The sequence below is a fragment of the Somniosus microcephalus genome, chromosome 1, assembly GCF_052327205.1.
Source record: "Somniosus microcephalus isolate GS21.2 chromosome 1, FLI_Smic_1.0, whole genome shotgun sequence".
Lineage (NCBI taxonomy): Eukaryota > Metazoa > Chordata > Chondrichthyes > Squaliformes > Somniosidae > Somniosus > Somniosus microcephalus.
In genome coordinates this window covers 399,644,313-399,763,503 of record NC_140987.1, presented here as the reverse complement: position 1 = coordinate 399,763,503, position 119,191 = coordinate 399,644,313, and the positions used below count along the sequence as shown (strand labels likewise).

At 46.0% G+C, this 119,191-nt stretch overlaps 1 protein-coding gene across 3 annotated transcripts; it reads left to right on the top strand.

The window, feature by feature from the left end:
* Positions 1–40,179: 40,179 nt before the first annotated feature.
* On the top strand, positions 40,180–92,561 carry LOC147125139 (ADP-ribosylation factor-like protein 6). 3 transcript variants are annotated; one of them, XM_085997942.1, is made up of 8 exons: positions 40,180–40,315; positions 61,653–61,714; positions 62,146–62,214; positions 65,725–65,819; positions 66,526–66,655; positions 78,977–79,032; positions 85,611–85,698; positions 92,128–92,561. In XM_085997942.1, the coding sequence occupies exons 1-7, from the start codon at positions 40,193–40,195 to the stop codon at positions 85,631–85,633; spliced, it is 558 nt and encodes a 185-aa protein (XP_085854068.1). In that variant the 5' UTR covers positions 40,180–40,192; the 3' UTR covers positions 85,634–85,698; positions 92,128–92,561. The 3 variants fall into 3 exon arrangements, with proteins under 3 accessions (XP_085854068.1, XP_085854059.1, XP_085854076.1); XM_085997933.1 differs by having other exon boundaries at positions 88,444–92,561; XM_085997950.1 differs by lacking the exon at positions 92,128–92,561 and adding an exon at positions 76,528–76,637 and having other exon boundaries at positions 85,611–85,641.
* The last annotated feature ends 26,630 nt before the right edge of the window (positions 92,562–119,191 follow it).

Sequence of the window (119,191 nt, the reverse complement as noted above, 5' to 3'; positions counted from 1 at the left end):
CCCACAAGGATTGTTCCCCGAGGCCGTGCTCGCCTCGCTGCAGCTACTGGGAATCCCGAGGCCCGGGATCCCCAGCCGATAGCAAGTTAAAGCAGAGGCTTCAGGGCCTCATTTATCATATTTAAAGTGCCAACCCACCTCCTGGCAGCGGGTTGGCTGCCCGCTCCCCGTCCCCCCTGAGTAAAAGCCAAATGTGGGCGGGTTGGGGTCGGGATTTAGATTGTTAATACTTTAACTTCCCCCCTCCACCCCCAACCCACTTGTTTTTTCAGGCTAAAATTCTCCCCTTTGGCTCTCAAGCTTCACTTTCCAACATATGTCACTTTTATATTTACTTACAGGAGAAATCTGCAGATAACATGGCCAGCACATATAGATGGCAGGAAAGATCATCAATGCCACAGGCAGACATTTCAATAATTTACTCAAATGTTTTAAGGAGTGTTTTAGTGTAAGCATTGTAAAGTATGTCCTTCCTCTACTCCGTCAAATGGTCAGGAGAGGAGATGGTGGAGCCCAGCAAACAACTAAGCACCTCACAGCATCCTGCATCACCCATTCATACATTGGCAAGATATAAACATTGCAGGGAGTAAGTTCAAGAGTTGCAGGAGGGAACAACTGGTGAAATAAAAACACAAGTGAGGAGGAGGAAGTGCAGCTGAAATTCCAGGAGGCCACTCTGCAGTGGAGCCCCCATTGCCCGAGATCATAAGCTACCGTTATAACTTGGGCTCTACAGATGTTAGACCCATAGCCTTAGCCATGTTGGGGAATCAGCTTGAAACAGCCATCACACAGGACTTCATTGCTGTGCAGCAGTCTGTTCTCGCACAGATTTGTAGCTATGCTGAGGGAGTGCCCAGCAGCGATTCACATCGCTTCCTCCTCCCAGTGGGAGAACACTCAGAAAAGAAGTGGAAGACACACAACATACACTTTCAAGAAGGGGAAACATCAGGTTAAAGTGCACCTGCACCATATGCTCTATGGTTTGAGAAAAGTTGGATTGACTGAAACTGTAATGAATCCTACAATTCTTTTGGCATGGGAAACATGAAGGTTGTTATGGAGAAATGATGGAGCATTCAGGGATCTAGATACAGGGCTGAGTCCAGTGGAAGGAAGGTTTCATTAAGTCAGGGTACTGGGCACATGTGGAGATGACTGTTCTGTTTTGGAAGTATAAAGCATTTAAGTTTCACTGTTAGACCCTGTCTGATGACTCTTGCTGAATGAGCTCATTATTGCACAACCAATTCCTCGAACTTGTAGCTGATCTTATCTTTCTCCTCTCTTGTCGCTGCCTTTCTCCTCTCTTGTTGCTGTCTTTCTCCTCTCTTGTCGCTGCCTTTCTCCCCTCTTGTTGCTGTCTTTCTCCTCTCTTGTCGCTGCCTTTCTCCTCTCTTGTCGCTGTCTTTCTCCTCTCTTGTCGCTGTCTTTCTCCTCTCTTGTCGCTGTCTTTCTCCTCTCTTGTCGCTGTCTTTCTCCTCTCTTGTCGCTGTCTTTCTCCTCTCTTGTTGCTGTCTTTCTCCTCTCTTGTCGCTGTCTTTCTCCTCTCTTGTCGCTGCCTTTCTCCTCTCTTGTCGCTGTCTTTCTCCTCTCTTGTCGCTGTCTTTCTCCTCTCTTGTCGCTGTCTTTCTCCTCTCTTGTTGCTGTCTTTCTCCTCTCTTGTCGCTGTCTTTCTCCTCTCTTGTCGCTGTCTTTCTCCTCTCTTGTTGCTGTCTTTCTCCTCTCTTGTCGCTGCCTTTCTCCTCTCTTGTCGCTGCCTTTCTCCTCTCTTGTCGCTGTCTTTCTCCTCTCTTGTCGCTGTCTTTCTCCTCTCTTGTTGCTGTCTTTCTCCTCTCTTGTCGCTGTCTTTCTCCTCTCTTGTTGATGCCTTCCTCCTCTCTTGTTGCTGCCTTTCTCCTCTCTTGTTGCTGCCTTCCTCCTCTCTTGTTGCTGTCTTTCTCCTCTCTTGTTGCTGCCTTTCTCCTCTCTTGTTGCTGTCTTCCTCCTCTCTTGTTGCTGCCTTCCTCCTCTCTTGTTGCTGCCTTCCTCCTCTCTTGTTGCTGTCTTTCTCCTCTCTTGTTGCTGTCTTTCTCCTCTCTTGTTGCTGTCTTTCTCCTCTCTTGTTGCTGCCTTCCTCCTCTCTTGTTGCTGTCTTCCTCCTCTCTTGTTGCTGCCTTTCTCCTCTCTTGTTGCTGCCTTTCTCCTCTCTTGTTGCTGTCTTTCTCCTCTCTTGTTGCTGTCTTTCTCCTCTCTTGTTGCTGCCTTTCTCCTCTCTTGTTGATGCCTTCCTCCTCTCTTGTTGCTGCCTTTCTCCTCTCTTGTTGCTGCCTTCCTCCTCTCTTGTTGCTGTCTTCCTCCTCTCTTGTTGCTGTCTTCCTCCTCTCTTGTTGCTGCCTTTCTCCTCTCTTGTTGATGCCTTCCTCCTCTCTTGTTGCTGCCTTTCTCCTCTCTTGTTGCTGCCTTTCTCCTCTCTTGTTGCTGCCTTTCTCCTCTCTTGTTGCTGTCTTTCTCCTCTCTTGTTGCTGTCTTTCTCCTCTCTTGTTGCTGCCTTTCTCCTCTCTTGTTGCTGTCTTTCTCCTCTCTTGTTGCTGTCTTTCTCCTCTCTTGTTGCTGTCTTTCTCCTCTCTTGTTGATGCCTTCCTCCTCTCTTGTTGATGCCTTCCTCCTCTCTTGTTGCTGTCTTTCTCCTCTCTTGTTGCTGTCTTTCTCCTCTCTTGTTGCTACCTTTCTCCTCTCTTGTTGCTGTCTTTCTCCTCTCTTGTTGCTGTCTTTCTCCTCTCTTGTTGCTGTCTTCCTCCTCTCTTGTTGCTGCCTTCCTCCTCTCTTGTTGCTGCCTTCCTCCTCTCTTGTTGCTGTCTTTCTCCTCTCTTGTTGCTGCCTTTCTTCTCCTGTCTGAATCATGGTTAGGCTCCTTTGTAGAGTAAATAATGAACACAGCAGGCTACAATTATCTTGGAACCTTAGCTTGCTTGTACTGTAGCACTCCTCTTGATTTGTCAAAGCATCAGAAACATTGTTTAAGGCTGCCAAAAGCATGCTTTACTAAGATCCTGTTGGAAGTATGTACCAAAAGGTAGTTAGGCACTAGTCGGTCATTCTGTACCCTCTCCAAAACTAAGATGTTCCTACTGTAGTGACTAGAACTGTATTCAATACAGCTGGGACTGAATCAGTGCTCTTTATATTCTCTGCACCCTCTCGAGTGCCTCTATATCTTTTTTATAATATGGTGACCAGAACTGCATGCAGTACTCTAAGTGTGGTCTAACCAAGGTTCAATACAGGTTTAGCATATCTTCCCTATTTTTCAATTCTATCCCTCTAGAAATAAACCCTAGTGCTTGGTTTGCTTTTTTTTATGGCCTTGCAAACCTGTGGTGCCACTTTTAGTGATTTGTGTATTTGTACTCCGAGATCCCTTTGTTCCTCTACCCCACCTAGACTCACACCCTCCAAGTGATAAGTGACCTCCCTATTCTTCCTACCAAAATGTAATACCTCACATTTATCTGTGTTGAACTTCATTTGCCAATTATTTGCCCATTCTGCAAGTTTATTAATGTCTTCCTGTAATTTGTTGCAGTCCTCCTCAGTATTGACTACCCACCCCCCCCCCCCCCCCAATTTGGTATCATCCACAAATTTAGAAGTTGTGTTTTTGATTCTAAAGTCTAAATAGTTAATGTAAATTGTGAACAGCAGTGGTCCCAGCACTGATCCTTGTGGACCACCACTACCCACCTTCTGCCACTGTGAATAGTTACCTTTTACTCCCACTCTCTGTTTTCTGTCTTGAAGCCAGCTAGCAATGCATTTTGCTACCTGTCCCCTGACTCCGCATTCTCTGACCTTATTCATCAGTCTATTATGGGGTACCTTATCGAAGGCCTTTTGAAAATCTAGATAAATTACATCTACTGTATTACCCTTGTCTACTCTCTCTGTCACCTCTTCAAAAAATTCAATAAAGTTGGTCAAGCAAGATTTTCCCTTTTGAAATCCATGCTGACTATTCATTATTATACTTTTTGTTTCTAGATGTTCTTCTATTCTCGCCTTTAGTAGGGATTCCATTATATTTCCTACCACCGATGTTAAGCTGACTGGTCTATAATTCCCTGGACATGTTCTATCCCCCTTCTTAAATATAGGTATTACGTTAGCTATCCACCAGTCCTCTGGCACTACACCTTTTTCTAACAAATTATTAAATATTGTAGTAATGCCTCTGCTATCTCTTCCCTTGATTCTTTTAAAATGCATGGATGCAATCCAGGGGTTTTATCCTCTTTGAGTTTGATAAGTTTATTTTATACATCCCCTTTTAATATTAAATGCACTTATCCATTACTCATCTCATCATCCAACGTCATGTCCACCTGTTCTATCTTCCTGGTAAATAACAAAACAAAATAATGATTTAATACTTCTGCCATCTCCCTATCGTTACCTGTGGTATTGTCCTGTCTGTCCCTTAATGGCCCTATTCCCATCCCAACCTTCCTTTTTTTATTGATGTACCTGTAAAATGTTTTACTATTTTGTTTTATATTCCTTGATAATTTAATTTCATAGTTCCTCTTTGCCTTCCTAATTGTTTTTTTGACTTCTCTCCTAATCCCATCGTATTCTCTCTTCTCATGCACTCCTCTGCTGTCTATGTACTTAATGTATGCCTCTTTGCTTATCCTCAATTGTTCCCTTACGTCTTGATTCATCCATGGAGTCTCATTAGTGTTTAGTTTGTTCTTTCCTTTTAGCAGAATATATTTTCCCTGCACTTTGTTGAACACCGTTTTAAATGTTTTCCATTGTCGTTATACATCATTGTTTGCCAATATTGTTGCCCATTTTATCTTCCCAAGTTCTATTCTCAGCCCCTCAAAATCAGCTTTTCTCCAATCTATTAACCTGGCTTTTGTCATACTTATGTCCTTCTCTATTATCATCTTAAATGTATTATATTATGGTCACTATTGCCTATATGTTCATCTATTTTACTTCTCTTATCTGCTCTGGCTCATTCCCCATAACTAGATCCAATAGTAAATCCTCCATTGTTGGGCTTTTTACATATTGGGTTAGAAAGGAGTCCTGTACACATTGTAGGAACTCTTATTCCCTTTACCTACCCTTCTGTCCAATTAATATCGGGGTAGTTGAAATCCCCCATGATTATTATTCTATGTTTTTTACTCATTTCTCTAATTTGTCTGCATATTTCTTCCTCCACCTCCCTTCCACCATTAGGTGGTCAAAAGACTATGCCTATTAGTGTGTTTGATCCTTTATTATATTTTATCTTTATCCATATAGATTCTACTTTTGTCTTGCTGATATCTATGTCCCTTTTTTCTACTGCCATTATGTTATCCCTAATAAATACAGTTACGCCACCTCCCCTTTTTCCCTCTCTATCTTTTCTAAATATGTTATATCCTGCAATGTTTAATTCCCAGTCCTGATTTTTCTGCAGCCATGTCTCAGTAATCCCTACTATGTCTGGTTCCTCCCAACACAGGATTGCCTCCAGCTCCCCTGTTTTATTACAGACACTGTGTGCATTGCTGTACAGACAGTTTAACTCATTTTAATAGGATTTCCTCTCACTTTATGTTTAACCATCTTTTTAGACTCCTGTTCTATAACTCTATTTGCTCCCTTGCCGTCAATGTCCTCCCTTACTTTATTCTTTCCTATGCTCACTTTTCCTGTTTTGTTTATATTTAGGCTGCCTCCCCCCTTCTTACTAGTTTAAAGCCTTTGCCACCTCCCTATTTACCCTTTCCGCTAGGACACGGGTCCCATCCCGGTTCAGGTGGAGCCCGTCCCATCGGTACAGCTCCTTCCTGTCCCAGAACTGGTGCCAGTGTCCCATGAAAAGGAACCCCTCTTTCCCACACCAGCCCTTTAGCCACATGTTAATTCTCCTGATCTGTCTGCTTCTATGCCAATTTGCACATGGCTTGTGCAAATGCAAACTATTAACAATTGGAACTGATATTTAATAGTAATTTTTAATATAGTGAAAATTATTTTCAGATTCTGATTAGGTTGCTATGGCAACAATTCTTCCCAGAGGAAGAGGAGAGACGGTGTCAGGAAATAAAACACTATGTCAATATAATGCATAGTCACTTCAAAATGACCGTCTGCTTTAATACACAATAGAGTTGAAATCATCTAAAGAATATAAAAATTAGCCTAATTGATTTGTAGATTAAAAATTAAATGCTATTAAATGTTGGAACGCTGGGAATCAGAAGTAGGTTCAATGGAATTATTCCAGCTATGGTTGTGGGATTGGGGATGGGAAGAGAAATATGACTCTGGGGAGGGAGGCTGTAAATGTATCTGGATGGAACTGGGAGGGGCATGGATCCTGTAGTGTGTCAGGGGATACTGACGCTGCACTGTCTTGGGGTGGGAGGTGTGACTAATGCTGTTTTATCCCTAGGAAGGACAAATCGTGTGGTGGTCCCAGCGTAAGGGGAACATGGACCATGGAATGCCCTTTGGGGCAGGGTGGGGGGTGGCGTGGTGGGGAGAAGGTTTGATCCTGTGGTGTTTATGGCCTTGGAGGAAAATCTGTCGTCATTTGTTTTAATTTTACTTTTCATGAATTAAAATATACTGGTTGATCTCACATGGCATTTCACACAGTGGGGTCAATTTTAACTGCCTGCAATGGGCAGGAACGAAAATTGCGATGCTGTACTCACCGCCTCATTTCCACTCCTGATCCGCCCACTGCCATTTTGTTCAGAAGGGTGACCCAGGTACCCGCCTGATGCTCGTGGGAGCTTCATTACCCGTGGCAGTGAAAGTAACTACGGCTCTCAAAAGTCAGCATATCTGTCTTCTCCAGCAGAGCAAGGACCCGGGCCTGCCCCTCCGACAAGCTGTTTCCAGAACTGCCATTTTCACTAGCCCCTGCTCCTGCTCACTTGTAGTCTGTGAATTACCATGTGCCGATCTCTCTAAGTTACTATCTATCCCACCCAGGGTCTCTGATTTCTGCTTCGAAGAGATGGTAGGAGTGCTGGTGCTTCTTTGGAAGGGTTGTCCCCCTCCGAGATGAGTTCATCATGGTCTGAGTCATGGAACAGACTTAGAAATAGGGGAGAGGAACAAGGGTCAGCATGGCATGGAGAGGTTAGGCAGTAGTAGATGAATGGCAGTGCTACTACCATGGTCCATGTGTTCACATTGTCAGCCATCTCTCTACAGGTCTGCTGGAAAGTCTGTCCGCCCTTCCTTCCGAGTGGAAGAAAATCAGCCTATTTCATAAGAATCTCCACCACTGTGTCACTGAATCTAACAGCCTGTGACTGTAACATCGTGGAGTTTAAATTTCAGCAAAATTTCAGGAGACTAAAAGGTCACCTCAATTTAAGGATACTGGAAAACCTGTCCTCAAATTGGGCGGACTGCCTGGCACCACTCGAAATACGTAGGCAGCCAGCCAATTAAATTTAAATAAGGCCCAATCATTAAATGGCCAGGCCTCAGACTGATGACATCGAGCAGGCGGCCTGAACACTTTGTCCACCACCCGCCTGAAAACCGTCTGAAATCAAAATCCACCCAGTAAGTCAGAGAATGTCATCTCTCTCATACCTGTGTCTGTTGTCTTTGTGTTGCCGTTTCCCTTTCTAGTTTCAGAATAAGCACTAGCTACATAAGGTGGAAATAAGAAAGAACTTTTTCACTTAGACTCATCAGACTATGGAATGTTTATGCACAAGTGGTGATCAATGCTAAATCAATTACAGCTTTCAATTATAAAGAAAAATGTGAGATACTACTTTAAAAGAATGAAAAGATACTTTAAATGGTAATTTTTACAATGGAAGAGCAAGATACATAAATCAATGTAAGGTATGTGGACAGGTTTTAAAAAGTCATTAAGGAGGCAAATGGGATTTTCAATTATAAAAGGGTATGGGGAAAAAGCAGGAAAATTGGATCGCCGAGAGACAAGCAAGACAGCCAAATAGTCTCGTCCTGCGCTAAAATTTCTATTTTTTATGATTTAAAGGCACAAACACTGCATCAGTCAATTGATAATGTCACATACACAATGTAAGAGCCATGAAAGCTTAAGAAAATACTTTAAAATAGTGGTTAAATGGCATAATAGTTAATTTACCTGACCGACTTAGTGTACTAAGAAACCCCCTATTTTCTTGCTCCAGTAGTATAGTCCGAGACACCCCCTTCATTCTTGCCACAATGGTACAGTCCCTAAGCCACACATGGTGTGCAGCCATTTTACAGTTTAAACTGCACGTGGCTGAAGGAGGCAGAAGTTGTGAGGTTTGGAGCAATACAGTTTTTGACCGTGTTCGTTTATACGTGTTTGCTTTGTAATTCCGTTTGTTAAGTGTTATAGTAAACAGTTTAAAAGACAAAGCTACGTTTGGGAATGTTTTATTTCGACACGCGTCTACTCGTTGTTAAAAGCCCCACAGCTCAGTGGCTGCCTGTTTGGAAACTAAGAAGCGCCACTACATTAGTCAAAAACTTGCTCCCTAAGAAGGAAAGGACGGAATCGTCGGCGAACGTATACATGAATGGTCACGGAGCCAGACGACAATATAAGAAAGCGAAGGTACAGTGACTGTTACTTGCTTTGTTCATTCTATTGAGAAGCTAAATAAGAGCTGCGGGTAAAATGGCCGAGGCCTTACGGAGCCAGGAGCTTCCATCAGCCAGAAGGATTGCTGGCCAAAAGAGGGAAATAAAGCTCACCCCAAAGGCAATGGAAGAGAAGTTACATAGAAGCATAGGTGCAAGGAAGGCTAAATTAGCTCAGATAACTGGAAAAATGAAGATAATTGATCGTCTCATGGAAGATAATGCTAATATTAAGAAAGCTGAAGAAATAATGTATTACGATTTCTCCAAGCTGCATGAAGAATTTAATGTACTCAATGAAGATGTATTAGCACTTCTGTCTGAAGAAGAGGGAAACGCTGATCAGCACAACTGGTTTGATCTTAAATCAACCAGCATTAAGGACTATATCAAGGTCACAGAACAGTGGATGTTAAAGATTCGTCAAGATGCTGATACAGCAGAGAAAGATAAAGTTGACGATGAAGTCGGACCAGACGATAGCATTTCAGAGACTTCCGCCAGACCGAGCAAAAATCGAAAAGAAGGTAGCTCTGTTTCTGGACGCAGGTCAGTCGCTTCTACCACAAGCTCGTCGCGACGCATGAGAGCGGAGGTTGAACGGGCGGCGTTGATGGCGCGCGCAGCATCTTTAGCGGAGAAGCAAGCTCTTGAACGGGAAGAGGCCCAATTGCAGGTCCAAGAGGCCCAACTGCAGGCCCAACAGGCCCAACAGGCCCAGGTGCAGGCAAAGAAAGAACAGCTGGAGATAAAAACAGCAATAGCGGTCTCAGACGCCAGGTTGAGTGCGTACAAAGATTATGAAGGCTCACGGGACGGCGGGAGCGAATACTGCCAGTCAATGTTGTCACATAGAGTTGGATCCAGGGCACCTTCAAGAGTTACAAGAGAGCCCGAAGGCAATCCCCTGGCATTACAGCGTGGAAAAATGGCCTCTCCACTAACAGGAGCACGTGATGCTACCCCAGACGTCAGACGGTCTAGACTAGACCCTGCTGATGACCACCAGAGGCCTGAAGACACAGGGAGAAGCCTATACTGAGTGATGCAACGTCAGAATGAAATTACAGAGATGCTTGAAAAACAACAGAATCTGTTTCGACTCCCTCAAAGAGACATACCAGTGTTCCAAGGCGACCCACTCAAGTATAAGCCCTTCATCAGATCCTTTGAACAAGCCATTGACTCCAAAACAGAGAGCAGCAGTGATAAGTTGTACTACCTGGGACAGTACACCAGTGGTAAACCACAAGACCTGGTCAGAAGCTGTGAACACATGAGACCGGACCGGGGATACATAGAAGCCAGGAAGTTGCTGCAGGAGCACTATGGTAACGAGCTGAAGATAGCCACTGCATATATTGAAAAGGCTACCAAGTGGCCACAGATCAGATCGGAGGACGGAGAGGCATTGAACGCATATGTTCTTTTCCTCATAGGATGTCGCAACACCATGGAGGATGTTGAATTCATGGAAGAGATGGACAATCCTACGACTATGAGAATCATCATCTCTAAGCTTCCTTACAGGATGAGAGAACAATGGAGGAGAACAGCCTTTGAGATAATGGAGAGACGGAAAAGTAGAGCCAGGTTTGCAGACTTAGTGAATTTCATAGACAAACAGGCTAAAATTGCTAGGGACCCACTGTTTGGAAACATCCAGGATGTCAGCCCGACCACCGATGGAAGAGTGAAAGCCAAGCCTGTTGAATCAAAGACTCTCAGGAAAGGTGGTTCCAGGGGAAGCAGCTTTGCAACTATCGTCACCCAGGCCGAGGAAGAAAGGCCCCAGAACTCATCTCCCAAAAAGAGCAGCACAGTGACGTCTGCTAATGCCTTTCAGAAGCCATGCTTATTCTGCCAGAAGAATCATACATTGGATTTCTGCAGCGACATCAAAGCACAGCCACATAAGGACAGAATCGAATTCCTGAAGTACAACGGCCTATGTTTTGGATGTCTTTCTCAGGGGCACCTGAGTAGAAACTCTAAGCAAAGAACAACATGCAGAGAGTGCACTCGGAAACATCCCAGTCTGCTGCATATCCATAAAGAAGAACAAGTCTCTAAGAAGAATGAAGAAAACAATACCGACGAGAAGGTTGTTTCAAGTGCTCTGGTGTCGCTAGAACCAGAGACTTGTGGACTCACTGGGGCCGGTGACAGTGACTGTATTCTTGCCATCGTACCAGTAAAGATCAAGTCTAAGAGGAGCGAGAAGCTTGTGGAGACTTACGCCTTCATGGATCCAGGTAGCTCAGCAACGTTCTGCACAGAATCACTCATGCGACAGCTGAACGTTAGAGGCAGAAGAACAGAAATCCTATTACGCACCATGGGTCATGAGAAGTCAATGCAAAGTTATATCCTGTCAGACTTAGAAGTGTGTGGACTTGACGAGAAGGACTTCATAGACCTGCCTAATGTTTTCACACAGAGGGAGATTCCTGTTAGAACAGGGAACTTAGCCCTGCAGAAGGATGTGGATAGATGGCCTTACCTAGAAAAGGTGCGTCTCTCATATATTGAAGCAGAAATTGGCCTATTAATTGGAACCAATGCCTACAAAACTATGGAGCCATGGCAGGTGATAAACAGCAAGGATGACGGACCCTACGCCGTCAGGACAGCCCTTGGATGGGTAGTCAATGGACCGGTAAGGAGAGATGATGGCAACAAGTCGAACAAGGAGGAACGACAAAACGTCACAGTTAATCGCATCTCTATCGCAAGCATTGAAGAGCTGTTGATACAGCAGTTCAACGCAGACTTCTCAGAACGCAGCTGTGAGGAAAGGACAGAGATGTCACAAGAAGACCATCAGCTCATGGATTTGATGACAAGGTCTACACAGTTCATTGATGGCCACTATCACATTGGTTTGCCACTGAGAAGACAGACCGCGAAGATGCCGAACAATCGCTGCATAGCAGAACAACGCGCCATCAGTCTAAAGAGAAAGCTGAACAAGAACCCCGACTTTCACGAAGACTACAAAGGCTTCATGAGAAACATCATAGCGAAAGGCTATGCTGTAAAAGTGCCCGAGGAACAGTTGAACAGAGACGATGGAAGGGTCTGGTACATTCCTCATCACGGTGTGTATCACCCAAAGAAGAAAAAGATCCGGGTAGTGTTTGACTGCGCCGCCTCATTCAGAGGAACTTCACTGAATGACCAGCTGCTTCAAGGTCCTGATCTTACGAATACCCTCATTGGCGTCTTGACTAGGTTTAGACAAGAGCTCGTTGCCATGATGGCAGACATAGAATCAATGTTCTACCAAGTCAGAATCCCTGATGAAGATGCTGATCTTCTGCGTTTCCTTTGGTGGCCAGATGGCGACGTTAGTCAAGCGATGGTGGAATGTAGAATGGCCGTACACTTGTTCGGAGCCACATCATCTTCCAGCTGTGCAAGCTACGCTCTCAGAAAAACTGCAGAAGATGGCAAAGGCAAAGCACCATCAGAGGCTGTGGAGACAATCTTCAGAAACTTTTATGTCGATGACTGTCTGAAGTCCGTGTCAACAGAAGACGATGCCATCGCACTGTCAAGAGACCTTAGAACTCTGTGTTCGAATGGAGGATTCCATCTGACTAAGTGGATAAGCAACAGCAGAGCAGTTCTAGCTTCTATCCCAGAAAAGGAAAGAGCCACCGAAGTCAAAGATCTGGACCTGAGCCACGATGTCCTTCCTATCGAGAGAGCTCTTGGTGTACAATGGTGCATTGAGTCAGACACGTTCAACTTCAGGATAATGGTGAACGAAAGACCATCCACAAGATGAGGGATTCTCTCCGTGGTCAGTTCCATCTACGACCCTCTCGGATTCCTGGCACCACTCATTCTGCCGGTGAAGCTGATGCTACGAGAGCTGTGTAGAGACAAGAGAGGATGGGATGAAGATATCCCAGAAGGTCAAGCTCAGAGATGGCACAGATGGTTGACAGATTTGCAACAACTTTCTAGCTTCAACGTCAGTAGATGCATCAAGCCCGCGAGTTTTGGAGTTACAAAGACGGCTCAGCTACATCATTTCTCGGACGCCAGTGAGGACGGCTATGGCACGGCTACTTACCTCTTGCTGACAAATCAACAGGGCCAGAAACATTGTGCCTTCCTCATGGGGAAATCCAGGGTGGCTCCGCTGAAGCAGGTCACCATCCCGAGACTGGAATTGACGGCAGCGGTTGTTGCAGTTAAAGTTGACCAGGTGATGCGGAAAGAGTTACAGCTCCCATTAGAAGAATCTGTCTTCTGGACGGATAGCACGACGGTGCTGAAGTATATAGAGAATGAGAAGATACGCTTTAAGACCTTCGTAGCAAACAGAATCTCATCCATTAGAGAAGCTACACAACCATCTCAATGGAGGTATGTAAACACCTCATTAAACCCAGCAGATCAAGCCTCACGGGGATTGAAGGCTGAAAACTTCATGAGGAGTGAAACTTGGATACAAGGCCCAAGTTATCTGCTGGAAACAGAGAGATCATGGCCAGAAAGACCAGATATGCCAAGTCAGATTGCTGAAGACGACGTCGAAGTCAAGAGATCAGTCACAGTAAATCTCATAAATACGAAAGAGAACTTTGACACAGTGAACAAGCTTGTTAACCATTTCTCAGGATGGCACCAGTTGAGGAAAGCAGTTGCATGGTTTCTAAGGTTGAAAGAGTTGCTGCTACACCTGAGCGGTAAGAGAAAAGAGTACCGAGCCACTATCAGTCAGTCTGAAAGTAACCCTGATAAGCAGAGAATGCTTCTACAGCAGTATACGCATCAGCACAAGACCACATTGGGCAAGAATTCATTGACCGTGGAGGATTTGGCCAAGGCTGAGAAGGAGATAGTTTGCTTCAGTCAAAGACAAAGATACCCAGAAGAAATCGAAGCTCTACAGTGAAATACTCCAATCAATAAAGGTAGTCATATCTACAAGCTGGACCCTACACTGCAAGATGGAGTACTGAGGGTGGGAGGGAGACTAAACAAATCTGCTATGCCAGAGGAGGCCAAGCATCCTGCTATCCTTTCTAAGGACCTCCGGGTTGCTACTCTCATTCTTCAGCATATACACCAGAGTATTGGACACAGTGGGAGGAATCACGTGCTTGCGAAGCTAAGACAAAGATACTGGATTCCAGGAGCTAACTCCGTAATAAGAAAAATACTCTCTGAATGCATTGTTTGCCGACGGTTACACGATAGAGCTGGGGAGCAGAAAATGGCAGACCATGCCAGACTCCAGAGGCGACGTTCGTCGCGTTTGTTTGCAAACCAAGACCAGTACCCTGGAAAGACCGATCACAAAGCTCTGCCTGCTACAAGAAGCAGCGTGAAAGGTTCCTGAACGAAAAAAGTGGACACTTATATTGTAAATATGTTGAATTCATTAGTTTATGACTCTTAATGTTTGAGTAATTGATATGCTTCATGTGCCTAGTCAATTAGGGGCCGGAATGTAAGAGCCATGAAAGCTTAAGAAAATACTTTAAAATAGTGGTTAAATGGCATAATACAGTTAATTTACCTGACCGACTTATTGTACTAAGAAACCCCCTATTTTCTTGCTCCAGTAGTATAGTCCGAGACACCCCCTTCATTCTTGCCACAATGGTACAGTCCCTAAGCCACACATGGTGTGCAGCCATTTTACAGTTTAAACTGCACGTGGCTGAAGGAGACAGAAGTTGTGAGGTTTGGAGCAATACAGTTTTTGACCGTGTTCGTTTATACGTGTTTGCTTTGTAATTCCGTTTGTTAAGTGTTATAGTAAACAGTTTAAAAGACAAAGCTACGTTTGGGAACGTTTTATTTCGACACGCGTCTACTCGTTGTTAAAAGCCCCACAGCTCAGTGGCTGCCTGTTTGGAAACTAAGAAGCGCCACTACACTACTTTAAAAGAATGAAAAGATACTTTAAATGGTAATTTTTACAATGGAAGAGCAAGATACATAAATCAATGTAAGGTATGTGGACAGGTTTTAAAAAGTCATTAAGGAGGCAAATGGGATTTTCAATTATAAAAGGGTATGGGGAAAAAGCAGGAAAATTGGATCCCCGAGAGACAAGCAAGACAGCCAAATAGTCTCGTCCTGTGCTAAAATTTCTATTTTTTATGATTTAAAGGCACAAACACTGCATCAGTCAATTGATAATGTCACATACACCTAATCTGAGGCACTACTGGTGACTTGGAGATGTTCCCTGCAATTTTTCCTGTACAGAGTTCACTGTTTGACCTTTTCTGCCTATAGTCTCATGATATCATCAGAGCTGCTGGATTGGGATCAGTGGCTGGCAACTGTGTCTTGATTTCTGATTGGTTTATAAATGGATAAGTTCAGTGTGTTCCAAACTCCAGTTGGTGAGGGTGAATCAATATCCTGTCCACGTGAGGCTGTGTAAATAGCCCTGATCCTTGTGAATTCTCAAGAAAAAACTATCTCTTTCAGCTTTGTTTGACTGTCTGCCAGTGTCATGACACACATCTTACTCATCTCAGCCTTTGCTTCACAGCGAAACAGAAACTTCTTTATTTTCACTTATTGCATCTTATTCCTTTCAAAAGTAGACTCAGGATACCCTACAAAAAACTATTCTGATATATTGTGCTGCTACTTTATCTCCTGTTAATTAGAAACTGATATTGTAAATAGTTTCAATAATCTACATGTAACATGTCTGTCTTTTTGTTTTTTCTCCGTCTCTCCTCTGTCTCTTTTTCTTTTTTTTCGGTCTTTATCTCTGCTTGTTTGTCTTTGTCGCTTTGTTTCTCTCTCCATCTCTGCCAGTGTCTGGCTGTTTTTTTCTCTCTTTTGTCTCAGTCTCTGGGGGTGGAAATTCCTCTGTGTATTCGAGCTAAATCACATGAAAAGTGTGCATTAATATGTAGCAATTTGATATGTTAGCCTTAACAGAGCCATATCACATTTGACCATGCTCCCAATATTACTCCCAATTACTTTGTAACAGTTAACTTCTGTGGCAGTGTCCATGTCCATCTTAGTTTCCTGCCAATCGTTCAGTGTGAGATACTTGCCTTCCCTGTGCTTGTGAGCATAAAATGATCGGCTTGCTGTGCCAGCTGACTAAAGGTTGTATACTCTTGGTCAATCAAGTATATGCTTAAACTGCTTCCAAAAATGATCTCTTAACATCAATTGTCTTAATCCCTTATAACCTGGTACATTCTCCTCTCTAATGACAATTTCTAAATATTATCCATTTTTATTGCTAGTTCTGAGCACAATCCTCAACTTTCCATTTTCTGCTTGTATACTTCTAGCATCAACTGATAAGTAGTGATAACCAAAAATTTTACAATAATATAATCTACTCAGTCCATTGATTCATATGGAAAGTGCTTTACCACTAAGCGACGGTACTATCCTCTCTGCAAAAATCTCTTTATCCCACCTTAAAAATCCATCAATGCTTCTTTAAACTTAGTGTAAGATTAGATTTATTAGAAGAGTTACGGGCTACCCTATTTACCCATCAACTAATCAATAAGCCTCTCTCAGTTTTCTTTTTCCTGCACTTTGTATTTTCCTTTTCTTTCTCGTCATTTTGTTATTAAGCTTCCTTGTGCTTGCAATAAGCCTCCTTGTGATGGAACTGCACTTTTACAACCTCTAGTTTAAGTATATCTAACTGGTCAGATCTTATTTGCCATTTTCTTCTGCTGCCACAAAGGTGAATTGTAGTTCCCAAAATGTTGTTTTTCTGAGTCCTGGTACTCATTCTCGTTTACTTTCAGTAATTTAATTTAATTTTAAAATTTGCTCGCAGCTCATGGCGCCATTCAAATGTGGCCCAGACTTGAAAATGATTGAAGCAGGTGGTGCAGCCATTCTGCAAACTTTGTGCCCATTTTGGGCAGAAGTTGAAAATCCCCTCCATAGTGTGTTCGGTACTTATACAGAAATGGCTATCCAGCTGAAAGATAGATGTGGCTGGAAAGCAAAGGCATAACAGACTATGGGACAGATTTCTGGAAACAGTTCCATCAATCTGGTTACCTGATTAGGAATGTAAAACTCTCAAGCAGGTAGGTACATGTGCTGACCATTTTATGGGTGTGCAAGTGCAGGTGAGTCATTGTACGCCTCTCCACCGTCATCCAGCTGGGTGGGACTACACTCATCTGATTCCATTCTTATCTATCTAATCGTAGCTAGAGAATCACCTGCAACGGCTTCTCTTCCCACTCCCGCATCGTTAACTCTGGTGTCCCCCAAGGAGCTATCCTTGGCCCCCTCCTATTGCTCATCTACATGTTACCCCTTGGCGACATCATCCTAAAAACCCCATCAGTTTCCACATGTATGCTGATGACACCCAGCTCTACCTCACTACCACCTCTCTCAACCCTTCCATCGTCTCTAAATTGCCAGACTGCTTGTCCGAGATCCAGTATTGGATGAGCAGAAATTTTCTCCAATTAAATATTGGGAAGACCGAAGTCAATGGGGTTGATTTTCATTAAGCTGTCGGGAAGGAGGCGGGACTACAACTTTCAGGTTTTAGTCCCGCCTACATCGACATCTGGCCAATCCACGCGATTTTCCCTTGATTGACCTTGTTGAGCCCGCCCAGCGGGCTCAGCAGGCCAATTAAGGGCCACCCGGCAACAGGTGATGTCACAGACTGAAATTTCATCTGTCAAGACGTGTTAACAGATGAAATATCAGTGTTTCACAGCTGTTTGAAGCTGTCAAACACTGACAGTCTGACTTCTAACCTGAGTCCTTCTACACAGACTCAGTTAGAACTCACACCGGCAATGAAAGCTGAAGGCTGTCACTTTTGACAGCTCGCAACCATTTTGCTTTCAGTGCCGGCTGAGTGATGGACTCCCGAAACCTAGAGGAAGGAAGGCTGTTAAGGTAAGTACAGGTAATTTAAACTTCTTTACACACTTTAGACACACCAAACACACTTACCTTTGCACTCATGCACCCATCACTCACCTGAACACCGACATCGCGACCCCTCCAAATCCTTCAACCCGACGGCCCGCCTGCTCTAACCTGGCGTGGTTTGAAGCCGTCGGGAATCCCACACGACACCCCTCAAAATAGGGATTAGGCTAAAAACTGCCTGTTAACAGGCAGTTAATTGGCACTAATCCCTTCCCGCCTCGGGTCGGCAGGTCCCAGTGTGGGTCAGGTACCCGCCTCCTCTGAAACTTACGTGGAGGCGGGTTTTGGGCGGGATGGTGTCAGGACCCCCGAATTCGGGATTTTTGCCCCCCGCCCGCCTAAAAGCCCGCCTCACGGCTCACTGAAAATGTAGGCCAATGTTTTCGGTCCCCACCACAAACTCCGTTCCCTGGCCACTGACTCCATCCCTCTCCCTAACATCTGTCTGAGGCTGAACCACTCTGTTCACAACCTTGGTGTTATATTTGACCCTGAAATGAGCTTCCGACCACATATTCACAACATAACTAAAAACGCCTATTTCCACCTCTGTAACATCGCCCGTCTCCGCCCTTGCTTCTGCTCAACTGCTGCTGAAACAATCATCCATGCCTTTGTTACCTCTAGACTTGACTATTCCAACACACTCCTAGCTGGCCTCTCACATTCTACCCTACGTAAACTTGAGGTGATCCAAAATTCGGTTGCCTGTGTCCTAACTCGCACCAAGTCCCGTTCAACCATCACCCCTGTGCTCGCTGACCTACATTGGCTCCCGGTTAAGCAATGCCTCGATTTCAAAATTGTCATCCTTGTTTTCAAATCCCTCCATGGCCTCGCCCCTCCCTATCTCTGTAATCTCCTTCAGCCCCACAACCCCCCGAGATATCTGCGCTCCTCTAATTCTGCCCTCTTGAGTATCCCTGATTATAATCGTTCAACCATTGGTGGCTGTGCCTTCTGTTGCCTCGGTCATAAGCTCTCGAATTCCCTGCCTAAACCTCTCCGCCTCGCTACCTCTCTTTAAGACACTCCTTAAAACCTACCTCTTTGACCAAGCTTTTGGTCACCTGCCCTAATTTCTCCTTATGTGGCTCGGTGTCAATTTTTTTTTTGTCTTTTAATACTCCTGTGAAGCGCCTTGGGATGTTTTACTATGTTAAAGGCGCTATATAAATACAAGCTGTTCTTGTTGTTGTTATACACATGGGAGACAGATGCCTTACACCATGGACAAACTGTTCAGCAATCCAGAGGCTTGGCCTGCCCCAGGTGACAAAGCAGTCAGAGATCTGAAGACAGTGAGGTCAGGTATTTTAAATGTGGCAAGGCAGGTCGCAAAGTGAACCATTGCTGATCTCTTAGAAATCATATGATGCAAAATAGGAGGTCACTTGAGTTTGTAAGATAAGATGATCACTGATATAGATAGGTTGACCCCTTACATTTCTTGTAGATCCCTCCCCCCTTCTTACTCCCATCCCAGTGGGATGGACATAAAGGGTCTGCAAGACACTGGCTGCTATTTCATGATGGTACACGGTGGCCTGGTAAAGGACTACCATTATGTAAAGGACAAAATGTCCACAGTCAAGGGACGTGGACAACCACAAAAATACCTGTGGCCAGAATTTGGTTGAAATATTTTGAACATGCTGGGATCATGGAAGTGAGAGTTTATTCGTCCATACTATTTGATGTTTTAACAGGTAATGACAGAGATACCTAGAGGATTATAGAAAAGAAGCTCAGGGAAGAGGTGATCGGGATGGCAGAGTGCATGTTGATTCGACACAGGCAGCTGACTAAGTTGCATGAGATCCAGGGTTCCCCCGACCTGAGCTTGCTTGGTCGTCTCTGAGCACTTCAGATGTGGGTGAGGTGGCAGCAAGTGGTGTGCCAAATGATATTACAGGTTTCACAATTCAGGTAGGTCTGGATAGTACAAACTGAGGCGACTTGGGGGAGATCCAGCTGGCCAACCACACCTGATGGCTCAGGAAAAGGCAGACAGAAAGCTCACCCCACACCTCACAAGCTAAATTTAAAAGGGCACCATATTCTTGGAGAGTGTGTTCAGTCACACAGAGAAAATGGGGTGTTTGGGAAGCAGGTCTGCACCACACCTCATGCAGGGTGAAATAGCCTTGTGTGTCTTGCCTGCTCATGGGGGCGGAGGGGGGGTGGGGGGGCACATGGGAGGCTACATGCACCATCCGACAGACCAGCGTGCACCCCGAGCTTTGTTTCGGACATTAGCTGGGTGTTGCTCCTGGATTCTACCATGGGCTGACTCTGCCTACCAATCTGCCGCCTGAATGACAATCATGTCCAATGAGCAGCTCACCCTGTCCCCAGCAGGGAGATAGAATGAAAGGCATAAATGCTGACAGTCAGGTTTTTAAACAGAAAGCTGCAAGGGCAAGCTTTTTGTCAGACTCAGAAAGTTGGAATGTCGGAAGGCAGTTAGAAGTTATTTTATTTAAGTCAAGCAAATTGACTCACTGATGTGGGGAAGTATTGCAAGTTCACTATTTTTGTATTATTACACGAAGATAAGTTGAACTGATTGAACTAAGTGAGTCTGATCATAACTTTTGCTTTGTATGTTCACTTTCTGTGAATTAAAGCAGCTTAACGATTCATATCTGGCCTTGTCTGACTAAGTATTTTCTCAATCTGATTTTGAATAGATTGGAGAGGCCCGTGTGGTGGAATGTGCTAAAGACACAAATATCCAGTTCAGATCACAAGGGTTGTACCCTTGGGTTACAGCATTGTATAGTTAGATATTGGGCAGCACAGGCATACCCCGTAAGTGTAAAATATTCAGACCACTTGGAGGGGCTACTGGCTTTGAGAGAAAGTCTAAGGCAAGACCCAAATTTGTAACACACTATATTACCACTTTCCTTTAATTAGCCACCTCTTTATTTGCATAGTCCACCCTTTCTATCAGCATGCTCCCGGCGCCTGGGCCAGTGTACGCAGGGAATGCATTCTAATCATTGAAATGGCCTAACCTAGCGAACTGGGGCAGGGGCAGATCATTGCTCTGATGGCAGTCCTTCCACACTGTGACTCCAGAATTGCCCTCTATATTTATTGGCTCTTCAAACACAAGAGCAAAATTGTAGGAATAAGAAAAGACCAGGCAGGCCATCCAACTTAAGGAGCCAATTGTACCATATTTTCTTTTCTTATTACCTTAAATCCATTTTCCTCTACTCCATGCTGAATCAGTAATTGGGATCTAATTCCTTTTTGAATGCTTAAACTAAGACAACACTCACTGTATTCAAGTGAGAGGTTGATTCTCTAAGTCAATGATCCTAAGCATGAAGAAGTTATTTTTTAAGTTATGCTATCATTCAGCTTCCTTTGCTTATAAGCATCCCATCTAATTCTTTTTTTTCCTAATTCAGCACGTGAAGATCACCCTCTATGTTGTTTTAACATACCCAATATGGATGTCTCTCCTCACTAGTTTTTAACATAATAATCAGCATTCTAATTTTTCGAGAAAATCTTGTTTGCAGCTCTGATGTACTGAATTTTTGTTAATAAATAATATTTTATGATTTCTCTGCTTGAAAGCATCTTCCAACATCCCCAGATTTGAGATGGTCAATGAATGGTGTTTGAATCAAAGATGAGTGAACAGCTGAGCTGCACATGCACATGACACTGGACACTGCCCCTGTGTCTGTCCACACAACTTGTTCTTTCCTTACAGAATGAGGAAGCTGATTGTGTTCAGATTAAGTGGCAATTTTGCTCAACTATGACCCCATGTTTCAGCTCATTAGGAGCAATGTTAAAGCTTGTAGTTTTGTAGTGCAGGGTGACGTGCAAGACGTGGTTTTCTCAAATGGTTTTACATTGTGTCACAGCCAGAAACACAAGTGAAAAGAGAAAGAGAATGGGTCCCTTGGAGGTTGGCTGAGTATGAATGCTTTTTTGCAAGCAAGCTTGGTTTCCTGCTGGGTTTTATTCATGGCCTGTGGCCTTTCAGAAAGACAAGTATCATTAACATAATCCTTCCTAAACTGCCTTGCAAGTAGCAGTGAGTGCCTGTGCTTAGGTGGAAGATAGCAGAAAGTCTAGCAATCAATATGTAAAATAAGACAAATTTTTCACCTTTAACAGTGAGGAGTACAGCCACAATTTATATATGTTTTGAGTAATTGTAACATATTTAGCATGTATTTCAAATATCTATCATGTAGAGGCTGATAAGTGGTACCCCATATTATGGGGTGCTGAGGCCTGAGACCTACAACACAAAACAATGCAGGCCGCAAGTACTTTGAGTGCAAATAGTCTGCACACTGACTATGCATGAGACTTATTAAGGCCCCGGAATTTAATCAAATTAGGATAATCTGGCTGGATTGTCTGGAAATCTTTCTAGTTGCTCAATAACCTCAAGGAAGGCCTATAATTATACCTTTTCCCATGAGTGTCCATCTTCACCAAGTAAAACCAGCCTTTGTTCCTGGCCCTCCGACTGCATGGCCTCCAGAGGCCGATTCTTCAAGGAGAATGTTATGCTGCAACCCTATTTATGTCCCCCGCCCGCCCCCCACACTCCCAAAACTTACCATAGTTTTAAGGGTAGTCGGTAGCTCTTTAATAACTGCTGGTCCCTGATAATCCAGTCCTTGACTCATGTGGTGCTTCCAGCACATGATACACTAAGGGCGTCACAAAAAATATTTAAATCAGCTGATCTTGCATTGTGGTGTGAGGTTAACTGTGCAGGGCACAGGTGCACGCAATGCCTGAGAAACTGCAGTCTTGGCAAGGCTGCATCAGGACCTTAAGTATCAGCCCCATAATGTACATTTACTCATTTGATTATCTTACCACGTAATTCACAACCACACACCATTTAAATGGAAAAGAGATCTAGCTACAGGCTGTAATACAGATTCACTTTAGATGTAACAGGACTATGATAATGGGGGACTGTAAGGGCCTGATTTTCTTCCCCCTTCACCCAAGTGCAATTCAAATGCCGGAGTTCCTCAGGGCAGTGTCCTAGGCCCATCCATCTTCAGCTGCTTCATCAATGATCTTCCCTCCATCATAAGGTCAGAAGTGGGGATGTTCGCTGATGATTGGACAGTGTTCAGTTCCATTTGCAACTCCTCAGATAATGAAGCAGTCCATGCCCGCATGCAGCAAGACCTGGATGATATTCAGGTTTCGGCTGATAAAGTGGCAAGTAACAGTCGTGCCACACAAGTGCCAGGCAATGACTATCTCCAACAAGCGAGAATCTAACCACCGCCCCTTGACATTCAATGGCATTACCATCGCCGAATTCCCCACCATCAACACCTTGGGGGGGTCACCATTGACCAGAAACTTAACTGGACCAGCCACATAAATACTGTGGCAACAAGAACAGGTCAGAGACTGGGTATTCTGTGGTGAGTGTTTCACCTCCTGACTCCCCAAAGTCTTTCCACCATCTACAAGACACAAGTCAGGAGTATGATGGAATACTCTCCACTTGCCTGGATGAGTGCCGCTCCAACAACACTCAAGAAGCTCGACACCATCCAGGACAAACATGTACCATCTACAAGATGCACTGCAGCAACTCACCAAGGCTTCTTCGACAGCACCTCCCAAACCCACAATCTCTACCACCTAGAAGGACAAGGGCAACAGGTGCATGGGAACACTATCACTCCAAGTTTCCCTCCAAGTCACACACCATCCTGACTTGGAAATATATCATTGCTCCTTCATCGTCGCTAGGTCAAAATCCTGGAACTCCCTCCCTAACAGCACTGTGGGAGTACCTTCACCACACGGACTGCAGCGGTTTAAGGCGGCGGCTCACCACCACCTTCTCAAGGGCAATTAGGGATGGGCAATAAATGCTGGCCTTGCCAGCGATGCCCATAGCCCAGGAACAAATAAAAAACATTTTTTTTTAATTTTGCACTGACCAAATGTGTCCGACTCCAAGAGTCCTCAACCTGCCCATATTTCTGGATTCAGGCTATTAACAAACAATGCACATGCACTGGGTGTGAGTAGTACCTGAGATTGGGCATATGACCAATAGGGAGAGGACATTTATGTGCTGTTTGCAGCAAATAAAAGATGCATTGTTGTTTGGATGTTGGCTGAGACATCTGGCAGCATTGTAGGAAGAAGCAGGGCTCCATGTTTTACGGATGACAGCATAGAGATTTTGCTGCAGAAAGTGTATTTAATAAAATATTGTGTATTTCCCCAAGATGGCTATAGGGTTTCTAAGTAGTGGGGTGAAGAGCATAGCAGGAGGTGGCAAACAGCATTAATGACCAGCACAGTCCAGAAGAGGTGGCTGCAGTGCCAGAAAAAATTCAGTGGCCTTACCAGGAGAAGCAAGATGGGATCCTGCAATGTCAACTATATTTGTACACTATAATCAACTATTAATAGCATGATCTCTTCCTTCTTACCATGCATTCCTTCACTTTCTCTCCATATTCCCAATCAGTGCTCATAACATAACACTTTTCACTTTGCCCAGCTCCATTTCCTTTAGCAAAAGGCCGCACAAAACAATCCACTGGCATCTCTGTCCACGATCAGTGCCCCCAAGCTATAGCTTTCTTTCTTCACAACCTATGGAGAGCACATGGGGGTAGGAAGATTCCATGCCATCAATGTCACAACCAATGTGTGCTTCTGTTAAGAGAAAGAAGATCATTGTAGGAGGTTCAGATCTGCAACTGGAAGGGGAACAGCAACTTTGTATCCTCTGGCTCCATTTGAGGAGTAGGCCATCCAAGTTCAGAAATACGATTTGGAGGAGGAGGTAAGAAATGGAGAAGCAGAAGGCATGGCCCCAGATCAGGGATTGTATAACACTTTACACGCCATCCTATTCAGTCATAGAATCACTGATATACAAGCTTGAATACCCAAGTGTACATAAGCAGCTCCATGCCCGCTGTTAGGAAAAGACTGCTAGTCAGTAAACTGCTACCAGGACATGTTCCTAACATTAATACAAAAGCAAAATACTGCAGATGCTGGACATTTGAAGTAAAAACAGAAAATGCTGGAAATACTCAGCAGGTCAGTCAGCATCTGAGGAGAGAGAAACAGAGTTAACATTTCAGGTTGATGACCTTTGGTCAGAACTGTAAAAGGTTAGAGATGTAACAGGTTTTAAGCAAATACAGAGGCAGGGAAAGGGGGGACGGGAGGAAAGAACAAAAGGGAAGGTCTGTGATAGGATGGAAGGCAGGAGAGATTAAATGACAAAAGGTATGATAGTACAGGAAACTCTTTTTTTATCCGGCACTGACGGGACCGGCGTGGTGCCGTTTTATCAAAAAGTCCGGATTACAGAGAGGTATAGTAAAAGGTATGAGAGCCCCATACACAGCAACAGATCCAGGCTTCCCTGTTACTTAGCAACAGGTGCAGGAGCCCTGGCCACAAGATCCAGGCGTCCCTGTTGCTTAGCAACAGGTGCAGGCACCCCAGCCACAAGATCCAGGCGTCCCTGTTGTTTAGCAACAGGTGCAGGAACCCCGGTTACACAGCCACAGATCCAGGAACGGCCACTAATATGAAGTAAAAACTTACCTGAACCTACGCCTGAATTTTGCTGGTTAACAGAGATTTCCGGTTATTTAGGTGCCGGTAAATCGAGAGTTTCCTGTACAAAGTGAAAAGAGATGGTAATGGGACAAGTAAAGAAACAAAAGATGGGTCTAGAGGAGGTGTAAATGGGAATATCAGAATCATCAGCAACAGTTGCCATCCAAAAAATGGGACAGAGGTTATGATCTGAAATTGTTGAACTCAGTGTTGAGTCCGGAAGGCTGTAAAGTGCCTGCCTAATAGAAAGATGAGATGCTGTTCCTTGAGCTTACGTTGAACTTCATTGGAACAGTGTAGGAGGCCGAGGACAGAGAGCTCAGAGTAGGAGTGGTCTGGAGAATTAAAATGACAGGCGACCGGAAGCTTGGGGTCACGCTTGCGGACTGAACAGATGTGTTCCGCAAAGCGATCACACAATCTGCGTTTCATCTCCCCAGTGTAGAGGAGACCGCATTGTGAGCAGCAAAGACAGTATACTAAATTGAAAGAAGTACAAGTAAATTGCTGTTTCACCTGGAAGGACTGTTTGGGGCAGTGGGAAGAGGGGAGGTAAAAGAGCAGCAGGTATTGCATCTCCTGTGCTAACATGCTTTTTCTTTCTATCCTTGCAGGTATGGCAGAAGTAGATGGCTTATGCCTTGAAACATAGACTCTTCCAGAAATTCACTTGACACCCCGTGACTCAATTTTACTCTGGCCAGAACCAGCATGCAACCATCCACCCAGGGGATTTAGACGGTCAGTGTGAGGCTACACACTGTGTGATCCACAGGACAAAGTGCACAGAAACAACTGCTGATAACCCAGGAGGAGCAGAAAGTGTCTGACTGGAGTGCAAGGTCACCTCCATCCATAGCTGTAGAAGGCAGGCTTATGAAGCATGAGAGAATCATTTGAGCCTTGTCTAGAAGCTTTCAACATATGGTAGCAAGTTTGGAGGATTCCACAACCCATATGTGTGATGTTCTAATGCACAGGATCAAAAGCGTGCAGGCAACATTTGGGGGGCAGCTCCAGGGATATCTGCAATAGAGTCCCTCATGACAGAGACCATTATGGCAGTCTTTGCATCTCTACTGAATGCTCATACAGGTCTTGGGCTGCAATCTCACCTTCTCCTTGGACAAGATGTCTGATTGAATGGAGAGAGCCACTGATAGAGGCTTTAATAATGTTATTGTTGCCACGGGGTCTGCTGGCCCACAGATCAGTGGGCATGATGGCATGAAGCCTGGAAACAGGGACAGTCAAGATTGTCAATGGGCGATGTTGTCGCCAACGATGACAACACATCCTCACCAGTCTGCCACCCCTTAGCAAGAGGGCAGTTAGGCTGCCTTCTTCCCTGAAGAATAGCAGCAGCCCAACTTGGAGCCATGCTCACAGAGTTCAAAAACCGCCTGGATCCCAGGAGCCTCTCATGGATACACAGCTGCCACAGAGATTGGTAAGAAGAAGCACAAGATTATATAGTGGAGTTTTCTCACACACTTTCGATAGGAAGGGGAACCATTGTGGTAGCAAGAACTAGTTTTAGGGACACCACATTTTTTTAATAAAAATGATTGTTGCAAGGTATTGGCAGTGTTTGCACAGGTTTATTTGTGGGGCTGGGGTAACAAATGTGCAAACAGATAAGTAGGGTGGGCATCCTAATGCTGGAGATTTTAATTTATTGGAGGATTGGGAAGTGGGAGAACTGGAACTGGTAAGGGTTCTGAAATAAAAACAGAAAATGCTGGAAATACTCAGCAGGTCAGGCAGCATCTGTGGAGAGAGAAACAGAGTTAACGTTTCAGGTCGATGACCCTTCGTCAGAACTGGGAGTTGTGTCTTTCTGAGAAAGTTTCTATATTGATATCTGATGAGTAGCTCTTGCAGTTGCCAAAGGTGTTTGTGCTGTTGCTCCATTTGGCTCCTCAGCCATGTCCTCCAGCTGTTCTTTGGAGGCCTCTTTATTCAGCTTCTCCATGTGGGTGTCTCTTTCAATTATGATGTTATGGAGAATGCAGCAGACCATGATGATCTGGAAAACTCTGGCTGGGTTATACTGTAGGATCTGTAAAGGCACTTCTTTTGTATGACTTTGGTTTGCTTGATAATGCATCTGGTGGAGGTATTTGTTCTTGGCTGGTGTGCAGGAATGCCACAGAGAGGTTATAACCCAAAGCAGAAAGCAGCAGTGGTTGCCCAGGATACAACCCTTGACTTGCTCAGTATCAGCAAATAGTGGTGGACTGGTGTAAAATGAGCATATCAGGACTGCTGTCTGGCAGTTGGCATTGACTTGCATGACCCCTTGTGACCCCACCTCATTGTTCTTTGATGTAATGTTTTCCTGACTGACCTGTTTGGACACCATTCACACCTGTGATTGCTGTGATTATCTCTCTGCTGAGGTGTGATAAAGGGCAGTTAGAAAGATTACCTGTAATCATCTGGCAATACTCTCTGACTATATATGCTGTGCTAATATGCAACTCTTCACTTCACCTGACAAAGGAGCAGCGCTCCGAAAGCTTGTGATTTCAAATAAAGCTGTTGGACTATAACCTGGTGTTGTGTGACTTCTTACATTTGTCCACCCCAGTCCAACACCGGCATCTCCACATCATGGCTATTTTTATGGTCACAGAATACCTGCACATTGATGAGGTGGAAGCCCTTGCTGTTTATGAAGCCCAGAGATTGTGTGCAGGGTTTCGTGGAACCGCATGGTCGCCTCCAATGATGTCCTAGACTTTGCGGAATCCTTCCTTCACAAAATATGTTTTGTCTTCTCATTCTGCTGCCAGCTGTCCTTGTGAGGAGTAACAAAATGATTTGTCTTGGCAAATAATGCATCAGAGACCTGCTTGATAGGTGAACTGCAGATTGCTGTGGTAGCTTGGTATAAGGCAGAGGCATAAAAGTTCAAGGCTTTGAGAGCTTGAAATTTACTGATTGTGCTGTCCCTATAGAGGTTGGCTGGAGGTCAAGTTCAGCAGGCAATACAACTCTCTAGTGAAGCATAGCCTGTAAAGATAGTTTTCCTCAGACATGCCAAGTTAGGTAGGGCTCTGCCTGTAGATATAGATGGATAACAGCAAGTGCAGACAGTCCATCGCAGGTGTAATCTCACATATTTGACATCCCCAGTTCCTCTTCTGCTTTCTCCACATAACACAAAAATAATGGGATTCCCATTGGAATATCAATGTTCTAAATTATAGATGATGCAATTAAAAATATTTCAGCCAAATCTCTTATTCCAAAGCCTAGAAAAATAACTTGGCACTAAAAGAGCAGTAAATACAACCTGTACTGCAAATCTCCTTTCAAATTGTACTTTGAAATTCCATAACTCAGGAATCACAGATCTTCCTTTAAATGCTGATATCCTAGCAGTGTCAAATGGCTGTCTGCAGGGCCCACTTAATACAGGTGTACAAATTCAGGTCTGCTGCAGATACTTTCTCAGGTTTAATGGCACCAGTTGCTCCCTTAAATAGTCTGAGCATTTTACTTTAACAGAAGTTGGTTCACACTGCCAGGATGTAAAAATAGCGCCCCCTTGTGTTCTAGACTGGATTCTCTTGTCTTTCACATATGCATTTCTTCAATCTTTCTGAAGACAACAAGAACAACAACAACTTGTACTTATATAGCACCTTTAACGTAGTAAAACGTCCCAAAGCACTTCACAGGAGTATTAAAATACAAAAAATAACACTGAGCCACATAAGGCGAAATTAGGGCAGGCGACCAACAGCTTAGTCAACGAGGTAGGTTTTAAGGAGCGTCTTAAAGGAGGAAAGAGAGGTAGTGAGGCAGAGAGGTTTAGGCAGGGAATTCCAGAGCTTAGGGCCTAGGCAACAGAAGCCCTGGCCTCCAATGGTTGAACAATTATAATCAAGGATGCTTAATAGGGCAGAATTAGAGGAGCGCAGATATCTTGGGGAGTTGTGGGGCTGGAGGAGATTACGGAGATAGGGAGGGGTGAGGCCATGGAGGGATTTGAAAACAAGGATGAGAATTTTGAAATCAAGGCGTTGCTTAACCGGGAGCCAATGTAGGTCAGCGAGCACAGGGGTGATGGTTGAACGGGACTTGGTGCGAGTTAGGACAAGGGCGGCCGAGTTTTGGATCACCTCAAGTTTACGTAGGGTAGAATGTGTGAGGCCAGGAGTGTGTTGGAATAGTCAAGTTCAGAGGTAACAAAGGCATGGATGATTGTTTCAGCAGCAGATGAGCTGAAGAAAGAGCGGAGACGGGCGATGTTACGGAGGTGGAAATAGGCGGTCTTAGGTTATGCTGCGGATATGTGGTTGGAAGCTCATTTCAGGGTCAAATATGACACCAAGGTTGTGAACAGTGTGGTTCAGCCTCAGACAGATGTTAGGAAGAGGGGTGCAGTCTGTGGACAGAGTTCATATTAAGTAAGGCAATTCTTGGTTTGCAACATTAAGCTGCCTTATTAACAATAAGTTGAACTGATGGAGCAATAGTTTGTTTGATTTTGCTTATTTCCATCAATACAACTTGTTATAGTATAATAAACATAAAAATAATGAATACCTTACACTACCTCACTTCAGTGGGTCACCTTGTTTGACTTAAATAGACAAACGCATTTGCATTCTGACTTTTCTGCACCTGCTGATTTTGAGGCCTTTCTGATTCAGCAGCCTCTCTGTTGCAAAAGCTAGACTGCCTTATAGGTATGTATATATAACTATGCTTTATTTCTGATTTTCTGTTCTCATTCAGAAAGAGATCAAAAAGCACCCACATAATGGATGTGAAGTGTTCATCATTAACATAGACAAGCAACAATTTTTGTATTTGCAGTCTATGAGGAAACAACATCAAAGCTAGTTCATTAACATCTTAGTTACTTAATGTCTCGGACCGCTTTAAAAAAAAAACTTACAGAAATACACCAGGGGATATATTTTTAAATTGCCACCTGGTCCTAACACTGGTGCTGTGGATCGGGCAGCCATCATAGAAACTGCCCGATTTTCATTTCCGTTGATTACCTCCAGTGCCAACACATGAGGGAAATTCAGATCTGGGCCCGGCCCCCCATGATATTGCAGGAGAAAGACGATTTCAAGCAGGTCTCTCAGGGACAGCAGTTTCAGTGAGACAAGTGTCACAGTCCTCAAAGGTACCTGGGTAACCATCCCAGCCACTCACCTCTCAACTTCTTATCACTCAGAGTGCACATTGCAGAATTAGTAGTTTAGGAGCTTGAGTAAGTAAATTAGCAGGCACAATGGGTACAGATGGCTGTATGTGTAGTTAGAATGTTTGATTTTTTCATTAATCTTTCTGGATGTATTCCATTTCGTGAAGTGAGTTGGTCAAGTGTGAGATTAGGAGTTTTTAATCACGGAGACGATAGTCGGCAGTTTTTGGGAATGTAGGTCTCCTTGAAGTCGTAATGACAGCCTCCTAGGTAGTAGGCATTAACATGTAAGATAAGGTGATTGGCATCAGAGAATATCTGGAAGTTAATCGAATTAAATCCCTCCCTATTAATGAAGTTGAATGGTTTGTTATAGGGGATTTTCAAGGCCACATATATGCAGTTAATTGCTCCCTGAGCCTGTGAGTACCCTGCTAGTCTGTAGGATTACACTACTGTGTCTCCTTGTTTTTCATGTTCTGTGGGAAAATAAAAAATTGGGATGCCCACCTGAACAGAGCATCAGTGACCTTTATACATTGCTGACTAATGTGACAAAATTTACCCAAAGCTGCCTGGAAAGATCCAATGGTAAGAAAAAAATCAATGCAGTGGTAACTTTCACCATTACAAATAATTCTGTGCTCCTCGTGGATGTGGGATGCATGGCTGCAGCCAGCAACTAGTGGAACTCCCCAGTAGCTTCCAGACAGAACTGCAGCCATAGGGAAATCATCTACCCACTGCAAAATGTAAATGTGTCAGGAACACACTTTAAATGGTAGGAGAACTCTGCTAAAGTTGCACAGCCCAAATAACCAAATTCACTCTTCTGGAAAAGTTTTAGAAAGATTTACAAAGTTAACCAAAAATTTACCTTTTCTATGCATTATATGCCTTGGGATATTGCTGTGCTGCTGAATATGCCACTTTCAGAGTGATATTGATTTGGCTTCCAGGTGTGGTATTAAGTGGGAGAAACAACAAGAAGAGCTTGACCACTTCCACCCACCCCCATTTACATGTGACTGGGCAGGTGGTAATTGGAACTGGCATTTTTCTGGGAAGAAAATCTTGGTGGCAATTCTTTGAGGTAGGTTTATGCCATTACAGCAAACCACTGGATTTTACTTGTTCTTTGTGCCTCTCAACCACCCAAAAATGTGCAGTTTTGCTGAGAAAAATTCCAGGACAGAAAACAGAGATAGAAACAGGGCACAAAACAAGAGCAAATGTCAGAAGTAGAGCGATGGAACCAAAAAATAAAGAGCAAGAGACAGAAATACGGAGAGAAAGCAAAAAAAAAGTTGGAGAAATTTTGGTAGATGGATACCAAGGTCTCTTCAGAAACAGAGAGGGTAATTTTCAATGGCCATCCACTCTTAACGCTGGAAAATGCGGCAGCTAGCAGTTGATTTTTTTAAAAATCACTGAGGCTCACCTGATGTGATTTTCAGGCAACCCTGGAAATGGGTGGCCAGTGTTCCCGCCTGAAACAGGAGGAAGCGTACTTGAATATGCAAATCGGGGTTCTATGTCAGTTGTCGGACTCTGTTTCCAAATTTCAGTACCAATGGGCAGAGCATGCGCCATGCACATTCCACCCATTGGTACTAGGCATTTAGTGACGTAACCAGCGGTGCCTTTAAATACTGCTGGAGGCTGCTCACAAAACAGCCACTAAAATTGAGTGTAAATTAGTATAAAAATGCTCCTTCTGGCCACACAAAAGTACTGTGATCCGCTACCGGCCATTCAGTGGGCCGCCCTGGCATACCTCTCCCTCCCCCCTTTTACAGTTTTCTTCCAGCTTGGCTTCACTATGGAGCTGCCGGATTTCCTGCTCCCCCCCAAATCAGTGAGCTGCTCGTCAACATTCATTGAGCACACAGCTGCTCGCCACCCCAATGCAAATGAGGCTCGAACCTGAAAATAGTTCAGGCCTCACACTACTGTGGGTGGTCCAACATCATCTCCTAAAGCTTTCACATGGCCTCCCTGACCTGAATCCTAATATTCCTAAAGATTTAATATGGCCTGGCTTTTCTTGATTGCAGAGATTTCCAGCGAGCTTCCTTGTTCCTGATTAATGAGATTCGCTGCACCCACTGCCCGCCCAGGACGAGTGATGTTGAACATCGCTTCCAGAGACTAAGTTCATCTGTAGAGCTATTCTCAATGTTAAAGATTCTTTATCCTTCAGTGTAAAAACAAAGTGATGTAGATTGAATGTTGTTACAGAATTTTCCAAGTTTCCACAAGTTTACGCCATGGGATGATTACACTTCAAAAGTCAAACATCAAGAAATAGACAGTTTTAAAAGCTCCATAACACAACTAGTGGAATAAATGATGTCATGCTGAAAACTCACAAATTCTCATTGTTGCTGAGATGCTTTTTAGCTTCTACACAAAGATAAAGACTGTCAGGAATAGCAGTTCAGACAGGAGGGTGACATCATCTGTAGTGGTTGGTAATTTATTCTTCCAAATTACTCACTAATTCAGGAAGTGTAATGATGATCATTCAGAATTTGATAATGACATTTTAGCAGTTAATTATTGAAAAGTAGTTCAAATAATTAATGTTTACAAGCTGAGTGCAAAGAATGCATTTCTGAGCTCATTAGCTGTGCCACAAAAAATATTTATAAATGATGAGAGGGTAGAACTGATTTTCGGAGTGAGATGAAGGTTAGTGGAGAAGGGGTCTGAGTGGACAGTCTTGTGAATCTCACTAATCAGGAGCAAGGAAGCTTGCTGAATATAGCTGAGAATCTCACCAATTAAGAAAAACCAGACCATATTAAATCATTAGGAATATTAGGATTCAGGTCAGGGAGGCCATGTGAAAGCCGTTGGAGATGATGTTGGACCACCCACACCACCTCATCCTTGAAGTGTTTGATTATGGCTGTTGCTGGATTTGAACTGTGGGATGAGAATCAGAAAACAAAACATGTTTGTTGTGAGTGCTGATACAATTTTAATGGAGGTGCATGTTAACCAAAAGTAAATTTGATTCTTTTACTCTTTTGGACCTAAGTGGCTTTTTGTAATGGTGCATGCACCTTCATGAGTTCTCTTACAAGAATAGTATTTCAGCTTTGTAATCTATCTCAGCAGTATAAATAATAAAGGAAAATTTGCAAATGTTGCAAAACTGAAATAGAAATTGGTCCCAGTTGTGCCCTATTTTTGGGTACAAAATTTACGTTGGGGGAACCAATTTCCCCAAGCTCAATCTCCCATTCCCGATCCCCCCCAGCAGTGCGCCAGCTGCCAATTTGGTCGAAACTGAGCGGAGCATGCTTTGCGCATCCAATGGCTTCTCCTCCAGTTCTTGTACAGTCATCTGTAGTATGCTCCAAGGTGCTATATATAGGCTTCTCCTATTCCTCATCTATATAATACCGTTCATAAGCATGGCGTCAACCACCTTGTCTGATACTGAGTTATGGATGAGCCACAACATAAGCTCAACATTAGGAAGACCAACAGTACCCTGTAGCCATTCCACACTGTAGCCACCGATTTCCCCTTCCATTAACTCTTCTGGCTGCCTGCTCAGCCTGAATATCATGGTATGCAACAATTGTGTCCTGTTTGACTAGGAGCTGAGCTTCAAACTCCAAATTTGGTTCAGCACTGAGCCTGCTTCTGTTGCTACATAACTTCGAGTGCTGTTGTAAGCCTCATCCATGTCTTACTTGCCTCCAGGCTCAAATTCTTCAATACTCTCCTCACTGTCCTTCATAAGAACATAAGAACTTAAGATGTAGGACCAGGAGTAGGTCATTTGGCCCCTCGAGCCTGTTCCGCCATTCAATAAGATCATGGCTGATTTGATCTTGGCCTCAACTCCACTTCCCTGTCCGCTCCCCATAACCCTTGACTCCCTTACCATTCACAAATCTGTCTATCTCCACCTTAAATATATTCAATGACCCAGCCTCCACAGCTCTCTGGAGAAGAGAATTCCAAAGATTCACAACCCTCTGAGAGAAGAAATTCCTCCTCATTTCCGTTTTAAATGGGCACCCCCTTATTCTGAAATTATGCCCCTCGTTCTAGATTCCTTCACGAGGGGAAACATCCTCTCTGCATCTACCCTGTCAGGCCCCTTCAGAATCTTATATGTTTCAATAAGATCCCCTCTCATTCTTCTAAACTCCAATGAGTATAGGCGCAACCTGCTCAACCTTTCTTCATAAGACAACCCCTTCATCTCCGGAATCAACCTTGTGAACCTTCTCTGAACTGCCTCCAATGCAAGTACATCCTTCCTTAAATAAGGAGACCAAAACTGTACGCAGTACTCTAGGTGTGGTCTCACCAACGCCCTGTACATTTGTAACAGGACTTCCCTACTTTTATACTCCATTCCCTTTGCAATAAAGGCCAACATTCCATTGCCTTCCTAATTACTTGCTGTACCTGCATGCTAATTTTTTGTGATTCATGTACAATGACCCCCAGATCCCGCTATACCTCAGCATTTTGTAATCTTTCCCCATTTAAATAATAATTTGCTTTTTTATTTTTCCTACCAAAGTGGATAACCTCGCATTTTCCCACATTATACTCCATCTGCCAGATTCCTGCCCACTCACTTAGCCTATCTATATCCCTTTGGAGATTCTTTGGGCAGGATTTTCATTGTGCCGTGGAGTCAGGATTGGAGGCATGCAGGGGGTTAAAATCCTGAAATCAGGGGTCCCGACCCCTTCCCGCACCCAAACCCGCCTCCATGCCAGTTTCAAAGGAGGCGGGTACCCGCCCCGCACTGGGACCCACCTACCCAAGGCGGGAAGGGATTAGTGCCAATTAACTGCCTGTTAACAGGTAGTTAACAGGCAGTTTTTAGCCTAATCCCTATTTTGAAGGTTGAAGTCTGGGATTCCCGACAGCTCCAAACCACGCCAAGTTAGAGGAGGCGGGCTGTCGGGTTGAAGGACTTGGAGGGGTCGAGATATCAGTGTTCAGGTGAGTGATGTGTGCATGAGTGCAAAGGTAAGTGTGTTTGGTGTGTCTAAAGTGATTAAATAAGTTTTACATACCTTTTCAGCCTTCCTTCCTTTAGGTTCCGGGAGTCCCTCATCTCACCGGCACAGAAAGCAGAATGGCTGCGAAATGTCAAAATTGACAGCCTTCAGCTTTCTGTGCAGAAGAGATTTCTAACTGAGTCTGTGGAGAAGGACTCAGGTTAGAAGTAAGACTGTCAGTGTTTGACAGCTTCAAACAGCTGTGAAACACTGATATTTCATCTGTCAAAAGCTCTTAACAGATGAAATTTCAGTCTGTGACGTTACCTGTTGCCGGGTGGCCCTTAATTGGCCTGCTGAGCCCGCTGGTCGGGCTCAACAAGGTCAATCGAGTTAATATCGCGTGGATTGGCCGCATCTCGGTGGAGGCGGGACTACAACCCCGAAAGTTGTAGTCCCGCCTCCAACCCGACACCTGAGTTAAATTCCTGCCTTTTGTGTCCTCCACACAATTTGCTTTCCCACCTATCTTTGTATCATCAGCAAATTTGGCTACATTACACTTGGTTCCTTCATCCAAGTCATTAATATAGATTGTAAATAGTTGAGGCTCCAGCACTGATCCTTGAGGCATCCCATTAGTTACAGTTTGCCAACCTGAAAATGTCCCATTTATCCCGACTCTCTGTTTTCTGTTAGTTAGCCAATCCTCTATCCAATGCTAATATATTACCCCCAGATCCACACTACATAAACTCCAAAATCATATCTTGTACTAAGTTCACCTACACCTAACTGATCTCCACTGGTTCCCTGTCTCCCATCATATTAATTTTAAAATCCTTATTCTCAATGAAAGATCCTTCTATGGTCTTGTGCGAACCACCTCTGCAAGCCCCTCCAGCCTTATATCCCAGTCTTGTCCTTTAATTTAATTCAATTGCTCCCCCCACCCCGCACTCACTTATTTGTACTCATCGGTATCCATCTTGTGGTCTTGTGGTATCTCTTGACCTTCAAAAATATCTTCAAAAAGTACCTCTTTGACTACATCTTTGGTTACCTCCTGTAACCCTTGGGAGGTTTCACTATGTTAAAAGTACTATCTGCAAACATACGAAACGAAGGACAGGAAAATATTATCCAGTCCATCAACCTGCCCCACCCAGGCAGGGTGAGAGCTTGCAACTATACATTTTTGTATGGTCAGGGTCACTCTGTTGTACCTGTAAAAGTATAATTTTTTCCAAAAAAAAACAAGCATATTTGTAAAATACCTTCCCATTTAATTGTTAACTAATTTTTTTTAAAGATATTTTTAAATTGAGCCCCCAACATGCAATCTCTTGAGAGGAGAAGAAGACTGATGGATAAAAATTGGCCAGGACACCAGGGATAACTCCCCTGCTCTTCTTCGAAATAGTGCCATGGGATCTTTTACGTCCACCTGAGAGAGCAGATGGGGCCTCGGTTTAATGTCTCATCCGAGAGACGGCACCTCCGACAGTGCAGGACTCCCTCAGTACTGCACTGTAGCGTCAGCCTAGCTTTGTGTGCTCAAGTCCCTGGAGTTGAACCCACAACCTTCTGACTCAGAGGTGTGCTACCAACTGAGCCACAGCTGACACTGACACTGAGAGAGGAAAAACATAGGCTAATTGAGGAAAAACTGTAAGAGATTCCATTATGAATACCTAAGGCAAAGCCCCTGGAACCGACAGTATCCTATAAATCCTTCTAATCCCGCTAACCTGCAACTTACCCTCTATAACTGGAAATATTGTCCTCTCTCATGAACTTGTCCAGCTTTTGAAGGACTCCAGGAATCCATACTCACCATGTACTTGGATAATCTGTCCCAGAGGGCAACGACACTGTGGAAAAAGCATGCTTCCTGATATCTAACCTAATTCTTTGCCCAAGGATTTTATACAATGCCTCTACACCTACTATTCACCTTAAATAACCTAGCCAACCAGACTAAATCCAATCCTTTCACCGTTTTAATAATCTTAATCACATTTCCTGTAAGCCTGTGTTTCATTAATAAAAATAGCCCCAACACCTTGTGCCATCCTAATAACTAAAATCCCCAAAACTGGCTATCATTTTGGCTCCTCTCCTCTGTATCTTCTCCAGGGTCTTGATATCCTGGCATGTGTGGGCACCAAAACTTGACACCCTACTCCAAGTGTTCATCATAACACAGTGTTGGCCAATAGAAATTGGTAACTAGCCACAGGCGTGGCTACGGCGAAACCATCTTAGCCACATGCACTAATTTTAGTAGAAAACACCTGATACACAATATAGGTTCATTCCAATTGGTCAAGCTGACCACCATGAAAGTTCCCCATTCCATACAATGTTGCTAGTGTATCCATGGTGCTGAACTCCTGCCTGTTTACCAACACACCACTTTAGCAGATAACCCAAAAAACAGTGACCAAGGAAGTAAAACAGCAACAACAACAACTTGTATTTATATAGTACCTTTAATGTAGTAAAATGTCCCACGGCGCTTCACAGGAGTATTAAAAGACAAAAAATTTGACACCAAGCCACATAAGGAGAAATTAGGGCAGGTGACCAAAAGCTTGGTCGAAGAGGTAGGTTTTAAGGAGCATCTTAAAGGAGGAAAGAGAGGTAGTGAGGCGGAGAGGTTTAAGCAGGGAATTCCAGAGCTTAGGGCCGAGGCAACAGAAGGCACAGCCACCAATGGTTGAGCGATTATAATCAGGGATATTCAAGAAGGCAGAATTAGAGGAGCGTAGATATCTCGGGGGCTTGTGGGGCTGAAGGAGATTACAGAGATAGGGAGGGGCGAGGCCATGGAGGGATATGAAAACAAGGATGAGAATTTTGAAATTGAGGCGTTGCTTAACCGGAGACAATGGAGGTCCAGAACTGTATGTTGGACAAGCAGTCTGACAATTCAGAGACCGTGGAGGAGTCGAGAGAAGTGATAGTGAGGTAAAGCTGGGTGTCGTCAGCGTACATGTAGAAACTGATGCTGTGTTTTCAGACTATGCCACCAAGGGGCAGCTTGTAGATGAGAAATAGAAGGAGGCCAAAGCTAGATCCTTGGGGGGACACCAAAGTTAATGATGTGGGAGCGGGAAGAGAAGCCGTTGCAGGTGATTCTCTGGCTACAATTAGATAGATAAGAATGGAACCAGGCAAGAGCAGTCCCACCCAGCTGGACGACAGTGGAGAGGCATTGCAGAAGGATGGAGTGGTCAACCATGTCAAAGGCTGTAGACAAGTGAAACCAAGTCAAGCACACACAATGAAGAAACACTCAAGTGCTCTGCTTTTCATCTTACAATTTTACCAATAAACACACAAAAAGGTTAAAGTACATATGCATATGGTGTGCAAATATGAGCCTTGAGATCACATGCCCAATGATGGTGTCAGTCTTGTCTCAGTGGTAGCACTCTCACCGCTGTCAGAATGTCAAGGGTTCAATTTCCACTCCAGAGACTTGAACACATAATCTAGGCTGACACTTCAGTGCAGTACTGAGGGAGTGCTTCGCTGTTGAAGGTGCCATCTTTCAGGTGAGACATTAAACCAAGGCCCCATCTGCCCTCTCGTGGATGTAAAAGATCCCATGGCACTACTCAAAGAAGGGCAGGAGAGTTTTTCAACCAACATAACTAAAAAAACAATTATCTGGTCATTATCACATTGCTGTTTGTGGGACCTTGCTGTATGCAAATTGACTGCTGTATTTCTCTCCATCACAAAACTGACAACACTTTAAAAGTACTTAATTGGCTGTAAAGCGCTTTAAGGTGTCATGAAGTCATAACAGGTGCTATATAAATGCAAGTTCTTTCTTTTTCTTTACTCATTTTTTATTAATCAAAAATGCAATTAGCCACATCTGGATTCCCAAATAACCACGTGACTCATGGCTAACGCATTGGCCAACACTGCTGTAACAAAGCCTTGTACAACCTAAGTGTTGTATTCTTAGTTTTATATTGTACTGCCCTTGCAATACAATCTAAATCCCGAAAGTGCAAGTTTCAACCCAAGGTAGCCGTCTACAGGCCCAAGGTAAATGTGGCCTGAGGGGGTGGTTGCTCTGGCTGCCTGTCCGTGCCCGGGTGACCCTGGAGAAGGAGCAGGCGGTGTCCGCTGGTATGCTTGAAGCCTTCTCTGATTGGTGGGCACCACAGGGACTGGAGTGCATAGTCAATACAGAAAATAATACGATTTCATTTGTGAAGTTTCCTTTTTCTTTGGTATGATTTGGGTGTTTATTGTTTGTGCCCCACTAAAAAGGGGGCACTTTTGTTAGATTTCTTTTATTTGGGTTGGTGGCACTGGGACAACCCAGTGTCTCCTTAAGGGTTCGATTCGTCAACCAATCTGAGAATAAGGATATAAGCAATCTCTGATACAGTCTATAATACAAACTTTAATGGGTCTGGGATCGTGGCCGTTCGTCAAGATACTGCTCTCTTAATTGAAAGTGAGCGGAGGCTGGGTTTTGTGGAAAGTTGGGCGGACTGACAATGGTGGCCCCAGCTGGCTTGAAATGCGCCGCTCTTTGATTGCGCTTACGTCTTCCTAACGCAGGCGCAATACTAATGTCGTTAAAAAAAAACTAGAGCAGGGGCATATGGTGTTTCAGGCTAGTTGTCCTCTTTCAGGGTAAATATACCCCTCCCCAGCGCAGGCGGCGAACAGTAAAGTTGTTACCTGGGAGCCGGGTGTATGGACGGCGAGGTTGAGTTTTGCCATTGCGTCACTGCAGACACACATAAGCGACATCAGCGGGACCTGGCAACCAAACAGGAGACCCGAGTCACTGCCGCCCAGTCCAGCCATGGGCTTGTTAGAGAAACTGGCCGCTTGTCTGAGGCTGAGGCGCAAGGACGTGAATGTTCTTTGCTTGGGGCTGGACAACAGCGGGAAGAGCACCATCATCAACCGCTTGAAGCCTGCCAGTGTGAGTACGGAAGAGACGTCTCCCGCAAGCCTTGAACCCCCTCCTTAATATGTATTATAAATAATTACTGTCCCGTCCCATGGATGGGTAATTTATCCTTCCCCATAGATAATTACAACCTCCTTCTTGCATAACTAGCATTAGATTGAGTTTGGTGCAGTCTGACTGTGTCTGTTCCAATAAAATTTCAGGAATCCCCTTCGTCTGACAACCCAACACCTTTTCAGTTTAATGGCTGATATATTTAAATAAAAGGATCTGAGCATTCAGCCTTTCTCTCGCTTTTGTTCACAGTAATAACGGCACAGAAGGAGGCCATTCGGCCCATCGAGTCCGTGCTGGCTCTCTCTAGAGCAATCCAATCAGTCCCATTCTCCTGCTCTATCCCCGTAGCCCTGCAATTTTATTTCCCTCAAGTGCCTATCCAGTCTCCCCTTGAAAACATTGAGTGTCTCCGCTTCCACCACTTCCGTCGGCAGCGAGTTCCAGGTCCTCATCACTCGCTGTGTAAATTTTTTTTCCCTCACATCCCCTTGTATCTGTTGCCCAAAACTTTAAATTTGTGTGCCCTAGTCCTTGTACCATCAATTAGTGGGAACAGCATTTCCCCGTCTAGCTTATCCAAACTCGTCATAATCTTGTACACCTCTATCAAATCACCCGTCAACCTCCTTTGCTCTGAAAACAAATCCAGCTTCTCCAACCTGTCCTTGTAGCTAAGATCCCCCATCCCTGGAGACATTCTGGTAAATCTCCTCTGCACCCTTTCAATTGCCTTCACATCCTTCCTAAAGTGTGGTGACCAGAACTGGACGCAATACTCCAGTTGTGGCCTAACCAGCACTTTTATAAAGGTTCAGCATAACTTCTCTACTTTTGTACTCAATTCCTCTATTTATGAAGCCCAAAATCCCATATATATGCTTTGCCAACCACTCTCTCAATATGTGCTACCACCTTCAGGGACCTATGCACATTAACTCCCAGGCCCCTCCACACTCTTTAAAACTGTGCCATTAAGTGTATATTGCCTCTCCCTGTTCCTTCTGCCAAAATGCATCACCTCACACTTCTCTGTATTAAATTCCATCTGTCCATTCTGCTAGCCTTTCTATGTCCTGCTGCAGTCGATTGGACTCATTCTCATTGTTTGCCACACCCCCAATTTTGGTGTCATTGGCAAATTTAGAAATTCTAATCTGTATTCCAATATCCAGGTCATTTATTTATATATATTTTTTAAAAAGCAATGGCCCCAGCACTGACCCTTGGGGAACACCACTGTCTACCATCCTCCAGTCTGAAAAACAGCCATTTACCACAACTTGCTGTTTTCTGCCCTTAAGCCAATTCCTTATCCAAGCTGCCACTGACTCACCTATTCCATGAGCCTCAATTTTATTAACCAGCCTTCTATGTGGTACTTTGTCAAACGCTTTCCAAAAATCCATGTAATCAACATCCATTGCATTCCCTTCATCAATCCTCCCTGTTACTTCATCAAAAAATTCAATTAGATTAGTCAAACACGATCTGCCTTTTACAAATCTGTGTTGGCTCTCCTTAATTAGCTTAAACCTCTCCAAGTGCCCGTTAATTTTTTCCTTGATTATTGTTTCTACAACTTTACCCACCACTGATAAACTGACCGGCCTGTAGTTACTAGGATTGTCCTTACATCCTTTCTTGAACAATGGTGTCACATTTGCCACTTTCCAATCCTCAGGCATCTCCCCCACATCTAGGGAAGATTGAAAAATTATGGCAAGCCCTTCCGCTATCTCCTCCCCCAATTCCCTTAGCAACTTGGGATGCAAGCCATCTGGACCAGGCAACTTATCCACTCTAAGCATACCCAGCCTTTCTAGTACATCCTGTATCAATTTTCATCCCTTCCATTGCTTCTAACTTTTCCACTTCTACCGATATTTTGTCAGCATCCACCTCCTTAGTAAACACCGATACAAAGTACTCATTGAGTATTCTAGCCTTGCCCTGCGCCTCTAAACATATATCACCATCTTTGTCCCTGATAGGCCCCACCCCGTCTCTTACTACCCGCTTACTGTTTATATACCGGTAGAAGATTTTTGCGTTCCCTTTTATGTTAACCGCCATTCTACTCTCATATTCTCTCTTTGCCAATCTTATGTTCATCTTCACTTCCCCTCTCAACTTAGTGTCTTTGGTCTGGTTCTCCCTTGAAGAATTCACCTGACATTCATCATACACCTTTTTTTTTTGTTTCATCATCTTCTCAATCTCCCTCAACATCCAAGGAGCCCTTGCTTTGGTTCCCTTACCCTTCCCTCATGTTAGAATGTACCTAGCCTGTATTTGGAACATCTCCTCCTTAAAGATCACCCATTGTTCCATTACAGTTTTTCCTCTCAGTCTTTGGTTCCATTTTACCCTGGCTAGATCCATTTCCATCCCATTAAAGTTAGCCCTATTCCAGTTTAGAAGTTCCACTCTAGATTGTTCCTTGTTCCTCTTCATTGCTAATCTAAATCTTATGATACGATGATCACTCGTACCCAAGTGTTCTCCCACAGACACTTGGTCGACCTGGCCCACCTCATTCCCCAGCACCAGATCCAGCAATGCCTCCTTCCTAGTTGGGCCAAGTACATACTGGTCAAGGAAATTCTCTTGAACATATTTCAGAAATTCCTCCCCCTCCTTTCCCTTTACCCTAGCATTATCCCAGTCGATATTTGGGTAATTAAAGTCCCCCAATATCACCACTCTATAGCTCTTGCATGTCTCTGCGATTTCCCTGCAGATTTGCTCCTCTACCTCCCTCTCACTATTTGGAGGCCTGTAGAATACCCTCAATAGTGTGATCATACCCTTTTTGCTCCTCAACTCTAACCAAATGGATTCTGTCCTTGTCCCCTCAAGAACATCCTTCCTTTCCAACACTACAATGTCTTCCTTAATCAGCACTGCCACCCCACCTCCATTTTTTCCTTCCCTATCTTTTCTGAACACCTTGTACCCTTGAATATTAAGTACCCAGTCCTCACCGTTTTTAAGCCACGTTTCCGTTATTGCCACAACATCATATTGCCACACGACTAATAGTGCTTGTAGCTCACCAACCTTATTCACTGTACATGCATTCTAAACCAATTTTTGAATTTTTCGTAATCTTTCTTAGTCTGCTCCTATCTAATATGGTACTACTTCTGCCTCTAGTACTATTTCTTCTCTAGTACTATCCAACACACTCTTTTATGCACCTTATTACTCTTTTCTACTCCTATATGCTGGTGCCCATCCCCCTGCCAAGCTAGTTTAAACCCTCCCTAGCAGCAAACCTCCCCGCGGGAATATTGGTCCCGGCTCTGTTGGGGTGTAACCCATCCGGCTTGTACAGGTCCCACCTTCCCCAGAAATGGTCCGAATGCCTCAGGAATCTAAAACCCTCCCTCCTGCACCATCTCTCCAGTCACACATTCATCTGTTCTATCCTCCTATTCCTGTACTCACTAGCACGTGGTACTGGGAGTAATCTGGAGATTACTACCTTTTGAGGTCCTGTCTTTTAATCTCTTTCCCAGCTCCCTATAGTCTGCCTGCAGGATCTCATCCCTCTTTCTGCCTATGTCGTTGGTACCAATATGGACAACGACATCTGGCTGTTCATTCTCCCCCTTCAGAGTGTCCTGACATCCTTGACCTTGGCACCAGGGAGGCAACATACCATCCTGGAGTCACGTCTGCATCCACAGAAACGCCTATCTGTTCCCCTAACCAAAGAATCCCCTATCACTGTTGCTCTTCCATTCTTCTTCCTCCCTGCCACCTATGGTGCCGTGGCCTTAGCTCTGGCTGCTTTCCCCAGAGGAACCATCACCTCCACCTTTTTCCAGAACTGTAAATCGGTTAGCGAGCGAGATGCACTCTGGGGATTCCTGCCCTACCTGCCTGGTCCTCCTCCTCTGTCTGGCGGACACCCATTTCCTCTCTGCCTGCACATTCTGAGGCTGCGGGGTGACCACTTCTAGAAACGTGCTTTCCAAGTATTTCTCAGCCTCGCGGATGCACTGTCGTGACTCCAGCTGCCGCTCAAGCTCGAGTTGCTGCAGTTGGCGACACTTCCTGCACACGTGGTCGTCCAGGTCGTAAGAAGCTGGTATGAGGCGCGAGTTGGCTAGGATGGATTGGGGAGCATTACTTAAAGGGTTGACGGTGGATAGGCAATGGCAAACTTTTAAAGATCGCATGAATGAACGACAGAATTTGTTCATCCCTGTTTGGCATAAAAATAAAAGAAAAAAGGTGACTCAACCATGGCTAACAAGGGAAATTAGGGATTGAATCAGATCCAAGGAGAGGACATATAAATTGGCCAGAAAAAGCAGCAAACATGAGGATTGGGAGCAGTTTAGGATTCAGCAAAGGAGGACAAAGGGATTAATTAAGAGGGGGAAAATAGAGTATGAGAGTAAGCTTTCAGGGAACATAAAAACTGACTGTAAAAGCTTCTATAGATATGTGAAGAGAAAAAGATAGGTGAAGTCAAGCGTTGGTCCCTTGCAGTCAGAATCAGGGGAATTTATAACGGGGAACAAAGAAATGGAAGGCCAATTAAATACATACTTTGGTTCTGTCTTCACAAAGGAGGACACAAATAACCCCCCAGAGATGTCGGGGAACATAGGGTCTAATGAGAGGGAGGAATTGAATGAAATCAGTATTTGTAGAGAAATGGTATTAGGGAAATTGATGGGATTGAAGGCCGATAAATCCCCAGGGCCTGATAACCTACATCCTAGGGTACTTAAGGAAGTGGTCCTAAAAATAGTAGATGCATTGCTGGTCGTCTTCCAAAATTCTATAGACTCTTGAACAGTTCCCATGGATTGGAGGGTAGCTAATGTAACCCCACCATTTAAAAAAGGTGGTAGAGAGAAAACAGGGAATTATAGCCCAGTAAGCCTGACATCGGTAGTAAGAAAATGCTAGAGTCCATTACAAAAGATGTAATAGAGCATTTGGAAAACAGTGACAGGATCGGACAAAGTCAACATGGATTTACAAAAGGTAAATCATGCTTGACTAATCTACTGGAATTTTTTGAGGATGTAACTGGTAGAATAGATAAGGGAGTACCAGTGGATGTGGTGTATTTGGACTTTCAGAAGGCTTGCGATAAGGTCCCACATAAGAGATGCGTGCAAAGTTAAAGCACATGGGATTGGGAGTAAGGTACTGACTTGAATAGAGAACTGGTTGGCAGACAGGAAGCAAAGAGTTGGAATAAACAAATCTTTTTCCGAGTGGCAGGCAGTGACTAGTGGGGTACTGCAGGGATCGGTGCTAGGACCCCAGCTATTCACAATATATATTAATGATCTAGACGAGGGAACTAGATGTAATATCTCCAAGTTTGCAGACAACACAAAGCTGGGTGGGCGTGTGTGCTGTGAGGAGGATGCAGAGAAACTCTAGTATAATTTGGACAGGTTGGGTAATTGGGCAGATGCAGTATAATGTGGATAAATGCGAGGTTATCCACTTTGGTGGCAATAACAGGAAGGCAGATTATTATCTGAATGGCAATAGATTGGGAAAAGGGGAAGCGCAACGAGACCTGGGTGTCTTTGTGCACCAGTCGCTGAAGGTAAGTATGCAGGTGCAGCAGCCGGTTAAGAAGGCAAATGGTATGTTGGCCTTCATAGCGAGAGGATTCGAGTACAGGAACAAGGATGTCTTGCTGCAGTTGTACAGGGCCTTGGTGAGACCACACCTTGAGTATTGTGTGCAGTTTTGGTCGCCTTATCTGAGGAAGGATGTTCTTGCCATGGAGGGAGTGCAGCGAAGATTCACCAAACTGATATCTGGGATGGCAGGAATGACATATGAAGAGCGATTGGGTCGATTAGGCTTATATTCGCTAGAGTTTAGAAGAATGAGAGGGGATCTCATTGAAACTTATGAAATTCTAACAGGATTAGACAGACTAGATGCAGGAAGGATGTTCCCAATGGCGGGGGAGTCCAGAACCAGAGGTCACAGTCCAAGGCTAAGGGGTAAGCCATTCAGGACTGAGATGAGGAGGAATTTCTTCACCCAGAGAGTGGTGAACCTGTGGAATTCTCTACCACAGAAGGCAGTTGAGGCCAATTCATTAAATATATTCAAGAAGGAGTTAGATATGCTTCTTAAGGCTAAAGGGATCAAGGGATATGGGCAGAATGCAGGGACAGGGTACTGAATTTGGATGATCAGCCATGATCTCATTAAATGGCAGAACAGGCTCGAGGGGCCGAATGGCCGACTGCTGCTCCTATCTTCTATGTTTCTATGTAAGCGTCCAGGATTTCCCACATGGCACAGGATGTGCAAATCATGGGATTGAGCTGCCCTGCCATGCCTCTATTTACCAGACTTAAAGTATTCTGCTGCTCTGGCTCTCCGCTCCCGTGCTGTTTAAAGTACTCTGCCGCTCTGGCTCTCATCTCTTTTTAAAGTAAAAAAACAATTGCCTGGCCATACATTGACAGACAGGTACCAAAATGTTCCCAATTTTTTCATCAAGTCCATTGTAGAGCAGTTATGAAGAAACCCGAGCAGTCTTGGAAACCCACTATCTGTATCCACACCCTCTTCCTATCTGGGGTCCCAATTCCCCCTGCTGCTTCTTGTCTAGTGATCTACTAGCCATTGTAATGGTTTCCTTCCCTTCCAGCCTCTCGATTATCCAGACGAACCGCACCCCCTTCTCTCAATGTTGGGAACCCTGCTCCAATAGTCTGGGAAGTTTCCCCTGCTGCCTGCTTAGATAATTAGCAATCAGATTTCCACAGTAGCCACTGCCTCTGGGGCATGATGGAAAGAAATGTAACTGATTATCCACTGGGTGGAGTCTGACAGTTGGAGGGTGCCTATGGAGGACAGGCTTTGAGAGCCTAGAGCAGTTAGTGGCTCCAAGGTAGGCTATCTTGCTTCTGGGAAGGGCAGAGGAGTGGGACTAACTGGGAGTCGGCACAGGCTCGATGGGCCGCATGGCCTTCTTCCGTGCTGTAACCATGCTATGAATCTATGATTCTATGTTCCCACACCTAATTCAGAACTCTCAATGGGAAACATTTAAAATGGTGTTCAACAGAGTCCAGGAAAAATATATTCTGCTAAAATCAAGAATAAGCTAAACATTAATGAGATAGCAGAGGCATTACTACACATATTTAATAATTCATTGGAAAAGGTGCAGTGCCAGAGGACTGGCGGATAGCTAACATAATACCTATATTTAAGAAGGGAGATGGAACATGTCCAGGGAACCATAGACCAGTCAGCTTAACATCGATGGTAGGAAAAATAATGGAATCCCTACTAAAGGAGAAAATAGAAGAACATCTAGAAACGAAAAATATAAATGAATAGTGAAAAGGGAACCTCATTGAATTTTTTGAAGAGCTAACAGAGAATAGACAAGGGTAATGCAGTAGATGTAATTTATCTAGATTTTCAAAAGGCCTTAGATAAGCAACCACATAATAGACTAATGACGAAAGTCAGAGAATGCAGAGTCGGTGGACATGTAGCAGAATGGATAGCTAGCTGGCTTCAAGACAGAAAGCAGCAAGTGGGGTAAAGGGTAGCTATTCACAGTGGCAGAAGATGGGTAGTGGTGTTTCACAAGGATTCAGTGCTGGGACCACTGTTGTTCACAATTTATATTAACGATTTAGACTTTAGAATCAAAAACACAATTTCTAAATTTGCAGATGACACCAAATTGGGGGGGATAGTTAATACTGAGGAGGACTGCAACAAATTACAGGGGGACATTAATAAACTTGCAGAATGGGCATATAATTGGCAAATGAATTTCAACACAGATAAATGTGAGGTATTACATTTTGGTAAGAAGAATAGGGAGGTCACATATTACTTGGAGGGTGTGAGTCTGGGTGGGGTAGAGGAGAAAAGGGATCTAGGAGTACAAATACACAAATCACTAAAAGTAGCGACACAGGTTAACAAGGCCATAAAAAAGGCAAACCAGGCACTAGGGTTTATTTCTAGAGAGATAGATTTGAAAAGTAGTGAAGTTATGCTAAACTTGTATCAAACCTTGGTTAGACCACACGGAGTACTGCGTACAGTTCTGGTCACCATGTTATAAAAAGGTTATAGAGGCACTGGAGAGGGTACAGAGAAGATTTACAAGGATGATACCAGAAATGCAAGGGTATACCTATCAGGAAAGAATGAACAGGCTGGGTCTCTTTCGCTTGAAAAAAGAAGGCTGAAGGGTAACCTAATTGAGGTCTTGAAAATTATGAAAGGTTTTGATATAGATACAGAGAGAGTGTTTCCACTTGTGGGGAAGATCATAACTAGAGGCCATCAATATAAGATAGTCACCAAGAAATCAAATAGGGAATTCAGAAGAAACTTCTTTACCCAGAGAGTGGTGAGAATGTGAAACTTGCTACCACAGGGGGTAGTTGAGGCAAATAGTATAGATGCATTTAAGGGGAGGCTAGATAAGCATATCAGGGAGAACGGAATAGAGGGTTATGCTGACAGAGTTAGATGAGGAAAGATGGGAGGAGGATCGAGTGGAGCATAAATGCCGGCATGGACTGGTTGGGCCGAATGGCCTATTTTTGTGCCGTATATCCTTCGTCTCTTGTGCTCTCTCATTCTCTTTTTTTTGCTTTCTGTTTCTCTCGGTTGGCTCTTTCTGTCTGCCTCTCTTTCTCACACGCTCCTTTTGGATTTTCGGTCTGCCTCTGTCACCCTCCCCGATAAGAGAGTACAGCTAAGATTTACTGAGATGAGGATCATGACTGTGGGCGCGTGCAAGGGTGCAAGGATCTGGATGAATCCTGTGGAGAATTGTAAAAGCCGGGAGGGGTAATCATGGTGTCTGGCAGTAGTAGGAAAGGGTCTTCTAGGAGTGGGAAATGGATGTTAGGGTATAGTAGCACTGAGAGAAAAGCTTTTGATATAATGTTGCTTTAAAAAGTGGGTGGGTTTCCAGATGCTTGTAGCAGTAAAATAGCAGAGATCCTCTTCACAGACCTGTAGCTCCCACTTGTAGCACTAAGATGCATCTGTAGGAATCGTCAGATCCCTAGCTGAAATACTGAGGTCGAGTCAGTCCGATAATTAAACGAAGTTTAATGTAAACTAAAGAACAAACAATCAACAGGTCTTTTCTTAAGGCTGGCTTCACGAGGTCTGACCTGGGAACCTCCCAGCCTGACGTCATGACGTTATCACGTTTCCCGCCGTTCGGGACGTGATGACGTCATCGCGCTGGTTCTGGAACTTACCGAGAACGGGTTATTTACAAACAGTAAACAAACATAGGTGCTGTAGCACTCTGTTAAAGGCAGTTATATAGTCATACAGGAGTCCCTTGGTGGCTTTGCCACATGCGCCCCCCCCCCCCCCCCCCCAGAAGTGTCTTTAACCACAAAAGTCAATCGCAGAGGAGGTCGGACAAGCCTGTTCGAACGACTCCGATATTCCCGGAGTGGAATGGGCTGGGCAGACGATGAGCTGGCCTGCGGAACAGTCTGGTCAGGTGTGGCGGCAGCGGGCAGCCGCCCACGACGCGGTGGCTGCGCTGCCTCGACCGGTTGGCCGAGGTCCAGGTGTGCGGCCTTGAGGCGGTCCACGGAAATGTGGTCAGGCTTGCCCCCGATGTCCACTAAAAAACTCTTGGCACCCGCCTGCAGTACCTGGAAAGGGCCTGTATATGGAGGTGTGAGAGGACTACGGTGGGCGTCATGCCTGACAAAAACTAATTTAGCCTGCAGAAGCTCCGGCGGAACGTGTGACGCGGGCAAACCGTGACGTGACGTCGGAATTGGCCTAAAAGATTGAGCTGCGTCCCGGTGGGCCTCCAGTTGTTCGGCTGCCGACTAAGGTCGCGTTGGTGACGGAAGAAACTCGCCTGGCACCCGGAGTGGCTGTCCATAAACCAGCTTGGCGGCCGATGCCTGCAGGTCCTCTTTGGGCGCTGTGCGTAACCCGAGCATCACCCAAGGCAGCCTGTCTATCCATGCGGCCCCCTGGAGGCTGGCCCGCAGCGACGCCTTCAAGGACCGATGAAAGCGCTCACATAGTCCATTTGCCTGCGGATGGTAAGCCGTGGTCCGATGGAGCTTGGTGCCCAAACCCAAGGCTACGGCATTCCACAGTGCAGACGAGAATTGCGGCCCACGGTCCGACGAAATATCAGACAGAACGCCGAAACGTGCAACCCAGGAGGAAAGAAAAGCCCGGGCAACACCCGCGGAGGTGGTGGACGTCAAAGTAATGGCCTCCTGGTGGTACGGTCGACAATAGTCGAGATGTGTGAAACCCTGTGACGGCGGTAGTGGGCCAACGAGGTCGACATGGACGTGATCGAAATGCCGCTCCGGTACTTTTTGAAAACGGCTACGGGAGCTTTGACGTGCCGCTGCACCTTAGCCCGCTGGCACACACGACGCAGGTGTTGGCCCAGTCGCGGACATCCTTACGCATCCCTCTCCAGACGAACTTGGACGCCAGTAGTTTTTGTGAAGCCCTCACGCCAGGGTGCGCAAGCTCGTGGATGGCATCGAAAACGTTCCTACGCCAGGACAGCGGAATGATCGGGCGGGGGTCCCCCAAGGAGACGTCTCAGAGCAAGGAGGTGCCGGCCGAGTGGAAAAGCATATCCGCTGGCTGAAGGCAGGAGGATTCGGTACGGAAAGCTAGCGTATCCGGATCAGCCGCTTGGTCAGCAGCCATGAGTGAATAATTGAGTCCCAGTTGGACGGCCTGGACCGTCGCACGCGAGAGGCAATTGGCGACCACGTTGTCCTTGCCGGCCACGTGCCGGATGTCGGTGGTGAACTCAGAAATAAAGGTGAGCTGTCGTTGCTGTCGAGCCGACCGCGGCTCAGCCGTCTTGGCCATGGCAAACGTCAGGGGCTTGTGATCCACAAACGCGGTGAATTGACGTCCTCCAACAGAAAACGAAAATGGCGGATGGCCAGAAACAACGCCAGCAACTCCGTCGAACGTGCTGTAGCTGCGTTCGTTACGACGCAATTGGCGACTAAAAAACGCCAGCGGTTGCCACGTCCCGTCGACCCATTGCTCCTGCACGGCGCCTACGGTGTAGTCCGAAGCGTCAGTCGTAAGCGCGATGGTGGCACCAGGCAGCGGGTGCGCCAACATCGTTGCGTTTGCGAGAGCATCTTTCGTGTCCACAAAAGCGCAATCCATCTCTGGTGTCCAGACCATAGGTTCCTTCCCCGGTTTCCCTCTTGAGTGCCTCATAGAGTGGCCGCATAAGCTGCGCGGCCCGGGGAACAAACCGATGGTAAAAAATTACCATACTGAGGAACTACTGGAGCACTTTAACGGATTGCGGGCGTGGAAAAGCAGCCATCGCCTCCACCTTCGACCGAAGTGGCACTGCTCCTTCTGCAGTGATGCGGTGGCCCAAAAAGTCGATCTGTCGCAGCCCGAATTGGCATTTGGCCAGGTTAATTATGAGGCCATGCTGACGGAGGCGGCGAAAAAGGAGGCGCAGGTGGCTGAGATGTTCCTCTTTCGAAGTACTGGTGACCAGGATGTCATCGAGATACACAAACAGGAACTTAAGATCCCGCAGCACTGAATCCATAAGGCGCTGGAACGCCTGCGCCGCATTCTTGAGCCCGAACAGCATTCGGAGGAATTCAAACAGTCCGAACGGGGTAATGACCGCCGTCTTCTGGATGTCCTGGGGGTGGACGGGCACTTGATGGTACCCCCGGACGAGGTCGATTTTGGAAAAAAACGAATTGCCCGCCAAATGTGCGGAGAAATCTTGGATGTATGGTATTGGGTACCGGTCGGGTGTCGTGACCTCATTGAGGCGCCGATAATCGCCGCAGGGCCGCCAACCACCGCCGGCCTTAGGGACGATATGAAGTGGCGAAGACCAGGGACTATCCGACCAGCGAACAATCCCCAGCCGCTCCATGGTGGCGAACTCCGCCTTCGCGGCCTCGAGTTTACTGGGTTCCAGCCGCCGAGCCTGGGCATAGACCGGAGGGCTGATCATCGCGATGTGGTGCTCCACACCATGTTTAGCGGTCGTTGCCGAGAAGGTGGGCCGAGTTAGATCCGGAAATTCCCCGAGAAGGCGGGCGAAGTCGTCGGGCGCCGGCACGGTGCAGGAAACCGTGTGAGTCGTGCCTAAGCCCCGAAAGCACGGGATGGAGGCAAACGTGGCGGCGTAAATCAACCAATAGGCCATTGGCACAGAAGAAGTCAGCGCCGAGGATTGCCTGTGCGATTTGGGCGGTGATAAACTCCCATAGGAAACGTTGCCCGCCGAAACGCACCTGGATCCGCCGCTTCCCGAACGTACGAATAGCACTGCCGTTGGCGGCCTGGGGTGGAGAACCGCGCCTCCCGGCCCTGACTTGGAGGAGCGAAGCGGGGAGGATGCTGCACTGGGCGCCCGTGTCACACAAAAACCACCAGCCCGAAATGGAGTTGGTGATATAAAGTAATTTCCCGGAATCTCCAACCGCCATCGTAGATGCGAAACCGACCTCGGGGTCGTTCTTCCGTTCACGCAGTTGGTGCTGTTGCTTTCTCGTTGCATTAGGCACGAAACTACAGGGAGGACGGCAGCATCTGGCTTTTGGGCCGAAACGGGCGTGATAGTAACAGAGACCGGATGATGGAGGCGCCAAGGCGGGGTTCTTCGGGGCGGGACGCTTTGAGGTGGCGCAGTCCTGCTGCATCACCGCATAAATAGTGTCGGCTTTGGCCGTGAGCGCTACACTGTCCGTAGCCTTTGACCTGGCGAGGGCTGCTTGCACCTGCTCGGGTAGCTGGCTCAGGAACAGTTCCCGGAACAGAAAACACTGCGGCTCAGAACCAAGGAGCGTGAGCATCTGGCTCATCAACTCAGACGGCTTGGCGTCGCCTAACCCGGGCAGTGTGAGTAAACGTCGCACGCGCTCCGCTTTCGTGAGGCCGAAAACCTGCGTTAGTCACGCCTTAAGCGTATCATACTTGTTATCCACGGGCGGGTTTTCCAGCAGGCTGCTGATCCTCGAAGCCGTCGAGCTGTCCAGTGCGGAGATCACGTAAAGATAACGGGTCTGATCCAGCACGATGTTCCGAAGTTGGAACTGAGCCTCCGCTTGGACGAACCAGGAGGCCGCCTGTTGTTCCCAATATTGAGGGAGCTTCAAGGTCACTGCATTAACATCCATCGTGCTGCATCGTGCTTTCTCCGCGAAAATCGTCCGCGAAGCTTCGGGGTCACCACTGTAGGAATCGTCAGATCCCTAGCTGAAATCCTGAGGTCGAGTCAGTCCGATAATTAAACGTAGTTTAATGTAAACTAAAGAACAAACAATGGAATGCAGGAGAAACAATCAACAGGTCTTTTCTTAAGGCTGGCTTCACGAGGTCTGACCTGGGAACCTCCCAGCCTGACGTCATGACGTCCTCACATTTCCCGCCGTTCAGGACGTCACGTGACCAACGTGATGACGTCATCGCGCTGGTTCTGGAACTTACCGAGAACGGGTTATTTACAAACAGTAAACAAACATAGGTGCTGTAGCACTCTGTTAAAGGCAGTTATATAGTCATATACAGGAGTCCCTTGGTGGCTTTGCCACACATCTACAATTCTGGGACTTGATTTAATTGCTTCTAAGCGTGCCAGTGTTTCCCTAACTGGCCAGTTGTTGCTGCCCCTTTTCTCGTGCAGTTACCCGTTTTGCTTTGACTTGAGCTTTCATAGAGATTGTATATTTAAAAAAAAAAATACTTTTCAATGTATTTAAAGTTCTGCTATTCATTTTTCTCTCCTTACCATATTAGGAGATTATGTCACTGCTTTTTAAAAAAATTCATTTTCAGGATGTTGGCATCACTGGTAAGGCTGGCATTTATTGCCCATCCTTAGTTGCCATTGAGAAGGTGGTGGTAAGTCGCCGACTTGAACCGCTGCAGTCCATGTGGTGAAGGTACTCGCACATTGCTGTAAGATTGGGAGTTCCAGAATTTTGACCCAGTGACCATGAAGGAACAGTGCTATATGTCCAAGTCAGGATGGTGTGTGACTTGGAGGGGAACTTGGAGGTGATGGTGTTCCCATGTAGAAGCCTTGGCAAGCTGCTGCAGTACATCCTGTAGATAGCAGCCAGGGTACATCAGTGATGGAGGGACTTAATGTTTAAGGTGGTGAATGAGCTGCTGATCAACACCATCCAGAATAAAGCAGTCCGCTTGATCATCGTGTGCTGTTGAATCTGGACCCATCCAGGCAAGTGGAAAGTATTCCATTACACTCCTGACTTGTGCCTTGTAGATGGTGGAGAGGCTTTGGAGAGTTAGAAGGTGAGCCACTCTCTGCAGAATACCCAGTCTCTGACCTGCTCTAATAGCCATGGCATTTAAGTGGCTGGTCCAGTTGAGTTTCTGGTCAATTGCGACCCCCCAGGATGTTGATGGTGGGGGATTTGGCAATGGTAATGCCATTGAATGTCATGGGGAGGTGGTTAGACTCTCTCTTGTTGGAGATGATCGTTGCTTGGCACTTGTGTGGTTTCAGTGTTACTTGCCACTTATCAGCCCAAGTCTGGATGTTGCCCAGATCTTGCTGCATGTGGACATAGACTGCTTCATTATCGGAGGAAATGCGAATGAAGCTGAGCACTGCAACCTTCAACGAACAGGCGCACTTTTGACCTGATGATGGAGTGAAATTATTGATGAAGCAGCTGGAGATAGTTGGGCCTAGAATGCTGCCATGTGGAACTCTTGCAGCAATGTCCTGGGGCTGAGATAATTAGCCTCCAACAACCATCTTCCTTTCTGCTAGATATGACTCCAGCCACTGGAGAGTTTTCCCCATGATCTCCATTAATTTCAGTTTTACCAGGGCTCTTTGGTGCCACAATGGGTCAAATGCTGCCTTGATGTCAAGGGCAGTCACTCTTGGCTCACCTCTGGAAGTCAGCTCTTCTGCCCATGCTTGGACCAAGGCTGAAATGAGGTCTAGAGCTAAATGGTCCTGGCGGAACCCAATACGTTAGGCATGAGCCACATGATATAGCTGATTGCATTTGTGATTGGTAAATAAAAAATGAGTAATAGCATTTGGCATGTAATCTCGATACTCATTTGCAAGGTATATGCATATGTACTGTAACCTTTTTGTGGTTTAGTTGGTAAAATGAAAAGCAGAGTGTGCGAGTGTCTTTTGATTGTTGTGTGCGCTTTACTTCCTTGTTTATTGCTTATTGGCTGTGTGCTAAAATTGTGTGTAACACAAGTGGAAACGCTAGACTTCATACCATCGAAACACCAGCAACATTGTACGGAATAGGGAGCTGTCATCGTGGTCAGCTTGACCAATCAGAATAACTGCTCCAGACCAGCAGAAGAAAGAGGTACAAACAGCTCCAACAGGGCACATCATGGCAAAGGACAAGCAGCACCCAACCACGTTATGGATGGAGAGCTGGGCAGGTCTGGTGTAAATGTCAACGTTCTTAACAATCATACAAAATCACAATATTGCGGATGCTGGAAATTTGACATGCACCAGAGACTTTAAAAAGAGCCCTACCTAAATCTGTACCCATCTTTCCATGTTTGAACGCCTCCAATAAGATTTCTGCCCCTGCAACAGCACTGAAACAACCCTTATCAAAGGCACAAATGACAGTGTATGTGACTGTGACCATGGTAAACTATCCCTCCTCATTCTTCTCAATCTGTCTGCAGCCTTTGACATGGTTGATTAAACTATCCTCCTCCAGCACCTCCTTTGTTCAGTTGGGTGGGACTGCTCTCACCTGGTTCCATTCCTATCTATCCAGTCATAGCCAGAGAATCACCTGCAATGGCTTCTCTTCCTGCTCCTGCACCATTATGCCTGTAATCCCCCAAGGATCTATCCTTTGCTCCCTTCTATTTCTCATCCACATGCTGCCCCTCGGTGACATCATCTGAAAACACAACGTTGGGTTCCACACGTACGCTGACGATACCCAGCTCTACCTCACCACCACCTCTCTCGACCCCTCCACCGCCTGTTTGTCATGATGCTTGTCCGACATCCAGTATTGGACAAGCATAAATTTCCTCCAATTAAATATTGCAAAGAACTAAGCCATTGTCTTTGGTCCCTGCCACGAACACCATTCCCTAGCCACCAACTCCAAACCTTTCCCTGGCCACTGACTGAAGCTGAACCATACTATTTTCAACCTTGGCATCCTATTTGCTCCTGAGCTGAGCTTCTGACCAATGTTCCCAACGCAGCTGCCGGTTGGTCCTGTGCAGCCCGAGACTGGCGTTTCAAATGTGAAAATTTGCGCATGTACGAAACTTTGAATGGGCTGTGCAGCCCGTTAAAGTGACCATGCACCCAAGGTGAACATTGCTTCTGACACCATATCCTCTCCATCACCAAGTCTGCCTACTTCCACCTCCGTGATGTCGCCGGTCTCCACCCCTGCCTCAGCTCATCTGGTGCTGAAACCCTCATCCATGCCTTTGTTACCTCTAGACTTGACCATTCCAATGCTCTTCTGGCCGGCCTCCCACATTGCACCCTCCGTAAACTTGAGCTCGCCCAAAAGCTCTGCTGTCTGTATCCTAACTCGTACCAAGTCATGTTCACCAATCAATCCTGTGCTCGCTGACCTACATTGGCTCCTAGTCAGGCAGTGCCTTGATTTTAAAATTCTCATCCTTGTTTTCAAATCCCTCCATAGCCTCGCCTCTCCCTATCTATGTTCCCTGTGATTTTTTTTGGCTCTGCGTGACCCCTTTAAGAGGCTGCGCCGGCCATTCAAAATACCGCGCATGTATGGTTTTTACATTGAAATGCTGGTAAGCTGGCTGCATGGGTTGCCTGGAGTGGTGTGCGACCGCATATCTTACAGGGGACACTGCTCCCTACCTCTGTAACCTCCTTCAGTCCTATAACCCTCCGATATCTGCATTCCTCCAATTCTGGCCTCTTGCGTATTCTCAATTTTAATCGCTCCACTATTGGTAGCCGTGCCTTCAGCTGCCAAGGCCCTAAGTTCTGGAATTCCTTCCCTAAGCCTATCCACCTCTCTCTCCTTTAAGACACTCCTTAAGATCCACCTCTTTCACCAAGCTTTTGGCCACCTGACCTAATAGTGCCTTATGTGGTTCGGTGTCAAATTTTGTTTTATAATGGTACTGTGACATGCTGCACATGATGTGATGTTTTACTATATTAAAGGCGCTATATAAATGCAAGTTGTTTTTATAATTGAACTCAGAATGTGTCCAGTAGGATATGTTTTACAGTAATTAGTGCTTGTAATGTTGAAGGATCAGGCCAAGTTACATCTAGCTGTACATTTTGCAGAATAATAATTATGTTACATGGCATATGCTTCTTTCCTTATGAAACAATGTAGCCTTTGATTTGCTGTGACCAATACTACTGGAGGCCCTGGTATATGCATTTAGTAACCACAATTAACACATTTTATACATTTCATTTACCCTTAATATCAAATATTAGGAATAAAAAGTAGAGGTCAATTGGAGTGTATAGTCTTGGATCAGATGTTTGAGTGAGTAGAAGACTAACCTCATCTACAAAAGCATCTCTACTCTGTTATCTGAAAATAAATATTTTGAACATGTTTTTATTTTAACTATCTTGGTATTAAAATTCCACAAAATGCAAGGTTCATTTAAAAGTCAACATAGTGCTTTCAGATTATGCATAACCCTTTGATGGGACAAAATATGTTTAAAATTAATTGTATTCCAAGAGTAATGGAAAGAGACGAGGAACTGCGGAGGAGCAAAGGAATTTGCGTGTCCGTGTACACAAACCACGGTACAAAAACAATCAAAAAGGCTAATTGAAGTTCAGGACAGTGGAATACAAAACTGAGGAAGTGATGCTCCTGTTGTACAGAGCCTTGTTCAGGCCTCATTTGGAGTACTGCGTTCGGTTTTGGGCATTGCATCTCAGGAAAGCTACATTGGCCTTTGAGGGGGGGGGAAAAGGCAGATTGACCAGAATGATACCAGGGCTGACGGGGTTAAATTATGAAGACAAGTTGTATAAACTTGGCTTGCATTCCCTTTTTCACACAAAAGGGTAGTGGAAACCTTGAACTCGTTCCCTTCCTTCCCCCACAAAAGGTTGTGGCTGCTGGGTCAATTGCAATTTTCAAGACTCAGATCAATCGATTTTTGTTAGGTAAGGGATATGGGGCAAAGGCGCATAAATGGAGTTGACGTACAGATCAGCCATGATCTGATTGAATGGTGCAGTAAGCTCGAGAGACTGAATGGTGGAGTAGGCTCGAGAGATTGAATGGCCTATCTCCCATTCCTACGTTCCTATATTTCCGATGACTATCATGCGATCCAATTAAAGAGGCTGCTCTTGTCTTTATCTAAAGTGTGTCAATTCAGTTAATGGTGTTTTCGCACAATTGTGAGATCCAGACAACTATGCATGATGATCAATGGTGGGATGAAGGGGGTGGTGCATGAGGCCTGCGTCAGAGGAATGGAGAGTGTGGAGGTGTTTGTAGGCTGGAGGAGGTTACAGAGAAAGGGAGGGGTAAGTTTACAGAGGAATTTAAATACAAGGATGAGAATTTTAGATTGGAGGCATTGGGGAACCAAGAGCCAATGTATGTCAGTGAGAACCAGTTGATTGGTGAGTATGTCTTGGTGTGTAATAGGATATGGGCAGCAGAGATTTGGATGTGCTGAAGGTTATGGTGGGTGGGAGGCTGGCCGGAGCGCATTGGAGTAATCAATTCTGGAGGTTACAAAAGCATGAAGTCAGGCTTCGGCAGCAGATCGGCTGAGCTTGGAAAGAGGCAGTTGATGCCATGGAGATGTGGGGGGAGAAATTCAGTTGGCTGCGCCACCCGTTAGCGCCTTAAGAGAGTGCTAAGTGGGTCGCAAGCCACTGCCCACGCCTCCCGCTAAATTCCGCGGGATGCTAGTGGTGGCGCTAGCCATTAGCGCTGCGCCGCTACCGATGACGTCATCGGTGTGCGCAGCGCCCTGCTGATGCCCCGGCCACGATATTTGGAAATGCCCCCTGATTTACCGCCGGACGCTATGTGCGACCGGTTCAGGGGGGGCCTACCTGCGGCGGGGGAGGTGCAAATTAAAGGAGAGGTGCGGGGCGGCCATTTTTGTTGGGCACCTGCCTGCGCTCCTGTCCCCGGCCTCCTGAACCTCCCCCCCCCCCCCCCCCCCCCCCCCCCCCCCCCCCGCGGAGTGCCGGCTGCGTTCCAAGAGCCCGGCACTTCTCCTCGGTGCCGGGCTCTTTTGCCGGCAATCACGATCCTCGGGGGCCCAGCTGGGCCCCAGATTGCGCTGCACAAGGCCCCTCCCCTTTAAGAAGGGGAGGAAGGCCTGTAATACCACAGCGCGACGTAACGCAACGTGTGGCGCTGCGGCACGTAGCGCAACAATATTCACTCGCAGCACCCCAAGAGGGATGCGGGGCGCCTCCAGTAGCGCCGCGCTTCCCTTTGGGGCGCTACCACTGAATTTCCGGCGGGCAGCCACGAATGTTTCCAGGGCGCTACTTTTAGCGTCCTGGTGAGGCTGGCGCCCCAAACGGGGCTGTAGTCAATTTCTCCCCCGTGGTCTTTTTGATATGAAACGTGACAAAAAACTTAGCTCGGGGTCTGGTTCAACTTGAAGCAGTGGTCAGGAGGGAAATGGAGTCAATGGCGAGGGTATGGAATTTGTGGCACGGGCTGAAGATGTAGCTTCGGTCTTTGTAATGTTTAGCTGGATGAAGACTGGATGTCAGACAAGCCACCTGATAGGCCAGAGATAGCAGAGAATTTCGAGAGACAGTGAAGAGGTAGAACTGGGTGCCATCGGCTGACCCCATGGCTTGTGATGAGAATGTTGTTGGAGTACAATATGCAGATGGGCCCAGGATGGGTCCTTGGGGCTCTCTGAAGATGACTGTACGGTATGGAAGAGAAGCCATTGCTAGAGATACTCTTGCTTTGTTTGGATAGGCAAGAGCGCAACCAAGCAAAGGCAGTCTCTTGGAACTGGACTGAAGAGCACAGGTGTTAAAGAAAAACATAGAAACATAGAAGATAGGAGCAGGAGTAGGCCATTTGGCCCTTCGAGCCTGCTCCGCCATTCAATGAGATCATGGCTGATCATCCAAATTCAGTACCCTGTCCCTGTCTTCTCCCCATATCCCTTGATCCCTTTAGCCTCAAGAAATATATCCAATTCTTTCTTGAATATATTTAATGTATTGGCCTCTACTGCCTTCTGTGGTAGAGAATTCCACAGGTTTACCACTCTCTGGGTGAAGAAATTCCTCCTCATTTCAGTCCTAAATGGCTTACCCCTTATCCTTAGACTATGACCCCTGGTTCTGGACTCCCCGGCCATCAGAAACATCCTTCCTGCATCTAGTCTGTCCAGACCTGACACAATTTTATAGGTTTCGATGAGATCCCCTCTCAATCTTCTAAACTCCAGTGAGTATAAGCCCAATCGACAAAATCTCTCCTCATACGTCATTCCTGCCATCCCAGGTATCAGCCTGGTGAATCTTCGCTGCACTCCCTCCATGGCAAGAACGTCCTTCCTCAGGTAAGGCGACCAAAACTGCACACAATACTCAAGGTGCGGTCTCACCAAGGCCCTGTACAACTGTAGCAAGACATCCTTGTTCCTGTACTCGAACCCTCTTGCTACGAAGGCCAACATACCATTTGCCTTCTTAACCGCCTGCTGCACCTGCCAAGACTTGCATTTATATAGCGCCTTTCATGACTACCGAATGTCTCAAAGCGCTTTACCACCAATGAAGTAATTTTTGAAGTGGAGTCACTGTTGTAAGGAGGATGGTATATCAAAGGTGCAGGTTGAGGAGGATGAGGAGGGATAATGCACTATAGTCCCAGAATTTCATTTGTGACACTGGTTATTGCTATTTTAGTTTCCTTAGATGGAGCAGAAAACTAGGGATTCAAACGGGAGGTTATGGGCGAGGTGGACACAGCAGAAGTCAATGGAAAGTGGCCAGGCATAGGAACCCTGCCTGATTTTCCTTCTCCTTATCCCAAGAGCACATCCACAGTGCTGGCTGAGAGGAGTTAATTTTGCACAGACTGAGAAATGAAACTGGGTCCTTGTGGTTTTACATCCCAGTTGACTACTAATTGTCATATTGTAATTTCAGTGTCCATAAAAATGGCTTTACAATGTTTGAAGTGAAAAAGGATGGACAGTTAAAACAAAATTTCCCTATACTGATTGTTTTAAGTTGATCTTAACTTTCCCCCTTATTTTTCAGGCACAAACCATGGATATAATACCAACAATTGGATTTAGTGTGGAGAAATTCTCTACATCCAGGTATAGTAAATGGGTATATATAAATCTTCCCCACCTCCTGCCGCTTTGTACAGCATCCATGTGGCCTCTAGCGTGAGATGTCCAAATTCTGAGCCTTTTCTGTGGTGGGCCAGCACATACTAATAATTAATTTGAGACTTTTCAAGCCCATTTTAGTTTGGATCATTACAGCTTACAGGCAGAGGTATTAATTTGGACTGAATTCGGACCCAAGCCCCAAAGATGAAAGGACATTGTGCTGAACCCACTGGATCACAAACTTCATTTTTTGTTTATTTTCTCCACGTGCACTTGCTGTCTGCTCATAGCTTCTTCTGACAACACGGCTGGGATGGAGAAGAATAAACAAGCATTCACTAAATTACAGTAATCTTACATTCTTTCTTGTCTTCAATTTATTTTTTTCTATTGGTTGCTTTGTTCTATTTCAGCATGACCTTCACAGTGTTTGATATGTCTGGCCAGGGAAGATACCGAAACCTGTGGGAACACTACTATAAGTAAGTGAGATGACCGTAAATAATACAGAATGTAAAATGCATGAGTGCCATTGTGTGCTTGGACAGAAACTGTGAATTGTTCATTTAAGGTATCTGTTCTGGGTTATATGTATCCTAAAGTACATTCTTGAGTGTAAAGTGATGAGTTAAGAAACAAAAAAACTGGTGCTGACTGGGCAATAAGGTAAATGTGAGGTTATTCACTTTAGTAGGAAGAATAGAAAAACAGAATATCTTTTTTAAATGGTGAGAAACTATTAAATGTTGGTGTTCAGAGATATTTAGATGTCCTCATACAGGAAACACAAAGTTAGCATGCTGGTACAGCAAGCAATTAGGAAGGCAAATGGCATGTTGGCCTTTATTGCAAGGGGGTTAGAATACAAGAGTAAGGAAGTTTTACTGCAATTGTAAAGGGCTAAGGTGAGACCACACCTGCAGTACTGTGCACAGTTTTGGTCTCCTTATCTGAGAAAGGATATACATGCCTTGGAGGCGGGGCAACGAAGGTTCACTAGATTGATCCTTGGATGAGAGGGTTGTCCTATGAGGAGAGATTGAGTAGATTGGGCCTATACTCTGGAGTTTAGAAGAATGAGAGGCCATCTCATTGAAACATAAGATTTCTGAGGGGGATTGACAGGGTAGATACTGAGTGGTTGTTTCCCCTGGCTGGAGAGTCTAGAACTAGGAGTCATAGTCTCAGGATAAGGGGTCGGCATTTTAAGACTGAGATGAAGAGGAACTTCTTCACTGAGGGTTGTGAATCTTTGGAATTCTCTACCCCAAAGGGCTGTGGATGCTGAGTCATTGAGTATATTCAAGGCTGAGATAGATAGATTTTTGGACTCTAGGGGAATCGAGAGATATGGGGATCGGGCGGAAAAGTGGAGTTGAGGTCGAATATCAGCCATGATCTTATTGAATGGCGGAGCAGGCTTGAAGGGTGGTATGGCCTACTCCTTTTCCTAATTCTTATGTTCTTGTGGAGAAATAGATGGCAAATGATGGGGAAAGGAAAGCGGGGAATAAAAGGGAGAGATAAGTTGGGAGCAGTGCTGGAGGGGTGGGGAGAAAGAGGGTAGAAGCTGGGAGCAGTGCTTTGGGGTAGGGAAATGAAGGAGAATGGCAGTATTAACTGAGAGGGAATGGGGAGGTGTTACAAAGTCAGGACCACTGAAGATAACTTCTTGGGTTCAGTGGAGTCATAAGTTGTCTGAGCATCTTACTTTAATGGGAGTTGGTTCACACTGCCCTGCATCTATTTATGGGATCTGGTAGTATAATAGTGAAATCCCTTTGTGATCTGAGCCAGATATCACTGTCTTTTGCACATTTATTTCTTTAATCTCTCCAAAGGTGGACCAAAGTAACATTATATGTGGTGAGGTATGGTTTGAATCATTCACCTGCTTTATTGCACAGTAAGGTGAACGTACAGAGCAATAGTTATGAGCAGAATGCCAGCTTGAGTTGAATAGGGTGAAGGAGATTGAAAGCTTGAACAGGGGAGGGGGAAAAGAATGCTTGGTTGAATTGAGGGGTGGGAGGTAGTGCCAGTATGAACTGGGAGAGCTGGAGGGGTAGTGTTCCTCTGAAAAGGTGGCAAGTTGGATGGGGTATTATCTCCGAGCTGGGTCTGGAGAGGAAGCAGTGTCCGATCTGGTTTCCTTGGGGGTTAGTATAGTAATCTGGGATGTAATGTTTAAGGTATCCACCAGATGGAGCCAAAGATTAAGGTTTCACATTCACCAGTATTTAAGGTAATGGGTCATGTATTCAATGTCCTGGTACACCAGTTTATACGGTAATGTGGCATTGCATTATGGGTATGACTCAGAGGTGAATCCTCCATCTTGCCATCGTGCAGTAAGAATTGTGTGTTTTGCTTGCAGCCTGTAAGAGATGTTTCTCTGCTACACTGGGTCAATAAACAGTTGGGTTTTGTTCCTAATATCTCGCTTCTCTCAGTTTCTGACCTTACCACTCGGATATCACAGTTAGGATGCCTTTGTGAACTGCGGTGTGGTGGGTGTGTAGATGTGGGAGATACTTATTGAGGTAACTTTTGGGAAAGTAATGGTCTGAATTGGTATGTTGGAAATCCAAATATCATGTCCTTTTTTTATCTATGCTGTATAAAAAATCAATTAATTATGAAGTATAAAAGATTTAAAATTTCCATGCAACAGCCTGTGTGCCCGCCTAGAAATGCACCATCAATATTGTGCTTTTAGCATTTATATTTTCCCCCTTTTGAGCATTCATTTTTTTTTCTTCTAATAAAAGTGTGGGAAATTTGGCTATTTCTACAGTTTGTCACAAGCCTATGTAATTACTTTCACATGCCATGGGCTTTTACTTGGGGCTTTCTTGGAGTTGTCAGCTTTTTAGAGGGCTATGTCAGCTTTTTCTGAAACTGTTGATCAACAGTTTGCTGGTTTTCTAGGCATGTATAAAGTTGTAACTGCAGAAGACTTGAGCACAAAATCTAGGCTGAAGGAGTGCTGCACTGTCGGAGGTGCCGCCTTTCGGATGAGACGTTAATGCGAGGCCCCGTCTGCTCTCTCAGGTGAAAGTAAAAGACCCCATGGCGCTACTTCGAAGAAAAGCAGGGAAGTTATCCCGGTGTCCTGGGCCAATATTTATCCCTTAATCAACATCACTAAAACAGATCATCTGGTCATTATCACATTGCTGTTTGTGGGACCTTGCTGTACGCAAATTGGCTGCCGGGTTTCCTATATTAAAACAGTGACTACACTTCAAAAGTACTTCATTGGCTGTAAAGCTGTTTGTGACATCTTGAAGTTGTGAAAGGCGCTATATAAATGCAAGTCTTTACTTATTTTTCTTTCTAATATTTTCAAAGTGTCCATATGGAGTAATTTTCAATACTGACCAAACATAGTCAATACTTGGTCAGGTCTGGGTAGCAGGCATTTTGTTGTCTTTGCACATCCATTTCTTGAATCCTGTGTGTGGAGGATGCCAAATGAAAGAGGAGGATAGATTTCCTGTCTTGTCGGCTCATCATAATTCTTGGAATAATATGCATCTACACAGACCATGATCTGGCCCCATCATTCCTCTTCAGGATTTGAGGCTTAGATATTTTGGTTGCATAGTCTCAGTTTAGCTTCAGGTCAAAATGAGTTAGTGCTTTGTGTGGATCCTGGGGTGCTTCCGCTTATCGTAGTAAGAGACTATGTGCAGCACCACTTGATATCATAAAATGTCATGTGTCCTCAGAACCAATCAAGCTACACTAAATTCTTGTGGTTTGAACAGTATCCATTTGAAGAATGAAAAACCCTTACGAAGCAGCTAATTACATTTGTTGCTTCAGTGACGACATGAAGCTGTGACACACTTTTGTGATTCACAGAGTTGTCAACATCAGGGAAGTCTGAGTTTTATGACCAAAAAAGTTACATTTTTTACAATTCTTTCACCTATTTAAAAAAATGTGATGGTATTTGAATCCTAATGCTTTTGTTTTAATTGCAGGGATGCCCATGCCATTATTTTTGTCATTGACAGTGGGGACAAGCTGAGGATTGTTGTGGCTAAAGAAGAATTAGAAGCCCTCCTCATTCATCCAGGTAATGTAGGACTCAAAGTCTGCTGTGTGTTTTAGTTAATAATGCAGTGAACTCCCCCTGTACAGAATTGGATTCTGATGAAGGTGCAGATATTCATGTCAGACTATGTTGCTGCTTTTTACTTTCCTTTTGAATTTATTTACTTTTCTTTCCTCTCCTTGGCAGAATCTTGAGCTGTGCTTTGTGTACTCTGAGAGGATGGTTCCTTGGCTTTTGTTAGTTAGTAGAAGTGCTGTATTGCAATCCATGGTAGAAGATCTGTTGACTTTTTTCCACCTTCCCTTTCAGTTGGACCCTCTAGCTCCACTTGGCTTTGGTGCTCAGTGATCTAGCTGAGATTTGCCATTGCTATAATTATCTAGTGATCCCTGCTAGGAAGTGCATGTGTGTGGCCATCAGGTGAGAAAAAAATTCAAGTTCAGTGGTGATGCCCTTAATGGTTGAACAGTTTGAAACTTGTTCACTGTCTAGATTCGCACATGATGAATAGCCACTTGAGCAAAGGACGAAATGGTTCCTGGTGCTCATGGAACTATGCCCAAGCAAGAGCCAGTGTTATCAGGAAAAAAGCGCAGATGAATTAAAAATAAATGCTGTGTTGATCTAGATAATTGAGAAACAGGATATTGTGGTTCTGATCTCGGGTACGTCACTCATAAACTTGTTTTGCACAGAAACTGAAAGAATACTATGTTTGTACTTGCAGATGTCCAGCACAGACGAATCCCTATTCTCTTTTTTGCAAATAAAATGGACCTGAACAATGTTTTGACATCAATTATGGTGTCCCAGATGTTGGGACTTGATAACATCAAGGACAATCCTTGGTACATGTGGTAGGTGAATGGATGGCAGAAACATTTTGCATTTTGGCAGAAGGAACAGGGAGAGGCAATATACACTTAATGGCATAGCTTTAAAGAGTACAGAGGGACCTGGGAGTTAATGTGCATAGGTCCCTGAAGGTGGCAGGACATATTGAGAGAGTGGTTAACAAAGCATATGGGCTTCATAAATAGAGGTATTATGTACAAAAGTAGAGAAGTTATGCTGAACCTTTATAAAGCACTGTTTAGGCCCCAACTGGAGTATTGCGTCCAGTTCTAGTCACCACACTTTAGGAAGGATGTGAAGGCCCTTGAGAGGGTGCAGAGGAGATTTACCAGAATGGTTCTGGGGATGGGGGATCTTAGCTACAAGGACAGGTTGGAGAAGTTGGATTTGTTTTCATTAGAGCAAAGGAGGTTGAGGGGTGATTGATAGAGGTGTACAAGATTATGACGGGTTTGTATAGGTTAGACAGGGAAAGGCTGTTCCCACTAGTTGATGGTACAAGGACTAGGGGACACAGATTTAAGGTTTTGGGCAAGAGATACAGGGGGTTGTGAGGAAAAAATTGTTTACGCAGCGAGTGGTGATGACCTGGAATTCGCTGCTGACGGAAGTGGTGGAAGCGGAGACACTCAATGTTTTCAAGGGGAGACTGGATAGGCACTTGAGGGAAATAAACTTGCAGGGCTACGGGGATAGAGCAGGGTAATGGGACTGACTGGATTGCTCCACAGAGAGCCAGCACAGACCCGGTGGGCCAAATGGTCTCCTTCTGTGCCGTTATGACTCTATGACCCTCTGACATGTCATGTAGTTGGGTTTGGTAGATGTGAGTAACTGATATTTGGTGTGTTGATGGATGTTACTGATCTTCGCTCAAAAAATTGGAGGGCATGATCCCAGGTTTGTACTGGGTTTGCTGACCTCTGCTGGGTCACAGTTGGGTTGCTGTAGTTGGACTTGTCATCCTTGGGCTATGGTAAGGAAAAAAATCAACCTGGGCTCCTTTACCTGAAGCCATCAAAAAGGCTAATGGAATGTTGGTCTTTATTGTAAGAGGATTGGAATACAAAAGTGAGGAAGTGATGCCTCAGTTATACAAAACCTTGGTCAGACCCCATCTGGAGTACTGCGTTCAGTTTTGGGCTCTTGTCTCATGACAGATATGTTGGCCTTGAAGGGGGTACAATGCAGATTCACCAGAATAATACTGAGGGGACAGGTTGCATAATTTTGGTTTGTATTCCCTTGAATTTATAAGGTTAAGAGGTGATCTAATCAAAGTGTTTAAAATAATCAAAGGATTTGATAGAGTAGGTACATAGAAACCTTTTCCTCAGGTAGGGGAATCCAGAACAAGGGGGTATTAGAGCTTGGCCAGTTAGTGAAATTGGGAAGCATTTTTTCACATTAGGGGTCGTGGAAATCTGAAATTGTCTCTGCAAATGGTGGTGGATGCTAAATCAATTGTAATTTTTAAGAGATAGATTGATAGAGTTTTAGTTGGGCAAGGGAGAAAAAGCAGGTAAATGCAGTTGCGGTACAGATCAACCATGATTGAATAGAATGGCAGTACAGGCTCAAAGGGCTGAATGGCCTATTCTTGTTCTGATGTTCTGAACACTATTCAGTGACAACTGCTGGAAAGCGCATATGGTGTCTGGTGAAAACTGTATGGTGTTCTGCTATGATGGCACCCAAGTTCAAATAACCTCATTGTCTAGGCTCACATGAAGAATGAGGTACTGAAAACTGCTGACAGCCTTTGATTCATACCCTAGCAAAAGTTGGCTTCCTCGAGAGTGGGAGGGAGAAAAGCATTGTGCAACCATCGCTAGAGATGGTTGGGAAAGTCCTGGCCAAAAGTTAGTATGAGCCGGCATTCTATTTTTGCGGTCTGCTTTTAAGGGCCCACTTGTGGCTGATTGAGAGACCTGCATGGCTCCCTCATCTTGACTAGGTTGGCCTCTGCAGTTTCCCAACCCAACAGCTCAAATACTGTGGGCAGCAGAGACAAAAGAAAACGGCCGTAGAAGCAAGAAGGACAAGAAAAAGAAAAAAGTGAAAAGTAAGGAGAGATAGTGGAACAAGTGAAGAAATAAAATGGGGGTGTAGAGAGTGGGGAATAGAAGGAGAGGAAGGTAGCAAGACTTTTTTTGAAGATACTTAATTATAAGGGCATGAGACACCGAGTGTTTTGGTAGGGCCCACCCAAAAAATGTTTGCGAACCACTGACCCCAACAGTTTTACTCAAATCTACTATCAAGAATGATAATTGATTTCAGAAAAGGCATGTGAGCAAGCCTGTGATAAATAGAGAGTTTGAGTTAACTCGACACTTCCTGTAGACCTCGTAGTAGCTAAAGAAACAGATCTGGGAGGAGGTAAGTCCTTCTTGGATGTGTTCTAGTGCATGGCATGTGGAGAATTTAGATGTGAATGGGCAGAAAATAGAAGGACTTTAACTTCATATGTGAATTTTATCTTGGCTAGATTGAATGTTATCATTTTGATCGTCAATTGTACCCAGTCACCTATGTCCAAATACAATATCTCACTACTCCAGTAAATAATTTAGGTATATACTAAATCCATCATCTTAGAATTCAGACACCTCTATGGATAAAGCCATTCATGTTTCAAAATGCTTAACTTGTGGTATACATTTAGCAACCCACATATTCAAACATTGGTACGATAGCAAAATACTGCAGATGCTGGAAATCCGAAATAACAACAGAAAATGCTGGAACAACTCAGCAGGCTAGGCAACATCCGTGGAGAGAAAATAGAGTCAATGTTTCGGGTCAAAACCCTTTGTCAAGACTGAAAAAACACAGGAAATGAAATAAATTAAGAGGCCAGGCTGGGAGAACAAAAGAGAAGAAGAGACATAAGAGGTATTCAAAACGAGACGAGATGGTGATAGGACTAGTGGAGACAAAAGACGGCTCTAGATTAGGTGTGAAATGCACTGGCAGAATGGGAGACAGCTGCCATGTGGGAGAGAAAAAAAAGGGGTGGGGGGAAAGGGCCAAAACAAAGGTATAGATAAAAAATATAAGTAAAAATGTAATGGGGGCTGAGGTTATGATTTGAAATTGTTGAACTCGATATTGAGTCCGGAAGGCTGTAAAGTGCCTAATCGGAAGATGAGGTGCTGTTCCTCGAGCTTACGCTGAGCTTCCGTGGAACAATGCAAGAGCCCGAGTACAGTGAGGTCTGAGTGGGAATGGGGCGGTGAATTAAAATGACAGGCGACCAGAAGCTCGGGGTCATCCTTACGGACTGAACAGAGGTGTTCCGCAAAGTGGTCACCCAATCTGCGTTTGGTCTCCCCAATGTAGAGGAGACCACATCGTGAGCAGCGAATACAGTATTGTGGCGGAACCACCAGAGGATTACGGACAATTGTATATAATTCCTTTTACAGCAATGTAGTACAGCTGGGGGCTGCACCTTTAATGTATCTGTTAACTGTACTAGGGCTTCTTTCCTGTACTCCGCGTGATGACGTCATGCCGTCCGTCACGTGATCTCTCAACGGCGGGAAGAACGTGATGACGTCATGACGTCAGAGCTCGGAACCTTCTAGCGGTTTCCAGAGAGGCTTTCAAGCAGACCAGACCTATTTGCATTGTATCCTACAGTTTCCTGTACAGCTTCGTTTGTTCATTAAATTTTATTGTTTTTGATTTTCTGAGTCGATCTCAATTCTTTGACTAGGAACCCCAGTTCCTACATTGGTGACCCCGATTTCTTCGAACAATTTTCGTTGAAGTTACATCATGGACACGAACGCCGTCACCTTCAAACTGCCGCAATTTTGGGAGCAACAACCGGCTGCGTGGTTTTTCCAGGCGGAAGCCCAATTTGCAATCTGGGGAGTAGCAGCGGATTCGACCCGTTATTATTACGTGGTCTCCGCCCTCGACGGCGCCACGGCCTCGCGGGTCGTCTGCCCCCTCGAGAGTCCACCGAACGATGGCAAGTACGAAGCTTTAAAAGCACGTTTACTGCAGATTTTCGGTCTGTCCAAGTCGGAACGCGCTCGCAGACTTATCTCCATGCCCGGCCTCGGGGATTCAAAACCCTCAGAGCTCATGAGCCAAATGCTCACGCTTTTGGGCTCGGAATCGCAATGTTTTCTGTTCCGCGAGCTGTTTCTCTGTCAACTACCAGAGCCAGTACAGACGGCCTTGGCCATTCCACGATCACGGATTGTGCTGAACTCGCCGCGGAAGCGGATAAAATATTCACCGTCTCACAACAATCTTGTGCAGCCACAAGGCGCCCATCCCCCACAAAAGCGAATCCTCCTCCTGCAGGCTGGTGTGCATACCACGCTCGTTTTGGCGCGAAGGCCAGAAATTGCCGTCCGCCCTGCAGTTTCTCACCAAAAAAAAAACCTACCTCAAACCAGCGGTTTCTGAGTAGATCAATAAGGCCTAAGGGACGCGCCGGAGTTGCGATGGCCGTCGGGTCCGCAGGGAAACTCCTATACATTACAGACTCCCTGTCAGGGTGACGTATTCTCTGTGATACTGGCTCCCAGTGCAGTATCCGATCAGCGTCGAAGCTAGATCTTCAATCCGGCGGTCACGGTCCCCCCCTCGAGGCAGCCAATGGTGCGGCCATTCGCACGTTCGGAAAGCGTAGGGCCCAGTTGAGTTTTGGCGGCCAACTTTTTGTTTGGGAGTTCATCACGGCAAAAGTCTCACAGGCCATCCTGGGGGCAGATTTCTTCTGCGCAAACGGCTTTCTCGTCGACGTCCGACACTGCCAGCTAATCCGTGCCTCCACTTTTCACTCGGTCCCCTGCCACCGAAGCACCGCGATGTCTTGGTCAGTTGCTTGTGCAGTCCCATCTCCAAATGAGTTCTCTCGTCTTCTCAGTGAGTTCCCTGAGCTCACCAGGCCCACATTTTCTTCTTCAGTCGCGAGGCACGGTGTGGCGCACCACATTACCACGACAGGATCCCCCGTTTATGCGAGAGCTCGAAGGCCGGAACCTGGTAAACTCGCGGCCGCCAAGGCGGAGTTCCATACAATGGAATGCCTGGGTATTATTCGACGTTCGAATAGTCCTTGGTCCTCGCCATTACACATTGTTCCTAAGCCGGGGCGGCGGATGGCGACCATGCGGCGACTACAGACGCCTGAATGAGGCTACCACACCGGATCGGTACCCAATTCCTCACATTCAGGATTTTTCGGCCCATCTGGCAGGGAATTCCATCTTTTCCAAAGTAGACCTCGTCCGAGGCTATCATCAAGTGCCCGTGCATCCTCAGGACGTCCCCAGAACTGCCGTCATCACACATTTCGGGCTCTTTGAGTTCCTTCGTATGCCGTTTGGGCTGAAGAATGCAGCACAAGCCTTCCAACGTCTCATGGATTCCGTGTTGCGCGATCTGCCGTTCATCTTTGTCTACCTAGACGACATCCTTATTGCCAGTAACAGCACGAAAGAACACATTACGCACTTGCGTACCCTTTTTTCTCGTCTCAGCCAACATGGCCTTATTATCAACCCGGCCAAGTGCCAGTTTGGGTTGCACAGCATTGATTTCCTGGGACACAGAATCACCTCAGAAGGCGCCGTCCCGCTGGCCACGAAGGTGGAAGCAGTCACCTCGTTCCCTCTTCCTCAGACCTTCAGGGTCCTCCAGGAATTTCTGGGAATGGTCAATTTTTATCAATGGTTCGTCCCCAAGGCGGCATTGTTGATGCAACCTTTGTACGAGGCCCTCGGCGGTAAATCGGGCAAAGACCCGATCGATTGGACACCCCAGATGGACCAGGCTTTCCTCGACACTAAGAACGCTTTGGCTGCTGCGACCATGTTGGCACATCCCCTTCCGGGCGCAACCATTGCCCTTACCACCGACGCATCTGATTATGCCATCGGGGCAGTACAGGAGCAGCAGGTCGACGGCACATGGCAACCACTGGCTTTCTTCAGCTGCCAATTGCGGAAGAACGAACGCAAGTATAGTACTTTTGATAAGGAGTTGTTGGCGTTGTTTCTGGCCATCCGCCATTTTCGCTTCCTACTGGAAGGACGCCCATTCACGGCTTTTGTAGACCACAAGCCACTTACTTTTGCGATGGCCAAGACAGCGGAACCATGGTTGGCACGGCAACAACGTCATCTTACGTACATATCTGAATTTACAACCGACATACAACATGTCTCGGGCAAAGACAACCTGGTGGCGGATTGTCTCTCCCGCGCCCAGCTCCACGCAGTACACCTGGGAGTCGACTATGTTGGTTTGGCAAAAGAACAGAAGGCAGACCCTGAAGTGCAGGCATACCGGACCGCACCTTCCAGCTTACAAGTGGCTGATGTCAGTTTCCAGGCCGCAGGGACCACACTCCTGTGTGATATCTCGATGGGCGTCCCACGTCCAATCGTTCCAGTCGAATGGCGCAGGAGAATTTTTGACACTATCCACGTGTTATCACGCCCTGGCATGAGAGCATCACAATGACTCATGGCAAAGAAATTCGTCTGGAAGGGCATGCATCTCGACGTCCGTGACTGGACCAATACCTGCATGAGTTGCCAGAAGTCCAAGATACAACGCCATGTTAAGGCCCCAGTCGCCACTTTTCCGGTTCCGGAGCGTCGATTCGACCATGTGCACGTGGACCTGGTTGGTCCTCTCCCTTCTTCTCGCGGGTACACTCACCTCCTCACGGTGGTAGACCGCACCACCAGGTGGCCAGAGGCAATTCCTTTGGTTGCCACCACAGCGGCAAACGTCTCCAGAGCCTTCATCTCGTCGTGGGTAGCTCGGTTCGGGGTACTGGCTGACATCTCCTCCGACCGGGGGCCTCAATTTACCTCTGAGCTTTGGAACGCCGTAGCTCAAGGTTTGGGCACCAAGCTTCATCGTACCACCGCCTACCATCCACAGGCGAACGGTCTGTGTGAAAGATTCCACAGGTCCCTTAAAGCCGCACTGCGTGCTAGTCTCCGTGGGCCTAGTTGGGTGGACAGGCTCCCTTGGGTGCTGCTAGGTCTTCGCACGGCGCCTAAGGATGACCTGCATTCTTCTTCAGCAGAGCTGGTTTACGGCCAACCACTGAGTGCCTGGCAATTTGCTTCCTCCTCACGGAACCCTGGTCCCCAGCTGAGCAGCTCGTCAGCCACCAGGAAGCGGCTAGGAATTTCATCCCAGTGCCTACATCGCATCATGACCTGCAGCGCTCCCATGTCCCGGTGGATCTTAAGAGCGCAGAATACCTGTTCATTCGGCAGGATGCTCACAAAAACCCGCTCAAACCGCCTTACACCGGTCTGTTGCGCGTCATCTCGTCCGGTGACAAGTCCTTCACAGTCGACGTTGGCGGTAAGCCTGACCACATCTCCAACGACCGGTTGAAACCGGTGCATCTGGATCTGAGTGAACCAGTCGTCACCGCTCAGCCGCCTCGTCGTGGTCGTCCACCGTCGACTGCCGGTCCACTACAGCCACAGTCATCCGCCGAGTCACCAGTGCCCGCCTCACCGGGTCGACCACAGCCGGCCTCTTCTTCTCCTCCGCCTGTGGCATCATCCCAACCACAGCCAACGGCCAGTTCGTCTTCTAGCGCTCCGTTCCAGCTGCCAGGGTATCGCAGTCGGTCGTACAGACTCGTCAGACCCCCTTCTCGCCTTACCTTTTCCGTTAAAAGCAATTCTGGGGGGGCGCATGTGGCGGAACCACCAGAGGATTACGGACAATTGTATATAATTCCTTTTACAGCAATGTAGTACAGCTGGGGGCTGCACCTTTTAATGTATCTGTTAACTGTACTAGGGCTTCTTTCCTGTACTCCGCGTGATGACGTCATGCCGTCCGTCACGTGATCTCTCAATGGCGGGAAGAACATGATGACGTCAGAGCTCGGAACCTGCTAGCAGTTGAGCTCGGAACCCTCTAGCGGTTTCCAGAGAGGCTTTCAAGCAGACCAGACCTATTTGCATTGTATCCTACAGTTTCCTGTACAGCTTCGTTTGTTCATTAAATTTGATTGTTTTTGATTTTCTGAGTCGATCTCAATTTTTCAGCTAGGAACCCCAGTTCCTACAGTATACTAGTTTGCCAGAAGTACAAGTAAATCACTGTTTCACCTGGAAGGGGTGTTTGGGGCTCTGGACAGTGGGAAGGGGAGAGGTGAAAGGGCAGGTGTTGCATCTCCTGCGCTTGCACGGGAAGGTGCCGGGCGAAGGGGAAGGGGTGTTGGGGGTGATAGAGGAGTGGATTAGGGTGTCTCGGAGAGAGCAGTCCCTACGGAATGCTGAAAGGGGAAGGGAAGATGCGTTTGGTGGTGGGTTCTATCTCCCGCACTTCTGCCCTCACCCCGCCTCTCCCTCCCGGAACCACGATAGGGTGCCCCTTGTCCTCACCTTTCACCCCACCAGCCACCATATTCAACGGATCATCCTTCGCCATTTCCGCCCCACCACCAAACGCATCTTCCCCTCCCCGCCCCTTTCAGCATTCCATAGGGACCGCTCCCTCCGAGTCACCCTAGTCCACTCCTCTATCACCCCCAACATCCCTTCCCCTTCGCCCGGCACCTTCCTGTGCAAGCGCAGGAGATGCAACACCTGCCCTTATACCTCCCCCCTTCCCACTGTCCAGGGCCCCAAACACCCCTTCCAGGTGAAACAGCGATTTACTTGTACTTCTTGCAATCTAGTATACTGTATTCGCTGCTCATGATGTGGTCTCCTCTACATTGGGGAGACCAAATGCAGATTGGGTGACCGCTTTGTGGAACACCTCCGTTCAGTCCGTAAGGATGACCCCGAGCTTCCGGTTGCCTGTCATTTTAATTCACCGCCCCATTCCCACTCAGACCTCACTGTACTCGGGCTCTTGCATTGTTTCACGGAAGCTCAGCGTAAGCTCGAGGAACAGCACCTCCTTCCGATTAGGCACTTTACAGCCTTCCGGACTCAATATCGAGTTCAACAATTTCAAATCATAACCTAGGCCCCTATTACATTTTTACTTATTTTTTTATCCACACCTTTGTTTTGGTCCTTCCCCCCCCCCCTTTTTTTTTCTCTCCCACATGGCAGCTGTCTCCCATTCTGCCAGCGCATTTCACACCTAATCTAGAGCCGTCTTTTGTCTGCATTAGTCCTATCACCATCTCGTCTCGTTTTGAATACCTCTTAATGTCTCTTCACTTCTCTTTTGTTCTCTCCCAGCCTGGCCTTTTAATCTATTTAATTTCCTGTGCTTTTTCAGTCTTGACAAAGGGTTTTGACCCGAAATGTTGACTCTATTTTCTCTCCACGGATGTTGCCTAGCCTGCTGAGTTTTTCCAGCATTTTCTGTTGTTATTCAAACACTGAATTATACTGGAGCAATTAAACAGCTTTGTTCTAGAACTAGGTACGGTAGGAAGAATTTTTCTAATGTGTATATAATTGATAAACCCAAGGTTGAGGGGCTAATGTCTATCGTGTAGGATAACACCAAAGTTGAAAAAAGAAAACAAGGTAACTTACGAATGGGTGATTGGGTGACAGTAAGTTTAGGTGCAAAAACCTAAAGATTGTAGGAGAAAAAGACTGTGGGAATCAAGGAATTCCACAGTTTGAGGTCTTGCGGAAAGAATGGTTGAGTGGGACACTGATACATCTTTGTTTCATGGGTGAAAGGAGAAGGAAGAAGATGTAGGGTGGTGTATTGAGAGTTCACAAGGAACAACAGAAACGTTCAGAGGAACACTACCATAGTAGAATTGGTAGAATAAACACAACATAGATAGAGAGAGAGGAAGAGCCTTCTCCGATATTGGAGTATTCAAATCTTCAGGTTTATGAAGAGTTGTTCAAGAGTGTTATGTTTTTCGGTTTTACATTAGATATTCTATTCTGGTTCATTGTCGCCAACCACTTCCATAAGCAGACTTTGCATCCTCTACGACCTGCCCAGTACCTAGGTAAATGATGGCAAGGCCCAGGATTTGAACAGGTAATCTATACCACTGTATACCAGCTTACTGGAATGTCTCAAGTGTCACTACATGATTCTCCTCATTCTGGATAGGTGGATTGAATATACGCTCTATTGGACCAAGACTTGAGCTACAAAACTGTATAGCCATGGAAGTTTGGAGGTCAGTTGGCCCCTTGTGCCAATCTAATTTCAGTGGCCCACTTTCTCCCTATAGTCTTGTGTGTGTATATAGTCTGCTTCAAATAGTTATTCAATTTTCTCTTACAAGATGCATTGCTCTCTGCCTCAACTACTCCCTGTGACAAAATATTCTATGCTGCATAGAAATATATAGATGTTACAACACCTTGGTTAGACCACACAGAGTACTGTGCACAGTTCTGGTCTCCATATTACAAAAGGAATATCATTCCAGATTCTTTGAAGGCGTACTGAAACAGTTCATTCACAAAGAACTGCATTTCCCATAATTAAATTAGACGGTTAGCTATGCTTTCAGTGGCATAATGTCCCCAGTTGAAATGTGAGCTAATTGGAAAGCCATCAAATGTCTTGTAAAAGAGGTACACCCCAATGCATCTGCTTTCTAAATACATTAGCATATTTTGTTTCAACGGAAATCAATCACTACATTTCCATATTGTTTGACAGAAACTAAGACTCGGACACGTTTTGATTGGCCTTCACCTGCTAGAATGAAAATGTGCATTTTTTAACTTTACAGAGAGCTAATGGCAACCGTAATTAACCCTTTATGTACTGTTACTAGTAATAAGGAATATTAATCAATAATACCGACAAAAGTATATATTTGTCAATGAGCAAATAAGTGGTTGGCAGAAAAGAGTAAATTAAACTTGAAGACGGCTTTCATAGTGGAGGAGATTAGGGAGCTTGATTTAGGACATGGTGAAGTCAGACATGACGGTAGATGAAAAACTAAGGGTGGAGCCTTTGACATATAAGGATTTTGTCATATTTCAAATCAAAGTCCATACTATAATTTTTAATATTTGAGATGTAGTCACTTTATATTTTTATTACTGCATGCTGAGAGTCTCTCAGCTGTTTGTCTCTCTCTGCTGACTTGTTTTCTCCATGTTGGAGGGGATACATCATTGCTGTCTGGTATGCAAATATAATTTTAATCCAAAAGGTCACAGATGTCTAGATAAAGGATTCAATGAGGATTATTTGCCAAGTTCACAAAGGTGACAGAATTAGTTAGTTGACTAAAGACAGAACTAAATCACTGACTTATCACATCTGGGTGTTCTCATACCAAGGTATAGATAAAAGATTGCATAGAGGACCCTATACCTTTGAATTACACTTGATAGAGGAATCTGTAGCCGGGAGCCACCTATTATGAAGATCAAGGGGACAACCTCCTCTGAGTTCTTCTGAGCCCAAATAGATGGAGATTGGAGGCTTCATAGTGGTTAGAGTTAGCAAAGTATCTCATCCTTTATTTTTGTATATCCACTGAGGTGCAACTTAAACATCCTATAATTAAGTGAAGTCTGTTTTGATTTTTGTCTAATGACTTTTTTTACTTTGTGATTTGTAGTCTATGGCCTAAGTCGCACAGTTTGATCTGTAATTCGAAGATGAGGAGGATGTGAGAAATCTAAATGACAGCAACAGGGGTTTTTGTTCACCTCTGAACAATGTTATATTATCAGATATTGGACATATAAAGTCACATTCAGGTTTTTGGGGAGAGTGGGCTTTCTATGGGAGTGCTCTTTGGCCAGAGCATGTGAAATATCTGGTGCAGCCCTAAAAATGGTATGGCCATCAAAGGTAAGAATGAAAGCTGTTGGCTGTACTTGAGAAATATGAAGAAATTATCATTGAAAAACTAAAAGTGATAAGGTTTCCATTGCCCCATTCAGGTGTTTTTGTGGAGATCCATATGTAATAATTCAGCTATTGCATTGAGAAAACTGCAGGTTGTGAATACCTAGGGCATGTGAATGAAGTTGATGAATGCAGAGTAGAATCATCAGCAAATGAATAGGGTTGGACCAAGGCAAATTAAGTATTTCAGCAGTCGTGTATTCAAAACACAATATTCAAAATACAATTAATGCCGTGATGGGAAAGTTATTGTACTAAAGAGATGAACTTCAATGGCCTGAATGCCCCTTACTTCTTTGTTATCATGAGTCAAATCTTATTTTCAAAAACAAAATTGAAGAAAAATCTTTCACTTCAGTGGGTTGAGAATTACTTTCCCTGTGTTTTTAAAGCAGTTTTCATCCCCTGATTTGGACATGCATATCTCTTCTACATCAAGAAAGGAGTTTGCGAGTGCTATTCTCCTTTTCATCCATGTTTTTTTCCCTTAGTGCCTGCAGTGCTCTGAAAGGGGAGGGACTCCAGGATGGAGTGGAATGGCTACAAGGTAAGAGTTGAGAGTACTTTGTTGATCAAATTGTTTGCATTGTCCTTTTTAATATCTTCGTGTCTTGAGTTGGCTGAATTGGTGCAGTGACTTAGTGATCTAAGAGACTGGTTTGAACTCTGTAAATAAGTAATAACTATTGTGTTGTAGATGTGCATCATTGCTGTTGAATCTCGGCTTTGACGAGTTTGGTATGGTCACCAGAGATTTCACACTACACAGATTATCTTCATAAAGTTGAGTATACCTGTGTAGCGGCCAATCTGCTGAACGATGTTCTGTAGATAAGAACATAAGAATCAGGTGCAGGAGGAGGCCATATGGCCCCTCGAGCCTGCTCCGCCATTCAATAAGATCATGGCTGATCTTTGACCTCCACTCCATTTTCCTGCCTGATCCCCATATCCATTGATTCCCCTAGAGTCCAAAAATCTATCTATCTCAGCCTTGAATATACTCAACGATTTAACATCCACAGCTCTTTGGAGTAGAAAATTCCCAAGATTCACACCCTCTGAGTGAAGAAATTCCTCCTCATCTCAGTCTCAAATGGCAGATCCCTTATTCTGAGACTATGCCCCCTAATTCTAGACTCTCCAGCCAGAGGAAACAACCTCTCAGCATCTACCCTGTCAACCCCCTTCAGAATCTTGTATGTTTCAATGAGATCATCTCTCATTCTTCTAAACTCCAGAGAGTATAGGCCCATTCTACACCATCTCTCATCATAGGACATCCCTCTCATCCCAGGAATCAATCTAGTGAACCTTCATTGCACCGCCTCCAAGGCAAGTATATCCTGTCAATACCCTCAGAATCTTATATGTTTCAATGAGATCATCTCTCATTCTTCTAAACGCCAGAGAGTATAGGTTCAATCTCTCCTCACAGGACAACCCTCTCATCCCAGGAATCAGTTTAGTGAACCTCCATTGCACTGCCTCTAAGGCAAGTATATCCTCCTTCAGATAAGGAGACCAAAACAGTGCACAGTACTCCAGGTATCGTCTCACCAAACCCTTTACAACTGTAGCAAGACTTCCTTACTGTTGTACTCCAACTCCCAAGCAATAAAGGCCAACATGCCATTTGCCTTCCTAATTGCTTGCTGTACCTGCATGCTAACTCTGTGTTTTCTGTATGAGGACATCTAAATCTCTCTTAACATCAACATTTAATAGTTTCTCACCATTTAAAAACATTCTGTTTTTCTCTTCTTCCTACCAAAGTGAAAAACCTCTCATTTCCCCATATTATACTCCACCTGCCACCTTATTGCCCATTAACTTAACCTGTCTATATCCCTTTGCAGGCCCCCTCACAGCTTACTTTCCCACCCAGCTTTGTATCATCAGCGAACTTGGATACATTACACTCGGTCCCTTCATTTAAATCATTAATATAGGTTGTAAATGCTGAGGCCCAAGCACTGATCCTCTATCCATGCTGATATATTATCCCCAACCCCATGGGCCCTTATCTTGCGTAGCAACCTTTTATGTGTCACCTTATCGAATGTCTTTTGGAAATCCAAATATACTAAATCCCCTTTATCTACACTGCTAGTTACATCCTCAAAAATCTCCAATAGATTTGTTAAACACGATTTCCCTTTCATAAAACCATGTTGACTCTGCCTAATTATATTATGATTTTCTAAGTGCCCAGTTACCACTTCTTTAATAATGGATTCCAGCATTTTCCCGATGACTGATGTCAGGCTAACTGGCCTGTATTTCCCTGTTTTCTCTCTCTCTCCTTTCTTGAATAGTGGAGTTACATTTGCCACCTTCCAATCCACTGGGACCATTCTAGAACTAGGGATTCCACTATCTCTGCAGTCTTTTGGAACCCTAGGATGTAGGCCATCAGGTCCAGGGGATTTGTCGGCTTTTAGTCCCATTAGTTTCTCAAGTACTTTTTCTCTATTGATATTAATTACTTTAAGTTCTGCACTCTTACTAGCCCCTTGGTTCCCCACTATTTTTGGTATGCTTTTTGTGTCGTCTTCTGTGAAGACTGATACAAAATATTTGTTTAAAGTCTCTGCCATTTCCTTATTCCCCATTATAATTTCTCCTGACTCAGTCTCTAAGGGACTAATGCTTACTATTGCTACTCTCTTCCTTTTTACATACTTGTAGAAGCTCTTACAATCTGTTTTTATATTTCTTGTTAGTTTACTTTCATTTTATTTTCTCCCTTTTTATCAACTTTTTGGTCATCCTTTGCTGGTTTCTAAAGCTCTCCCAATCCTCAGACTTACAACATTATAAGCCACTTTTAATCTAATACTATCCTTAACTTCTTTAGTTAGCCACGGATGGATTACTTTTCACCTGGTATTTTTATTTCTCAATGGAATATATATTCGTTGAGAATTTTTGAATATTTCTTTAAATGTTTGCCACTGCCTATCTATCATATCTTTTAATCTAATTTTCCAATCTACCTTAGTCAACTCGCCCCTCGTACCTATGTAATTGGCTTTATTTAAGTTTAAGACTCTTGTTTTGGGCTTAAGTATGGCACTCTCAAACTCCATGCGAAATTCTATCATTATGATCACTCTTCACTAGAGGATCCTTTACTATGAGATTACCAATCAATCCTGTCTCATTACACAATGCAAAATCTAAAATAGCCCATTCCCTGGTTGGTTCCACAAAGTATTGTTCTAGGAAACTGTCTAGAATGCATTCCATGAACTCGTCCTCCAAACTACCTTTGCTAATTTGATTTGCCCAGACTACATGGCGATTAAAGTCCCCCATGATTATTGCATTACCTTTGTTACAAGCTCCTATTATTTCTTGATTAATACTCTGTCCAATGGTAAAGCTACTGTTAGGGGGCCTATAAATTACTCCCACCAGTGTTTTCTCCACCCATACTGATTCTACTTGTTAGGTTCTATTCTCAGGCATGCTGTTATGGAGAGATACTGAGTGGATGTGGGAAGCAATCAGATTGGACGGTCACCATAAATCACTCTTGCGCATCACCTACTGGCTCAGAGAGTAGCATAAAGAGAATAGATAATTTCCCCGTCTTCTCATCTGGGATGATGCAGGGAAACCAAATAGGAGGAGGGAGACAGACAGACGTGAAAAATGAAGTATGAACATATCATGTTGAAAAATTAATTAACCTGTATCAACCTAACTTAGCCTATTCTCCTTTCCACCGCCTCCTGCCCACCCCACCCCCATCCCAATGTGCCGTGTAGAATTTTCTCTACGGCCAGCTCAAAGGGGATGATCAATGTCATTTTAATTGCCCCTTAGAAAAGGTACGAGCAGACTGGGTTGATCATCCCTGCTTTTGAGGATATTCTGACTCCTTTAGTGTCTTTCGTGCGCAACCCTATTGAGATTGAGATCTCAATGTGCACTGCTAGGTCACGTATTGCTTACTCAACAGAGAAGTACTAAATCATAATTAATTTAACACATTTGTATCCATTGGTTTGCAATTCACATTCGGCTTCATTTGCCTACTCTTTTTCACTTTGCTTTATTCAGTTCTTCTGTCTGCGTGTATTTATAAATCAAGTAGCACAGTAACAATGTTTCATTTCAGAATCCGAGGTTCAACTGGATTGTTCAACTGCCTTGTCAGTATCTTGTGGATCTAATTGTTCTGCATTCCCCCTTCCCTCCCAAAAGTACTGGTTCCTGCTGGAGGGTGTCCTCATGTGTCCATTCTTCATGCATAACCCTAGATTGTGAGCATTAGTAGGCCATTCAAGTGTAGAGGCATCGCAGCGAAGTCTGATCCTATCCTCACTCAATCCATATGTACTTTCCAGCAAGAATTGTTGGGTAGTGATCAGAAATGAGAATCTTAGCTTATTTTGCCCCCACCCCCCATTTTTCTGAGCCCAGGGGTGGTGCCCCGATTGTTGCTCCTGGGGCAATGATAGTGCCCTTCCTGCCCTCCTGGCTGAGATCAACTAACTCTGCACTGACCAGGAATTAAATTGGAGACCTTTCTCGTCTCTGTGGATGAGTTCCACACTGCGGAATGCCTTTTAAACTGAGCTTGGAAGGGAGCTGATTTTGCTGATTATTGTTGTTTCCATTCAGTATTCTTCCTTTTGCAACTTGCTCACAATCATCTCGACTAACTAGAAGGGCAGAATTATTTAATTCAGGTCATGCATTTTACTGCAACTATACTGGCAATGTTGCTCTATGATTGGTGGGGGGTGGGGTCCAGGTATGTAGATCATTAAAATGTCATGAACAGGTACAGAAAATAATCATAAAGGCTAATGGAATGCTGGCCTTTATATCTAGAGGACTAGAATACAAGGGGGTAGAAGTTATGCTGCAGCTATACAAAACCCTGGTTAGACCAGGAGTACAGTGAGCAGTTCTGGTCACCACACCTTAGGAAGGATATATTAGCCTTGGAGAGAGTGCAGCGTCGGTTCACCAGAATGATACCCAGACTCCAGGAGAGACTACACAAACTAGGGTTATATTCCATGGAATTTATTAAGTTAAGGGGTGATTTGATCAAAGTTTTCAAAATATTAAGGGGAACAGATAGGGTCGATAGAGGAAAAACTATTTTTGCTGGTTGGGGATTCACAGAATCACAGAAACCCCACAGTGCAGATAGAGGCCATTTCGGCCCATCGAGCCTGCACCGACACATATCCCTAGGACTAGGAGGCATAGTTTAAAAATTAGAGCCAGACCTTTCAGGAGTGAAATTAGGAAGCACTTCTACACACAAAGGGCTAGAAATTCAGTAGGCTTTGCGCCCAGTTTTCGCCCAAAGAGGGCTTTTGCACCACTTGCTGAGCTTTCGCCGATATTCAGCGCTGCGGTAATGGCGGCGTTAGCCAGTAGCGCTGTGCCGCCACCGATGACGTCATCGGTGTGCGCAGTGCCCCGCTACCGGCCCGACCGCCATATTTAGTTGCGGCCGCCTCTTCCGTAGCAGCCGCAAACAGCGATCAGAAAACGGGGCCGTCCTGTAGCGTTAGTGGGGCGAGTTAAGGCGGAGGTGCAGTCGGCCACTTTTTCGGCGGCTGCCTGGCCGCACCTCCTTCCCCGGCCTCCTCCACCCCCCCCCCCCCCTGCGGCATTGCCGGCTGTTTTCCGGGAGCCCGGCACTTCTCCGTGGTGCCGGGCTCATTTGCCGGCACTAGCGAGCGGCGATCTCGCTGTTGCAGGCACCTCCCCCTTAAGAGAGGGAGGAAGGCCTGCAGTACCGCAGCCTGCCGCTCCGCAGCGGGTGGCGCTGCGGCACCTAGCTCGCCGATATTCAGTTTCAGCGCCCCAAGCGGGGGCGCTGAAACCCTTGAATAGCGGCCGCCTTCGAGTTGGGGCGCTGAAACTGAATTTCCGGCGGGCGCAAGTGGCTCCGCGCGCAGCGGTACTTTCTGGGCGCGAGCAAGCTGGCCGCCCCAAACTGAATTTCTAGGCCAAAGGGTGGTAGACATTTGGAACTCTCTTCCGCAAACGGCAATTGTTGCTAGATTGATTGTTAATTTTAAATCTGAGATTGATAGATTTTTGTTAACCAAAGCTATTAAGGAATATGGGGCAAAGGTGGGTATATGGAGTTAAGTCACAGATTAGCCATGTTCTCATTGAATGGTGGAACAAGCTCGAGGAGCTAAATGACCAACTCCTGTTCCTATGTTCCTAAAGTGGACCTGGGTGGTTGCTGAGAATATAGAAAGAATTGGAGCAATTGTACTGGGATGTCAAAAGTCAAATTGAGGATTTTTCTGTAGCTTACTGAATGCTGTCACACCTGTTAACCTTGGATCTTGGGTTCAAATCCAATCAGATTGGTGGGATGAAATTCTATCCATAATGGCCATAAGGGTCTTGAATAAAATTAGTTTGTGGAGCCTTAACCCACTTTCTATGGATATTGTTACAAAACTACCCATAAATGGTAATTAAAGACATCACTAAGAATGCTATAAGCAGGGCTGATTTTGGAAATGCCACTTTCTGTCCATTGCTTGTCATAGTTTTATTGTTGATGTATGTTGTGTTTGCACAATATTTTCAGGAGCAACTCTGTTTCTATTGTTGCACTTACTTTGAACAGTGCTGTAAGTTATGAGGATCATATTGTTCACCTTCATAGCCAGCCACAGATTTGCTCCTCACACTACTGGAATTTATACTACATATTAGTAGTCGCATCTATTGTTTGACAGGCTAATGCCTTCCTCTTGCTGGGAACTTGCAGTTGGCTGGGGTTAAATGTGGGTACTTGTCACCCATAGGAATTTTGAAACATCTCTTTTGAGCTCCTGGAGTTGGTGTACTGGGACTGTGATAGAAGAGGTAGAGGTGGTGGGTAAACATGTTTAACTTTATTGAGTTATTGGGGGTGAAATCTTGCTTGGTTGGAAGTCAAGTTCTACTGATTGAGCTACCAGGCACTCATCAGATTGGCAGTATAAAGACTGGACATGATGGTCACTTTACCCTAATCCTATGTCTTGTTTGATCTGATACTAGATTTGGACCCAACATTTATAACCTTTTGTGACGTTGAACCCATCATCAAAATGTGCTTAATATATATATATTTTCCAGATCAGATCAGATCCATGAAGTAATGGAGAGTTACTAAAACTGAAGAACTGAACTCCAAAGTCTGAACCAGCTAAAAAAGGCAACAAAAGTGATTGAAACTTGTGAATAAAATCCATGTCATACAATTAGTTAATATATTTATGGATTTATAGAGTTAACCATGATAAAATCTTGTGCACATGCTCAGTGCCACAGTTTGGACATGGTGAGTAGTAGTTATCTGGGTTGGTAAGGATCTTTGCAAGCAAGTGCATGAGATTGGCAACATCAGGCAGTCTGTTCTGTTGCCAAAGGGAACTCTTGTCTACATTGTTGGGCTGGACTGAGGAAGGTCCTAACATTTCAAGATTGATTCATGTTCCTCTTCCTTATTTTGAGCCTCTTGAAATTGTTTTGCAACACTCTATTTTGCATCTAAACCTCCGTTCATAAAAAGTTGAGAGGTGTAATGCAAGGATATTACTCTGATTCTTGCTAAGTGACACGAGTCTGGCCAATCTTGAGCCAGCCAGTGGCTTTGTGTCCACAACACACATTCCCTATATTTTTGAACTAAATGGAAATGCACTGAGATCATAAAGGTGACAGTGTGGAAAGTGGTGCAATGACCATACTTGTACTGTGGTTTAACTATAATAAGGCTGTTTGAAGTCACTAACTTGCCATCCATGAGCTTATCGTAGATGATTGCATTGACATCATGGCCCTGACGGAAACCTGGCTGAGGGGTGATGACATCTTACCCTTAAATGAAGCCTCCCCGCCTGGCTATACCTTCCATCACTTGCCCCGCCCAGACCAGTGTGGCTTTCATCACCAAATCACACCTTGGTCTGCCCCCTTACTCCACCGGCACTTTCTCCTCCTTTGAGCATCTCCCCTTATTCCTCCCCTCTTGTCTCTCATTTAAAATTCTCGTTCTCTACCGCCCACCCAAGTACCACACAAATTTTATTACCAAGATATCTTCACTGCTTTCCTCCCTCAGCCTCTGCACCGAGCGACTTCTCATCCTTGGTGATTTCAACTTCCATCTCAATTCATCATGCTCTTTTCTCTGAGTTCACTAGCCTCCTATCCTCCCTTAATCTCGCCCTTCATGTAAATGACCCAACCCATATTCACAGCCACCCCCTTGACCTTGCTATCTCTCGTGGCCTCGCTACTACCATTGTGTAAATCGCAGATAAGGCTATCTCTGACCACTTCCTCGTATCGCTCTCTACCCACATCCCCCACCCCCAACCCTACTTCCTTCTGTGTCTGCCCCTGGACAAAACTCTCCCAACTCTCTTACAACTGCACTTACAAAATCCCAACTGTCCAGCCTTTGGCCCTCCATTCACCACGACATTTCTGCAGCTCCCAATCTGCTCAACCACAACCTCACCACCACCTTTGATGTCCTAGTCCCTATTAAAACAATTACCCTCTCTCACACTGGCCTTTCCCCTTGGTATGGCCCCCCATTTTCACTCCCTTAAGTCCAAAGGACACAGACTTGAATGGATATGGCAGACAACTGGTTTAGCCATTCACCGCCAGATCTGGCTGGACCACATAAAGCATTATAGGGTCCTACTCTTGTCTACCAAAACTGCTCACTATTCCAGAATACAAAGATAAACCCTGGCTTCTATTCTCTACTGCTAGCCATTTTCTTAAACCCCTCTCCCCTGTCTCCTCCACCCTCGCCTCCGACAACAAGTGTGAGGAGCTCATGGACTTCTTTGTCTCTAAGATTGAGACTATCCATTCAGCTGCCTCTGCTACTTCCCTTCCTTCCCCTAGTCCACTGGGCCAAACTTCCTCTAAGGCTCCCCCCTGCCCCAGCCCTGAACTCTCATCTTTCTCCAGTTTCTCTCCGATCTCTCCTCATGACCTCTCCGCGCTCATCTTGTCCATGAGACCCACTTCCTGCTCCCTCTACCCTATTCACACCAAACTGCTGACCACCCAACTTCCTTTTCTGGCTCCCATGTTAGCTGACATTGTTAACGGTTCTCTCTCAGGTACTGCCCCCTTTCCCTCAAATCTGCCGTCATCAACCCACTCCTCAAAAAACCAACCCTTGATCCCTCTGTCCTTGCAAACTACCGCTCCATCTCCAACCTCCCTTTCCTCTCCAAAGTCCTTGAACGTGTTGTCAACTCCCAAATCCGTGCCCATCTTTCCCGCGACTCCATGTTTGAATCCCTCCAATCAGGTTTCCGCCCTTGCCAAAGTACCGAAACAGTTCTCGTCAATGTCACAAATTACAACCTTTGTGACTGTGACAAAGATAAACTATACCTCCTTGTCCCTCTCGACTTGTCTGCAGCCTTTGACACAGTTGACCGCTCCATCCTCCTCCAACACCTCTCCACCATTGTCCAGCTGGGTCGGACTGCATTCGCCTGGTTCTATTCTTGTCTATCTAATTGTAGCCAGAGAATCACCTGCATTGGCTTCTCTTCCCGCTCCCGCATCGTTACCTCTGGTGTCCCCCAAGGATCTATCCTTGGTCCTCTCCTATTTCTCCTCTACATGCTGCCCCTTGGCAGCATCATCCAAAAACACAGCATCAGTTTCCACATGTAAGCTGACGACACCCAGCTCTACCTCACCACCACTTCTCTCGACCCCTCCACGGTCTCTAAATTGTCAGACTGCTTGTCTGAGATCTGGTGCTGGATGACCAGGAATTTTCTCCAATTAAATATTGGGAAGACTGAAGCCATTGTTTTCGGTTCCAACATTCATTCGTGAAGTATCCTATTCTGGTTCTATGTACAAGAATGAATGGAGTGACAAGGTCAAATTAACTCGTCTTTTATCTCACTGCTTTGTGTAGGACCTTGCTGTGGGCAAGTTGGCTGTCTACTAAACAGTGGCTACACTTCAAAACTAATTCATTGACTGTGAAATACTTTGGACCATTCTGAGGATGTGAAAGGCACTATATAAATGCAAGTTTGTTCTTCTTTCTAGTGTTGCAGGGGCTACTCTTCTGAGATTGGGATTAATGCATGTTGCTGAGTCAGAATTCAGGGATATTTACTCTGAAAATAACCCTTGCTATACTTGACCCAGGAGTGCTTGATGTGGCAGAGGAAACTTTACCGTGCATTTGATCTACGCTCCCAGTGCTCATCACTAAGATAACAAAAACCTTAACTGAAAAAAATTGAGCCATTTAACATGTTTTGTAAAATCTGATGCATAAATCACACCTTAATGCAGGTTTTTTAAAGTGTTGTAAGGTAAACCACAAACAAAGGCTGTAACTTTTGCTCAGGCAGTCTTGATTTGAACATTTCTTCCACAATAGTTCATCTGTGACCAGTTTTGAGTTATCAGAAGATTTGTGGACACATCTAGTGTCTACTTCCTAAATCCTGGTCACTAAGAATGCTCTGTGAAGCTGATTTCAAGCTATATTCACTGCAAGGTAGTGTACTGTATCATGGGCTAGACTTCAAAAGTACTGAGGAACAGAACATGACTAATAGAAAGGTAGAACTTGCATTTATATAGCACATTGCACAACCTCAGGACATTGCAAAGCGCTTTACAGCCAATGAACCTCTGTTTTTTAGTAATCTTGGTTGAGGGATAAATATTAGCCAGGACATCGGGGAGAATTCCTCTGCTCTTCTTGAAAATAGTATCATAGGATATTTTATGTCCACACGAGCCAAAAGACGACACCTCTGAAAGTGCAGCACACTCTCAGTACTGCACTTAAGTACTAAATTCCATACAGCTAATCCTCCGCACAACTGGTATTCTGTTCCATAATTCTATCACCCTCATTTAAGTTGCCTAAATGTCTTCGGCACCCTTAACTTTAAACGAAACTATGTCCCCACTCCTTGAATACTGCCACGAACAGAAGAATGTTCCTGGATCCAAATAATGAAAATTTTCAAGAGCTCTATCAAGTTCCCCTTCATTTTCCTCTTCTCCCTCTAAACTCAGTAAACAGCCTCATAGTCCTCATTCAAACTCCCACCCATAATTCTGTAATACGGAGGCCAAAACTGAACATAGTACTATAGATGGGGCCTCACCGAAATCAGATGCAACTTCATTGCAACCTCTTTTGACGTAAGTTGCACTCCTGCCTGTGAACACTTGCCTGATGGTTGTAACAACCTATCCTCCTAAACCCCGATACCTCTTTCCTGCTATTTTATCTCCAGCACATTACTGTTTAACATGTATGCCACATTTTTGTTGCTTCTGATTAATATCATGACTTTGCACTTCTGTCTGCTCTCTGGACCTATCCTTTCCGGATCCCTTTGCACTATTGCACATTGGTAAGCACCATTGGCCACTGCACCCAATTTGGTGTCATCCACACAATTTGATACCTGGGACAATGTTCTGGCCTCAAGTCATTTATAATAAACACTGGTCCCAACACTAGTACTGTGGGACTCCTCTGACACTCCTGATTCTTACCCATGCGTCACCACCCTATGGGTAACAGCAAATTAAAAAGTATTAGTTAGATAATGTAATGTAATCCAGGAATGTTTACAGGGTGGTAATTGAGGTGTTCAGTTAGTTAAATATAGAGTTTTGCATAAATTGGAAGGAGTCATAGGTTGGAATCTAATTGAGGGATTTGAGTGGTTTATATATAGAATTATACTGGCGAGTGGGGTAAAGTCTGGGATTTAATCGAGGGATTTGGATGGTGTCCTAATCTGCAAGAGCAAAACTTGAGTAATACATGTCTATCAACTGAAACTTCCAAATTATATTAAAACCTTAAAATCATTCCAAGTTACCGATGTTCACCAAAAGAATTAATTGGTGTAGTCAGTGGTAGATGTCAAGGTGGAAATGCAGTTATGTGATGTCACACTCGAGGGATAATTCTGACATAAATCATTGTAAGTTCGAGATCATATACAATTGATTACCCTGAAGTAAGTGTATTTGTAAATGATGCACTAGAATAGTGAGAATGAATCAATTTATCTGTATGTTTCTCTTTTACATAATACTTAATGAAGTAGTAAATTTTTGATGGGATTGCATGGAGAAAGACAAGCTAGCTTTATTTTGGAAATAGGGATGAGCAGCTATAAGAAAGAAAGTATTGCATTTATATAGCGCCTTTCACGACCACCGGACGTCTCAAAGCGCTTTACAGCCAATGAAGTACTTTTGAAGTGGAGTCACTGTTGTAATGTGAGAAATGTGGCAGCCAATTTGCGCACAGCAAACTCCCACAAACAGCAATGTGATAGTGACCAGATAATCTGTTTTTGTTATGTTAGTTGAGGGATAAATATTGGCCAGGACACTGGGGATAACTCCCCTACTCTTCTTCGAAATAGTGCCAGGGGATCTTTTACGTCCACCTGAGAAAGCAGACGGGGCCTCGGTTTAACGTCTCATCCGAAAGATAGCACCTCCGACAGTGCAGCACTCCCTCAGCACTGCATTAGAGTGTCAGCCTAGCTTTATGTGCTCAAGTCCCTCGAGTGGGACTTGAACCCACAACCTTCTGACTCAGAGGCAAGTGTGCTACCCACTGAGCCACAGCTGACACATATATAAAATTCCACCACATTAAAATTCAATTTAATTTGCCATGTTCTAAAGTAGAGTTGTACATGAGCGTAGTGTGGACTAGGTGCAGCATATTTTTGCACTTTGGGAGTTGTCTTTGTTGCTTCATTGTGGTGTACTCTGAGCCGTAGGACATCTTAATTCTCTTCCATGCCTAGCGGCTCATAAGGCAACCTGTTTCTTCCACTGCTTTTAAGTCCAGCAGTTTGTGCTCTGGGTTATGTCTGTAACAAAGACCCTTTTTTTAAAACGAGAAGTGGACAAGCTGTTAGCCTGTCTCACACCCCCGAACCAGCAAGATGATTTTAGTGACCACCACTTCTTTCCCCTCAGACGCGAGTACCCTGCTGGATATCAACCCAGTATTCAGAGGCCAGAGCTCTCATTTCCTGCTTACCAGGGCAGAAAGACATTGCTATGCTCAAAAATAAGTGTTACCCTCCCGCCCCAGCTCACAGAACTCTGGGTTAATGAGAGAAGTCTATCCGGAAAAGCTTAAATCACGGGGTGGTTACTGTGATGTTCTCCTTCAAGAATGTTCCTGGTGCAATGCAATGTCTGAACCTAGATTTCCTCACAGTGCAGCAATGCTATATTTGAAAACAGTCAAATCCTGTTTATGAATAATTATTTTTAAATACATAGGAGTTTTTTTGAGCATTGCACTTTCTGTGCAGGAAGAATTTTACGTGGGTTTTACTCTTGATTTAATTTAATCTGCTTTTTCACATATGGAAATATAAACACTGAGCACCTAGCAAACTTCTTCAGTTAGATGGAGCAAAAGTCACTGCTTTATTACTTTTGGAATACTGTAGAACGGAATGGATGAGGCCTAACTTAGATGTGCCAAACTAATCATTGACATTGCTTTCTTTAAGCGTCTGTATAGCTTTGGTCAGACAAGTGTATACAGCCCCTTAATATGTTGATTTGTACATTCCAGTACAGGAAACTTTCTGGTATCCGGCACGGACAGGAGCGACGTGTTGCCGGTTCATCAACAATTCCGGATAACCGAACGCTATAATAAAAGATACAGAGCTCAGAGCTCCGTATAAAGCAACAAACCCTGTTGCAACAGCTTCAAAACAATCGGCACAAGTTGCAAGCGTTTCTGTAGCTTAGCAACAGCTTCAACTACACCCTTGCACAGCAACAAATGGAGTAAAAAAAAGTAACTCAAAGTAAAAAGTTACCTGAACCGACTCCTGAATTTTGCCGGTGGATAGAACGTTCCGGTTATTTAGGGGCCGGTTAATCGAAAGTTTCCTGTATTACTATTTGTTAATTGTGAACTGTGCATGATACTGTGATTTAAAAAAAAATGTATTTAAGACAGCATTCCATTAAATAAAATAAATTTTACTCATCGTACAATTATGCAATTAATTTAAGGCAAGTAGCTAAGATGCCTTAAAGCTGTGTGTGCACAGAGCTGGGAGTATCTGCTAAACGGAGTGGCTTGCTGAACAGAATTGCAACGGGAATTTGTTGAGTAGCAGTTCGGTGCAGAGGGGAAAGGAGGTGTGAAGTGCTTTAAACCAAGGGGCAACAGTAAATATATAAATAATAATCAGAGTAATTAATTAATTAGATCTAAAGGGATAAAATTAAAATTAAGTAGAGGATACCAACATTAAAGGGATCCAAATTGCATTAAAGAAAAATCTGGCGTACATAAATAATCAAATAATAAATAGGAGTAAGGGGACTGTAAGCTAAAAACATATTGGCTATCGAGCTATCTATCAAGATATTTATATCATAAGTAGATATCATTTGAAGCAAAATGATGAGCTGAGACCCGATGGCTGCAATTCCTGTGTCATGTGGGAACTTCAGGACGCTTCATGTGTCCTGGATAACCACGTGTGCAAGAAGTGCCTCCAGCTGCTCGAACACAAGCCCAGGGTTTCTGAGCTTGAGGAACGCTGGATTCACTCCACGGCATATGGGAGGTTGAGAATTTCCTGCAGCGCATGTTCTAGGAGGTGGTCACCCCGCAGCTAGAGAGTTCAGGAGAACAGTAAGTGGATGGCCATCGGGCAGGGTAGGAAGAGGCAGGCAGTGCAGGAATCCTCCGGGGGTGTGGCGCTCTCAAACCGGTTTTCAGCGCTGAATACCAGTGAGGGTGACAACACCTTTGAGGTGCAGTCTAGAGCACATCCACGGCACTGTGGGACAAATGGTGGCACAGGAGGTACAGCAAAGTGTAGAAATGCAGTGGTCATAAGGGATTTGATAGTCAGAGGGATGGACAGGCGTTTCTGAAACCGCCGACATGAGTCCCGCATGGTGTGTTGCCTCCTTGGTTCCAGGGTAAAGGACATCACTGAGAGGATGCAGAACATTGAGGTGAGAAGACGAACAGCCAGAAGTTGTGGTCCATGTGGGAAGGAAAAGGGTTGAGGTACTGCAGTCAGAGTTTCAGGAGCAAGGGAGGATGTTAAAAAGCAGTATCTCAAAGGTAGTAATCTCTGGATTACTCCCAGTTCCATGCGCAATAGTGCATATAGGAATAGTAAGATCAAATCGGTTAACAGATGGCTGGAGAAATGGTGCAGGAGGGAGGGCTTCAGATTCCTGGGGTATTGGTAACAAGTTCTGGGGCTGGATAATAATAATAATTCAACTTTATTGTCATTGTACAATGCACAAGTACATGAACAATGAAATGTGATCTTGCAAGCTCCCATGAGTCCAGTACAAATAACATTAACATTAAACGTAAATAGCACCGTCCTGGGAGAAGCAAAGCCGCTGCGTCTGTGCGCGCCGCCATTCCATTTCCACCATTCCTCCTGTCCGACAATCTTCAGCCCAACGCCCGGGCCTGCTCACCAGCCGCCCCTCCCGGGGTGAACAGGTTGCACCTCAACAGAGCTGGGACCAATGTCCTCATGGGAAGGTTAACTAGTACTGTGGGGGAGGTTTTAAACTAATTTGGCAGGGGGATGGGAACCAGGATCAAATATTAGAGGAGCAATGAGGTGCAAAGAGGACTGGGAGAGGCAAATAGCGCTACAGAAAAGAGTAGTTCAGAAATAGGAGGAATCGGACAGGAGGCAAATGTGAGGCAGTCTAAGATGGGTTTGGAGTGTATGTACGTAAATGCACATAGCGTGGTAAATAAGGTTGGTGAGCGCAGGCACAAGTCTCCTCATGGGACTATGATACAGTGGCAATAACAGAGACCTGGCTCAAAGAAGGAAAGGGTTGGGAACTTTATGGCCTAGAAATTCAGTATAGCCACTTTTGGGGCGGTAAAGTCGGGCGGCCGCTAAAGTTTGCGCCCGGCGCAAAGTCGCGCCCCCTTCGCCGATATTCAGTCGCAATGCCCCAAGAGGTTGCTGCTGCGCTAAAACAGGTGATGCACGACTATCTTTAGGCGCTAAGCCGGCGGTGCTGAGCGATACCACCGAGGCCGGGCGCAGCGCAGGTGCGGCGAGTTTTTGATTGACGGCAGACACTCTGGCGCCGGTCAGCTCTTAAAGGGGGAGGGTCGATTTGTTTGCCTGCCACGCCCTGCACACTGCAGCCCTCAACCTCGGCCTGACCACTTCAGCTTCACCTGTACAACGCCCAGGACTATGGAGAAGGCCAGGGAGAGAGCGCAGCGCTTCAGCGACGGTGACCTGAGGGTGCTGGTTGGCGAAGTGGAGCGCAGGCGCCATGTTTTGTACCCAGAAGGTGGCAAGAGGCCGCTGCCCAGCGCCTACCGGAAAGCCTGGAGGGAGGTGTCCAACAGGGTCTCTTCCAACAGCGTGGTTGCCAGGACTGCTGTGCAATGCCGGAAGAAGTTCAACGATCTCACTCGGGTTGTCAGGGTGAGTACCCTTTCCAGTGTCCTCCTCATCCTTGCATGTGCACCTCACATTATGGGCAAAGGGACCTGAAAGCCCTACTGGCCAGCCCTCATCCAGCAGCTATGGGACTGGCATGAAAATCACTTGCACATTCAGCACTTTACACACTGTCCAAGCTATTCGACCATGGGAGGCAGTGCAGACAAGATCAGGGCTACACACTGTCCAAGCTATTCGACCATGGGAGGCAGTGCAAACAAGATCAGGGCTACACACTGTACAAGCTATTCGACCATGGGAGGCAGTGCAGACAAGATCAGGGCTACACACTGTACTTAGAGGCCGTCCTTTCTCTTGCAGGCCAAGGTTGCGCACAACCGGCGCAACCAAACTGAGACCGGGGGAGGCCGTCCTGACATCAAAGAGCTCTCCGACCTCGACCAGCGTGTGGAGCGCATTATGGGAGGCCGGCTGATTGGCCCCGTCGCCACTGGAGATGCCGACCCTGTTCTGGGCACCAATGGTAAGGGCATGACCTTTTGGACCTCTCTCGTTCCACTTGCGCATCAGATCAGCATCCTTTGCCACTGTCCGACCAATGCGGTGAATGGCACCACTCATGCCTCCCTCGCTGCCGCCCTGTCCTCACTCTAAAGCTACTCTTGTGCCTTCCTGCTTTCAGATGGTGAATCGCCAGGTGAGGAGGCGGGCCCTCAAGCTGCCACTGTCAGCCCTTCGGAAGACGAGGAGGAGGAAGAGGAAGCCGGCCCATCAGTGCCACCCTCAGCCGCGCCAGCCCATGCCGATGTAGGGGACACGTCTTCCCTGGAGGGGAGCTGGGGGGAAGGGTCGGAGGAGAGTGAAGCTCCGGAGCCCAGCGGCCTGCAGCAACGCGGGAGGGGTGGGGAAGCTCGGCGGACTTCTCCCCAGAGGGTGAGTGCGGCCTCCAGTCCTGCGACGGTCAGCGCAGAGGAGGTGCGCCTCCTAGAGGAAATGGCCGTCCAGGCTGAGCGCAGGCACACTGAGCTCATGGCTGCAGTGGCACGGATGCCTGACTCCATAGAGTCACTGGCAAGGAGTGTGCAGGAATTCGGGTCAGCACAGGCCAGGAGTCTGCAACAATTCAGTGCAGCACAGGCCAGGAGTCTGGAACAATTCAATGCAGCACAGGCCAGGAGTGTGCAGGACATCAATGCAGCACAGGCCAGGAGTCTGCAGGACATCGCGGCAGCACAGGCCACGAGTCTGTAGGACTTCACGGCAGCACAGTCGGCTTCTAGCCAAGTGCTCAGTCGTGCCGTCCATTCACTGGCTGGTGTATTGCGGACACAGACCAGGGCCACACGGGCACTAACTGCTGCCACCCTCGCTGGATCAGCCAGGCCTCGCCAGGGCACTCGCCGCGCAGCAGCAGCCCAGCAATCTGTCCTTCAGCTGGCTGCTGCGCATGCTGCACTGCTGGCCCGTGCGAGTGCCAATGTGTCAGGCGACCAGCGAGCACCTGCGATCTGCCAGGTTGCCACCATTCCTGCAGCCGACACTGCCACTCCGCCATTGCAGCTGCCACGAGCTGCTGGACAGACTGCTGCCGCCCAGCCACAGTTGGAGCAGTCAGCAGCCGGCCCCTCCAAGGCCAGAGCTGGTGCAGGCCGACCCCCAAGGGCATCTGCCGTCTCGCCATCTGCCCCTCAGCAGCCTTCCTCCAGCCTTGCTGCAGCCACTGGGCTCCCATTGAGGAGGAGCAGCAGGGCGGGCAGGGGCCAGGCAAGGATGTGCAAGGCATCGCCCTCGCAGGGCAAAAAGTAGAGGTATGCACAAATGCCTGGTGCTTGTTGGAAGGCCGACACTTGTGCAGTTGTTTGGGTGTAAGACCGAGACTGATGTCTATCTTTATTTGTGTAAGGCCGAGACTGGTGTCTTTCATTATTTGTGTAAGGCCGAGACTGGTGTCTTTCTTTCTTTTTGTAAGGCCGAGACTGGTATTTTTGTGTTTTTGGAGGGGGCTTCTCCACATGAGCATGTAATGTGGGAAGGGCAGAGGTTTTCAATAAATTTTTGTTGTTAAATTGCAGTGTGCATGGTTTTTTGGTTAAGTCCTGGTTGCCCTGCTCGGCTGAGGGCTTGTGGAGCGGCTACATTCATCTGCTGACATTGGCACAAGCCAGTCCCTGAGAGGGGGCCTAGAACCGACGTTCAATAAGCCGGCGACGGGCGGCCCTTGCACTTTGTGCCTCCCTCCTGTGCTGGTCCTCCTCTTCCTCCTCCTGCTCCTCCTCCTCAGGTGGTCCTCCAATGTGTGGTGGCAGTGGCTGAGTCCTGCAGATAGCCAGGTTGTGCAGCATGCAGCAAACGACGACGAAATGGGAGACTCGCTCCGGCGAATACTGCAGTGCTCCCCCGGAACGATCGAGACAGCGGAACCGTTGCTTCAGGACGCCGATTGTTTGTTCGATGATGTTCCTGGTCGATTGATGGCTCTCGTTGTATCGCTCTTCAGCAGGGGTGCTGGGCGCACGGAGCGGGGTCATGAGCCAGGTACACAAAGGATAGCCTTTGTCCCCGATAAGCCATCCTCGTGGGTGAGGCTGGGCCTGGAACATGTCTGCCACAGAAGTCTGTCGGAGGATGAAGGCATCGTGGCTGCTGCCTGGAAAGCAGGCATTAACAGCTAGGATGAGCTGCCTGTGGTCACACACCAGCTGTACGTTCAGCAAATGGTAGCCCTTCCGGTTGCGGTAATCCTCGGCATTCTCCAGAGGTGCCCGCAAAGCCACATGCGTACAGTCAATGGCGCCCTGGACCATGGGGAAGCCCGCGAATGCTGCAAAGCCCATTGCACGCTGTTGCTGCTTGGCAAGGACCATGGAGAAGGAGATGAACTGACGTCTCCTTTTGAAAAGGGCATTGGTCACCTGGCGGATGCAGCAATGCACGGCAAACTGGGAGATGTTGGCAATGTTGCCAGTAGCGGCTTGGAAGGAGCCGGTGGCATAAAAGTTGAGAGCCACCGTCACCTTCACTGCCACCGACAGAGACGTCCTGCACCTCAGCTGTGGCTGCAGATCACCGGCAAGCAGCTGGCAGATCTCTGTGACCACCTCCCTTCTGAATCGCAGCCTCCGAACACACTGCTCCTCAGACATCTGGAGATAGGAGAACTGCTGGCGGTATACCCTGGGTGGGTAAGGCCTCCTTTGCCGACGCCTGTTGCCCCCTCTCCGTCTAGCCAGGGCTGCCAGTCTCTCATGGCGTCTCTGAGCCCTTTGGATGTAATTGAGAAAGCCAGCGTTTACACCCATTGCAGTCCCCATAATATGCTGGCAAACAATGAGATGTCAATGAAGGCAAAAACTTTTTGAAAGCTGTGGCCTGAAGCCAGAAGTACCTGTCCGAGTGTTGGGCCAAAGCAGAAAGCTATCTACCTTGGTCTCTCTCCAAAGATCCGTTTCGCAAGAAGGTGTGCTGCAAAATGGCAGCGTTTTATATTGCAGGATGAGTGCCCTTTAATTTGCGCCCCCCGCGCCCCGCATCGGCTGAGCACCGTTCCACTTCACAGTCGCTAGGGGCGCCAGGCGCACAATGGGGCGGCGCGACTGAAGTTCCGGTTGGGGGCGCACAAAGGGCATTGCACGAGGAAATGACGTCATGATCTGCGCGCGCAGCTGAGCGCGCGCAAAGACTTTGCGCCGCCGCTAAATCTCTAGTGAAGTTGGGGCGAGGCGCAGTTCGCGCTTCGCCCGGGCGCAAGCCGCCTCGCGCCCGGAATCTACTCCTCCTAAGGCGCTAACAGCTGGCGCAACCAACTGAATTTCTAGGCCTATATTCCTAGCTACAAGGTATTCAGGAAAGATGGGCAAGGAAAAATGGAAGGTGGGGAGGGGGAGGGGGGGCGGGTTGCAGTATTGATCAAAAAGGAGATCTTCTTGTGGAGGCAGAGGACATAGCTGAGGAACTAAATGAGTAGTTTTCATCCGTCTTCACTACAGAAGAGAATGCTGCCAATGCAGCAGCAAAGGAGGAGGCGGCAGCAAAATTGGAAAGGATAGAAATAGATAAAGAGGAGGTACTTAAAAGGTTGGCAGTACTCAAAGTAGAAAAGTCAGCCGGTCCAGATGGGATACATCCTAGGATACTGAGGGAAGTAAGGGTGGAAATTTCAGAGGCTCTGGCCACAATTTTCCAACCCTTACTTGGATATGAGGGTGGTGCCAGAGGACTGGAAGATTGCAGATGTTACACCCCTAGTTGCCAGGTTTATCCCTCTCCTCTTAAAGGGGAGAGGGATAAATCCAGCAACTGCAGGCCAGTCAGCCTAACAGCAGTGGCGGGAAAACTTTGAGACAATAACCCAGGACAAAATTAATTGACATTTGGAAAAGTATGGACTAATAAATGAAAGTCAGCACGGATTTGTAAAAGGAAAATTGTGTTTGACTAACTTGATTGAATTCTTTGAAGTAATGGAGAGGGTTGGTGAGGGTAATGCAGTTGATGAGGGTAGTGCAGTTGATGTGGATATGGACTTTCAAAAGGTGTTTGACAAAGTACCATACAATAGACTTGTTAGCAAAATTAAAGTCCATGGGATTAAAGGGACAGTGGCAGCAAGGATACAAAATTGGCTAAGGGACAGAAAGCAGAGTAGTGGTAAACGGTTGTTTTTCAGACTGGAGGGAGGTATACAGTGGCATTCCCCAGGGGTTGGTACAGGACCACTTCTCTTTTTGGTAATATATTAATGACCTGGACTTTGGTGTACAGGGCATAATTTCAAAGTTTGCAGATGAAACGAAACTCAGAAATGTAGTAAATGATGAGAATAGTAACAGACTTCAGGAGGACCTAGGCTGACTGGTGAAATGGACAGACACATGGCAGATGAAATTTAACACAAAGAAGTGTTAAGTGATACATTTTGGTAGGAAGAATGAGGAGAGGTGATATGAACTAAATGGTACAATTTTAAAGGGGGTGCAGGAACAGAGAGAGAGGGGTGTTTGATGTAGACAAATCTTTGAAGGTGGCAGGACAAATTGAGAAGGCTGTTTAAAAATAACATATGGGATCCTGGGCTCTCTTAATAGAGGCATAGAGTACAAAAGCAGGGAAGTTATGCTAAACCTTTATAAAACATTGCTTAGGCCTCAGCAGGAGTATTGTGTTCAATTCTGGGCAACACAGTTTAGGAAGGATGTCAAGGCATTGGAGAGAGTGCAGAAGAGATTTACTGGAATGGTACCAGGGATGAGGGACTTGCGTTATGTGGAGAGATTGGACAAGTTGGGGTTTTTCCTCAGTGCAGAGAAGGTTAAGAGGAGATTTGATTAAAGTGTTAAAAATTACAAATGGTTTTCATAGAGTAAATAAGGAGAATTTTTTTCCAGTGGCAGAAGGGTCAGCATCCAGAGGACACAGATTTAAGGTGATTGACCAGAAGCGATATGAGGAAACATTTTTTTACATGAGATGTTATGATCTGGAATGCACTGCCTGAAAGTGTAGTGGAAGCAGATGCAATAATAACATTCAAAAGAGAATTGGATAAATACTTGAAAGGAAAAAAATTACAGGGCTATGGGGAAAGAACGGGGAAATGGGATTAATTGGATAGCTCTACCAAAGAGCCAGCACAGGCAGGATGGGCCAAATGGCCTCCTTCTGTGCTGAATCATTCTATGCATAGGGCCTGAGGGCTGGTTTCAGACACTACTCTCCAGGAGCACCTGGATTCAAGTTAGCCACACTTAGATTACTATAACTATATAATCATCTCTCAAATGAAATGTATTCTGTTGCTTTTAGCCAATACCTTACCTTCCTTTCTCTTCCTCATCCTCCCCAAGCAACACTAAAGCAGGCTTTGTCCAGAGTTCTCCATTCCAGTTAGTTGCTGATATTTTCTATTCACGTACCCTGGGAAAACTTTAAAACATTAACTTATGTGAGAAGAAATATTCTCACTTGTACCCATACAATATCAGTCCATTGGAAAATGGGAACAGATAATGAACTTTTTTGAAGAGTAGCATTGTGTTAGGAGAACATCAAGGACTGAGGGTTGAGCTCCTCCACTGTACAGAGCTGGACAGAGACAATGCCTTCAGGTGAAAAAGTTTCTTCTCGTCAGGAGCTTAATGCAGGTTACAAAGCCTGTAGAATGATGATTGAGGGAAACAACTGGAAAAATACAGGAAACTCTAGGGGAGAAAAATGATGTCCTATTTGTAGACTTAGAGCAGGCCTTTGATAAAGTCCTGCATATGAGACTGCTAAACACGTTCAATGCACTTGATAATGTTCAGAGCACCAGAAGGAAAGGTTATATTCAAGAATCCATTTTATGCTAATGACTCCATTTTGTAACACAGTTTTTCCAGAATCTGCTGGCAACAACATTCTGTAAAATGTCCAAAAAACAGCTTCATCCATTCAAAGCATCTGTCACTGGTAGAGCCAGAGTCATAAGATTGTTGCCTGTTCTTTGTGTAGCTTCACCATCCTTGCAGATGATCTTATCTTTATTACTGTCTTAAGGCCACCATAAGCGTAGATGAGTAAGGCTATGAAACTTTCACTTACTGATACCATAAAAATAAACAAGTCTTTGGAATGCTGAGCTGATATAAGTTAGTGTCAAACGAGTAAAGGTCACAGAATGCAGGAGACGATGTAATCGTCTATCAGTTGTAGGATAAAAAGCGAGACCGTTGTAAGGAAAGTTAGGGAAGACCCAGGGCTAATCACCCTGCAACTAATCTCAGCAACCGTAATGTGAGGTTTCCCGCAGCCTTTGCATCGCCGTGTCTGTTGTCTGTGAGTATCATTTCCTCTAATAAATTTAGAAGTGAAGACCCTGTCTAGAATTCTCATTCCAAACTCAAAGACAACATCTCCAAGCTTGTCTCTTTGGTAGTATTAATCAACAGATGTCCTAAGTAGTACTGAGTGCAGCGAGCACAGAGTGAACAACTGGGAGTTTGGTAAGTGTGGGAGTCGGTGAAGTTTGGGAAGGAGGTGCTTGCTTTTCCTAACTTCTCCTGCAGAGCGGCAGTGCACCTGAGTGGGAGCAGACCGAGGCCCGAGAGCAAGGATAAAAGCAGCAACAGACTTACATCAACAAGAGAAAACGGCAGTGTGATGTTACAGGTAAGGCAGGTAAATGATTGGTAGTGACTGTGTGATAAGTTTTAAGTTAACATATAACATACAACTAAATTTTAAAAACTAAACTTAATTTAATGAATTTAATAAACTAAACAAGGTAAATAATTTGATTAACACTAAATGAATTAATTAAATAAATAAAATAATGGGAGAACAGGAGATATGTTGCTGCTGCAGTATGTGGGAGCATGTGGACATTTTTGTCCAGGGCAACTACATCTGCGGTGTCTGCAGCTCGAGGAACCTCGGCTCTCAGTTGAGGAGCTGAAGTCCGAGCTGTAGACATTGCAAGACATCAGGGAGGGAGAAAGTTACCTGGACCTTTTGCTCCAGGAGGCAGCCACACCCCTTAGATTAAATGCTTTAGAATTTACATGTGGTCAGGGACAGGAGGGTGTGACTGTGAGTGAGGCAGGTACGGGGATCCAGGAGGTAGTATTGCAGGAGCCTTAGTCCCTGCACTTGTCCAATAGATTAGAGGTTTTTGGAACCCTTGTGGACAAGTGCGGGGACTGCGGGGAGGACGAGCAAACTGACCACGGCACCGTGGTACAGGAAGCCGTTCAAGTGGGGGGAAGTAAAAAGGAAGGTGGTTGTAGTAGGCGACAGTATAGTTAGGGAGACAGACACTGTTCCCTGCAGCCAGGAGTGCGAGTCCCGAAGGCTATGTTGCCTACCCGGTGCCAGGGTAAAGGACATCTTCTCCGGGCTGGAGAAGAACTTGGCGTGGAAGTGGGAGGATCCAGTTGTCGTGGTCCATGTAGGTACCAGTGACATAGGTAGGACAAAGAAAGAGGTTCTGCTCAGCGAGTTTGAGCAGCTAGGGACTAAATTAAAAAACAGAACCACAAAGGTCATAATCTCTGGATTATTACCGGAGCCACGAGCAAATTGGCATAGGGTCAATAGGATCAGGGAAATGAATGCGTGGCTCAAAGATTGGTGTGGGAGAAGTGGGTTTCGATTTGTGGGGCACTGGCGCCAGTACTGGGGAAAGAGAGTGCTGTTCCGTTGGGACGGACTACACCTGAACCATGCTGGGACCAGCGTTCTAGTGAATCGAATTGGTTTTTTAGACCAGTATGTTGAGAAGCCAACGAGGGAACAGGCTATCCTAGATTGGGTATTGGGCAATGAGAAGGGGTTAATTAGGGAAGAGTGACCATAACATGATCGAATTCTTCATTAAGATGGAAAGCGAAGAAGTCCAATTCGAAACTAGGGTCCTAAATCTAAACAAAGGAAACTATGAAGGTATAAGGAGTGAGTTGGCTATGAATAGATTGGGGAGCTTCATTAAAAGACATGATGGTGGATAGGCAATGGCTAACATTTAAGGAACGAATGCATGAATTGCAACAATTATACATTTGTTTCTGGTGTAAAAACACAAAAGGAAAAGCGGCCCAACCATGGCTAACAAAAGAAATTAAGGATAGTATTAGATCCAAAGAGGAGTCATATAAAGTTGCCAGAAAAAGTAGCAAGCGTGATGATTGGGAGCAGTTTAGAGTTCAACAAAAACTGACCAAGAGATTGATTAAGAGGGGAAAAATAGAATATGAGAGTAAACTTGCAAGGAACATAAAAGCGGTTTGTAAAAACTTCTACAAGTATGTAAAAAGAAAAACAATTTATAATGGGGAACAAGAAAATGGCAGAGCAATTAAACAAATACTTTTGGTTCTGTCTTCACAGAAGAGGACACAAATAACTTCCCAAAAATGCTAGGGAAACAAGGGTCTCGTGAGGAGGAGTAGAAATAGAAGGATACTTCAGATGAATACGTGGCTAGAGGAATGGTGCCAGGGGGAGGGATTCAAGTTCCTGGGACATTGGAACCGGTTCTGGGGGAGGTGGGACCAGTTCAAACCGGACGGTTTGCACCTGGGCAGGGCTGGAACCAATGTCCTAGGGGGAGTGTTTGCTAGTGCTGTGGGGGAGGGTTTAAACTAAAATGGCAGGGGGTTGGGAACCTGAGCAGGGAAACAGAGGAAAGGGAAACAAGGATAAAAGCAAAAGATAGGAAGGAGAAAAACAAAAGTGGCAGTCAGAGAAATCAACGGTTTAAATCAAACATGGCGACAGTAAATAATAATTCTAATAGGTCTAAGAGCGTTAAAAAAACAAGCCTGAAGGCTTTGTGTCTTAATGCGAGGAGCATTTGTAATAAGGTGGATGAATTGGCTGCGCAAATAGAAGTAAACAAATACGATTTGGTTGGGATTACGGAAACGTGGCTCAAGGAAGGCCAGGACTGGGAACTCAACATCCAGGGGTCTTCGATATTCAGGAAAGATAGGCAAAAAGGAAAGGGAGGTGGGGTAGCATTACTGGTTAAAGAAGGGATTAACACAATTGTAATGAAGGATATTAGCTCTGATGAGGTGGAATCTGTATGGGTAGAATTGAGAAATACTAAGGGGAAAAAAACGTTAGTGGGAGTGGTTTATAGACCTCCAAACAGTAAGGCGGAGGTTGGGGATGGCATTAAAAGAGAAATTAAAGAAGCGTGCAATAAGGGCACAGCAGTCATCATGGGTGACTTTAATCTACATATAGATTGGGCCAACTAAATGAGTAACAATACTATGGAGGAGGAATTCCAGGAGTGTTTACGGGATGGTTTCCTGGACCAATATGTCGAGGAACCAACCAGAGATCAGGCCATCTTAGACTGGGTATTATGTAACGAGAAAGGATTAATTAGCAATCTTGTTGTAAGAGGCCCCTTGGGTCGGAGCGATCATAATATGATCGAATTCTTCATTAAGATGGAGAATCACAGAATCACAGAAACCCCACAGTGCAGAATGAAGTAGTTGACTCGGAGACTAGGGTCCTGAATTTAAATAAAGGAAACTATGATGGTCTGAGGAGCGAGTTGGGTAGGATTGATTGGGGAATGACACTCAGGGTTGACGGTGGATAGGCAATGGCAAACATTCAAAGACCGAATGGATGAACTACAGAATTTGTTCATCCCAGTTTGGCATAAAAATAAAACAAAAAAGGTGACCCAACCGTGGCTAACAAGGGAAATTAGGGATAGCATAAGGTCCAAGGGGAGGGCATATAAATTGGCCAGAAAAAGCAATAATCCTGAGGATTGGGAGCAGTTTAGGATTCAACAAAGGAGGACAAAGGGATTAATTAAGAAAGGGAAAATAGAATATGAGAGTAAGCTTGCAGAGAACATGAAAACTGACTGTAAAAGCTTTTATAGATATGTGAAGAGAAAAAGATTGGTGAAGTCAAGCGTAGGTCCCTTGCAATCAGAATTGGGGGAATTTATAATGGGGAACAAAGAAATGGCAGACCAACTAAATACATATTTTGGTTCTGTCTTCACAAAGGAGGACACAAATAACCTCCCAGAGATGCCAGGGAACATAGGGTCTGATGAAAGGGTGGAACTGAAAGAAATCAGTATTTGTAGGGAAATGGTGTTAGGAAAATTGATGGGCCTGAAGGCCGATAAATCCCCAGGGCCTGATAATCTACATCCCAGGGTACTTAAGGAAGTGGCCCTAGAAATAGTAGATGCATTGCTGGTCATCTTCCAGAACTCGATAGACTCTGGAACGGTACCCATGGATTGGCGGGTAGCTAATGTTACCCCACTATTCAAAAAAGGTGGTAGAGAAAAGGCGGGGAATTATAGACCGGTAAGCTTGACATCGGTAGTGGGGAAAATGCTAGAGTCCATTATAAAAGATGTAATAGCAGAGCACTTGGAAAGCAGTGACAGGATCGGACAAAGTCAACATGGATTTACAAAAGGTAAATCATGCTTGACTAATCTACTGGAATTTTTTGAGGATGTAACTGGTAAAATAGATAAGGGAGAACCAGTGGATGTGGTGTATTTGGACTTTCAGAAGGCTTTCGATAAGGTCCCGCATAAGAGATTATCGTGCAAAATTAAGGCACATGGGATTGGGGGCAAGGTATTGACTTGGATAGAGAACTGGTTGGCGGACAGAAAGCAAAGAGTTGGAATAAACGAGTCGTTTTTCGAGTGGCAGGCAGTGACTAGTGGGGTACTGCAAGGATCGGTCCTAGGACCCCAGCTGTTCACAATATATATTAATGATCTGGACGAGGGAATTGGATGTAATATCTCCAAATTTGCAGATGACACAAAGCTGGGGGGGAGGGTATGCTGTGAGGAGGATGTCGTGAAACTCCAGCACGATTTGGACAGGTTGGGTGATTGGGCAGAAACATGGCAAGTGCACTATAATGTGGATAAATGTGAGGTTATCCACTTTGGTGGCAAAAATAGGAAGGCAGATTATTATTTGAATGGTAATAGATTGGGAGAAGGGGAAGTGCAAAGAGACCTGGGTGTTCTTGTACACCAGTCGCTGAAGGTAAGCATGCAGGTGCAGCAGGCGGTTAAGAAGGCAAATGGTATGTTGGCCTTCGTAGCAAGAGGGTTCGAGTACAAGAACAAGGAAGTCTTGCTGCAGTTGTACAGGGCCTTGGTGAGACCGCACCTTGAGTATTGTGTGCAGTTTTGGTCGCCTTACCTGAGGAAGGACGTTCTTGCCATGGAAGGAGTGCAGCAAAGATTCACCAGGCTGATACCTGGGATGGCAGGAATGACGTATGAGGAGAGATTGTGTCGATTGGGCTTATACTCACTGGAGTTTAGAAGATTGAGAGGGGATCTCATCGAAACCTATAAAATTCTGTCAGGCCTGGACAGACTAGATGCAGGAAGGATGTTTCTGATGGCCGGGGAGTCCAGAACCAGGGGTCACAGTCTAAGGATAAGGGGTAAGCCATTTAGGACAAAAATGAGGAGGAATTTCTTCACCCACAGAGTGGTGAACCTGTGGAATTCTCTGCCACAAAGGGCGCTAGAGGCCAGTTCATTAAATATATTCAAGAAAGAGTTGGATATATTTCTTAAGGCTAAAGGGATATGGGGAGAAGGCAGGGACCGGGTACTGAATTTGGATGATCAGCCATGATCTCATTGAATGGCGGAGCAGGCTCGAAGGGCCGAATGGCCTACTCCTGCTCCTATCTTCTATGTATCTATGTAAAGGAAATTAGTATTAGTAAAAAAAAGTGCTGGAGGAATTAATGGGACTGAAAGCCGATAAATCCCCAGGGTCTGATAATCTGCATCCAGAGTACTAAAAGAGGTAGCTGTAGTGTATGTACCTTTAAGAGAGAACTACTTTTACAGCTGCTGTATACTGTAGTACCGGCAGTGACCACACCTGTATATAAGCCTTGAGCAGGCATCTGTACTGTTAGTCTTTAGACTACCCTCCTCCAGTAAACACCTGTTGATTGTTAATCTGCAGCCTCCGTGTCGTTATTGAAGAACACTATGCTTTAAGATTCACGGATTCAACAGTGGCGACGAGGTCGATTCAAATCTACCTGCAACTCTGCATTTCCTTCCAAGGATTCGCTCCGGGAGGACGGTGGAAGAAAGTCGAGGCCAGAAGCACGGGCGTCGACCACGAGCAACCGCCCAGCCATCCGGCAGAGAGTGAACATCGCAGGGGAGGCTGTGGAGAGCTGGGCTTGGTTCCCCAGCCACGATGATCCAGCAACAGACTGGCAACAGGTACAGCGTAGACCCTTCCCGGACAGCGGCGGCTGGAGCCGACTGACGGCACAGAAAAGGCTGAGCAGCGTCGACGGGGTAAGAGAGAGGGTAAAGCGCACAGGGCGCAGCCGGGGGTTGAAGACCGAGCGGCGTCGACGGAAAACAAAAAAGAGAGAGAGGGTAAAGCACAGCCAGGGTTTAGGACCGAGCGGCGGCAATGAGAGAGGCGCACAGGAGAATGCGCAGAGCGCAGCCAGGGCTCAAGGGCTGAGCAGCATCCGCGGGGAAAGAAAGGAAGCGCGGGAGATGCCATTGAGCTGCGGAGAAGAAGGGAGAGTGCGGGAGACGCCATTTTTGAAGCTGCAGCGGAGAAGAAGGGCGAGCGCGGGAAGAAAGGAAAGCGCGGGAGACGCCATTTTGAGCCAGCGGAGAAGAAGGGAGAGCGCGGGAGACGCCATTTTAGCCAGTCTAACCACACCCAGGGATGCCGAAGAGTGGCAGTGTCACAGCGTTCGACGGTGAGGTCGAGGATTGGGCGACATATGTGGAACGCATTGAGGTGTACTGCAAGGCGAATGAAGTGCCAGATGCCAGGAAAGCACTGGTTTTATTGAATTCCATGGGTGCAAAAACGTATGGCTTACTGCGAAACCTAATAACCCCAGAGAAGCCAGTGGATAAGGATTTCGAAAGCATAGTGGAAATCCTACAGGACCACTTAAACCCCACACCGCTGCTGATAGCAGGAAGATTTAAGTTCCACAAAAGGAACCAGCAGAAAGACGAAAGTAATGCTGAGTATTTAACGGAACTGCGCAAGCTATCGAAACACTGCCAGTTTGGAATGGGACTAGCAGATACGTTAAGGGACAAGTTTGTGTGTGGGCTTCAAAGTGAAGGAACCCAGAAACGGCTTCTATCAGAAAAGGATCTTACGCTGGACAAGGCTTTCAGCATGGCAGTATCACACGAAGCAGCCGCACGGGGCGCTGCAGAGATACAACGGAGACCGCAAGAATATGGCACAAATGAAATGTCATATGGAGCAGTGAAGTGTTATCGCTGCGGCAGAACAACACATGACCAGAAGGATTGTTGGTTCAAGGACCAAGTGTGCAGACAGTGTGGAAAAGCAGGACACATAGCAAGAGTCTGCAGGTCGGGAAAGAAAACCAGCAGCAAGAAATCTCCACAGGAGAAGTACAAAAAGGTACATAAGGTGATGGAGAGTAGTTCAGATGAACAGAAAAGTGATACAGACTCCGGATGCAAGGAGCTGGGTTGTCTGAAACTACATAACGTAATCAAAATGAAGGATCACCAAACTATCTGGGTCACGCTCAAGATAGATGGAGTCCAAGTGAAAATGGAATTGGACACAGGATCAGCCCTAACAGTCATAAACCGAAGGGACTACAAGCGGCTATTTTCACATATACCCTTGAGAGATACAGAGATTGTCTTGAAGACGTACACGGGGCAAAAAGTCTACCCCAAAGGAAAAATAAGGGTGAACGTGATATACAACGGCCAGGAAATACCAAAAATGGACCTATATGTATTGCTGGATGGAGGACCACCACTACTAGGACGTGAATGGATCCGGAAGATAAAATTAGTTTGGCATTCCATACAGGCACTGACGGTAGAGGCCAAAAAGGATGACGACGTCACACCTGGACAACTGTCAAAAATGCTAACTAACGCACAAGAAGTGTTCCAGGAGGGACTCGGAACACTAAAAGGCATAACAGCGACGATTAAAATAGAGGCAAATGCAAGCCCAAAGTTTTGTAAGGCCAAACCGGTGCCTTATGCGATCCGCCCAGCCGTCGAAGCAGAGCTGGAAGGTTTGGAACGTTCAGGAGTACTGTCCAAAGTGGACTGGAGCGAGTGGGCTACACCCATCGTTCCTGTAATGAGGAGGTCGTTGAGTAATACGCTTGGGGAACCAAAGAAGGTTCGCATCTGTGGGGACTTTAAGGTGACAGTGAACCCAGTCCTTCACACGGTACAATATCCGTGATATACCTATCAATTCAGTTCATGAAAAGCGACGAGTTAAGTTAGTAACTATAGGTTTTTATTGGCTAAATAACAGAGCCCACCCTCGTGGGTGATCGGATCCAACAAGGAGGAATACCAGCCAGTCGACCACCTTTATACCTGGGCAAGCAGACGGAGCCATGGGCGGAGTCAGCTGTGGTCAGCCCAGGTATAACAGCGTGGCAAGAGGTAACCTTGTGTAGTGATACGACAGTGTAAACAGTGATAACCATAGTGTAACGATAGAAACAGTGATAACCATAGTGTAACGATAGTGAACGATAAAAGTGGTTTACCACATTCACCCCTTGTTTAAATTTGAGTCCGGCGGGGTGAAGTGTACTACCAGTTCGGGTATGTCAGTCTATCCGGAGGCCTCGTAAGCCTTTCTGATCGGCGCAGCAGCGGCGGCGGAGGTGTAGTATTCGAAGTTAAGGCTGGTGTCTGCGTGGTCGGCGAAGGCTCATGGGGTTCCGGCATGCCGTCTACCGGGGCTGGATTTGGGGGAGTGGTGGGGGGTAACGGTGGTGTCTCAGGGATGCCCGAGAGTGCGAGGTCTCGTAAGGAGACTGTGTCCTCCCGCCCGTCTGGGTATGCCACATAGGCGTACTGGGGGTTGGCGTGCAGGAGGTCCACCCTCTCGACCAGGGGGTCTGTTTTATGGGCCCTCACGTGCTTCCACAGCAAGACGGGCCCCGGAGAAGTCAGCCATGTTGGTAGCGAGGTTCCCGTAGTCGACTTCCTGGGGAAAACAAACATTCGTTCATGGGGGGTGGCGTTAATGGCAGTGCAAAGCAGTGACCGGATGGAATGCAGCGCTGCCGGGAGGACTTCCTGCCAGCGAGAGGTTGGGAGGCCCTTGGACTTTAAGGCTAAGAGAACGGCCTTCCAGACTGTCGCGTTCTCTCTTTCCACCTGGCCGTTCCCTCGGGGGTTGGAGCTGGTGGTCCTGCTTGCAGCAATACCTCTCGCTAGTAGGAACTGGCGAAGTTCCTCGCTCATGAAGGATGAGCCCCGGTCGCTATATATATAGTTCGGGAACCCGAACAAGGCGAAGAGGTCGTTCAGGCATTTGATGACCGTGGTACTGGTCATGTCTGGGCAGGGGAAGGCAAAGGGGAAACGGGAGTACTCGCCAATAATGTTGAGGAAGTACACATTACGGTCAGAGGACGGGAGGGGCCCCTTAAAATCGATGCTCAAGCGCTCGAAGGGGCGGGTGGCCTTGATCAGGCTTGCTCTGTCCGGCCTATAGAAATGCGGTTTGCATTCGGCACAGGTTTTGCAGTTCCTGGTCATGGTCCTGACCTCCTCGATGGAGTAGGGCAGGTTGCGGGCCTTAATGAAGTGGTAAAGTCTGGTGACCCCGGGGTGGCAGAGGTCATTGTGGAGGGTCTGCAGTCTATCAATTTGCGCGTTGGCGCATGTACTTCGTGATAGAGCATCTGGGGGTTCGTTCAGTTTACCAGGCCGGTACAAGATATCGTAATCGTAGGTGGAGAGCTCAATTCTCCACCTCAAGATCTTGTCGTTCTTGATTTTGCCCCTCAGCTTGTTATTAAACATAAAAGCGACCGAACGCTGGTCGGTGAGGAGGGTAAATCGTTTGCCTGCCAGGTAATGCCTCCAGCGTCGTACTGCCTCCACGATCGCCTGGGCCTCCTTCTCGACAGAAGAGTGTCGGATCTCAGGGCCCTGGAGGGTCCTTGAGAAGAAGGCCACAGGTCTCCCCGCCTGGTTAAGGGTTGCAGCTAGGGCGAAGTCGGATGCATCGCTCTCCACTTGGAAAGGGATAGACTCATCCACCGCGTGCATTGTGGCCTTAGCAATGTCTCCCTTTATGAGGGAGAAGGCTGCGCCTGCTTCTGCTGTCAGGGGGAAGGAGGTGGACTTCATGAGGGGTCTGGCTTTGTCCGCATAATTGGGCACCCATTGGGCATAGTAAGCGAAGAGCCCCAGGGTTCTCTTCATCGCCTTTGGACAGTGGGGGAGGGGAAGCTCCATGAGGGGGCGCATTCTTTCGGGGTCGGGGCCGATGACTCCGTTCTCTACTACGCAGCCGAGGATGGCAAGGCGCGAGGTGTTAAACACACATTTCTCCTTATTGTAGGTGAGGTTCAGCCGTTGGGCCGTACGGAGGAATTTCTCCAGATTAACATCATGGTCCTGCCGGTCGCAGCCGCAGATGGTGACGTTATCTAGATAAGGGAACGTGGCATGCAGCCCGTTCTGGTCAACCATCCGGTCCATCTCCCTTTGGAAGACCGAAACCCCGTTGGTGACGCCGAAGGGAACCCTAAGGAAGTGGTAGAGGCGGCCATTCGCCTCGAAGGCGGTATACTGGCGGTCCTCAGGGCGGATAGGGAGTTGGTGATAGGCCGACTTAAGGTCGATGGTGGAGAATACCCGGTACTGTGCAATCTGGTTGACCATGTCAGATATGCAGGGAAGGGGATATGCGTCCAGCTGGGTGTACCGGTTTATGGTTTGGCTGTAGTCGATGACCAGGCGGTTTTTATTGCCGGTCTTAACGACTACGACCTGGGCACGCCAGGGGCTGTTGCTCCCCTCGATGATGCCCTCCTTCAGGAGACGCTGCACCTCAGAGCTAATAAAAGCTCTGTCCCCGGCGCTGTACCGCCTGCTCTAGGTAGCGACGGGCTTACAGTCGCGGGTGAGGTTAGCGAACAAGGAGGGGGGCGGGACTTTGAGAGTGGAGAGGCCGCAGGTGGTATGCGGCGGGCGGTTTAAAAACTGCTGGTTGTAGACTGTGAGTGGGGGGAGGGGTCCACCGTATGCCAGAGTGACACTTTGGAGGTGGCATTGGAAATCCAGCCCTAGTAGGACGGCAGCGCAGAGCTGGGGCAGGACGAGAAGTTTAACATTTTTATACTCCGTGCCCCTAACCGACAGGGTCACAACACAGTAGCCGCTGATGTCTGTTGAATGGGACCTCGACGCCATCGAGATCCGGTTGCGCGTTGGCCGGACAGTGAGGGAGTAGTGGCTCACCGTGTCTGGATGGATGAAACTCTCCGTGCTTCCGCTGTCGAACAGGCAGGTCGTGGCGTGGCCGTTTACTTTGATGTCCATCATGGACTTGGACAAGTGATGCGGGCGAGCTTGGTCAAGTGTGACGGAGGCTAGTGTATGGCTGAGCGAGCTGCTGTAGTCTGCGGGTGAGGCGGTGGTCGGGTCTGGAGACAAGGTGGCGGTCGAGTGTGGTGAACAAAATGGCGGCGCCCACGACGTTGAACAAAATGGCGGAGAAGATGGCCGCCCCCACAACTCACATGAGGCACTGCCGGCGTCTGTGGCCTTGATCAAAGATGGCCGCCCCCACGACTCACACGAGGTGATGCTGGCATCTGTGGCCTTGATGAAAGATGGCCGCCCCCACAACTCGCATGAGGCACTGCTGGCGTCTGTGGCTTTCCCCCTGCAGGCCTTCGCGAAGTGGCCTTTCTTGTGGCAGTCGGAGCAGGTCGCGTTTCTTGCAGGGCAGCGCGCCCTCGGGTGTTTCGCCTGGCCACAGAAGAAGCAGCCGGCGGCCCGATCGCGGGGCTCCGATGTCGCAGCCGGTACCGGGGGTGGCGGTCCCAATCGGTTCCGGGACACCGACGCTGTGGTAGGCCCCAGGGGCGGCGGTGCGAGGGGTATTGCGGCTGGAGTCGGGCCCGAGTCCCAGGGTCGCGCAGCACAGTACCTGGAGTACGCCTCGAGGTCCCGATGGGCCACTTCCAAGGAGCGAGCGAGGATAGCAGCTGTTTTCAGGTCGAGGTCCTTTGATTCCAGCAGTCTTTGCCGTGAGTAGTCTGACCGAAGGCCTTTCACGAAGGCATCGCGGATATTTCCATCGGTATGTTCTGCAGCTGTTACGGCTTTAAAGTCACAGTCCCTGTCGAGTATTTGCAGCGCCCGTAAGAAATCATCAACCGACTCTCCTGGCTGTTGCGAGCGGGATCTTAGGAGATGCCTGGCGTACATTGAGTTTACAGGGCTCCGGTACTGCTCTTTTAGCAGGTTGAGGGCGTCCTCGTATGCAGCAATGTCCCGGATGAGAGCAAATACTTTAGGGCTCACCTGGGCGGTCAGAACTCTTAGTTTGGATACCGGAGGCACGCCGGATTCTCCCAGGTAGGCTTCGAAGCAGCTCAGCCAGTGTTCGAAGTCGAGGGCTGAATTCGCAGCCTGTGGGTTTAGATCCAGGTACGGCGGTCGGAGGGCTCGCAGCCAGGCCGGCTGCTGGGGCTGTTGTAGCTGGCCGTTTGGATGGGGCTGTACGTTTGGCTGGCCGTTTGGCTGCTCCGGTACAGACATTTCAAAATTTAGCCAATAAAATTGATATACCTATCAATTCAGTTCATGAAAAGCGACGAGTTAAGTTAGTAACTATCGGTTTTTATTGGCTAAATAACAGAGCCCACCCTCGTGGGTGATCGGATCCAACAAGGAGGAATACCAGCCAGTCGACCACCTCTATACCTGGGCAAGCAGGCGGAGCCATGGGCGGAGTCAGCTGTGATCAGCCCAGGTATAACAGCGTGGCAAGAGGTAACCTTGTGTAGTGATACGACAGTGTAAACAGTGATAACCATAGTGTAACGATAGAAACAGTGATAACCATAGTGTAACGATAGTGAACGATAAAAGTGGTTTACCACAATCCGCTTCCGCGGATTGAAGATATTTTCGCCTCGCTATCTGGAGGAAAACGCTTCACTAAGATTGATCTGGCCCAGGCGTACCTGCAAATGGAGGTAGAAGAAGCCTCGAAACAATACCTCACGATCAACACTCACAAAGGTCTCTACCAATACAGCCGGCTGGTGTTCGGGGTAGCATCGGCTCCGGCTATTTGGCAAATGGCAATGGATGAAGTCCTGCAAGGGATTCCAGGGACCCAGTGTTATTTGGACGACATCCTGGTCACGGGCAAAAATGACAGTGATCACCTCGCCAACCTGGAGCAGGTGCTCACTAGATTGAAGGGATATGGGCTACGAGCTAATCGCCACAAGTGCGAGTTTTTCCAGAAGCAGATCTCGTATTGTGGCCACGTTATTGATGAAGAGGGTTTACATAAGTCCCCTGAAAAAATTGAGGCAGTAGTCAAGGCTCCAGCACCGGAAAATGTGTCACAACTGAGGTCGTTCCTCGGGCTGGTGAACTACTACCATAAGTTCTTACCAAATTTGTCTACAGTATTACACCCACTGAACACCCTACTGCAGACGGGGGTACCATGGAAGTGGAATGACGAATGTAAACGAGCTTTCCAGAAGTGCAAAGAATTAATCACATCAAAAGAGGTATTGGCCCATTTCAACCCAGCACTACCAATTCGGTTGGCGTGTGATGCATCACCCTATGGTATTGGAGCGGTGCTGTCGCACAAATTCCCAGACGGGTTGGAGAGGCCAGTAGCCTTTGCATCTCGGTCACTAACCTCAGCCGAGCGCAATTACGCCCAGATTGACAGGGAGGCCCTCAGCCTAGTATGGGGAGTAAAAAAATTCAACCACTATCTGCATGGGCAGAAGTTCACCTTGCTGACTGACCACCAACCACTTGTCTCCATCTTTAATCCAAAGAAGGGCGTTCCGGTGATGACTGCACAACGGCTACAAAGATGGTCCCTTTTTCTAGGGGCGAACCAATATGAAATAGAGTATAAGGGCACAAAACAGCATGGAAACGCTGATGGGCTATCACGCCTGCCACTGCCTACTGCGGAGGAAGCACCAGCAGTGGCCCCTATAGCAATATTTTATTCGTCAATAATTGAACGCTTGCCAGTAACTAACGCGGATATAGAGAAGGAGACCCGAAATGATCCGACACTGTCTCGGGTATATGATTTGACAGTGAAGGGATGGCCAACACATGGCGACTCACTGTTGCCAGCATTCTCATCCAGAAGAGAACAGCTGTCAGTATGCCAGGGGACAGTGATGTGTGGATCCCGAGTGGTAATTCCACCCAAGTTAAGGGAGAGAGTGCTCAATGAGCTTCACGAAGGCCATCTGGGAGGGGTGAAAATGAAAAGCCTTGCTAGGGCTTATGTGTGGTGGCCGGAGATCGATCAACAAATCGAGGACCTAACAAAGAGCTGCTCAGGATGCCAGAAGGTCCAAAATGCACCACCACATGCCCCTCTACACCCATGGGAGTGGCCCTCCTCTCCATGGCAATGGGTGCATATTGATTTTGCTGGCCCATTCATGGACTCAATGTTCTTAATAGCAGTGGATGCGCACTCGAAATGGCCTGAGGTGATCAAAATGTCCTCCACCACTACGGAGTAAACGATTGCAGTCCTACGGACCATATTTGCCAGGAACGGCTTGCCAGAGCAGATTTGCTCTGATAACGGACCACAGTTTGTGTCCGAAGAGTTTCGGAAATTTATGAGAAGGAATGGGGTAAGGCATTACACATCCACCCCGTAGCATCCAGCCACAAATGGATTGGCTGAGAGGTTCGTACAAACCTTTAAAAAGGCAGTAAGGGCCATGTGCGATGATGACATTCCACTACAGCATAAGGTGGACAATTTCCTGTTAGCCTACAGAAACGCGACACATGCAGTTACCAACCAGACCCCGGCCATGATGTTCTTTAACCGAAGGTTGCGATCTCGTCTGGATTTGCTCAGACCAAATGTGCGAAGAAATGTTGAGGATAAGCAATTCCAGCACATCAATGAGAAGCTGACAAGGAGCTTCAAGGTAGGACAACCAGTCTTGGCCCACGACTACCAAACAGAGAAATGGCAACCCGGAACGATATGCACACGGCAGGGGCCACTAATATACACAGTGGATGTTGGGGAGAACATTGTGAGACGCCATGTCGACCAGATCCTAGCGTCACAGGAACGAGTCAACCCCATGTCTCGCGTACCTGGGGATGAACCTGACATACCGGTAGCATCTACCCCAGAAACAGTAGCAGCGGAAACTGATGAACTAACCGACGACAGGGGGCCAGAATCGCCTCCGCACCAAGAACAAGACACTCAGGAAAGGCGCTATCCAGAAAGGATCAGGAAGCCGCCCCAAAGACTGAATCTATAAATGGACTATTTCAGTTAAATGTGCATGTTAAAGTGTTAACTGCTATTTGAATGTTATGGTACTGTTAATCTAAAAGGGGAGGAATTGTAGTGTATGTACCTTTAAGAGAGAACTACTTTTACAGCTCCTGTATACTGTAGTACCGGCAGTGACCACACCTGTATATAACCCTGAGCAGGCATCTGTACTGTTAGTCTTTAGACTACCCTCCTCCAGTAAACACCTGTTGATTATTAATCTGCAGCCTCCGTGTCGTTATTGAAGAACACTATACTTTAAGATTCACGGATTCAACAGTGGCCATGGAAATAGTGGATACATTGGTTGTCACCTTCCAAAATTCTATAGATTATGGAACAGTTCCTGCAGATTGGAGGGTGGCAAATGTAACCCCATTATTTTAAAAAAGGAGGGAGAGAGAAAACAGGGAACGACAGACCAATTAGCCTAACGTCAGTAGTAGGGAAAATGCTAGAGTTTATTATAAAGGATGTGATAACAGGACTTAGAAAATATCAACAGGATTAGACAAAGTCAACATGGATTTACGAAAGGGAAATCATGTTTGATAAACCTACTGGAGTTTTTTGAGGATGTAACTGGTAGAATAGATAAGGGAAAACCAGTGGATGTGTATTTGGATTTTCAGAAGGTCTTTGATAAAGTCCCACATAAGAGGTTAGTGTGCAAAATTAAAGCACATGGGATTGGGGGTAATATACTGGCATGGATTGAAAATTGGTTAACAGACAGGAAACAGAGAGTAGGAATAAATGGGTCTTTTTCGGGGTGGCAGGCGGTGACTAGTGGGGTACCGCAGGGATCAGTGCTTGGGCCCCAGCTATTCACAATATATATATGATTTGGAGGAGGGAACCAAATGTAATATTTCCAAATTTGCTGTCGACACGAAACTAGGTGGGATTGTGAGTTGTGAGGAGGATGCAAAGAGGCTTCAAGGCGATTTAGACAAGTTGAGTGAGTGGGCAAATACAGGAAACTTTGTTATATCCGGCACCGATGGGACCGAGCTGTTGCCGATCTATCAAAACTGCCTGACATACAAAGTTAATGTTGAAGCATATGGAGATTTTCATCTCCATATCTGACAACAAACACTGTTGCTTAGCAACAGCTTCAAACAGTCGGCCCGTACCTTGGAAGCGTCTCTGTAGCTTAGCAACAGCTTCAGAGAGACTTTCCAAAGCCTGACTGTTGGGGGAAAAAAACGAGATGAAAAAGAACCTAACAGAACGGCTCCTGATTTCTGCCGGTAGATCGAGGTTTCCGGATAAACCAAAGTCTCCTGTACATGGCAGATGCAGTATAACGTGGATAAATGTGAAGTTATCCACTTCAGTAGGAAAAACAGAAAGGCAGAGTATTATTTAAATGGTGATAGATTGGGAAATGTTGATGTACAGAGGGACCTGGGTGTCCTTGTGCACCAGTCACTGAAAGCAAACATACAGGTGCAGCAAGCAGTTAGGAAGGCAAATGGTATGTTGGCCTTCATTGCAAGAGGATTTGAGTACAGGAGCAAGGATGTCTTACTACAGTTACACAGGGTCTTGGTGAGACCACACCTGGAGTACTGTGTGCAGTTTTGGTCTCATTACCTAAGAAAGGATATACTTGCCATAGGGGTAGCGAAGGTTCACCAGACTGATTCCTGGGATGGCAGGACTGTCGTATGAGATTGGGTGGACTAGGCCTGTATTCACTAGAGTTTAGAAGAGTGAGAGGGGATCTCATTGAAATGTATAAAATTCTGACAGGGCTAGACAGACTGGATGCAGGGAGGATGTTTCCCCTGGCTGGGTGGTCTAGAATGAGGGGTCACAGTCTCAGGATACGGGGTAGGACATTTAGGATTGAGATGAGGAGAAATTTCTTCACTCAGAGGGTGGTGAACTTGTGGAATTCTCTACCACAGAAGGTTGTGGAGGCCAAGTCACTGGATATATTTAAGAAGGAGCTAGATTTTGATGCGCTATCAATTACTGCGAAATACTGGAAGGTAAGTGAGTAACAAACAGGCTTTTATTAGCTAAAGAACGAAGGCATGCCTCTAGTCGTCGACCGGTCCTGAATGCCTGGGGGACTGCAGAGCAGCCGCCTTTATACCAGGGCATATGGGTGGAGCCAGGGGCGGAGCCAGCTGAGGCATGCACAGACAGGTACAACAATGGGCAAGAGTGAACAACAGTGAAGCGAACAACAGTGAAGTGAACAACAGTGGTTTACCACAGATTTCGAGACACAAAAGGCATTAAAGGGGTATGGGGAGAGAGCAGGAATATGGTACAGGTAGACTATCCTTTATCCGAACTTCCA

Excerpts from the sequence above, each read along its gene's own strand:
- LOC147125139 (XM_085997942.1), top strand. The coding sequence starts at position 40,193 with ATGGGCTTGTTAGAGAAACTGGCCGCTTGTCTGAGGCTGAGGCGCAAG. Across the intron at positions 40,316-61,652 it reads ACCGCTTGAAGCCTGCCAGT|GCACAAACCATGGATATAAT; the intron begins GTGAGTACGGAA and ends CTTATTTTTCAG. Across the intron at positions 62,215-65,724 it reads CTGTGGGAACACTACTATAA|GGATGCCCATGCCATTATTT; the intron begins GTAAGTGAGATG and ends TTTTAATTGCAG.